General features: G+C 44.7%; 2 protein-coding genes across 4 annotated transcripts; one reads left to right on the forward strand and one right to left on the reverse strand.

Annotated features, from left to right (window-relative positions):
- Nucleotides 1-17,673: 17,673 nt before the first annotated feature.
- Nucleotides 17,674-21,766, reverse strand: LOC119393104 (leukocyte elastase inhibitor). Its single transcript, XM_037659927.1, has 4 exons — nt 21,572-21,766; nt 20,416-20,960; nt 19,321-19,444; nt 17,674-18,051 (listed from the first exon to the last, which is right to left on the reverse strand). The coding sequence occupies exons 1-4, from the start codon at nt 21,764-21,766 to the stop codon at nt 17,674-17,676; spliced, it is 1,242 nt and encodes a 413-aa protein (XP_037515855.1).
- A 4,747-nt stretch (nt 21,767-26,513) lies between these two features.
- LOC119393229 (peptidyl-prolyl cis-trans isomerase G) lies at nt 26,514-71,163 on the forward strand. 3 transcript variants are annotated; one of them, XM_037660135.2, is made up of 18 exons: nt 26,514-26,558; nt 28,151-28,224; nt 29,824-29,898; nt 30,301-30,408; nt 33,923-33,967; nt 35,162-35,249; nt 35,981-36,010; nt 43,169-43,314; nt 44,633-44,786; nt 45,886-46,011; nt 46,902-46,989; nt 51,090-51,235; nt 51,917-51,997; nt 52,445-52,865; nt 63,011-63,076; nt 63,668-64,000; nt 65,370-65,428; nt 67,243-71,163. In XM_037660135.2, exons 2-18 carry the CDS (start codon nt 28,158-28,160, stop codon nt 68,036-68,038), a joined length of 2,829 nt encoding a protein of 942 aa, XP_037516063.1. In that variant the 5' UTR covers nt 26,514-26,558; nt 28,151-28,157; the 3' UTR covers nt 68,039-71,163. The 3 variants fall into 3 exon arrangements, with proteins under 3 accessions (XP_037516063.1, XP_037516064.1, XP_037516065.1); XM_037660136.2 differs by having other exon boundaries at nt 26,524-26,558; nt 63,671-64,000; XM_037660137.2 differs by lacking the exon at nt 63,011-63,076 and having other exon boundaries at nt 26,524-26,558.
- The last annotated feature ends 39,296 nt before the right edge of the window (nt 71,164-110,459 follow it).

Here is a 110,459-nt window from a genome sequence, read left to right on the forward strand (position 1 = left end):
TCAAAAGCACCGCTCTTGAGGCCAGAAGACGCTTGGTAAGCGGGTAAACGCACCAAAAGAAAATACACGTAGCGATGTCAGCTTGGAGTTCTCGCACCAGACTACTTAATTGTTTACGAAGACTCGGGGGAGGGGAGTGATTTTTACACTGCCACATAATGTGGTTAAGGTCCGCTCGCCTGACAGAACAAAACTTGCAGTCCGAATTAGGGTACATTATGGGGTAAATTCTGTGGCGTAAGACAGGGAAGAGAAAAGTGCGGGTTTGTAATCTACGCCATAGAACCTTGCGCCTGCGTGAGTACCGACGTAGTAAAGGCGGGAGGGTTTGGCGACCTAGCCGGTAATGCCCGCAATTGTCGTGGTTTGTAACCAATCTGTCTTTAGAGGCAAATGCAGGAGGGAGATTATTGGTTTCTAAAGCGTCCCCTAGTCTAGCCTGCGCTCGGAAAATGAAAGCTCGAGCACATGCGTGGGCCGCTTCGTTACCAATTAGGCCTGCGTGAGCGCAACAAGTTGGGATGGCAGATTGCAAGAGAGAATGGCTAGGGCTGTTCTACAAACCCTACCAGCTCCGAAGTTGTATATGGCAGTTTTTGAAACACTTACAATGACAAACGAATTAGCAATTGTTGTGGCGAGTGCCACCGCGGCCTCCTCCGCCTCCTCCGAAGACGAGGCTCGAATGGATGCTGCCGTTGCAGCACTGCCAGTGGAGTTAACAACCGATAAGGCGAATTTCTGTCCACACGGATACTCTGCGGCATCGACATAGACCACATCTTTACAGTTAAAGAACTTTTTCTGAAGGGACTTAGCTCGTTGTTGCCTTCTATGCTCGTGATGAACAGGATGCAATTTTTAGGGAGAGGAGGGATATCAAAATTCTCATGAATCTGGTGGGGAATATTAAATTTCTCCTAGGTCATCGATGCTGGGGTAATATTTAGGGAGTTTAAAATACGCCTACCGGTGTGGGTGTTCGATAAGCGTTGGTACTGAGCTGTCAGGTGGGCTTCAGTTAAGTAGTCAGGAGCAGAACGGCTATTTGGGCTAGTTGGTTAATATGCATATTGAAAGGGTTTGCAGCGCAAGCACGGTAGTGCTGAAGGAAAGGTATAAAAGCAAGGAACGGAAAGCAAAGAGGACGACACGAGCGCTGACTACCAACTGGTTTTATTGCTCACGACACACACGTACATATATACCGTGCTTGCGCTGCAAACCCTTTCAATAGTCAGGAGCTGTGGGAGGCTGCCATGCGCAGCTACAACCCCACCCTTCAGGGGGTTATCCTGAGGTGGGCTGAGGTGGTAGAGGAGGCCTACCGCGAGTAGGATCCCTCGCCTTCATCTCGCAGCCCCTTTCCCTTAGGATGGGATAAATAAAGTTGTTTCTCTCTCTCTCCCGCAACAGCGAGCTGTTGCGGGAGAGAGAGAATAATAATAATAATAATAATAATAATAATAATAATAATAATAATAATAATAATAATAATAATAATAATAATAATCAATCATTTATTTAACGTGCCCAGGAACAACCGTAAGGTCTTTGTGCAGGCGCACGCAAAAAAACAATAAAAATAAACTATACAATACAGACAGTCTTCAGAAATAAAAAGAGCAAATACACGTAGACAAAGAGAAATGAACACAAAAGGGGAGGAGTAAAATAAGACAACACGAGAAATATTGAAGGGGAATGAAAAATTAGATTGCATATATACAACTATGCGGAAAGGCGGAGAAGGGAAGACTTTGTACATTGTGCCATACTATGTCAAAACAGTACAAAGCTCGGATAAAAACAATGATTGTGGACTATGAAAAATGTCAAGATCAAGAAAATTAACATTATAGAGACTTTGTATTCTGTGAACGGTAGAGTGTTGGAAGAAGCAGGCGGGTACATGAAACGGTCTGTTCTCTCTGGTTAACTTACGCGGAATTCGAAAATTTACACAATTGAGAAGTACAGGGCAGGATATGATACCGTGGACTAGCTTGTAAAGAAACAAGAGATCAGAACGATTTCGTCGGCAGTGAAGTGATGGCAATGATAATAATTCAGCAGTATTTGAACGAGATTTTTTAGCAAAGCGATGGTTATATATGCTAAGGAATTTTTTCTGGACTCGTTCAATGGTGTTACCGCTGGATTGAGCAATGCCATTCCATATCACGGACGCATACTCCAGTTGAGGAAGACATAGCGCGGTGTACAATTTTCGGAAGGGCATAGGAGAACGGAATTCTCTAGACAATCTGCAAACACAGCCTAGGGTGCGAAGACCCCGCAAAGCAACACGCTTAGCGTGAGCAGAAAAGTTTAACGTGCTATCAACAACAACACCAAGATCACTGATTTCATAAACCTTGCATAAGGACACAGAATTGACAGAGTATTGAAATGACACGCTAGATGTTTTGCGAGTGATAGACATGAATTTTGTCTTCGAGGCATTCAGAGAAAGGTTATTAGCGTTGCACCATTCGGAAAAAGAGCGCAAATCTGACTGCAGCAAGCGACAGTCGTTAACTGAATGAATTTCCTTAAAAATCTTGATGTCATCGGCATACAAGAGGAAAGAAGAATTACGAATGGCAAAAGAAACATCATTAACGTAAATTAAAAATAGGAGTGGGCCTAATACTGACCCTTGAGGGACCCCACTAGTCATTTTATACAAAGAAGACGTTTGGCCATTTACCGCTACATAACAATATCTATTGAGCAGATAGCTCTGCAGGAGATTCACAACCGACAAGTCAACATCAAATTGCGCAAGTTTAACCATAATCAGTGTGTGGCTGACTACGTCAAAAGCCTTGCTCAGGTCACAGTAGAGTACGTCAACCTGTCCTCTCTGAGAAATAGGTGTGGAGATCTGCGTCATGAAACTAGCAAGATTTGTGGTAGTTGAGCGGCCAGCGAGAAAACCATGTTGATTAGGAATCAATGAGCTTTTAACACTAAAAGACAATATTTTGTGAAGAGCCAGCTCGAAGATCTTTGATGTGGCACATAGTAGAGAAATCGGGCGATAATTAGAAACATCTGTTTTAGAGCCCGACTTAAATACTGGGAAAACACGAGCAGTTTTCCACATGCTAGGAAATGTGGAAGTGTCCAGGCAGTTATTAAATATCGTAGTCAGTACTGGGACAAATATACTACTATAAGCTTTTAGTATGGCGGAGGGGATGCCATCTGGGCCACATGATAAGGATGGTTTTAAGCACTTAATGCATTCGCAGATAAGATTTTCATCCAGCGACAAAGCACTGGGTGAGCGAACTGCCTTAGGCTGTCTGATATCAGTGCTAGAGTCTGAGGCCTTATAAACGGATGAGAAATGTGCGGCAAAACAGTCAGCGACGGCATGCACTTCTACCCCATTTGAGTCTAGTAGTCTGAAAGACTCTCCGCTTTTGCTGGACCGTTTACGTACATACTTCCAAAACTCAGCTGGCCTGTCAGAAGCGCTTTTTTCTAAGAATTCAATATACGAACTATGATCCCGTTTATATAGGCGTTTAGCGAGAGTTCGAAAAAAGCTGAACTCTTCCTTCCACTCGCTCGATGGAGAACATTTAGATTTCTTGTGTGCGCGATCTTTATGCTTCAGTGCACTGATAAGTTCAGATGAGAACCAGTGGGGATATTTACGTTGTTTATGTGTGTATTGGGGAATAAAATTACGCATGCTGCTCAGTACAAGCTCCGCAAACTGATCAACCTGGTCATCAACATTCGGTTTGTCAGTAACCTGTGACCAGTCAACGGTGGACAAGTGATGATAGAGGCCCGTGTAATCACCTCGCTTGAACGCAAATCTTGGAGATTTGTTTACGTAACTGCTGTAGCTCGTTGTTTCGGCTGATGCAGATAATCTTACGTTAAGTGGTGGGTGGAATAATAATAATAATAATAACATTGAACCCAAGGCAGCAAAATTAACGCCAATAAAGCTGTAAAAGAGAAATCTGTTAAAATTGATTCAATGTGCCACTTCAATCTTCAGTGCACTCGCGCCGCCTTACACTGAAGAGTCGATGGTAAGTGCTTCCATCGATGAGGTAGGGCTTGATCTCTGGACGCTCGATGACGTCGTGGATGCCGTTTATGCGGCCCGCCTGGTCCTTGACCATCATGCTTGCTTTCATGATACCCGTGAAACCCGTCATGACCACCATGACCACGATCCACCAGAATGAGGTGAGCCAACGCCGATACGAATCTTCCGGAGGCTCTGGCGTGGCTGCGGGGAAAGACGTCTTTTGCACGCTGCATCAGCTTTTTACGAAGAGTGCATAAAGTTTCAAGAACCGCATCACCTCTTCAGCTGCATATGACGCTGCATGCCGAGAGCCGTTACGTTTTTTTTTTTTTTTTTAAAGCTGCCCGACTTTCCCGACAAATCCCTGGAACTCCGCTCGTACTTGGCGGATTCGTTGACGCAATCGATTCGCGGGGCAATAAACACCGATTCATTGGATGATTACTAGGAGAAGGGCTGCAGGACCACTTTGAGGGGAAAGTCTTTGCGTCTTATGCGAACGTCACCTTGGACTAAAAGCCTGCGTAAGCGGCGTGAGCCAAATGTAGCAAAATATATCACCTGACCCCACGAGCTGTTCGTTCGCTTCGTCTTTGCGCCGTTCGCGTGATTAAAAAACAAAAAAGAAAGAAACGGCATTCCGCTCGAGCGTGGCTCGAGGCGCGAGCTGCGTGTTCACTTCATCCTTGCGGCGTTCGCGTGACTAAAAACGCCTTAAAAAGCGGAGTTTTGCGCCATATAAAGTGCATGTAAAATTTCTACACTGCATGGGCGGGGGGTGCAAAAGGGGCACATGTCCCCCACCCCCTTAAGCCACACCAGTGCTCTCCCTCCACCCCCCTTCCCCCTCCCGATACAAAATCCTGCCGACGCCCATGCATGCCACGCTGGTTTTCTTTCGCCATCGAGTCGTTTAAAGTGCCCCTCACCAGGCGACATAACGAATTTTAGTTAGACATTGGATGTTGTTGCGAGCCCAATGAAGAGCATTATGCCACAAGAATTTTTCTAATCGGTCCGTTAGAAGCTGAGAAAAACTAATCTGCAGCGCCGCAAAAGAGGGTAGCTTGAAACCCTTGCCTCTTGCCCCGTGTAGCCTTCTTTGCGCTTCATCTCTGCAAGTTATGCCGAATGCGCCCTCACCGATCACTTGGCTTTCAGCCTATTACTGAGCACGAAAGCTGCGATATTTGTACGGACGCGAGACTAGCGCTGTGCCGCATGAACATCTAGTTAGACGCGGGAGGATAAATGAGCCTAATGAGCGCTGGAACGCGGTAGAAAATTAGCTTCGTTGTAAAGGATGGCGTCTGCACGATATGCACGATGCGCAAAGCACGAGAACACGAACGCGTGCGAAACGGAGGTAGATTAGTCTTGAATCTGAATCTCACTGCGATTCGCAGTAAAAATTACAAAAGAAAATGCACACATTCCGTTTGTGTGTTTTATTATTGATCTCAAGTTTTATTCATCTATTCAAGCAACAAATTACACAAACTACACGTCGTGTCAAATAATTATCGCAGTGTCACGTGCTACTGTTGGCGACGTCAGAGCTAGTCAGAGCACAGTCGTCTTCGTCGAGGAGCGACGTCATAGCACTGCCATCTACGTAGGGCCATTCCACCGTGTACGTCATCCCCTCATTCTCTAGGCGCGTGGCCGCGAGAAGAAAGGCAAGCAGCGTTCAGCTTGAAATTTGACCCATTTCCGCGGCGCGTAGCGTTACAAATTTTGGCAGACGTAATCGTGAACGCCCAGTGCATGCATTGCGGTCGTCAGCTCAAAATTGTCAAACCTGGTGAGGGGCCTTTTATGGGGAATCCATAAGGGACCCTGTGAGTTCTTAAAAAAAAAAAAAAAAAACACTGAAACTGGAGACCCTGCTAGCATGTGCTTGGCTTTCTACGCCCCGATAAGCACACCGCATTGTATGTGGCTTACCTTCAAAGAACATGTTTCCAACCAGGTCCATGAGCTGGTCAGCGAACATGCTCATGCGGCTTCTGCCCCCTGCCGAAGGGACCGACATCAAGATGGCAAGAAGCAGCATGCTTGCGAGGAGGGTCGCCCAAACCTGTTTTCGTTCACAAACAGACGCCCGAGAATGACATGAGTGTTCCTCATTATGCTTGAACGGGCTGTCTATTACAGTGCACATCCATTGGGCGTTACAGAGGGTGCGATTACATTGTATACATACAAGGAAAATCTAGAAACAAAGGCACGCGTCGATATCTAAATTTTCCAGAGTAACGTTAAATACAGAAATGCACGTAAATATACATAAAAACCAAGAATACTGTCCGAGACAGATACGAACATCAAACAAAACACCCTTAAGATATAATTACGGAACATACGTCAATTATGCTGCGTGATGCAGAGAAAAATCAGTTGCTAAAAAACCCATTGACGGTTGTTTTGATGGTTGTTGTGTTTTCAGTACATGTAACGAAAAAGGGAACGTGGTTCCAGGGCGCTACAAGACTGAATATTTCGTCTGTACAAAACTACTTTTATATATAAGCTTGAGTACGCGTCATATGTATGGGATACTGGACAATATACGCTAGTCGACGGAATCGAATCAGTTCAAGACCAATCGGTTTGTTTCATCATTGGCAGTTATTCAAACACATATATTATTTCTTTAATACAGGCAAGCCTACTGCATGGTTTCGACCACTTACCGGTTATACGAAAAAATCTTTCGCCTCTGTTTATTTCACAGTTTTTTTTTCGCAATAAAACGTTAAAACTCGATTTTTAAGTGAATAACCCACATACACGTGTCACCCACGAGAAGATTCTTTCACGAGCCCTTCCAACTCGCGGAGCAAATAGATTCTGGCTATCGTCGCAAAGAGTGTAAAACGGAATCGAGGAAGGCACGTGCCTGCGTATCCAAAGCAGTGACGTAGCCGAACACGTCGGTCTTGAAGAGTCGTCTTGTTCCAGCGCACGTGGTCAGACGAATGAAGTAGTACTGGGGCAACGGCTGAGCAACCATGAAGCGGGTGATGGTGGGCAGGATGGGCCCGATCGCCAGGTCGGCCTCCTGTGCGGTGTTTTCACGAACTCGAATTGTACATGTTCCCGTAAGTCTTTTTCCCGCGTTTTTTTTTTCTTTTTCGTTTCGTAAACGTATGAACAAAGTTCTACTGCAGTACATCAGTAACGCCTCCTCAGGCACAGTGGAACACCAACTTGTTCGCGAGTACTACGCAAGTACACTGTAACGAAGGCAAGCATCCCCCACTTATATATATAAAAACAAAAAAGTGCTAACAAAGGACCCGGAAGTAAAAGTTGAAAAAAATCAAGCACGTAGGAAAAATTGTTCAGTAAAGGACTGACGTTTCGGCCGCGGGACCGGCCTTCGTCGGAGTATATATATATATATATATATATATATATATATATATATATATATATGTATATATATATATATATATATAATTCAAAAGAAAGTTCTGAAGGTCCGGTGCACATGTAATTGAAGAAATGAAGGAGCACACTTACGAAAATTGCGTATTTTTACTCATTTACGTTTCGGCCGTGGCACGAGGCCGTGCCACGGCCGAAACGTAAATGAGTAAAAATATGCAATTTTCGTAAGTGTGCTCCTTCATTTCTTCAACTATATATATATATATATATATATAATATATATATATATATATATATATATATATATATATAATATATATAGATATATATATATATATATATATATATATATATATATATATATATATATATATATATATATGCGGACAGAGAAAGATAGAACTTCTTCATTCGCACTCTGATGTGATTTTTTATATATTGCTGGCTATCTGTTTAATAACATTATTGGCCTCGAGGCCCAGCACTGGAAACGCCGGCGCCACCGTCGGCGTGACGTGCTTGGCAGGATCACGTGATCTCAGCGCCCGCGTCGGCTCCTTGTGGAGCACTGCCGCGTGCTTTGAAAACGAGTTTCAAGTCCCACATGCGCGGCGGTCTGTTCAAATTCGCAAGTTTTCTCTCACTTTCTACTCAATTGAAACCATTGTAATAGAATGGCTGCCTCCGAAGGCGACGAACATGGGGCTCTACCGCTCGGTGCCGCAGTGTCGCGCTTACGCAACGGAGCCCAGTGTCAGCCTGCACCGGTAACCGCGGGACAAGAAATTGCGTGAAGTATGGGTTGTAAAACTAAGAACAGGCAAGTTGCCATCGGCTACGAGTCTTGTGCGCAACACACTTCCGCGACGAAGACTTTCGTTACTGCGTCGGGCCCGCGATGTTCGGTGAGTAGCAGACAGCGCGCACTGAGACGATGGCTCACGCGCGCTTCCCGCCGGCAAATGATGCTTATCTGCCACAGGATTGAAAAGGCGCTACCTTTTACCACGTGCGATGCCATCTCAGAACCCTCCCGCGCGACCTCTTGATCGTCGGCCCCGTGCTCAGCGTCCACAAAATCGGCTGCAGATGCGCAAGTCATTGTTAGATACGTTGAATTAAAGAACACACAGGGTCCCTTATGCATTCGCTAAAGATTACTAGAAGGCGAAAGCCATCTTCTTCTTCTTGTCAGTAGTTATACTGATTCTCCCGCGCCACCCTCCAAAGCGTTTTGCACATAACGCGGTTTTGCACGGCCTCCGTGACCGATCACGGAGGCAATGGAAAGCGACCATGACGTGTGAATACGTCATCATGTGACGTCACGTTATGTGATGTCACAATGACGCTACATATTTTGGCGATCTGTGACTTCATGATGACATCATATGGTGACACCATCACATGACGATTATTTTTTGCATCACTCGTGTTGATGCCGCCGACGCGAGGCGCCGACGGGCAGTCTTCCTATTTGACGAGGCATATAGGGCTTTCGCCTTCATAAGTTACATAAGTTTTGCATTGCCTCTGTGATCGGCCCACCGATCACGGAGGCAATGCAAAGGGACCATGTCGTGTGAATACGTCGTCATGTGACATTACGTCATGTCACGTCGTGGTTATGTCATAATGAAGCTACAAATTTAAAGGATCTGTGACGTCATGATGACGTCATATGGTGACGTCATCACGTGACGATTATTTTTTACGTCACTCGTCTTGACGCCGCTGACGGTCAATCTTCCCGTTTGAAGGGGCATCTAAGGCTTTCGCCTTCATAAGCTACGCGACGTTTGCTGGTGGACTAGCGAGAGTCAAATGCTGCGGCTGTGTGCTGCATTTATGTTGGCAATAACACTCGAGCTTGCGTTCCCCTGACGCAAACACAATGTGCTAAAAAGCTCAAATTTATTTGTGCCACTCTCCAACTCACGTTGGGCCTCTCCAACCCCATGTATTTTCTTGGAGCCTCATTTATTTACGTGGGAAATATGTCAGCCTGTTGGCGTTAGACACGACACTGCTGCCAAAATTGCTGGGGTACTCGCCAAATAATTACTATCCTGCCTTGCGGCTGCTGGTTACTACAATAACTTCTATTTTATTCACCACTATTTCAAGTTCATGTGGGTCCTAGTTCACAGCTGACGTTTGCAGAACAAGTCCGGCAAACGTTACAGTATTTTCTTTCTTTTCTTTGGCGTTGCGTGCTACTACATGCTCGGTCTCGTAGACTGCTTCTCCTTCTACCAACAATCTCAAAGTGGTGAAGCTTTGGTCTATGAATTTGTTGATGACAGAGAGCGGCAAGTTCACTGGAATGCAAAGGGATCGATAATTAAGGAGCATTAAAAAAAGGCGTCGCATTTGCTCACGTTTTGTGTGAGCACCAAACGAAACGAATGCACTGAATAAAGAAACAGAAGCAGCGGCATTTGCCCGCTGAGAAGACCGATCAATACGCAGTGCGAGACAACTTGTCAAATGACATTGAAACGTACCCGAATTTAGACCGAAAAAGAAAAAAAAAAAACACTGAATCGTCGGGACGGCAGGTCACAAAGTTGCCATGCGCACCGAAGCCGCAGTTGTAACGAAATTGTTTTTGAACTGCTCTGATAGCGTCCGCGCAACATTAGTTGTTTGTGTACTCACAAATTCTCATATTTCGTGGCCTAAAGTTCACAGCGTGGTGCCAAAACGCGCTCGTAGCAAAAGCGAAACCATCAGTACGAACATACACGCAGACGCTATACATGCAGAGGCACCGTCAGTCGTCGCGAACCCGTGCGATCGCTGGCTTGAGGCTTCTTTCTGTTATGCTCCGTTTGGTTACACAGCCAGTCTACTCTAACGAGATATTTCACGTAGTTTGCACTCAGCCAGCGACTACCTTTTACGCAAGAAGCCGGTTCAGGAGTCTCCAACGCGGTGACCGCGTGAAGCGGGTGCTCGGTTTTCTGCAAAGAGACAGCGACTGTAGACTGTCTTGTACTTTCAGTTCATCGAAGATGATTATTTTGACAGGAAAGAACACAGTTCCTTTCGAAAGTACTTACAGAAATGTGCTGGAGGGCTTCCGCGAGGTGTTTTTGTAGAGCGCCGACAGCAAAACACATGGGGAGCTCGCCGGCGGTATTCTACATAGCACGCAATCGAGGCGCGTCCGATAGAGGGTGACTCCGTAACTCCTCGCGGCCAATAGAAGAAGTACAGCCAGTTTTACGTAGCGTACACTGGGACAAACATACATATGCTATGCGTGTTATGCGTGTAGCAGTATTTCAAGCAACGCTTTTTATACATTAACCACACAACTTTATGCAAGAATACAATTATGCAAGAATACAATTATACAATTATGGCGGCCTTCCAAGTATCAGATTTGTATCATTCAATGAATTGCGCTTATAATGTAGGTAGCAATGAGTGCACCTTTTCTTTTCATTATTTACTAGTGCACTTTCTTGCACATATTCAGGTTGGCGTATACGATATTTTGCCTTGTTTGCTCTTAGTCGAAATAGTGTTTCTAGTACGTTATTATTATTATTATTATTATTATTATTATTATTATTATTATTATTATTATTATTATTATTATTATTATTATTATTATTATTATTATTATTATTATTATTATTATTATTACCATTGTTGTTAACTCGTCAACCACAAGTTTTTCTTAAAATGTAAGAATTTGTGGTATTAGAGGCGCATTACATTCTTTATACTCAAAGTATTTGCATTTGCGACGTTGCTTGGAGGGCCTCCACATTTTTTCAAAGAAGATTCGCGGTTACACTGTTAGGATAGGCGCATTTACATAGAGGGGCCGGAAATGCGCCTATCCTAACAGTGTAACCGCGAATCTTCTTTGAAAAAATGTGGGTGATTATAACGTCAACCTACCCCGCATTGTTTCCTTCCGCATGGGTCGTTAGCTGTTTATGATTGATCGAAATTTTCTGGCTCATGCACACAACACCTACTCGTAACGCGATGCAACAAATGACGCTAAAATGGTCAGTCGCGTAGTGGTCACTTATCCACGACTGCGTAGAAAATAAGAAAGCACACTATACTCAACGCAGCATTTTTTTAGGGGCGAAGCTCCTTATAGCATCACCTGGTCGGTCGTCACTCCATCCGGCGTTCCCCCGCCGTCGCGTCTCCCGTATCATTCAATAGGTGGCGCTGTCGCATAGAGATGTGTGCAATATGTGTGCAAAAAAAAGAAAGAAAGAAAAAAGAAAGAGAAGAAAAAAAAGAAGAAAAGAGAAAAAAAGAAAAAAAACAGCGGCACCCTGCACGCTAGATGGCGTGCAGTAATCAAAGCGGCGTATCGCTTTGATTACTGCTGGGCGAAACCACTGAAAATTTCACGGTGTAAGCATGATTGCTTCAGGAGCTTCGCCCAAGCTCTTCATCATTCACCCGTGGATATGCTGTAATTTTTTTTTACCATTAGTTCTTTGCCATTCGTCGTAAATTTTTAATAATAATAATAATAATATCTGCGGTTTAACGTCCCAAAACCACGATATGATTATGAGAGACGCCGTAGTGGAGGGCTCCGGAAATTTCGACCACCTGGGGCTCTTTAACGTGCACCTAAATCTAAGTACATGGGCCTCAGACATTTTCGCCTCCGTCGAAAATGCAGCCGCTGCGGCCGGGATTCGATCCCGCGACCTTCGGGTCAGCAGTCGAGTGCCATAACCACTAGACCACCGTAGCGGGGCGAAAAATTTTTTTTCTGTCAGCCACAAATTTGCCGGCTTGTCACGGGACGCCACAAATCTGTGAAATCTCGCGGCGTTAAAATGGCGTGTGTACATTAAGCATCGCATTATTATGCTCAACTATAGCTAAACTTTTTCGGAATAGCCGAGAAGTGTCTCATTCTGAACGCAGTTCAGGAAGGCTGGCAGCGGCTACTTGTAGCAGCAGGCAAGATGAATTCATATGACTATAATAAATATTTTCCGTTGTAGTATAATGATGTTGAGCTGTTTCTGCGCGTATACAATTATGCGAGCGCAGCTTTGCCGAAGGAGGGGGAGAGAGAGAAATAGACAGCGCTGGTCGAGTGTGCTTCTTTACCATCCGAGTTGTATTTTGCGCTGCACAAGTCAATTCTAGATGAATCAAGATCAACTAGACCAGCTGTCAATTAACGCTCCAGAAAACCGTGGACCTTGACGATATTCCTGGTCCGGTAGAACAATTCGCGGGGCAAGCTTGAAAGCTGGGCTACCAATGTGCTGGAGTCCACTGCCTTATTCGTCGCATTTTCGCGAGCCGCCGCGATCGCTGAAAGCTTCCATATGAGCCAAAGCAGGCTGATCGGCGACTAAAGCGGAAATACTTTTTAGCTCTCCCAGTTCGACCTAAGTAAAACACTTTACACTTCTGCACTCTCGTTGACCCACAGCAGCTTGCATATAGAGCAGCGGTGATGCTGTTCTTTTCGATGAAAGAAAATTAATATCCTGAAACGGGAAGAGCGTTTCATCGGTCCATAAAGCGTTTACCGGTCCCCGCCCGTGTTTGTGTCAGCGACGATGTAAATTTCAGGCCACGCAAAGCAGGATGAAAGTATGACGGAGTGTTCTAACTTTATAGTGCCCCTGCTCAGCGGTAGCCTCCTTTAGGATGAGCGCAAGGCGCGAAAGCGTCGCATAGGCGGCCTGCACCGCAGAGAGCGTATACAGTGCGTGGTCGTTAGACGTGGAAGACAATTTTCGCAACAGAAGCCTAGGAAAAATTTCTTTATATAATTACATGTGACTGCTGTGTTGAAGGAGCACTTCGCCACAGTGGTCCGTTTCCCAGAGTGCAGGCGACAGTCACCACTGTAGACAGTTGGGGGGGGGAGGGCTCCACCCTTCTATCTTTTCTCAGTGGGGGGAAAGGGGGCTAGCGCCCCCTTGCCCTCCCAGTAGATACCGCCTATGCTCAGACATACCCTTGTCAAACAGCGCGGGCATAAACTCGACTCATGTTCGTCAGGAAATGGATCGCATTCCCACCCATACGAAACTTACGTTGCGGCTTATCATTCCAAGACAGCCCGCCCAGCTTCCGTTGGGGAATGTGCCCGCATAGACATGGTCTCTTGGGATCAGGACGACGTGCCTGCGACAAGCATCACCCAATATATTTTATTGAATGACATAAAATTTATTTTCCAATGTGAAGCATTTCTTCGCGAACCAATGGTACAGACGCATGCGTACAGACTCACTTGATCTTCAGGGAGTTCACAACCAAGTTGTAGACGTATCCGCCCAGCCCGGAGGCGACAACTGTTCCATCAGGATCGCGGCGGTATCCGATGAGCGGCTCCATCTGAGTCGAAGCGATAACACTCATTATAATACAGTTGCGGTTATGAGTAGTGGGTGGGGGTTCAGGGTTGCTCTCAACACGCTTTTTGCCGCTTACCTTATGAGTCCAGTTACCGGCAGCGTTTCATTCTAGACATGCATTACACTGCTGAAGTGAACATTGCGTACCTAACTTTTAACTTAAAAATTTATATCACAACAATGACGACAGATTCAAAGCGAATACCACCCTCAATTACGGCCATCCCCCCCCCCCCCGCCCCCCTTCTCCGGGACCATATGAAACCTACGCCTCTGCGCCTGGTTATCTTACGTAATGCTCTGCTCCACCTTTTAAGCCAGGTAATGTGGAAAGGTAAGGCAGAGACATCCTTATACGTTACAAATCAAAATGGCAGCGTGTGATAGTTCTTAAAAGACCTCAAGCTACATACACTGCTACTAAAAGAACCGCGAAGTTGTGATAGTAAATATCAACCGCCTACCTTTTTCTTGGGGGGGGGGGGGGGGAAACAACCACAGCGCACCCACAGCGCCGTTGTTGTCCTCTCCTCTTTCGTCCTGTTTTTCTGTGCGAGTGTAGGAACGGCCAGCCCAAATACGCACGCTTCTAACGTTTAATTTAGGTTAGCCTTTCCAGTACATCTTGTTTCAACAGATTAATATGCTGCTCCCTTCGTTTATGTATTACTATGTGAAGCACATGCACTTACCGGCGTTAAGCAGGCCCGCAGGACTCCAGTGAACGTCTCATTCATGGCTTAACTTTCCGTTGAACTGTCCGCTCTTGGCTGTCGTGTTGTTTCCAACGGTGCCACTGGTCCCTTTGATTTGGAGCATATCGTTCGTTCACTGTCCTAAAAGAAACACACACAACAACGGAGAAATGAAGGTGGTGCAGCCACAGCGTCATTCTGGGTGAAACCCTTCACGATGGTTATCGCGGTGATGAGTCAACTATACGGCCCTCCCATTGGTCCACGGGACCTTCATTCCCTCTCTGTGCGTAGTCTTCTAATCACAATGGTATCCAATATTCCATATTTTCTCCGTATATTGTAACAAGAAATCTCTCTGAACTGAAATTAAATGTAAATAACTCGGAGCCCGTGTACACATACTTTAATTCCTCTCGTATCCACCTTTTTCCACGCATGTAGTATACTTCTTTCGCCTTGACCTTGTTTACGTCGGCATGATTACTTAGCTATTCGCGAAGTATTCAGAAAACACAAAATATTTTAAGGAGGTATTCGCTAGCATTGTTTTCGTTCTGATGCTTAGATAACGCGGAAGAAAAAATAACTGCCCAGAAACTTTAGGCGAAACTTCACAAGAACTTCACTGCGAATTCATCTCTGCGAGCCTGTATAGCAAAACGCTTCGCACCTGAACATGCATGGTAGCGAAGGCTCAACGCAAAACATGTTTGTACTTGATGACGATCAATTTTCGCTTCCTTCACAGGCGTTATACGTGTTCGACACGTATGGTTTACGAGATTCTGCTGACCAGTGAAAAAGTGTACATCGGCCAAACTGGCCGATTTATCAGCACAACTATTATTTGAACACTTCTGGAGGAGCAAATTTGCCTCGCCATTGTCGGGAATGTGACTGCATACCATGTTTTGTCTTGTTTTTTTTTTACTGTTAAAATTCTTGGTAGACTCAAGGGCGATATGAGCGCGAAATTATCGAAGCCGTTCACATCAGCATGCAAAAGGACAATTACGTCAGCACAATATCTCACGAATAGGAAGTAAGCTTCCTGTCGTACTGGCGCTAGCCACATGATCCATTCCGCTACCAATGTTGTTTGGTGTGTGTTACACTCTCTTGAGCTGCGCATATCCGCCTGGTTTTCCTAGAATATGGTTCTTTTCAATAAAGCCCAGTCGCTGTGACCTTGTCGTTGTTGTAGACTAGTAAAACTGGCTCATATCCCACGAGGGGATTGGTCTCACTGGGAGTTTATAAATAAAACGTGTTAGCAAATAAATAAATTAAAACAATACTAAACACTACATAAGATAACAGAAGGATGATACTCGACGTAAATAAACACTATGTAGTATATTTTAATCCATTCAGAGACTAATAAAAGACTGGAAAAAATTCCTGTGGTTCGTCGCAGCGTTGTATGTACCATCGCGCTCCTCTGTGCTTCGTCTTCTGGCTGGTTCAAATCCTCAAGAATATATCTTAATTTAAAGTGAAATCTCCGAGTGTTTTGAAAAAAAAATTATCAGTTTTATACATTACTTCTTTTTATTGACTGTCAATAATAAAGCTTTACTGATTGAGTTATGATAGGGCGGTTAGACTAAATAATAATTCGCAAGGTCAAGTGGCGCTTTAATTTGGCCAGATTATTTCTGGCCATTAAAATATCATTCATACTACAGGTGACCAGACGGTACAACATACATAACGAATTCACCAGTGTTTTCCTATCATATTGGCAGGAGAACACAGTCAGTTACGTATAAAATACAGCGGCCACCCTACAGCATAGCGCCAAATGTTGACACAACGTTGCCGCCGCATTGATAAAGTTGCTTCAACGTCGTGGCGTGCTATACTAGGGCACCGTTAATGAACCAGAGTTATACCATTTTTTCTTCCTTTGAATCTGCGAATAACATCTAGATTGCAATGTTGATAATGTACTGCAAAGAAGTCTAATTTTGTACATTCCTCTTAATGCATTGTACGTGCATGCATTGAAACGTCCAAGTTGGCTCTATCGATCTGCTTCATTTCATTATGTCGGTCGCCCCGCTGTTTGCCCGATCCACGCAAACGCTGTGTAAGCAGTAAAAGCAATGTCATACAGCGGCTGAATATTGTTGTTGTTGTTTCTCAGACATTTGGCGCAACCCACTTCGGGGGATAGACCATGAATCGGACGGTGCGTTTCTTAAAGAATTAATTCACTTTCTGTAGGAAACGGTTTTAAAACTGAATAGTTTATGCGTTAGACATTAACAGTACAACTTCATAAAGCTTAAAGAGGAAAACAAAAACGAAAGAAAAACGGCCAAAAATACATGTATATACATCTGTGATTAAGGAAAGAAACGTTCGAAAAAGAAACTGAACTAAGTTACACTTAGCATTCTAATCTTTTAGTCTCTCGTAGGAAATTACGTACAGCGTCGAAAACACTCCTGTGGCTAAAACCAAGCACGGTAGCACCAAATGAAAGAACCACCGGCTGAATAGCTGGACACGCGGCAAGACACGCGGCAGCGGCTTTTCTTCGAATTACTCGAAGAGGACGCGTTTGCCCCACTGCCGCCGCCTCCTCAGACATCGTCGCGAGGCGAAGTGACTTTTGACCTTGTGCGTTTGTTAATATAGTAAACGTACCACTAGTTTACTTGCCGATAATGTAAATATAATATACGGGAGGGCACTGGAAAAACATGTACTGCGTGATCTCTGAGTAGCTAGAGTTTTAAAAAGCGCGCTGCGAGTTTACTTCTATATCAACAACACGGAAACATTTACGTCCTGTGTTCGAGTAGGAAATTGCGCATTTCGCGAGAATTATGTTATCTGCGCAATGGAAAACATTCAGCTTGAGGCTATAGAAAGCCATGACATGGGTGCAGAATTGTGAAGAAAAAAAAGAGGAGCAGTGTATCCACGTATACCGACATTTTAGCATCGCTTCCCGTTGCCTCCTGCGAATCTTGTCAAGGTTTTTGCTTGGGAAGTGAATCGACATAAATAATGATAAACTAAAGGAACTGCACAACAGCCAAGTATAAAAATTTTCGTGTGCACGGCACGTAGAGTCTGAAGAAGAGTGCGTGTTTTTCGCTAAGTCTAAACACTTGGTTCCACATCAGGCGTCGACGTCTTGCACGTGGCGCACATTCCCGACGAAAAGCACGACTGCTGCAGGCTTGTGGGTTCGCACTAGGAACATAAACGGGTGGTCGGCCGTGAACTCGACGGCGCGCAGGTCACGGCGGGTGACGAGCGAAGCCGAGCCGGCTGCGGCCTCGGTGCCTTCCTCGGTCACCTCGAGAGCAGTTCGGTGCAGAGCCACCGAGACACCGAGTGAGGAGCCGCCGCAGCCCGCGTTACTGCTGCCGTGGTTCACAGTGATGCCCGAGAGGTCGGCGCGCGAAGTGAACAAGTCGGTGACGCCCATCGCGGACAAGGGACGGCGCAGGTCAGAGGTCGTCGACAACTTGAAGCGGGGCAGCTTTAGACAGACCTGCGCGCGACATCACAATACAAAGGGGTTGCTGTGCTCCACTGCTGACCAGAAGGTCGCGAGATCGAATCCCAGCCGCGGCGGTCGCATTTTCGATGGAGGCGAAAGCGCAAAGATGAAAATCAAGCAGTGACGTGCTTCTTACGTGCACGCGTTGTGTTTGCCTGCTTCTTTTCGTTGTCGCGCGCGCTGTTTCTTCGCCCAAATCTTTAACTAGCGTGCGCAGACGGCAATTTTTTTTGTGTATCTTCGCCATACGGCTGATTTAAGTTACAAAAATGGTGAGGGCAAGTGCAAGTGCACGCCCACAAAGCACAGGTCCACAAAACAATTTTTGGAACTTAGTTCTATCCATAGGTGTGCGCATGGGGGGGGGGGGGGGGTAGGGCATGGCGGCCGCCCCCCCTAGTTGCCTACGCCTAAGAGGGGGGGGGCGCAGAGTTTGTTCTGTACATTCACTTAGTAAGGGGGCGGGGCGCTGCGATGAACCTTCGCCCCCCCCCCCCCCCTGATGGGGAATCCTGCGCACGCCTATGGTTCTATCCCATGGCGTTGACACGCCGAAAAGTCACGCCGCACAAGATCTGGGCGACTGTGCCAACTGGCCCGCCTGCAGTTGGTGTTGCAGTTAATTTCTCACCAAAGACTGGCATTGGTCTCAGGCTTTGCAAGTTAAAGGTGGCAAGTTAACACATAATTGAATGCAACATCAAGGGTCCTTGGTCGCCATTTTTGTCCAAAAAACATGCGTAGCGTAACACCGCGCAATAAAAAAATGACGTGAGAGGCAGTAGCGCAGCCAGAAATTTTTTTCGGGGGGCGGGGCTGTTCAGCCATAATTTATGTATGTCCGTGAATGCGTTTGTATGTATGCGTGTATATATCCACATGTAAAATAGAAAAATTTGGGGGAGGGGGGTTGAGCTCCCCCCCCCCCCAACCTTTACTCAGTCGTGCCGAGCTGCACAACGATGAATTGGGGGAGGAGGCCGCCCCCCCTGCCCCCCTCCCCAGTGCGCACGCCTCTAGACTTTCTATTTAGTAGCAGAAGTTGCGTCTTTTCCTTTCCTCAACCACTCCTCCTCCTCCTCTGTTTAGTAGGACTGACAATTGGGCTAATTGGTAAGGATTTCTGATCAGGTGTTCCTTCCAGAGGCGGTTCGAAACGGCCTCGTTGCATGTGTACCACTAAGAGAGGTTAGGTTTCGACTTTAGTTAAAGGTTAAATCATCAATTGTCAGGAGACATCTGCCGGCAGAGCCCGAATACCTTGGTGAAGCTGCTCATATTGTTGAGCATGGTGGACAGCTCAGAGGGCGTCACGAGCCGTTCGAAGTCGTCCAGCCCATCTACCTTGTCCGGCAGCAGCACAACCATCGAAACGTTCTGGTTTCTGCGAAAATTTTAATGGTTAGTGCAGCGCTGTAGTGGTATTGGAACGTCCCTATAATGTCAGAGCGCGCTTCCCGTCTGATGGTAATATAGCAAAGGACTAAAGTATATAGACGTCCAAATCCAGGAGATCATTTCTTTTCTTTCTTGCAGGATTTAAGTGGTATTTGAACACACATTCAACCATTTGAATGCGTGTTTTTTCTCGTAAGAGTGAGCATCTTTTCAGAGAAGGAGCGAAGTGGCGGACGTACCCCTCACACTCATTTGAAGTTATCGCTGCCGTCAGCAACTGGTTATGTAGATCGCCAAGTGCTGCCACCACCAACCTCAATCTTTTTTATCCAGATACCCTAAAGGCCCAGAAGGCATTACGTAGGGGTGGGGGGTGGGGGTACAGTAAATGTGGCAATAAATAAAATACATACTGAACAATGAAATAAGAATACATGAATAAACAAACATGGAATGGTGTAAAAATAGCTGCGTGTGACAGTATTATACTACGTCAAGAAACTAACTCAGGGTTAGTGAAACAATCATAAGGTAAAGTTCCATAACAATAAACATCATCAGTATCACATGAAACTAATAGAAAAAAAGCACATAAGAAAATCAGCACTAGTGATTCGAGGATAGAATTTTTCTATTGGCTGACTTTAGGCTTTAGACTAGTTACAAATAAGTCATGATTCACAATGCGTACAATGTCAGCAGGAAGAAGATTCCATTCACGAATGGCGAGAAGTGGAAAGTGAAACAGAAGATTAGTGCGGGCGAAAATAGCTTCAATTTTATGTCGGTGATCGAGTCGCGAAGATATATGACGAGCTCGCCTTATATTGAAGATATCGTGGGATGACTGATTGAAGTGAAGCTTATGAAAGAAAGACAATAGTGACAGCAACCTGCGATTTTCCAGAGAAGTCCATCAAGAGTGGCCGAGGAGCGTGACATTGAACTGCTTCTTACCTGTACGGAATCGTGACCAAGCTTACTCCAAGGCCCTCGTGGCGCCCGACGGCGAAGCGTCCCGTCCTGTACATCATCTTCACCTTGCGGCTACGCGTGGGCGTCTCATAAAAGGGCTCCTCCGCGGTGAGCTCGGGATCGAACAGCTCCGCCCAGCTGCCTCTGAAGTAGACGGCGTTCACAAGCGCAACGCACGTAGCAGAGTTCACCGAACCTGGCGGCAGCAACTCCGCAATCTTGGACGCCGTCTTTCGGAAGACCCAGTCATTGATGGCACGCCTCGTGGTTTCCGGGTCGGTGACGAAGTCCACGTTGGTTACCGACGCTCTGTACGACGCATTGACAAGCGCCGCGTACTCTGGGGCCAGCCGTACGTCGAGACCCGCGTACAGTCGGTTGGCGAAACGAAGACTCATTGCAGCAGTGGCCTCCGTTCTATCGCTGTCGTAGTTGAGACTCTCGAAAATTGAGGCGAACGCGTCGTGGATGGCGTTATCATCATCCAAGGCACCGGAATGTCCACTCGAGACGCCCCGGGATGATTTCTGTGAAATATATTAGGAACTTTCTGTTGCAAGCTGGCAGTTGCTGAAGTGTAAAGATCTCAGTGCGATGAGTGAACTTGTGCGTATATAGTTATAAAACGAACATTGGCGGAATAAAAGCGGATACAAGGGAGATATAGAATATAGGACGACTCTGTACTCAGAACATTGTTATTAGGAGAGCTGGGGCACGGAATGTGTTCTTGACATTCCAGGCCCACACAAGCATTCGTATTCAAATTTCAACCCGTTTAGACATCAAAATGAACATCCCTCATTCTGGTCAATTCCTCACAGCGATGTTGACCTTCGCATAGCGCTGCTGTCACCAGAAAGACATTATTATTGCAGATTCATCCACAGGTCATTAGTGCAGCAAAGACCAGGAAAAGGGACACCGAATGGAAACGTCTAAAACGTATGGTTCTGCAGGCGCTGAACTGCAGTCCGATTGTCCACCAAGACGGAATGTTCAACGGTGAATGTGTGTCTCTCCTTTACTTACATCGCACTTTATCGCGGCCGCCAAGAGGCGTGGCCGTTGCACAGCGCAGTACAAGTGCGCTTCACACGACGATTTTTATTCTAATTTAGTTGTTGTCGAAACGTACGCCTTGGACGAACAGAGCTCGGATCTGCTTGGCGGTGTCGTTACGGGCTCCGGCGAGCGTCATTCCGAGCGCAGCCGCGATGGTGAGCGGCGAACACAGCAGGTTGCTGGCGTTGGCCGCGCTGTCCGCACTCAGAAGCTGCTTGTAAAGGTTCACCGAGAAAGTGAACAGCAGCTGTCCGAACGCAGCTTCCATTGCAGCACTGCGACAAAACGCATACAGTGGCGCGCGTTATACCTTTCGCGATAGCAAGTCTGCAGTTTAAGAATACCCGAAGTCAGGTTGTTTTACCCGACCCGAAAGCAAGCTGTTTTATCCCGCAGAGTTCCCGCTGCGCGCTCTCCAGCTGTCCAAAGTGTATTTTATTCGCGATAATATTTTTGCCAACTCGTCCATATACACTCTTCTACGCTCATTTTACTTAATCGGTGATCCGACAGAGATGACAGGACGGGCGCTTCTTTGAAGGCTCGTGCTTTATGTAAGTGAACGTTGACGAACTCGCCCATTTCGTCATATTAATGAACTTGACCTGCTATAGTGTACTAAAAAAGTGAACACAACACACAAAAGCCAACACGGACGGAACGCAATACTATGTAGCATTTCCCGAGGACAATTAAAAAAAAACAACGACCACAAATGTACACATAAAAGCAATAAATATAATAATAATATATGATTATGAGAGACGCCGTAGTGGAGGGCTCCGGAAATTTCGACCACCTGGGGTTCTTTAACGTGCACCTAAATCTAAGTACAGGGGCCTCAAACATTTTCGCCTCCATCGAAAATGCAGCCGCCGCGTCCGGGATTCGATCCCGCGACCTTCGGGTCAGCAGTCGAGCGCCATAACCACTAGACCACCGTGGCGGGGCGACATAAAAGCAAGGCGTTTCGTTTTAGACGGGCTTCCACCCGATTCTCCACTTCACTATAGTATTGCGTTCCTTCCAGCGCGGCCGTGGTTCAACTCCATGGGCAGGCACATTCCCATTCAGAATGTATAGGCATGAATAGTGCTAATAAAATAAGGACCGCTTGTGCCTTGCTGAGTCTGTGCCTCACTTAAAACGTGCCTAAACGCCATTGCCTACATCTTGAAGAAAGTGTCGCGATGATCCTGGCCGTTTAAAGATACGCCCAGAGCACGCAAATGTTTGCAGTCTTTGGGAAATAAGATTTACCTCAGCTGTATCTTTCACGTTGAGGAGCAGGACTACGAGGAAGACTCGGGCGCGCAATCTTCTTCTGCTTCTGCAGCTGGTCGCAAGGGCAGCCTCGCTTGCTTTCTTGCTTGTTCTTGCTGTTCCGTGGAGCTTACCCACTACAGGCGATTAGTCGCAAAGAACAAGGCAAAAAGGAAGAGAAAGTATGGCTCAGCGGACCCCGTATCTCGGATCATTATTGCCGATTCGCGGAGTGCGTGCCAAAATCTTACTAAAGGTCGCATCACTATTCGCGCTGCTCGAATCCTCAAGCGCTGTGACTATCTTAACCGGCCCAAATACCCGTTTCGTCATCTGGACTCCAGCTTACGCAGGACTATATAGGTGGTAAGTTCCAGTGCTGGGCAGTATCGAAGATACATGTATCTTAGATACTATCTTAGATACTCTTTGGGTATCTTGTATCTGTATCGCGGTACGTCTCACAAGACGTGTGTCAGTATATGTATTTATGATACATTAAAGAATGTATCGTGTATCTTAAGATACAAGATACTGCGATCGCATCACCACCATGCGAAACAATAAGCGTTGGCTGAACGCCGCTTCTCAAGCCGATACTGCTGCCACTAAGTGACCAGGATAAAGCTGAAGGCCGTGACATTATTTTATCTTTCCACCAGAGTTTTTCGAGCGAGGATAGGCGATGAGCTGTGAGCGTGAGTCACGTGGTGGCGCTCGCGTCATCTCGATAGACAAGCGCGCGAACGTACGCCCCGCCGACCTTTCGTTTTATCGCTTTTTTCCTTTTAGTTGTGACAGTGCCGTGACACTTGGCAATTAGCAACTGTCCTGTGCCGCGTATACTCCAATGCGCGCGGCGTCTTTCGCACACATTCTGATGCCGCTATAGTGTCATTATCGAAGTTTTTCTTGCGTGGTGCTTCGTTACGAAGTCTGAAGAATGCGAGCATGGGGGATTGCTTTGCGTCTGATGGCTTTCACACATCGGCGATTTGAAGGATCTCGTATGTAAGTCTGACTTACATGCACTAAGATTAACTTATATGCAAATAATATTCCAACCGCTATAGAACCACCGGCACCGATGCTGGATCTAACAGAACAAGCATTCACATAACAACCGCAATCTTGGCGTATGTCTCTTTTTCTTTTATTCAAAGAGTTTTAAAAATCCTAATTTGATTGTTAGCACTAGTTCTTTCTTAGCTGTCCTTCTTTTCCATCCCATACATTACATATGATTCTATATAGTTTTTTTCTGGTCTATGCCTTTAAGGTACTGAGGTAAGCTCTCTGATTTATTCTTGCTTTTAGCGTCATTTCTGCTTTTGTTTGCATACTTATAGTCCACTTGAATTTACTTTTATGTAAAGGCGATGTTGAGAGCAAATATATAATAAACCGGGCGCGCCTGGCGTATACAGTAACAAAAATTCTGCTTACTACTAAGTAAAATCGCGAAATTGAGTTTCCATTGTAATAACACAAATTACCAAAGGTATTCAGGAAACATTAATGTTATACCAAATGCTCCGTTTTTCTCATTAGCGTCCCAGCGAGCCGTTTTACGCTATTTTCCATAGGCACTGAATTCAATTCTCATAGCTATTAGGGATTACCCGCTGCGGTGGTCTAGTGCAGGGGCGTAGCCAGGGGGGGGGGTTCAACCCCCCCCCCCCCGAAATTTTTCAGTTTTGCTTGCGTATATATACACGCACGAACACACATAAAGTATGATTGAACCCCCCGCATTCCGATGGAGGGAAAAATGCTAGAGTCCCGTGTGCTTATATTTATATTTTAGAACCCCAGGTGGTCAAAATTTTGGGACGTCAAAATTTTGTATACATATATAAATGTATAATCATATCGTGGTTTGGGACGTCAAACGCAACAATTATTATTAGCTCTTGGGAGTGCTGCCTGTATCGTGTTTCTATGCTTATTCGCTGTGCTTGATACGCAACCGCTTTCCTATTTTACTTAGATATATTTGTCTTCCTTGTTTAGGCTTCCCTAAATTATATTACTGTTACTAATCACCGGGAAATCGGAGCTATAAGTGGCATTAGTCTGAATAGCGGCGGTGTCCTGTGGCGCTTTGAGCCACTGTACAATACGTCTGAATCGTTTCTGGGCGGCACATGTTCTTGGTGACGTACACCTGTCCGGTGATTCGTTATTGCCAAAACAGTAATACGTTTACGGGAAAGGTGGAACTCCACAGTGGTATTTGCACCATCGTGCGGAGGCTTCTTATTGAATTTCTTAAAGGATTACATGGCAATTCGCTAGCTGATCGGCAAGCAGAGCAGCGACTCCCACCGATTGCCAAAGCGACAAGCAAGAACCTCTCTATTCGAAGAGTATAAAGTGCTGTCATGTTAAGCAGCTAAATCAACGCCAATTAATAAGTTGTTTCGGAATGAAACTAATATACATTGAGCAAGAAGTAGAAAACTTTTGAGATGCTAATACACATTCATTCATATAAAACAAAATTGGTCGCAGTTAATACATTTTCATTCAGAAGCCACGGAAGTGGCTATTTCGCGCAAAGAAAACACAAGGGGAGGGATAAGGGGAGCGCTCCCCTTATCCCTCCCCTTGTGTTTTCTTTGCGCGAAATAGCCACTTCCGTGGCTTCTGAAAGAACATGAACCGACTAGCCCAACAGCGTGTGCTTCTGTAATACATTTTCAAGCGAGCATTTTCGTGGCATTTAGTGCTATATTAAATAGATATATAATAACAAATTTGCGAATGTATCGAAGTATCTTAAGATACAATTGGAATGTATCGTATCGGATACAATCATTGTTGTAGTATCTTGTATCTGTATCTCAAATACTTCTAGCCCAGGGGCGTAGCCAAGGGGGGGGGGGGTTGGGGGTTCAAATCCCCCAAATTTTGTCAGTTTTGCTTGCGTATATAGGCACGCACACATACAAACGCACGCACGAACATACATACGTCCCCGGCGTAAGCGAAGGCCCGTCCCGTATAATTCGGCCGTCGTACGACATCGATGTCGCACGTGCCCCTATGCGCAAGCTCAGGCAATCTTTGGTCACGGTAAAAGATAAGCTCGCGAAAGACAAGTTTCCTGGTGTCGTATACAGAATACCTTGCGCTGATTGTGGACACGTGTATACATTGGTGAAACAGGTGATTTCGCAAAAAGATTAAAGCAGCACAAGAACGATGTCAATAAAAAGCACGTGGCAACAAACGCGTTGGCTGAACACGCAGTTTCCACGGGCCATGACGTCAACTGGGACAACACGAGCATAATTGGAAAAGAAAGAAACAAGACGGCGAGGCTTTAGCTCGAATCCGCGGCGCACGCGCTTAATCGCAACTCTGGCAATCTGCCCCCGATCTACACCCGTTGCTTGCGTCACAAAACTAATACTGTGTCCTCCTTTGTGAAATGTCTCATAATCGCATCGTTTTTCTGGCCCGTAAAACACTAACATTAAATTTGATTTCCCTTTTCTTTATGTTCGACAAATTTTCAGGTCTTGCCCAATGTTTGAAATCCGCGCCAAGCGGCGTATCGCAACTACCTAAAAACTGGTACGCTCTGCTAAGGCTAGACTACTCCTATATATAACAAGCTTAATTACGTTAAATTTTAAAGTCATTAGAAATGGAGACAGGCTACGCTAAACGAAGGAACTGGATAGCAGTGAACCTTACGTTGACGGCGAATTCTCGACATCGCTTTTGCCGTTGGCAACAAGGGACATTGTCGAGTTTTTTTCTTCGAGTTTACCGATGCCCGATGCTAGGTAAGGTTTCATCGCTATTTACAAGTTGTCTATTGCTGCAACTCTGCGGGAAAGAGTTGTTTCTCAGGGCCAAGAGTGTAGACGATCGTCTTATTAAGTAACGGCTACTACCGTAACCACTGAAAATACGCACTTGCAGTGTCGCGGCGGCGACAGCCGCAGTTTTTCCAACATGGCAGCGAACCATGCGCGAGCGCTCGGTATTCTTACTTTTGTATATAACAAGAAAAGTAGTGTGTACACTAACGCAAAATCTTGCGTACGGTTTCTAGAAGCGGAACACGTGCGATCGGTCCCCCATATTTGTTTACACCGACTGCAAACGATGCTCCTTAGCAGACTACAGCGTCTACTGACACCGGGTAGCGCCTCCGATCTGGTGATGAAAACTAACGCTTTCACTGTTATGCTCGCAGAGTTGCACTGGACTTTCTAAGGCTTTGTTCGGGTCTTGTCACCAGGCATTACCACCTTAGCGTTTCGCCTTGGTTTGGTTTTTGCTTGTTAACTCATGAAAGCTCTCCGCCCTCTGAGAACGCGCGCGATCGTTTCAAAGCGGACGACGTCACAGCTTGTTTGCGTATTGCTATTTCCAGCGCTGGGCACGAATTCGACAGCACTGTGCGACTGGCCCTGTCAAATGACTTGCCTCTTCAAGATATTGGAGCTAGTGACTTACAATACCGCTCGCCCGTTTCTCATTTTGATTACTGCGTCATGTGATCGCGTTGTTTGAGAGCTGGCGTCGTGCTGACTACCGAGCTGATCCCTGGTTTGAGCGCTATGTTACACACTTGAGAAAGGTAGTAACAACGCTAACAAACCCTTGCTACCATGAATTTCTTACAGAAACGGTGCTTTAAAGGAGCACCCACGGCGTTGCGTGTGCGACATTGAAGACATGTAGCTAGAACTAAGGCATCTGAAAATTTGAGACTTGAATTACAGTGATGCCATATAAAATTTAGAGCGCAAAGAGAAAGACGCAGGTCGAAGAAAGATGAACACACCACAAGCGCTCTTGTGTTGTGCCTTTAACTTTCTCCGTCCAACGTCTTTCTCTTTGCGCTCTAAGCTTTATACAAATATGCAATACCAACTAGCCCACCTAGCCATCTTGTAACGAAACCATTGTAGCGCAAGTGAAAGTAACATAAAAGTTTATGACTGACTACATCAATCGTTGCATGCACAGGTGTGTCGTTATAAGATTGTTGGAGAGAACAGCAGTGCTAACTCCATTGAATGTTCTACCTTATGCTTCACTCATTTTCATCCGTTATCACTGTGGTTGTATTTTACCTAAAGGCATTAATTTGCTTCTACATGACACAGTGAAAGTAGTACAGGTATGTGCATGGCAAAAAAGGAAAAAGAAGCTAAACTTCATCTTCTTACATGCCTTTCCAGAAACCTCATGTTATGCTAAATGTTTGCAACTTTTGTTTGCCTTGTGAAGACATCACTTTACCGAGGACTGGGACTGTTTGCAACACACTTTCATTATCTGCACTATCTCTGTCATAGAAGCAATTCTGAATGTCCAGCAACTTGGAGGTACTCGTCAAAACAAACATTGTTATTTCTTGCAGATGAAAGATGACCATAGAGAAAAAACGGTACAACCCTCGCTGCTTCTTTGATGTGCAGATAGGCGACGAACCTGGTAAGTATGGTTGACGACGATAATAATTTCTGCTGGGGTTTTACGTGCCAAAAGCACAACATGATTATGAGGTACGTCGTATTGGGAGGGCTCCGATTAATTTGTACCACCTGAGGTTCTGCAATATGCTCCTAAATCTAAGCACACGAGTGTTCTTTACATTTCGCCCTCATCGAAATGCGGTCGCCATTGCTGGGAATTGAACCCGCACCTTTGAGCTTAACAGTGTGACACCTTGCGTGCTAAGCTACTGCGGCGGGTCCGAGTGTGGTCTCAAATGCTCCAGGAGGTCGCTTCTTGTGCTTTTACAAAATGAGTCTATGTGAACAAGAGCAATAGATAAACGTATTCTAAATGAATAACCTGCCTCTAAAACAAGATATTGGTGGTCATGACAGAAATGTCAGTGCTCAGGTTCACTATTGATAGAAAGGGCGATATGTAATTAAAGGAGTGGTGACACAAAATTTGTGAACCCCTGTTTTTTTTGCTCTTGATCAATGGCCACTGACTTCTTAATAGCGGCAACGAAATTCATTTGCCCCGGCGCGAGACGAATGTTTAATTATATGCTCGTATGTTACGACCGGAGGCAGTTTCGATTTCGAAGAGCACTCGGTGGCCCCGTGACGTAGTCGGCCTACTCGTTAGCAAATACTATCGGGTGACCGCGAGAGCCACGGATGTCACTGGCCAGCCTCTGTAATGTTGTCAGCGCTGCTGTTTCGTTACTGTGTTGAGCATGGTGTTGAGTGTTTCGAGTGCTTATTTCCTCGATTGTCAAACTACGTTGCTCATCTAGTGCGACGATAGACGAAACAGCTGGGAGGAGTGTAAAAATCAGTCAGAAAAGCTCGATTCACTTTGCAAATCTCACCGGTAGCTGCGATTTTGTTCTTGAGGCAACGTTTTCCATGAGGCTTGGGGTAGCCGCAGCATTAGACGTGCTGAAACGTTTTCGCTCCGATCATTTGTAAAGTAGCAGGTTGAGAAGTGACGAAGGAAGCAGTGAAATCACAACATGGGCATTCTGTAACAGTGCTTATGCATAACATGCAAGTGACGTGATGTATGCTTTACTGACTCATATTTATGTAGAGCAACGCTGCATTCTCAATGCATACCAGTCCCACGTGTGGTATGCATTGTGTGGCGTATGCATTGTGTGGACATCGTGTGGCGTTTTGTCCAACTACAATAATTTTTTTCTGTTTTTTCTGTCGCGTTGCTGTTCTTGTTGAGAAAAAAAGCAATGAGAATCCTGTGAGTTGCTAATCATCTCACTGCTAATGCTTTACACAGTCAGTAAGCGGGTAAGTCGCTGCAATGTTATTTTGTAGGTCTCTGTTTAGGCTATGCATCATCAGGTGTCGCTACCAGTGTTGTCAGTCTCGTACACGCCTCTGGTAACCTGGCCAGAACTCGTCACATACGTTGTTTACAAAAAGGCCCCGCTCGATGACATCATAAAGGGAAAAAATGCTATTATGGCCCCTGGTGAAAGCACTTTGTACGCACTACATTAATTGTTTTGTATCTCATTACTAGTGGTTAGATTCATTCTTGTTTCTGTAATATTTTTCCCTTTCTCTATTGCAGCGGGGAGGATTGTTTTTGAACTGTTTGCAGACGTCTGTCCCATAACATGCGAGAACTTCCGGGCCCTATGCACAGGTTAGACACATTTACTATGCTAAGTTTTGTGTAGAGTTTATGGGGCTGTGTACAAAGGTTGAATAGTGTCTCTTTAGTGAATTCAGAGCAAAAGTAGATGTTTGTGGTGTAATTTCAAACCTTGAAGAAGAATTTGAAACAGACTGTGCTTAAAACACCATGAAATTAGATATTGTTTTCTTTTAAGAAATTGTGCTGGCCATTTTGCCTCCGAGGACACCATTTGGAAAGCTGGAGAGAGGCTTTGCAAGTATCTGAGGGTGCACACAGGCGTTAGTGTCACTCAATGAGGGGGTGTTTGACAGCATTGCCTACTCTGGTGGAATCACCTACAGATGTACAACTGTAGCTGGTTAATACCTAGTACAAACTCACTATCAATCTTCCACTTTCACTCTTCAGGAGAATGTGGCATAGGCAAGACAACGGGCAAGCCACTCCACTACAAAGGTGTAAAGTTTCATCGTGTCATTCGCAGCTTTATGATCCAGGGGGGAGACTTCTCTGTTGGTAAGCTGCACCATGTCTCTTCCTTGCCTCCTTTGTTTTGAATACACGAATTGACTTTCAATAGTTGTTGTAATTTATAGTGCAAGCAGTTATTCTATCTAGTTTCAATAGTGTGTTTATTCAAGATAGGTAATGAAGCCTTCTCGTTCCTGACTGCATGCACTTATTTGATAGAATAGGCCAGAGGTCTCAAACACACAGCCTGCGGGTGGCCCTTTCGCTACACGCTCGGCCCTTAAGGGGGGACACGGGTTGTGGAGACGAAAAAATCGCGAAAAAACTCGTTTTTTTTTTTTATTGCGTTTTTGAAATCTACAGCAACTAGTGCACTTGTTCTGTGAATTTCAAGCCGATAATATCGGTATTTTAGCCGCAAGAACCTTCTATAGAGCGCGTCGTTGTGGAGCTCGCCGCGCGTTTGCAGTGATGAACGCATGAAACCTTTCACTGTGAACGTTTTGGCCGCGCGTGCCATGCAGGCAACGGGGAACAGACAGACCGCGCTCAATGATGTGTTCTCGTTGATGGGCATCAGCCGTCGGGGTCTGCACACAAAAACGTGGCAGCACTACGTGAAGACGAAGTTGGCACCCGCGGCCGATTGCGCTGCACGTAATTTGACGAGCGACTGCGCGCGGTCGGTTCGCGAACTTTACGCCGAACTCAATATAGGCCACACCGGGAACATCGCGGTGTCATATGATGGGACATGGATGACCCGCGGTCATTCATCACATATCGGTGTCGGCACCGTAATAGAGTTGTTCAGCGGGCTGGTGCTTGACTTTGTTGTTTTGAGCAACTTTTGTGCTGGGTGCGAGTCGGGCCCAAAGGAAGGTGACCCTTCTTATGTAGCGTGGAAGAAAGATCACCAGTGCCAAAAAAACACTTAGAAGAAGGCTGGGGAAATGGAGGTTGAGGCCGCCCTCATCCTCTTCAGGAGGTCTCTTGAGCGGCACAACCTGTGCTACACCACGGTGCTTTGCGACGGGGACAGCCGCAGTTACCTTGCGCTATGTATGGGTATGGAAAAAGAGGACTGCGTTAATCATGTCCAGAAGCGCATGGGCACTGCTTTGCGCAACTTGATTGCCAAGCACAGAGGCCCTGGCCTTGACAGTCTTGGGGGAAAGGGCCGCTTGACAGGAGATCTGATCTCCAAGCTGAGCGATTATTATGGGTGGGCTCTCAAGACCCACAGTGGTGATGTTGATGCTATGCACACAGCAGTGATGGCCACCTATCATCACATCACGTCCAATGATGATGTGGCAAACCACACTCTTTGCCCAGCTGGCCCAAACTCCTGGTGCAAACAAAATGCAGCAAAGGCCAAGGGTGAGCCCATTCCCAGACATCGTCGAAAGCTGCCTCCGCATGTCTGCCAAGCCTTACTTCCCATTTATCAGCGCTTGTCAGACAAAAAGCTGTTGCAACGATGCCAGCGTGGGAAAACCCAAAACAACAATGAATGTCTGCATTCAATGATCTGGGCCCTGGTAGCAAAGGAGCGACATGCTTCCCTATTCACAGTGGAGGCAGCTGTGGCAGAAGCAGTGCTCAAGTTCAACGCAGGCAATGAAAAGGCATCAGAAGATATCAGGAAAGAGCTGAGCCTAAACGCCAGCTGGCAAAGCCGCAGCTGCATGGCTGAAAAAGATCGATGGCGCACGGCAGCATCAGCCAAGAAGGGAGAAACAACTGAAGACTTGCACCGGTTACTGAAAAAGCGCCACACAGGGGCTAATAATCAAAAGGACTATATGCCTGGTGCATACTGAGCTGTTTCAAGAGCAGTTATGTGAATATAACGAGTCTTTTTTGTTTTTCTCAGTTTTCTCAAAACATGTTTTTTGGTCACTTTACTAGTTTGTCGAGGTGATATCTCAAGATCTAGAACAGCTAGAGCAATAATTTTTTTTTAACATGAAGCCCAATCTGTGTACTACAAAGTGCTGAGAGCAGAATTTCCATTTCCTGCACTTATAAATTTAAAAGTTATTAAATTTATTTGTGTGTCATAGCCATGGCATAGACACTGAACTTTGATCATCTGCAGAATCGCTAATTGTGCTTTGATTTGAAATCTGCTTGCAGCGTTGCACTTATTGCTAATTGCACTATCTAGCTATGCAATAATAATCAGTTTTTGAGAAGCGCTTTCTTTCCTATTGTCTCCGAAAACAATAGAATGGCAGCTTCATGTATCTTCTGAATTAATTGACCTACAAGAAAACTTTTTGCATATTTGAAATCAGCAGGAAAAACTACATAAGCATGTATATTTTCATCAAGTTTCGTCAAAAGATGCAGAAAATATCTCCACACACCATGTCCCCCCTTAATGACTGTGTTCGTCCCATATGTTTTTTAAAATTTTCTTGATAAGTATGTTCATGAGCTACACCGATGTGACTTGTCTGAAGCATTTTTTTAATGACACACCCCGTGCGGTCACCACGAGCTGAAGCATAACCGGGGAACAATATCTGTATATTTCAGAATCGGTGTCTAGATTTTAGTCATTTTAGAGATCAGTATCGGTATGTTTCTCGAATCCTAATGTCAAATCCTCTTCAGAAATAAACCCATATGTGAAATATGGGAAAGGCCTTCTTTCAAATGGCAGTGTTAGCTGAGGTCTTCTTCAATCTCCCCCTCCTCCCCCGCTCTAATCTTCTTCACCGTCCTGGCCCTTGCGGGAGACTGAATGTCATGACTGCGCTCGCTAGCTGAGGTGATTTTGAGACCACTGGAATAGGCAGTTATAGCCTTTTATTTTCTCTGCCTTTTATTTTTCTTTGTCGGGTTATGCAAAGTGTGCTAACAGGTGTTAAGCTAGTGAAAAAATGCTAGAACTCGTGTATATGATGCTGTTCTTGAAGACATGCTTACTGAATGCCTTGCTGGTGACTGCCGAGAAAAAAGACATGCTGTTACTTATGGCGCAAACAGCTCACAGTTTTTCAATTCTCAATGTCATGCGTCACTGTCTGAACATAGAACTTGGTAAAAAAGTTTCGGTGATAAAGTTTGCGGGTCTTTCATGATGCATGAGTGTCTTAAGTGGGCTACAACAGCCCCATTTGTTGTTATAAGCAGTATCATGCCTTATGACTTTTCAGTGCATATGTCTTAAGGAACGCAAATGCAAATTGTTAAAAGTAGCTGTTGGCCAAGCCGTCTCTTTGTGCCAGAGAAAAAGATAAACCTTTCATTCATGCGTGTTGGCTGCTAAGCACATTCTAAGACAGACTTAGCACACAACCTATGGGCCTATTCCTGCACTGAGTTCTCGCTTCTGCAAGCCTTTTCTGGCACAAATACTACCTATGTGGATAGCTCAGGAAACATAGCATCAGGACAGTGGAGCTAAGAGTATGTGTCATGTTTATCACCAGACTCTACAGAGGCAGAGAAAGCCTGTGGTTCTTGCGCCTGTTGGAATGCGCAGTGTGTGTCCCCTTGTGCTGACTGATGATTTGCCTTTCATTCTCTTTATTGGTGTTGCCAGGTAATGGAAGCGGCGGGGAATCCATATACGGTGGGACCTTCAAAGGTGTGTTCCGTATTCTTCATCGATTCGGCACAACTGAATTTATACTGTTGGTGGTCTGCATGCAATGTGAAGGGAAAGCATGCTAACAGTACCTGCTATTGAATGCTGAATGGCGCCACTCTGATGCCCTGTTCACCATTCTCATTGCTTCTCTTTGAGCTAATTCAGTCACCCTCCCTGCTCCAGCAGATCTCTTTCTCACTCAGCAGATACAATAGACTCTCGTTAAGTGGAACCTGAAGGGGCTAGGAAAATATGTTCCATTTAACAGGAGTTCCATTTACTGAGAGATGAACAGGGGTGGAGAATTCATGTATGTAACCAATGATATTAGAGGCAGTTGTTCCATTTTAACAGTGATTCCGTTTCCGTTGACTGACAGTCTACTATACTTGCTCTCCTCTCTACAATGATGCGGTGGGAGTGCCTTTTGTGGCATACTTCAATTACTGAACACCTCTATCCCTCCTGTAAATGCTTCTGCAATTTAAAAAATGGCGCTGTTATCACTCAGCAGAAGTGACCAGGTATCTGCAATATTGACTAGCAGCGTGCCTTCTTGGCACGGTTTCAAAGATTGGCCAGCACCCACGGCCTCCTGAAAATATAGGATGGGATGGTCTGAGATTTACATCGCATACACTAACCACCATATATTTGGGGTGTCTGCTTAAAGGTAAAAAGAAAATTATATGCAGTTACCAGTTACCACACCTTCATGTATTGTACGCTTCAGAAATGTTGTTGGCCATTCTGCTGTCTCTGGTCAATTTGCATGAACGATGTGAATAGTGGTGAGCATTCTGTAATGAACACAAGCACCAGTGATAATACTGGAATGTATTATTGCACATGTGTACATGCTAAACCCATAGATCAAATTTTGATGACCGAAGGCATCGCTTGCTACTATTGTTGTGCTTTCTCTTGCTTGCCTTTGCGTGGCACAAGTCATCTAAATAGAAAGCTTTTACTGAAGTTTGGGTTGCTCTATTCTTGACCGTCACTAGAAGGTGGCTCTAGCAATATGCATTTTAACCAATGTAGCCCATGTAAAAACTTCATTGCTGTTAGCCTTAAGAGAATAAAGCGGTTTGAGTGTGAGCTGGATCAGGTGATGCTAACGAAGTTTGCAGTCTGTGACATTTAAATCCTGTCCCATTGACATGGCTTCTCTCACCCTTCTCAATGCAGATGAAGGCTTTGAGCTCAAGCATGATCAGCCATATCTGCTATCCATGGCCAACCGGGGCAAGGACACCAATGGGTCGCAGTTCTTCATGTGAGTTCAGCAACTGCCTTGTCATGTCTTGTTGTTATACAGTGAAGCATCTCTTGGAAGAACATCATTCACACAAATTCTAGTACTTGAGTAAATTTGTAGACCCTCACCGAAATTCCATTGTGCTTCAAATAGACTGTCGGAACCATTCATTCGGGATCTTCATTACCTTGTATTCACTCTGTATATCTTCTCACTAAGTAGTAGTACTCACTAAGTAGTAGTACGCAGTAACTGACACGTCGAGCACGAGACAGTTGCGCCTGGTCCTGCTCCCGTTTTAAGGAGCATTCCTTATTACTATTTTTGTCCAACTATTGATGTAGAAAATTTCAATGCATGTAGTAAAGTTCTCCTTTTCGATTGATTGAGTGCATAACTATCATCTGTGGACACCACGCACCGACGTCCATATGTTTCCATGGTCTCTATAGTTTTAAATGGGTGCATACGGATGAGGTTTTACTGTAGTTAATGTGCAGATTTCTCATACATTAGCTTGCCAGCTCTCTTTTACTTCATGAAATATGACTTTATGCTGTCAAATGAAAGTGCCCTGAAATGCAGGAGCTTTCAGATTTGCATTCTTATGTAGTGCTAAGAATTAGGTCCTTTCATCAGTCTTATATCGAAATTGGAGTCATGATTTTATTAACTATGAAGGTGGTATTTTATGCAAGTTATCAACACATTTTTTTCTCTGCTGACCATGCATTTTTGTTTATTTACAGAACAACACAGCCAACACCTCATCTTGATGGGTAAGCCTCACTTTCTATTTATACAGTTAAACCTGCCTATAACGAACCTCCATACAACTAATTCCTTGATATCACGAAGTTTTTTTATTCCCCGCCATTACTCCGTAGAAGCACATGTACAGTAAAACCTCGGTGATACGAATCTCGCGGGATCACCAAAAATATTCGCATCATCCGAAATTCGTATCACCAGAAAGTATCAAAAATTAGCATGCGACAAAAGAAAGCTGGCGTACGTTTTCATTTATTCATTTTGAGGGCCGCAGCAAAGACACGAACAGCTCTGAATGATTGCCAGTGAAGTTTTTAGACGTCAGCAATCATACCTGCACTCGTAAATATACGACCTGTGCGCGCATGCGTAATTATCGAACCAAGTTTTTTGAGACCAGTGACAGCTGGAGTACTGCGGCGAAAGTGACATAAGTAGCGCTTTGACTCCATAGAAGAAGGCCAGAAATTTTCACAACCGCAGTGCTACGTTATTATTTTCTTAACGCGATGGTGTTGGGGATGTTTTTCGAGAGATTTACGGCCGTGCCCGCACAAGTGCGTCCCCAACAGTCGTGCATGTTGACGTTGTGAGGCCTAGCTCCTTCGCCAAGACCGTCCTTGTCTTTCGGTCCTTGTCCACCTTTCATAGGGCGTCTGATTCAAGAGGACATCGCTTGCATGGAGGACATGGCTTGTAATCTAAACGCGAAGGCACACGGAGGGGCATTAAGGCCCCCAAGGTTCGCGCACACAATCTCGGAGGCTACGACGCGCCACAGAATGTTTATTCTGATCACTGTGTAGGATTAGTATTTTTATTACACCGTGATTCTGACCGATTGGCGGCGCGGCGCGTACACCCGCGCTTGCGTTTCTGCGCCTGCACGTGCTTGGCACGTCTTCCGCGACAGCACCTCTTCGTACCTTCGCGGTAGCGTACGTTCGTATCATACGTCGTGGGTGAAAATCTGTTCGAAACAACCGTACTCCATCACATTGCAGGCCAAGGGGCATTGGCCGGGACCAAAGAAAAATTCGTATCACCCCGAAATTCGCATGAGCCGTGATCGTATCACCGAGGTTTCACTGTATTTGTGACCTCTCAGTAACAACGTGGCAGCGGGAGACACCCTTGATATAACGAATTTTCGCCGCCGACAGCCTGGGGATTTTGCCCCGAATTTTGTCATTTTGGCACAAGCAGGAGCTGCACGCATCTTCTGCGGTTGCCCCGCCGACGAGAGCGCGAAGCGGCGGATGGCGTGCTTGAAGCCCCGCCGACTGCGAGGCAAGAGCGAGCGCTCGTTTGTGCATGAGGGTGTGCGCTCCTTGAGCCGGCTTTCTTGCTTCCGCGGGCATGTGCGCAGGTGTGCCCCCCCCCCCACACCCCCTCCCTCCCTTCAAACCGCACCCAGCCGCTTGTGGGTGCCACCACACTAACCGTGCCGGGTTTCTTAAAAAAAATAAACAAAAAAAACACCGAAAAGAATGAAAATTGGCTTTTGCGTTGGCAGCGCCACTTTTCGGTTGTTGCAGCAGTCTCTGAACTGCACTTCGCTAATGTGACACAAGGTGACGGCACTAAAAAAAATCCTTGCTTCGTGTTCGTTATGCTTCGAGTTCATGCCGCATATGAAGTTCGCTCTTTGTTTTCAACGCCGTGCGCGCATGCGTGGTTTCACTGTGTACACATGTAACAGTCCCTGACGACGTGCAGCTTTTGAGATTTTGTTTTTTTAATACCGACAACGGTGTCATCACTACGGAGGAGATGTCAGATTAGGTGCTGGTGGAAACTGTCCGCGACCACGGTGACAACAACAGATCTTCGGAGGTCGACTTGTCACTGTCGTCACGCGCTTTGCCGTCTTGCGCCGCGGGTTTGCGAGACCGTGCCTCTGAGATTGGCTCCGGCAACGCGACGGAGCCAGTCTTTGAGGCCACGGCTTTGTATTGATGTCCTATGAACGTTCAGTATTGTCATCCCTCACAAACAAGCAATAGAGCAAAATAACAGTTTTTTTGCTGCTAAATAAACTTTTTGGTGAGCTCTGCCTTCAATTACCCTTGTGTTTAATTTGTGCATTTCTTTTCCGAATTTTTGTGCTGAAACTGGATATAACGAAAACCTGCTTGTAATGATTTTTTTAGGGAATTGTCAATTTCGTTATATCCAGGTTCATCTGTATTACGAAAAAAATCATTCACTAAATGAAATTTGAGGATTATGATTATGCAGTAAATGACATTTGCAGTGATGTATTTATCTCTGGCTTTTTTTTTACGCGCAGTACCAGACAAATATGAGCGCAAGAGAAAGAACAAAACATTGTTGGGTCGAAACATACCGTAAAAACCCGCATATAGCTCGGACCCGCATATAGTCCGGGGTGTAATTCGGGGATAGCAAACGTGAGAAAAAAAGTTTTCACCCGAATATAGTCCGAGGAAAATGGAAAAAATGCATTTATTGACATTTCATTCATCGTCGTCGTCGGACGCACTCTCTTCCGAAGCTCCCTTGTCGGAAATGTTCTCCCACAGCACATCATCCTCAGTGCCATCAAGCGCGTTGGAGATGGAGCACTTTTTGAAGGCGCGGCAAACGAGCGCCTCTGGAATGCAGGCCCAAGCCTCGACTATCCACGAGCAGAGCATCGCTGGCGAGGCCCGTTTCAGCCGTCCGGCAGGGGTCACTTCTGGTTCTCCGGACCTCATCCACTCCACGTACAGGCGCTTGACATGGTCCTTAAATGGCTTATTAAGGCACACATCAAGCGGCTGCAGCTGTGATGTCATCCCTCCCGGGATGACGACGAGCTCGGTGCGGGAGTCGCGCAGCAGTCGCTTTACGGAGTCGGCCAGGTGACACCGAAACGCGTCGAGCACAAGCATCGAAGGGAGCCCCAGCAGTGCTCCGGGCCGTCGACACCACACGGACTTTATCCAGTCAAGGACTAACGATTCGTCCATCCACCCCTTGTCCTGGCAGCGGACGACGACATTTTTCGGGAACTTCTCCCCCTTCGGCAGCGTCTTTCGTTTGAACACCACGTAGGGTGGCAGCTTGCGACCGTCAGCCGTGCAGGATAACATTACAGTCACCCGCGTTTTTTCGTTTCCAGTCGACCGCACGATAACTTGCCTGGAGCCTTTTTGATGCACCGTCAGCGCCGAGGGCATATCCAGGTAGACCGGCGTCTGATCCGCGTTGCCGATCTGGCCCAGCTGAAAGGGGACTGCCTTTCGCAACGCAATTATGTACCTTTGAAAAGCCACGAGGTGCTCTTCGTAGCTCTCTGGTAGCTTCTGGGAGATCGACGTACGCCGACGTAGGGAGAACCCAGCGCGGCGCATGAAGCGAGACACCCAATGCTTGCTCGCTTTGAAATCCTCCGGCTGAATGCCTTTGTCTCGAGCGATCTCCCTTGCCTTCGCTTGTAGCAGCTCGATGTTGACAGCGAGATGTGCAGCTCGCTGCTCCCGCACAAAGTCTGTGAGTTCTCGTTCCACGTCAGGAAATGCTCCATTTTTTGGTCCGCGGAAACTTTTTCGCTGGCCGCTGCATGCAAAGAGGGCTTCCTTCTGCTTCCGCCAACCGCGAATGCTCCGCTCGTTGACTCCGAACTGCCACTCCGCGGCACAGTTGCCGATGGTTTCGGCAGCAGCGATAACTTTTCTTTTAAAAGCAGCAGAGTACTGCCTGCGCGGTCCTGACATGGCGTAAAATCACAGGAGCAAAATCGAGGCCGTCGTTATGGGTACCAAGTTGAAGCAAAGGCCACTGACCAACTGACCAGTTAAGACTAACGCCGCTAACACTACCTAGCGCAGAAGCGCGCAGACAGCTGATGATGATGATAGCACCGCGCTATGCCGAAACCGAAACTGAATTTGGGCCGAAAATTCTTGGGACCCGCATATAGTACGGGGCCGAAATTTCGCACCCTAAAATCTAGAAAAAAACCCCGGGCTATACGCGGGTTTTTACGGTACTCCCTTGTTTGTCCAAGGAATTTTGTAGGTCTTCTGGCTACTTGGAACAGGTTTCATGTTGACATAATTATAATATCATCGTGCCACTGTATTGGCAGCTACATTTGCTAGGTTCTGGTAGCGATGACTGACCATAATTCCACCCTTTACCAACACGTGCTACCTATTCGCGTCTCCTCGTGAACTGTAAGCCTTGTCATCTGAAGTACCTTCTTGCAGTGGAACCTCGATTATGCGTCCCCCGGTTTTGTGACGGACCGCATTTTACGATGAATCGGTTTTGTCCGAGCATAACCCCCATAGAAATATTATATTAAAAACCTCGATTAGATGTCAAAATTTTACGCTGACCCCGCATTGTACGACTCTGATACCGCCCGAGAAAAAAATCACCTTTTTTACTTGAATCTAACTCCCACCAAATATTCGCGGGTGTCAAAGAAAAACTTACGTGTCCCTAGGTTGACGATTAGAAAAACAAGAGAGAGTTAGACAGGTACATTAAGCCTTCTTAGAATGGAAAATTTATTCTCCTGGCAGTTCACTTTCTTCTTTGATCTAGTTTTCCTGGCTTTAAGATCACTTCCTTCTCGATCGCGGGTGTATCTCAGGGCCGTTACCTAGACAAGCTCGATCTGCACGGCGTAGCTTCAGCTAGTCAACAAGCTCATCTTTGAGATCCTGATATTTTCACGTTTTTGGCCTATGCAAATTTTTCCTCGTCGACATGCAACTGAAGAGCTCCCTTTGTTTGGGGGCACTTGCAAACACAGGCCTCGAGCACACAAAAGGACGCGATGCAGCTATCTTCAGCATGTAAGATAACTTTCACTTGACGTGAGTGTTCATAATAACAGCAACATATCACGAATTTCATTTCACAAGAGAACAAATACGACGCGCACAGCTTAGTCGCGAACGAAATCATCCTACAGTAGAACCCCGCTGTTACGTTCCTCACTGCTGCATTTTCCCAGCTGTTACGTCGTTTTCCGCCGGTCCCGGCATAGCTCCCATAGGATACAATGTATTGGGAACCCCGCTGTTACGTCGTAACTGACGGACCGTTCCCGTATGATACGTCGCGAAGTGCGCTCGGAGCCGACCGAGTGACTACCGAAGAGAGCGGGCATGGTGCATTTTCTCGCAATTTTTCCTGTTTTGACAGTAACATTAGCCGCATTTGAGGCGCAAGCAACAGGATCTTTCAATTGATGCAAACAAAAGCATCGCCTTCGAGATTCGTTCTGCACAGATGGCGTCTATGACGTAGTTGCTCGCAAAAGCAAGGCCTTCGAGATTGGCATTTACTAGTGACAAAAGCATAGCCTTTGAGATTTGTATTGCACAAACATGGTGTCTATGACGTAATTGCCCGCGAAAGCAAGGCCTTCGAGATTGGCATTCACTTCTGCCATCGCGTTGGCGTAGACTCATCATCATCATCGTTATTTGTCGGAGGATGGGAGGAGTTCAAGCTGGTTGGAGCTTGCATGGTCGTGCGCGCGGTCCGCGGTCGGACTCGCCGCGCTGGTCGTGATTGCGTGTGCTTAGTTCTTTCATGCCTACGGCTGTTGGTGTTAAAGAAATCACATACGTTGATTACATTTTTGTGGATGAGGCCGTCCCCAGCTCCGCGTTTCTATCCGTCGACTAGATCGCGCCTGAGCGCGCCAATTTTCGTGCTGCTCGTAAGCATTGAAATAAAATTCTGTACCACTAAATATTTTGTCGTTTTTCCTGTTTTTCGGCTCTTGCATTTCCCGTCTCTTACGTTTATTTCCTACGGTCCCTTCAAAAACGTATCAGCGGGGTTCTACTGTATTCGAACTTGCAACAAGATGTGCGCTGTTGCCATTAAGTGATGGTGATGACACTCTATCTGACTCTTCTGATGGGAAGCTCTTGTCAATGCGATTTTCGTTTCATTTTTACATGCAAGCGTGCAACAGACTCGATTTTTTTTTTTAGAAGTTGAGAAGAAAGATTAGCTTACACCTCCTCCAATTAAATGCCTTGCTCTCATTTTGAAAATTGTAATCTACCTTTCTTGGAGAAATGCAGGGTCATTCCGTGGGCTTATTCAGGCAGTTTGTGCCCTTTTTTGGGTAATACTGACCGTCACTGCCCATATTTATAGTTGTTTGATTATATGACGGTTTTGCTTGGTCCCCTCAAAGTCGAATAATCAGGGTTCCACTGTACAACTGTTTTAAATCCAAGTCAGTCATAGTTCTTACTAAATGCAGAAACTTAATTTTTGCCCAGGACTTCTCTTCAAAGCTCACTTGGCTGTTGTGAGACATTTGGCGCATCAAGTAATACCTGGAGATGTTGTAGCAGTAGTGCTTGCAGGAAATTATCATGAGCACGTGTACTCTTCAGTTATAAATTCCACATGTAAACGTCCTTCATTGAAGTGTAGTTTTATGACTTCGTGATGACCCTCTCCTGGGCTCAACACGCTAAAATAGGTCAGTGTATGGCCATGTTTGAAGTTAAGTTGTGTCATGTCTACTCATCATACGTGTTGCCATCGAAATGCTTCGTTTATCTAGCACCAAGCCTTGTAGTGCTACATTCGCCAGTGATGAATCTAAAGCCCTGAAAGTGACCAGTCCAAAAAATTGAATGTTGAAGGAGCACATTTTCATTGGCTCAGAGCTTTTCTAAGGTTGTGCTATAAAATTTTGACTTTAGTCAGTAATATTGTTGCATTCATTCCTTGATGTGTTCTCGCAACATTGAAGGTGTCAGTTGAAGGTGTCAGTTGCGGTATTCTAAAAGCCGTTGTATTTTTGTCCAGGTATAGGGGCCGACACTTGTTGGTGGGAGGAATAAATTATTTTTATAAGATAGGTGCTATTGTTTTTAGTGTTGTTTGTCTCCAAAGACTACATTCTGATGTGTTGACGTAATAGACTACTAACAAAACAACCTGCACCTTCCACTCGAGACCCTTTTAGATTTTGACATCTTCGTATGCAACTCTGTCAACTCGATGACTGGTCAGTGACCATTCCAAGCTGCCCTTGTTAGGAGTGTCTGCATCTCGTTGAGATGACAGGCTAGCGGTACAAAGACCTTGGAAATAGCCATCTGACAAGTGGTTTATCACTAATGCTGCTCTGATTGTACAGCTGTTGACGCGTGTCTTGTAATCTGCAGGGTGCACGTGGTGTTTGGTCACGTGATCAAGGGTGAGGATGTGGTGCAGGCCGTTGAGTCCCAGCCTGTCGACAACAACAGCTGCCCCGTGCAGCCGGTGATCATTGCCAACTGCGGCGAGCTTGTGCTAAAACGCAAGCGCAAGGGTGTGTTGCACTAAGTGCCATTGTATCATTGGCTGCTTGCTGTTGCTGTTGATGTTTATTAATGTGTTTAGTACACATCTGAATGTGGATACATTGGCTAGCTCAAATTTTATTACTGCACGAAACCTTCTGCTTCAAAGCTTTCCATGTGTTCTGTTTCTAAAAAATTCAATTATCTTTAGGGATGGGCAAATAGTGAATTTGAGTTTTGAAGCGAATCCGAAGCGAATAGTGATTTGGTCGAATAATTTCAAGTCAAATAGTTCGAATAGTATTTACCGCATATTATTAAGAAAAATGAGCATTTTTGTCATGACCCTTGCACAATATATTTTAGGATTGGAACTAGGTATGAGTGAATGCCACTTTTTTGGTTTGAAATGAAGTGAAAGCAGCCTTGAATAGTATCAAGATTTGAATAGCAGTGGGGTGCAAGTTATAAGTGGTGCAATACGTTACAATTAAAAAATTACTATACTTAGCGCATATAAGCCCATATAGCACGCTTTTAAACTTTAAAAAATATGTACATTTAACCTTGAAGTGTGGCTTCGTGGCAGTGCAGATTCCCCTGGATGGGTTGTTTCACGGCACAGCAAGTAGACGATGCAGTGAAACCATCTTTACAGGGGGTTATGTGTGGTCAAATGTATACATATAATCGTTCATTTCGAATAATCTAAATCCGTATAGAAGTGAATTCGAATACTGTAATATACGTTCGAATATTCAAAACGCCCGTATATTCGCCCATCCCTAATTATCTTATTGGGGAAATTGCAGTGCAGGTAGAAATAAATAGGAAGTGTTTTTTGTAAGAATACTTATTTCCTTGAGTATTTAAACACATACTGGCCAAAATTGTGCACTCTGTGCATTGTCATAACATTAAACAACATAACTCAGATAAATCTTACCTGCTTTTACAAGGACACTAAACAGAGGAATAAGTTGGGCTGTATTAATAACTTATGCTTCTACAGTACCAGAAAAATGCTACATGCATGTAAGGTAACATTTACTTTTTCTTTGAACGCAATTTTCAACTGACACGGAGTATGTCGCCATCTCTTGTTACGAGCTGTTTGTATAGCATTGCCTGTTGCCAATGGCATAGGTGCAGCTATGGTTTTGTGTCATAAATGTAACATACATAACTTTCAGACCCATGTTCGGCGTTAAGTAAATACAGTAGTGTAGTGACCTTGCAGGGTGTCAGGCGTAGTCTTCTGTTTCACAGTACCAAAGTGTTGGAGAGCAATGAGACGTCCTGAAGAGGCTCGAACACCATAGCCTCTTGCTGTTGTTGTTTCTGCAGACAAGAAACACAAGCGGTCGGCATCCAATGCACCCAGTACTGGAGCAGAGGAGGGCTCCTCGGGGGAGAAAGCCTCGGAACACAAACACCGCAAGCACCACAAGCACCACTCCAAAAAGTCACGCAAAGACAAGTCGCACAAGCGAGACGAAAGGTTAGTTATCATTGTTTTCATTTGTTCAATATGCTGTGTGGGTGAATTATCCTGTCTTTGTACCAGGCAGTTCGCGTCCTGTCTGCTCTATATCTTGCGATGCAAACCAGTCTGTTTGGTGTTTTAAGCAGTGTTTATGGGGGTTCTGTCACCTTTGTCATGCTAGTGAAAAGCAGTGCGGCAACGAGGAGTGAGCCACACATCCTGACTGATGTTGCAGGTTGCAGCAAAGCATTCACACTTTGTGTGATATAGTCAAATCCCGCTACAATGAAATTGACGGGACGCGCGAAAAATGTTTGTTGTCGCGGAATTTCGTTTCAGCGAAATTTCATCTATAGACCACAACAGTTTTTAAGATCTGATGATCATGAGTCGTCCTTTGGTCCCGGTAAGCGCATGCATTGTCCTTTGCATTTAACTCTCGCTAACTCGGACGTACTTGGCCGCACACCGAATGAATGTACTTTCTCGCTCGCGTATAACGCACAAAATATACAGAAAATTTAGCACTAAACGCAGGGTGCGGGTTATACGCGAATTCCGGTGCGCAAGTTGGCTTCACGGAAATGCAGGGAAGGCGGCTTTGCGTCAATACCCGAGTTATACACGTGGGTTATACACGAGCAAACATACTATATGCAAGCTACCCTTGAAGCGTGCCATGCGTGTAGCGCCGCGAAGGAGCGTGCCAAAGTTCGTGCGAGAGTACCAGAATCTTTTCTCCACTTTGGCAAAAAGAAAGAAAAGGCTTTGCAGTGGGTACTTTAGGCAACGTTTGCTGTGGCACTGTATTTATTTCTTTGCTGGTGGCGATGGCGTACGCGAGGAGATGCAAATTTTTATTTGGTGGTTAGTGCTTACTACTGTTTAGTGCGTAGTTATGCGGCGTTCCCGGCAGGTACTCATTAACGAGGTTCCACTGTAGGAGAATTACAAGGAACCAATAAACAGTAGCTTTATCATCTTCACTTTGGGAGAATGCTGCTGCCACAGCAAATGTGTTCAGAGGTGAAGGAATTGTTGAAGACTCCTGTATGTTTCCTTGTGCTGTTTCAATCTTTTATCTGCCCTACTGGATTCCCCCGTTTTTTGGCAGTGTGGAGAAGCGTGCAGACAAGGTGGACGACGATGCTGAGCAGTCCTTTGTGAAGCCTGAAGAAATACCTGAGGTGCCCGCAAACAACTTTTTGATGCGACGTGTGCCCGATGAGCCCAACTTTGTGTGAGTGCCATCATCCTCTGGTACTACAGAGACTCTTGCAGGCCATGTCTAATGACTCCCTGCAACAAATGTAGCCGACTGAGCAAGCCTAGCAGGCTAATGAGGTGCGATTGTTGATAAGAGCATAAATTTTGAGCTGTTTAGTTTATACAGTCGAACCCACTTATAACAACACTCAAGTCCCACAAAAATTTCGTTGTTATAACTGACAATTCCTGAAACGGGTTGCACGAAAAAAAGCAATGTAGGGGGACGGCAGGCTGCTGTGAGAAAACTATAATATCAGACAGGATATGCCAACAAACATCAGTGATAAGATGACAAAGCTGCCACAAGCCTCATAGAGCCAACGTATGTCAATGTCTGAAGTTTCGGATGCTGAAACTCTTCCAAGTCTCAACTGTTTACTCAAGTTGCATGTCCGAAAGTGCATTAACAAAAGCCACCGCCACTCCCGCACCGTAGCAGATTTCAGAAGTCAGCTTTGCCGCGATGCCACAACGCTATGCGGTGAAGCATACCGCGAATCCGAAGGGGCGCTGGGGGACGTTGGGGTTGTGGGTGATGGTTCAGCAGCTTGAATTTCTCTTTTTCTTCTTTCTCTTCAAGGATTTCGCATTCCATTACCTTTCAGCACAGACACCCAACAGATAGAATTCATGGTTATATCTGATAATGTGGCACGTGGGCATTGATGTAAGTGGGTTATTTCACCATAGAAAACATACGAAAGTTGACGGTGCAGCAGCTTCTCATTGTTATAACCGATATATTGTTAAAACCGGTATCGTTATAAGTGGGTTTGACTGTATCTTTTGCAAAGTAGAGTAGGGCAGCTCCTCCTTGATGGGTAACAGTGTTGCTGAGACAGTTTGTTTTTGACCCCACAGGCCACAAGGCAGGAGAATGGGAGGCTTCTACAGCCGTCGTCCTCAGATCTCTCGCTCAGGACGCAAGATCAAAGGTCGTGGCTTCATGGTAAGCTAGGCTGCGCTCCCTATGGAGTGATGCCTCTTTGTGTGCTTCTTGCTACTGCTATGCGACAGCACAAACGTGCACCAGCTAGCCAGCCAATTATTTCTGCCGTTGACAACATTACAACACAAATGCATAAGATTTTGATATGCAGCTGGTTTAGCCATGTTTCAATGGGAGTCAATGTCAATACCGTATTTACTCGCATAATGACCGCACTTTTTAAAAAAAAATTGACGCATATTTCGGGGTGCGATCATTACGCGGGGTAAATTTTCCGCGAAATATTTTGAGCACCGAAAACGTGAAAAAGTCGCGTATTGGAATTCTTACGATAGCTATCATGAACATAACCAAAAATAAAAGTAGAGTCTTTGTAATAAACGCACACATTACGCAGGAACTACATGCATTGCATATTGCCCTTTATTTTTTTCATTCACTGACCCCCTAACTTTCATTCAGAGTTTGAAGCGTCACTGGCGTCAGTGTCGTCACCGCTCGATTCCCTGTCGGAACCGGCAGTGTCATCGCAGTCTCACAGAAGGTTATCTTCCGTTCCGTCGAGCGCGTTAGATATGCCTCTTCTTGTAGCTGTTGGCGACAGTTTTGCTCTTGCCAGTTTTGGATTCGTGGAAAGCCCGGCGCGTGCTGTTGGTAGCCATGAGCTTCTCATGCTGATTTTTCCAATACCTAACTCTGATTTCGTCGACGCCGAAATGCCTGCCGGCAGCGCGGTTGCCGTGCTCGAGCGCGTAATCAACCGCCTTCAGCTTAAACGCGGCAGTGAAACTTGCGTATCGCCCCATCGTTAACCGGCACTCAAACAAGCCCACAAGGTGCATCTTGACAACGTTTCCTCTTGCTGTCATGAAACGTTTAAGAAAAGCCGCAGCGCCTCACATCGCTGCTTCGCAAGGAGAAGGGCTACCTCACACGACGACGATGTTGACATTGCAACAAGCTACCACCGAAACATCAAAACGAACCGTCGATCAAAATTAACGACAAAATACGGCCGCTGCCTCGCTCTCCAAGTGAGATGGAGCTGTAAAGAAGGTAGTCTATAACTTGCATTCCTTGAAGTACGCGCCGATTGGAAGCATCAAGAGCAAATTGCAACCGAACCGAGGATCAGGGATGCTGCCATGTTGCCGGAAATCGTCACACTCACTTCCGGGCGACAAGCAATTTTTTTTGGTTTCCCAAAAACCTGCGACGCGACAAGCGACGGCATGGATGGCCCTCCGCGACAGCAAATCCCTGTCGCTCGTCTCCGTCGCTCGAAAATCGCGTGCATGCGGTTGGGCCTTAACACTGCGGGATATCAAGACCACATGATCAAAACAAACATGGCGGCTCGCAGAGCTAAGCGAACGCGTTTTTTCTCGTAAGTCATGGAGGTCGTGAGTGCGTCATGCGCGTCAAAACAGTTTCTTCCGTCGAAATAATGAATTATTTCGTTTAAATCGGTAAATTTGCGGCAACAGCATAGCCATGTTTAAAGGGACACTAAAGGCAAATATTAAGTTGACGTTGATTGTTGAAATAGCGGTCTAGGAACCTCGTAGTGCTACTTTTATGCCAAGGAAGTGCTTATTTTGAAATAAAATCACGTTTTAGTGGTCCGCATCGCGTTAGCGCACTTCAAATCGCCCGCCTGAAATCCGACATTCATACGTCACTGCTGCCGTGCCCAACGTTGCCCGCCTTTACTGTGCGGCAGCGTGCACTGGCGGCGTGCACCATTTGGGCATCCGGCAACATCACATGCATGCGGCATTTTGTCGAACTTTCTGTCAGAGCGACTTTCACGAGCGCGCAAAACACACGCGGCAGTACGCGATACCGAAACTACCACTGAGACGCGACCGCGTGAGCGAAAACGGGCACCGGACGAAGCGCAGTTCGGAGAAAACGGAACCTTTGAACCATGTGCGCCGTTCCCCATGGCAACGCCAAAGAGGTTCTTTTTTCCATGAATCAAACAAAAACGAACAAACAGCATTTTATTACGTCTCTTGGCGCACGGGAGGTTCTTTTTTTAATTGCTGCTAGATTGATTACTAGTGATTAATTGTAGGCAGACTCTCATACGTCATCGGGATCATTTTGAAAATGTGCCGCTCGTGGCGCTCATTGTGTGATACATTTAGCTCAATTTCTCGGTAAGTAGGGCACTGCTGTTGATAATATTGCCGTTTTAGACGTTGTCATACATTGAGCTTTCACTCTGACATAAATTGTTATTTGCCTTTAGTGTCCCTTTAAAAGGACAGAAACAGAGATGGGCGCGTTCAGCTGCCACAGACGTAGAAACACATGGCGGGCATGTGGTGAAAACTACGGCATTTGTCTTTACTGCTATCCTAATACGGCACGCTTCCGCCAAGGGTGGGCAAAAATTGGGAATCTGTTTGGTGCGTGCAGTTCATTTGCTGAGTCTTGAAGAGTTATTTACGTAACGTTCGACAGATGGTAAACATGATGATCATCAGCTAGACTTGGCACACGACATATCGCTGCGGCAAGTTCGGGGTGCGATCATTACGCGGGGGGGGGGAAAATCGAATTTTGACGACAAAATTTAGGGGTGCGATCATTACGCGAGTGCGATCATTATGCGAGTAAATACGGTAGTAGAACCCCGCTGTTACGTTCCTCACTGCTGCGTTTTCCCGGCTGTTACGTCGTTTTCCACCGGTCCCGGCATAGCTCCCATAGGATACAATGTATTGGGAACCCCGCTGTCATGTCGTAACTGTCGGACCGTTCCAGTATGATACGTCGCGAAGTGCACTCGGAGCCGACCGAGTGACTACCGAAGAGAGCGGTCATTGGTGCATTTTCACGCAGCTTGGCCTGGTTTGACCGTAACACTAGCCGCATGAGAGGTGCAAGCAACAGGATCTTTCGATTGATGCAAACAAATGCATCGCCTTCGAGATTCGTACTGCAAAGATGGCGTCTATGACGTAATTGCTCGCGAAAGCAAGGCCTTCGAGATTGGCATTTACTAGTGACAAAAGCATAGCCTTTGAGATTTGTATTTCACAAATATGGCGTCTATGACGTAATTGCTTGCGAAAGCAAGGCCTTCGAGATTGGCATTCACTTCTGCCATCGCGTTGGCGTAGACTCATCATCATTGTTATTTGTCGGAGGACGGGAGGAGTTCGAGCTGGTTGGAGCTCGCATGGTCGTGCGCGCGGTTCGCGGTCGTTCTCGCTGCGCTGGTCGTGATTGCATGTGCTTAGTTCTTTCACGCCTACAGCTGTTGGTGTTAAAAAAATCACATACGTTGATTACATTTCTGTGGATGAGGCCGTCCCCAGATCCGCGTTTCTATCCGTCGACTAGATCGTGGGTGAGCGCGCCAATTTTCGTGCTGCTCGTAAGCATTGAAATAAAATTCTGTACCACTAAATATTTTGTCGTTTTTCCTTTTTTTTCGGCTCTTGCGTTTCCCGTCTCCTATGTTTATTTTCTACGGTCCCTTCAAAAATGTATCAGTGGGGTTCTACTGTATTGCTCGTGCACCAAGCTTTGGGTACACAGTAAAGGACCCATTATGGTCATAGTCAACTTGGAGTGTGTTGACACTATGCGTGGAAGTGAATCATTGGTTCCAGCCACTCACTTAAACTGTAATGCAACCCACAGTATTTTGTAGCCAAGGCAAGTAAGGCAAACATTCGAGATGTTAGTTAAATAACAAACATGTTTTCTTTCCCTTTGTTTTGTGTTGTTTCGAACTGCTGTTGGTCAAAATGCATTATCAACTCCCCCAGCAAACCACCCTTCTGAAGGTTGCGCCGTGTCTGTGCATCCTTTCTTTTCGCTTGTTTTGTTTCTTGCTGCCTTTGTCAAAATAAAAATATGTTGTGGTTCTGTTATGAAACCAAATCACGAGACTTCTGTTGAACGAATGCATGGCGGCAGCCGAAATTCACTACGCTATGCTTGATCTTGCTCAATTCTTTCGACATAATGCTTGCATGATGTCACAAAGCAGAGTACGTGGCCACCATGAACAAAGATGCAGGTTGGGCCTTGCTGTCATGTAATTTTGTCGTCTCTGTGTCATCTCTACTGGCATGTAGCGCTACCGGACACCATCACCTGAAGGCAGTCGATCTGGCAGTGAGACACCACCTCACTGGAGGCAGGCTCAAGCACGCATGCGGCCCCTCCGTGACTCCCTTGATCTCACTCAGGATGGCGAGGAAGAGGCCGGCCAAGAAGAACAGTGAGTGTGCTTGGTCTGTTGTACTCCCAGGCGTAGCTAACAGGCCCTCCATACGTGCATGCACCAGCTGCAATTTCAACTGCTTATTCGTTGACTGTAGCCTCAGAAACCATTTGGGCATCCTTTATGGAACAGCTGAAAAACTGTGGCATAGTGCTCATTATGCTGCAGCAGTACTTTTATTTCTTGTGGCGTTTTTTTTTTTGTGATGAATGCCACTGGAGCGGTAGTGGCTGGCTCTCAGATACTTAGCATTTGTGTCTGTGACTGCCAATTAAAGTAGGCCCCTGTTCTGCTACACTTCAGCTTGTCTCTGTGACTTGTATGCTGTAGTTGGCAAGCATGGGGTTGACTGTTTCCTGGAGTAGCTGCATTTTGATGAGGCCAGTTGTTTACTGGTAAGTTAAACTTGATAAGAACCAATGAAAATTGAATAACCTGGAGTTACAGTATATTGGAATTGCTCTCCACTCCAGTGAATCAGTAACACCATTGTTGCTTTGAGGCAGTGAGCTCCATGGATCGTTGTCATTAAGATTAAAGGATACAAGTAATGCTCAGTGGACCAGGCAAGTATTGTGTTGCGTTGCGCATATCTCCAGTTAAATTAGCCCAAACACAACATCCTGGTGTAGATTCATCAGATCTCGAGTTTTTTCCTTTATACATCTCTGCCTGCAGGTTACCTGAGGAGGGAGAGCTCGCCAACCATACAGAACAGGCTGCGAACGAGAAAGAAAAAGAAAACAGGTCACGACGTAGGTGAGATGCACACCAGACTTCTTTAAAATTTGCCGCTTATACCTTTTTATTTCGAATTGAGCAGCTGTCTTGCTGGCTAATTCATCAGCATTTCTATTGTGTGTCATGGGGAGGACAGCATTGTACAGGAGAGGAAAAGGAATGGAATTTCTTGGCTGTGAAATGATAGGTGTTGCGGTTTGTTCTGAGCATAACTTTAAAGTACGTGCTCTGTTCATTACATAATTTTGGTAACCATTCTAATCAGTTAATACTGCAAAAATTTACTGAACAACGAAACCATTAAGTTGTTTGGAACAGGGTGTTATGAAAAGGAACCAATTTGTTTGTGTTGTTCCTTGTGTGGTCGTTTAAACTAGTCTTAAAAGTGTAAGATTGTCAGAAGTGGGGTCATTTAGAAAGCCCAGCACAAGTGCTTTAAAAAAAAAAAATATTTTGTTCTTTCAGTCCGAGCCCCTTAGATAAGCGACGGGAGCGGCGTGATCGGAATGCTGACCGCAATCATGACAGAAACCAAGACAGAAATCGGGATCGCTTTAGAGACCGCCGAGAGTGGCGTGATCGGGAATCCAATCGGCGGTCACCACGCCGAAACACCCAGGACGAGAACCAGCCTCTGCCCGGTGAGGATGAGCAGCCACGGCACCGGCAGCGCAAGTTTGAGGAAGACCCGCGGTCCAAGAGGGCTTTAAGGGAGGAGCGGTCACCGAGAAGACGGTCGCGGTCACCAAGGGATCGGCAGTCACGGCAGCGGCCAGGTGAAGACAAGAATAGCGGAAGATCTTCGGGACCAAGGCAGCACGATGTCCTGACGACGTCCAACAAGGAGAGGAGCCGAGAAAACCGGGGCAGATCCCCTCAGAGCCGTGTAAGCATTGCTTTGCCTTCTTGCGTTTATTTTACTAAGGTGTACATTATGACTCTCTTGGGCCGCCATGGAAGTGATCACTGTGGCATTGCTCATGAATGTTCTGTCCAGCTGTTTCATTGTTATATTGAAGTTACCCATGCCGTATATATACTAGTACATCGCCAATAATGTCGACATTGCAAATATGTTCAGAGCTCAGATATGTTTATAGTAGCACAGATACCTGTGCCCTAATTCATGACCATGCATGCATGCAGTCATGCAGAATGTAATGAATGGAATAATGTGTCATCCACCCGAGGGCAACACAAAGCTATATAAGTGAATGCCACAGCTGTCTCTTCAAGCTTCGCAGTTGAACCTGGTCCAGGGATCCAACCTGTGAGTAGCGGCTTCCTTCTTTAGAGGAAACTTCTTCGGATCTCCTTTGGGGGTTCATGCTTCACTTGGGTTGTTGACAGATTTTTCTAACAGCAAAGCTGTTTAACTCGCCGTAATTTGTCTGTTGAAAGCAGAAATGATCATCATCATGAACTGGCACACGCTCTCTACACTCTCTTCTTCATCTTCACCCTCTACTGCTTCGCTCCCAGAACACGAGTGCTGATTTCTCCGGCGTGGCCTGTGATAACCCTGATGGGTGAGAGAACGAGTACAGAGAGAGAGAGAGAGAAAGAAAGAAACATAGAAAGTAGGAGAATGAGAGAAATTCTTGGCGAAAAAATTCTTCACGGGGCGGGTTTCGAACCCGTGTACGCTCGATCCGAAGGCAAGTGTCCTAACCACTCGAACCACTCGGCTATCGAGATGTGCTAGCAGAGCATAGCATAGCCTTGTATAGTATAGCGTAGCAAAGGGATGGGAAAGGGAAGTGATTGTGAGGAGGAGGGGAGAGAGTAAAGTGTAGCATAGAAAGAATGAGAAAGAGAGAAATAGAGAGAAAGAAATGCAGAAAGAGAAAGAAATAGAAAGACAGAGTGAGAGATAGAGAGAGAAAAGGATAGAAAAGAAGGAGGAAGCAAGAAATAGAGAGAGAGAAAGAGAAAGAGAAATAAATAAATAGAAATAAATAGAAAAAAAGACAAAGACAGAGAAAAAGAAAGCAATAGAGGAAGAAGGAAAGAAAATTTGCAAAACTTAGCAAAACAGCTAAAGCCAGGACTACGTAGGTGCCCATCAGCTCCGTTGTCTCTTTAGCATTTCGCCTCTAGTACGAACTAGGCTAATTTTTTTTCTTTAATGAACTTTTGTTCACGTGACTTGCAGTATTCCGCAGAACTTATACAGTAGTGTGCAGCGTTATCTGCACACTGCATGGCTAGCTGTGTCTGAGTAGCATGTGTTCTGCTGTTCTGTCTTTGCCCAGTCTTTGTGTCTTGTTATGTGGGATACCTCCTTTGTACGTTCATTGCCTAATCACCTTTTTATCAACAACACTATATTTATATGGCAAATTAACTTGTGCAATCATGAAGCAATTGTGTCAGAAATGTCTGGGCCAACATTAGGTAATCCTTTGGCTGCAGCTGAAAGCCCGTAATATTGCTCAAAAGGTTGGCAGCACTTTCATCGTTTTTTCAATACTTCTACCTTTTTGCGCTCAAGACTGCATAGAAGTGGATTCAAAGGCTACTGGATGGATCATTTATGCGGATGTCACCACTAAGGGTGCTTGCATAAGTGAAAGTGGAAAAGTTTCATGACTGATATAATAGTGGCACTTTCTTGTGGTGAACAATTGTAGAACTGAATTGATGTTGTGACCCTCAATATATCTTTCGTTAGTCGCCAGAACTCTCATGCAATTTTCAACCAATTTCTATCTTGCGCCCATAAAATCGCGGAGTATTTGATCCCTCCAGTTATACTGATCACTTAACTAGAGCGAAAAATGAACATCAGTGGTTACGTGCTTGCATTATGAGCGTAAATTCTCCTCCTTCGAAGCAGCAAAAATTACGTTAATGTCTGTTCCAAAAGACTGGAGATTTCAACCCGAGAACGAGAGCTGGCTCCTGGCTGTGGACAACATGTATTACAGTAGAACCCCGCTGTTACGTTCCTCACTGCTGCGTTTTCCCGGCTGTTACGTCGTTTTGCGCCGGTCCCGGCATAGCTCCCATAGGATACAATGTATTGGGAACCCCGCTGTTACGTCGTAACTGTCGGACCGTTCCCGTATGATACGTCGCGAAGTGCGCTCGGAGCCGACCGAGTGACTACCGAAGAGAGCGGCCATGGTGCATTTTCACGCAGCTTGGCCAGGTTTGACCGTAATATTAGCCGCATGAGAGGCGCAAGCAACAAGATCCTTCAATTGATGCACACAAAAGCGTGGCCTTCGAGATTCATATTGCAAAGATGGCGTCTATGACGTAGTTGCTCGCGAAAGCAAGGCCTTCGAGATTGGCATTTACTATTGACAAAAGCATAGCCTTTGAGATTTGTATTGCACAAACATGGCGTCTATGACGTAATTGCTTGCGAAAGCAAGGCCTTCGAGATTGGCATTCACGTCTGCCATCGCGTTGGCGTAGACTCATCATCATCGTTATTTGTCGGAGGACGGGAGGAGTTCGAGCTGGTTGGAGCTCGCATGGTCGTGCGCGCGGTTCGCGGTCGGACTCGCCGCGCTGGTCGCGATTGCGTGTGCTTAGTTCTTTCATGCCTACAGCTGCTGGTGTTAAAAAAATCACATACGTTGATTACATTTCTGTGGATGAGGCCGTCCCCAGCTCCGCGTTTCTATCCATCGACTAGATCGCGGCTGAGCGCGCCAATTTTCGTGCTGCTCGTAAGCACTGAAATAAAATTCTGTACCACTAAATATTTTGGCGTTTTTCCTGTTTTTCGGCTCTTACGTTTCCCGTCTCTTACGTTTATTTCCTACGGTCCCTTCAAAAACGTATCAGCGGGGTTCTACTGTAATAGTAATTGCGGGGGCTATTCGTCCCATATGGACGACGTATATGTACACGCCATTTATTTTTATGCCAACAGAATAGTTGGTTAGCTCTGTTTTTTTTTTTTTTGTACATGTACACTATATTGACTTCTCGCTAGGCAAACCATGTTACAATTCATGACAGTACGCGTCAAAGACTTTTCAGAGTAAAGTCAACCATCTGTACACTGTACGTGTACCCCCCCAAAGAGCCGGTTTTTTTTACTGGTTGGTGGCAACCCTAGTATTGTCAGGCATGCCCGCGCCCCTTCGGATTCACGGTATGCTTCACTGCATATCGTTATGGCATTGCGGCAAAACTGGCTTTTGAAATCCACTACGGAGCGGGAGCGGTGGTGGCTTCTGTTAATTTAGTTTAGGACATGCAATTTGAGTAAAAAGTTGAGGCTTCGAAGAGTTTCAGCGTCCGAAACTTCAGACCTTCTCAAATACTTTGGCCAGTGCTGGGCAGTATCGAAGATACATGTATCTTAGATACTACCTTAGATACTCTTTGGGTATCTTGTATCTGTATCGCGATACCTCTCGCAAAACGAGTATCTGTATCTGTATTTCCGATACATTCAGCAATGTATCGTGTATCTTAAGGGGGGAAGCGGGTCTTTGAGACCGAAAATCAGAAAAAAAATCGAATTTTTGAAAATGTTTTATTTGGATTCTGCCGCTACTGATGCATAACCTCGCCAAGTTTCATGCGTCTTAGATCAGTATTTTAGCCGTGACAGCATTTTATGTGCCGTCAGCGAGCTAAATTTTTAGCGATGAACGCGTAAAAAACGGGCTTATTCAGCGCCGCGCTGTTGCCGTTCTACGTTACCTACGGCAGCCATCTTGGTCGCATTCGAAAGAGCCGCGCTTTTTCTTGAATATCCCGCCGCCCTTGTTTCCGTCCACTCAGAATTCACGTAGAAAATCCGCGCCAAAAAAAGGTCCCTCCGCGTGAGCCTATTGGCACAGTGAGCCCACGTGACTAAATAACGCCTTCCGATTCGTCGGGCCTCCCGCGCTGTCTGCTACAGTGCACGTAAAGCGGCAAGTTGATGTCGCCGTAGTATAACTGTGTTGTTCTCGTCGATTTACGTCCGTAAAGTTCCAACCCGCGCAAGCTGGCAAGAAACTGGAGCAGGCGTTTTTATCATCCTCAACAAAGACTGCACGTTGCGGCGGCTTACTGGCACGGCGCCAAGTGAGCTAGACGAAGTGCGCCGCAGCCGCCGGGAGTGAATTAGGCCTACGCTCTCGGCCGCGTTTTGGAACTTTGATCGTGGCGAAGCCGTATCGAAAGTTGCGCAGCGCTCATAAATTCGAAAAAAAAAAAGAAGCGAGATCACGGCTCGGGTGCATCAGAAGCGCATCCAGCGGAGGACGGCGTGGTGGCGGAACGCGATTCATCGGTCGAAATGCCGACTTCACCTGTGTCGGCGGCCGCCTCGACGACGTCAGTGATAGGAAGCGTGGTAGAAGGATCGACACGACGTTCTTGACTAGCACCGATCGTGCGCAACAGCAGAAAAAGACTGAAGATAAGATCTCCGGCTTATCGGCAACTTCCGCTAGCGAGCGCAAGCTGCGCACGCTCGCTACAGCGTGCGAGGGCTCTGACCCGTCGGCGGCTAACTACGGCATCGTCGACTTCTCCGCAATCAACAAACTGCTTGAAATGACATGCACTGGGGCCGTTTCGATTGGAAAATGTGATAGGCTACTCTCCTGGTGTCTTCTAAGGCATTTATTTGCAAAGTAAAGCATTTTTACTTGTGTAGCGCTCCTTGAAGATACAGAGTTTTGTTTTTTGCTTTTTTCTCAGTTTCAATTTTTTGGCCACCTTTCATTCTTTTAGCGAGCGTTTCTCAGCTTTGGTACACTCGATTTTGATCATTTTTGTATTACTGAAAAGCTGGATGTTTAGTGAGTGCAACAAAGTGTCATATGTTACTATAGAAAAGCGTAAGTTTTTACAAGAGAGAAAATAACAAAAATACATTTTCTCGGTAATCGAATGGCGGATTTTGAAGCTTCATAACTTTTGTTGTAGGAAAGCTAGAACCATGAAATTTGCTTTTTGCACTCTTTGATAACTGTAGAATGCAATGACATTCAATTCAGCAGGATCCAAGTAGCCAATTTATTGAAAAAGTGATTAAACGAAATTTTAATGAATGATTAATTAAAAAAATTGTCGTAAGGGCTACATAAAAACCGAGTTCATATTTGATATTTACACATGTAAATACATGATCACCGAAGTTTTCATTATCCTAACTTAAATAAAAAGATGCTTCATGTCAAAGTGCCTCTTCCCCCCTTAAGATACAAGATACTGCCATAAAAGCACCATCGTGCGAAACAATAAACGTCGACCGGAATTCTAGTTCTCAAGCTGATATTGCTGCCACTAAGCCACCTGAATAAAAGTAACGATAGTGGCATTCTTGTATATTTCCGCCAGAGCGCTCCATTGAGCACAGGTGATGAGGTTTAGGCGTCCCTATTGGTGGAGCAGAGTCACATGATGGCGCTCGAGCTATCTAGACAAAAACAAGCGTACGAATGTCTACGTGCAGCCTACCTTTTTTTTCTAGATGTCTTTCTTTTTAGTTGTGTTGATATCATGACACTTGTTCATAGCCACTGCACTCTCCTGTGTACTCCTATGCGTGCGGCGTCTTTCGCACAAGTTCTGATGCCGTTTGTCTTGCGTGGTGCTTCGATACAAAGCCTCAAGAATGCAAGAATGGGGCTGCTTTGCGTCTCACGGTTTCCACACATCAGCGGTTTGAATGATCTCGTGGATGTAAGCTTGACTTACATAAGTACGATGAGATCGTCTTATATGCAAAGGAGATTCTAAATGCCGTCCCACTATCGGTGCCGACGTTAGATGCAATAGAGCAGGCATTTATGTAACAGGGAATATTCTGACGTACTGTGTCTTTGTTCTTCCTGCTATATTGTTAGAGAAGTTCTTTCAATGATAATTTGATTGTTAGCACAAGTGCTCTCATTGCTGTCCTCCGTTTGCATCCCGTACATTACCTAGTCCTCTGCATAGTTTTAACAGTGAAGGTGTTCTGCAAATCGTTCCTTGTCCGTCGAACCAAAAAACTATCATCACCATAAACGGGTACGTGCCACAAAGATGGGGTAAATTCCCCTACTTAACACTGGTCCACTAAAATGAAGAAGGCAACAGTTAGCCCCACAAATTGCTGCGAAGCGATGGCGGCGAGCCGAAGACCCTAAGTACGTACAACGAGAGAATACCAGGCAACGGGAAAGACAACAGCGGCTTCGAGAAGTCCCCGAAGCGATGGAAGGCGTACGCCAACGACAATGGAAGGCGCCTGATGCCTGTCCAGCTCTTCTACTCGAAAAACTAAGCCTGGTCCTAGCCATAAGCTGATCGGTCTCATGCGCCGTAACAGCGAAGTTCATCCCCGCCACAGCCAAGTTAAAGCGAAAGTTCAGTACCGTTACAGCCAAGTTCAAGCTAAGTTCAACCTCGCTACAGCCAAGTTCAAGTCAAGTTCAAGCATCGCTACAGCCAAGTTCAACCTCTCTACTTCCAAGTTCTGCCTAGACAAAGCAATAAATATGCATGAGACCGATCAGCTTCACTGTGTATCGAGCTTTGCGCGGCTTAGTGCAGGCTTTGAGCCATCTTGTTCGCCCGTCTGCTTATTGTAATATGTCTTTTGTAACCTGCTGCTAAAATACGTTCTCTACTTTATTCTTATTTTTTAACGGTCTGCGAACGTGGTTTTATTTCATATTTCGCGGGCTTTCTTTAAAAGCCCAAAAATACTGACCACGCAGCATGTACTACGCTGCGAAAAAAAAATGGATCGGTCGTTTTAAATGCGCTCTACGATGTGCCGAAGCGCAGTTGGCCCTAAAGTTCATATTAAAGATGTTGCAGTATTGACCTTATTTAATTAAGCTGTTAAGCTTAGAACAAAACATGCCATAACGAGCGCCACATGACGGTAAACCAAATACCTTTGGTTTCATTCAGCGGCAATTAACCATTTTTTTAATAGTTGGTTCTACTTACGTGAAACACTCTGTATACTTATTCACTTTGATTGTTTAGTACGGAACCACCTTGCTATTCGACTTACATATACTGGTTTTCCTTTGTCTAGGTCACCTTAAAGTATTCTTATTGTCACAAATCTGTAGGTAGCAGAGCCAGAAGTGGCAAGAGTGTGAATAGCAGTGACAACCTGAGGCGCTTTGTGCCTCTAGAACACGTCTGAGGCGTTTCCTGGCGGCTCAGGTTCTCTCGAAGAAGTGGTAAAAGAGTGCACGTTAGTGAATAGGCTCCCAGCGAACGCTTTACGCCAGCAGATAAGTAAAATATGAAAAATCACTGCAGTTTTCTGTCCTAAATTAATTATGAGCGCCGACTCTGTAGTTCATCGTCTTCACACGATGCCTGACAAACAATATCGCTACCAACGTTGTTGCTGCTCTACACCTGTCGGTGGATGCGGTATTACGAAAACAAAAATACGCTTGCGGACAAGGTAAGACTGCACAGCGGTATTTGCGTAATTGTGTGGAGGCTTCTTAATGACGTTCTTGCAAGTAGATGGCAACCTACTAGCTGGTCGCCAAGTAGAGCCGCGACACCCATAAATTACAGAAGTGTCACGCAAAAACCACTAACAGCGCAGCGGCTAAAGAGCTGTCATGTTAAGCAGCCAAACAAACCCCAATAGGTTGTTTAGGAATTAAAACTAATACACCTTGAGCAAGAAAGTTTGTATCTTGTGATACAAATAGGTATTTTGTTAAAATTAAACAAAGTCGGTCGCAGTTAAGGAATTTTCAAGTAAACACACTTCTACATAGGCCTTTGCTGCTTCATTATATAGGTCTATAATAAAAAATTTGCATATGTATCGAAGTATCTTAAGATACAATTGGGAAGTATCGTATCGGATACAATTATTACGGGTGTATCTTGTATCTGTATTTCAAATAATTCTTGCCCGAGTATCTTGTATCGTATCGCGATACAATTTCAATGTATCTTTGCCCAGCCCTGACTTTGGCTCTATGGGGCTTGTGGCGGTGCCGTGAAAGCGTCAGAGTTTCCAAGCATGTTCGAAAAATCGGCAGCTTTGTCATCCTTGTCACTGATGTCTCTGGCATATTCCACCCGATATTATAGTTTTCTCACAGCAGCCTCCCGTCCTCCTATTTTGCTTGTTTTTGTGCAACCCGTTGATAGCAATTATCGGTTATCACTAGGGCTTCGTGTTTTTGGAGTTTGTTTTTCTTAAAATTTGGTGGGTGTTTTTCGGAGTTTATTTTTTTGGCAGAAATTCGGCATTTTCTGGAGTTTATTTCTCGTAAATCCCCAATTCTCCAAAATTTGGAGTTGGGAAAATGGGAAAATTTCGGAAAAATTGGCATTTCTGATTATTCTCAGAGCCCAGATATCTTAGATGAAATGATATCGAACAAGAAAACATCACAGTGCACGAAGCGTGTTTTAGTTAATAATAATTGTTGGGGTTTTACATCTCGAAACCATGATATATCATTATGAGAGATGCTGTAGTGGAGGGCTTCGGAAATCTTCACCATCATGTGTTGTTTAATGTACACCTAAATCTAGGTACATGGGCCTTGAGCGTATTTCAATTGCCTGGAAGGTTTGAACGCAGAAACACATATTCACACAAGCACAAATACTTCAGTACAAAACACCCTACGTTCATGCGTATTACAACCTTAAAGGGGTCCTCCAACACTTTTTTTGAAGCGCCTACATTGGTGTCGACCGCATCAACGCGCAGTGGCGCTCGCCAGAGCTATTGCGAGCGGAAATGACGACACAGAGCGCTGGCCTGTGATTGGATAAATGTAACGTTAGAAGTGACCATGGCGTTGCATCAAAAAAGGGATAATTATTGGGTTCCGTTTTTCTTTAGCATGTTTTTCACTAAATGCCGAATAGACGGACGCTGAGATTTTTTTAGCTTTAAAACTGCAGTGCCGGGTAAAGAATGCGCCGAACATCATGGCAATGGAGGAAATGCACAGGGGACGCTCCAGGTGCCGTTATTTGAAGAAACTGAAGGGAAAAAAATGTGAGACTGTCGATGTAGACACCGTCGCAACAAGAAAAATTACTAAAACTACAAAACATGATAGAGGTGTTCGTGAGTTGCCTCGTTTCGCACGTGCAGTTCACTCTGCAAGCACCATATTGTTTGTTACTATCTCAACGGTGTCCTCAATATGTTGGAAATAATGGGCAACATGGTATGCTAGCTTCCCGTACGTAGGATCTTTCAGTGAATTTCATTGGGGCGCCATCAAACGTCCCAGGGCGAGTGAAACGGGGTCAGGGGACCCCGCGAAAATCAAGTTGAGGGTAGGCCTCCATTTTATTGTATTCTGAGTTTTCTAGGCTGGATAACTTCGGACTGCGCACCCCTATTGCTGCCATTCTTGCTGCACTAATCTCTTCAGCCTTCAGTCTACGCGACCCGCAAGTAAAAAATGTAAAACAGTGAGGTCTGGAAAAGTGTTGAGGGCCCCTTTAAAGCTTGTTGTAATGATGCAAGGATACTTTGCGAGGTCCATACATTCGATATCTTTTGGTGTGCCTCAGTGCCGCCAGGGGACCATATATCAATTGATGTCCTCTCACGCTTCCGGGGTCGCTCCGTGTGCGACAAGCCCTTTGTTAAGTGTGCGATATGTTTGGTCTACGAGATACTGTTGCCGTGAGGTAAAGTTGATATTGGCCAAACCGGCCGATGGATCATTGACCGTATAGAACATGCCCTTTAGATAAAGATCGGAACAGGGTCACATTGGCCATTAAAATCGGTGTTTATCGGATGAATTCGAATTGTCAAAAATTTTACCGGCGAGTGTTTATCGGATTTTCTTGGATTTATCCGAAAACACGGAGCCCTAGTTACAACAATGGGATTTTCGTGGCACTTGTGTATTGTATTTTCGGATACCTGAGTATTGTTGTAAGTGGGTTCGACTGTATACAAGGTTCATTTCAGTAGTATACATGTCTGGAACAAAATGCAGCCACTAATTAGGGCTACTAAAGTATGTGACATGGGGGTTTAGTGTGAATGGTTTTCACTGTTGTTTTGTTTTCGTTAGTGAGAGCCTTACTGTGAGCTTTTGTTTCCAGAAAGGCAAGCAACAAAGGTCGCACTTCTCACATTCCACACAGAGCTCTAGACCTACAAGACCTCACGTGAGACGCTTCTAAAGACTTTTATTTGTGTGTGCTGGGGTTCTGTTCATATGCTGCATGCATACTCCGAGATGCATAGAGTTTCCTAAAATTAACCAGAGGGGACTCTGGCGCTGCGATTGTTCAGCTACCATGGGAATGATGGGTAGTACACAAATTTGCCTAGTCTTTGTGCTTGCGGCTTCAAACGTACTTGTGGCTTTGTTTATTGCTGTGTTTTGGCGTTCGTTTCGGATAAAAGAATAGACCGTTGTGAACTTCGTGACCAGGTTTGATTTGGTTAGCCTAAAAAAGTTAAAGGTGGTGAAGTGGAACTGCTGACTTTTGCTCAATTTAGTTTTGCGACAAAGTGGATGCAGCCCACGCGGAGCCAAACGGAGCCGAAAGAACGAAGTTTAGACAAATTTGTGTACTACCCATCATACCAATGCTGGCTGAAGCGTCATGCGTTGCAGCTCCCGTAGACACTCGCGCCAGAGTTCCCTCTAGTAAGTATTGTAGGAAACTCTATGCTGAGATGTAATGTGAAGGTGAACAAGATAGGAGACGGTTATCGCAACTAAACCCGTGTCGCTTCTGCTCTTTGTTCAGAAGGTGTCATCTTCTGTGAAGCAAGCCTCAAAGGGATCATCAGAGGCAAACCACCATGCTGAGAAATCGAGTGGCAGTGCAGCTGCGACGGGCCGGCAGACGGCGCCTCGGTCAACTTCTGAAAAGGGAGCAGCTTCATCTTCTTCAACGCAGCAGGGGTCCACTACGATGTCACGCCCTTCACGCAAGTTTGAAGAGCACCCGCCATCGTCTCGGGGTTCCACAGAAGCTGCAGCTGAAGAGGTGGCCTCTGCAGTTCTTCGCTCCAGGCTTCCGCTGGCACAGCTGCTTGATCCAACAGAACCACTTCCACCAGGCGTAGAGCCAGATGAGGTGAGGCGCAATGTGAAAAAAAAAATATAAAGCAAGATAGAGCCAACGTTCATGTGGTTTGGAGTGTGTTGTAACCACTGCCAAGTGGCTACTTGACACAAGGCAGTGTAGGAATATTTGCATTACGAAACCTACATGTAAAAAAGAAAAATGTCGTGTGTGAGCAAAATTGTAAACAAAACTGATCACGTAGCGCAAAAATTTGACACTGGACAAGAGAGGGACGAAGACAAGCGCTTACTTCTGACAAGGTTTATTTTGAGGAGCATACACGTATATACTCTCAAAACGCGAAAAACAAACAAATCATTCAAGAAGCCCACAACTGCCATGCGCGCAAATCTTACATTCTCAGGAAAGACAATTCTTTTTGACAAAGCCCGAGAGAGGGAGTGCTGACACTGTTCAGCCCTAATGTACAAATCCTCTCTGTCTCGATAATTTCTCTTGTCGTTTTATTTCTGTTTTTTTCCACGATAACGATGTCATGAAAAAGTGGTTTGCAGCCACACGTGCTGCAGTGCAATGCCAAGAAACCATCGCGACCATTCTTGACATTACAAGCATGTTCCCAGAGGCGGTCATTAATACTGCGGCCAGTTGTACTTCTTGTACTTCATGCCGCATGTACATGTACTATGTACTTCTTGCCGTATGAAAGAGGTATCTGATAGCTTGCATTTGCTGTACACGTGACGAACGGGATTTTGTGCTCTTTTGAGCAACCTCGTTTTGCATTTGAAACATCCTTAGTGCACAAGTACGATAGCTTTTTCGGGGCAGAAAAAACCACCTTCACATTGGCTTCACATGCATTACCAACATGCCCGACTTCATACTCTTGTAAACAAAGTCACTTTATGTATACCTTTGTAAAGAAAAGAGGATGTGATACAAGGGGGGGGATCCTAACTGGCAGCTGTGAAAAATCGTAATGACTACAATGTTGATTTGAGGCCTTTCTTGGTAAATGAAGGGAACAGTGTCTAGAAAGAGAGATAAATAGATAGGTTTGGGTATAGCAACGGTTCAAGGGGATCAGAGTCTCTGAAGCCTGAAGCTTTTGCTTGTTTGCTTATTACATGTTCAGATTATCTTCATTTTATATAGAAAGGCTGTCTAAGTAATTCTATATAACTTATACATACATCAGTAATGTGAGCTTCTATGCTTGGTCTGCATTCTTGAAAATTGTAATCACTTGCCATGAGTTGAGTGAGTTATACTAACAGTATGTACTGAAAACAATATTTTTTCCATATCCAATGGTTTTGAGCCATATGGAATGATATTGAATAAAGTAATAAATGTAGATATTTTGTTTGTAATGGCAGTAGTAATGGTTTAAAATTGTTTTTTTTTTTTTCAGATATCATCTGGCCTGAACACTGCCAGTTCCTTGCCCCTGTCACAGGTGAAGTGGAGCAGGTGAGCGTGTGCTGCACTCTCTTGATTTCAGAGGGGACACAATAATGCTAGAAAATTTAGTTTCTAAGCTCTGGTGATTTGTGAATATATTTTTTCTGTTTAGCTATTGAAAATTTATAGTAAGTACTACAAGGCATTAGGGCACCTGTACATGCTTAGAAAAATTTATCTTCTAGAACTTAAAGAATGGCTTCCGATGATTAACTTGCCTATAAAGGGCACACCGTGTATGACTAGTTTTCCTTTACGTATTACAGTGGAACCTCGTTAATGCGTACCTGCCGGGAACGCCGCATAACTACGCACTAAACGGTAGTACGCATTAACCACCAAGTAAAAATTTGCATCTCCTCGCGTACGCCATCGCCGTTAGAAAAGAAATAAATACAGTGCCACAGCAAATATTGCCTAAAGTACCCACTGCAAAACCTTTTCTTTCTTTTTGCCAAACTGGAGAAAAGATTCTCGCACGACCGTCCGATAGTGCCGATAGCGCGCAGTGACAACGCCAAGGAGCATTTCGGAACCATTACAGGGCAGTGACCGATGTAGCGACAGAACGGACAGTATCGGCTTTCCGCGATATATGTGTGTGCATCTATACCGCGATCTGCTACTATAAATGAAAACTGACACTGTTCCAGTGAAACTCTGTACGGCTGCGTGGAGCCGATCGTCTCCTGGCTAGTTGCGTGCAACGTGTCGCCTTCTCGGCTCAAGCCGTCACTGCCGGGCCGCCGGGCCGCGCATGCCAGGCCGCTTGCTGTACCGCACGCGCGCATTTGTCGTGGGAGTGTTCTTCGTACCCACTTCGCTCCAGACCGTGCACAGATGCGGCGATGAGCACAGATGAGCTTGTTCGGTTAACGCAGCGATGGCTAACTTCCTGCAAGCGATGCGCACTCCACGACGCTCTAGCAGTCCTGGCAGCGGACGGAAGCGCGTTTGGGTGGTCGCCCAATAAAAGCGTGCAGTATGCTTACAACAGCCCTACGCTTGCCGAACCGTACGTGCGTTTTGCGTGATAGCGTCTATGCAAAGAGGTTTCTCGTTGCCCACGACTAGCAACGCTCAACTCCACAACAGCGAGCTGCTTTCGTTTCTACAAAGCGGCGCGCGCTTGAACACGGCCCCGCACAACGAGGCGGCAGAGATCGGCGGCCCAGCGTGTTCAGGTTGTCGCCTATTAAAAGCGTGCAGTAGGCTTAAAGCAGTTCTGCGCCGCACGCGTGCCCGAGCAGATATCTGGAAGATACTTATTGTGATAAGGTTGTTGGCGATAAGTCATGCTGGCGCATTCGTCGGTGGCCGCCGCCTCAGCTTCGTTCTTTCCCGATGCTTACCCGCAAAGGCGTCGCCGCAATCGCGCGGAAGTCAGAATCAGTGATCGACCGATCTACTCACTTCTCGAAAAGACGGAAAACCTTTAGCGGCACATTGTGGCATCGGGAAGTTCAGCGGCGCAATAAAATTTCATGGCACAAAACGTTATCGCGGTACGCAGGGTACGCACTAACCGGTAGGCATAGGGCGAAGCACTACTGCTTAAGCGGTCAGCGAATGCATTAGGCTCTATGAGACTCGGTCGGGGATTCGTCGCAACTACGTTTTAACCGTTAGTACGCTTAAAGCGGGCGCGTATTAACGAGGTTTGACTGTATTGTGCAAAAGTGCTCATGGTGACATAGTTAATAGTGATTTCCTTGTTGTTACTGCCAGAGCCTGTTCTTAGTGCAGGGTAGTAGCTAGCGGTTTATTTCGGTTCTTGCCTGAATTTTATTTCTGGTGTCAATGGTGGCTGTTTTTGCTTTCAGTGTGGGTTCTTCAAGCACATCTGGTGTGACGCCAGTGCCACCATCCACCAGCAGCCGATGGCAGAGTGCTCCCTCCACCTCAAAGTCCACCGAACCGAAGCAGTCAGACCGGTCATCACAATCTCAACAGTCATCGTCAGCTTCAAAACCATCTACATCCACTAAAGACCCAGAGAAAGCGGGACTCGCAGACAAGAGCCTACTGGTAGCCAAGTCCTCCTCAGCAACCACTAAGCCCGAACGCACAAGCCAGGCGAAAGAAGCCGCTAGTAAAGCCGAGCAACCATTGAACAAGCCAGCAGCCACAGCGACAAAGGCGGCAGTGGCATCAACGAGCAATTCCCGGTCTGCCACCAAGACAACACGAGAAGTATCGCGGCGAGGGAAAGACGAATCGCTATCGTCGCGTTCTCGATCGCGAAGCCGCAAGCGAGGTCGGAACAGATCGTCGTCACAGCGCCGACGCCGGCGGTCGTCATCTTCGTCGTCAACATCGTCTTCGTCATCTGACGACGGTGGCAGCAGTGGCAGACGGCGAACCAAGGGGGGCCGAAGTAGGCGGCGCAGCAAGAGTGCCTCGTCCTCGGACGGTTCACGTGGTGGGGGAAGTTCACGCAGAGGCCGGAGGCGCCGCAGGCGATCGTCCAGCTCCAGTTCGAGGTCGTCGAGCTCAAGTTCGAGCTCCAGCAGCGATGGCCGTGGCAGTAGCCGCAGAGGACACCGAAAGAGGTCACCGGGTCGTCGCAAGAGCAGGCGCCGTAGGTCAAGCTCTAGTGGGTCAAGCAGCAGTGACTAAAGCTGACATCACAGTCATTCAATGCCGTAGGGTGGGAAGTGAGAAAAATACGCTGTAAGAGACCTCTCCCAGATGCAACGAGCTGGCGTTTTTTTGGCCTGTCACCTTTCACTTGCTTTGCTTTACCACAATTCGTGCCCAAGGCAGCCACGTTCGATTGGTGGAAGGCAGCTCTACTTCTTACAAGTCCTGTGGAGCCCGAGTGAAGAGCAGGCATTATGCGGGGAAGGTTGGGTTTTAGTTCGTGTATTTCAAAAAGGAGTTACAGGCTGTCGGACAGTGCCACGACCCGAGAAGAGAACTTGGAAGAGGGCATAGAGCTTGTTCATCCACCTTGCCCTGGACTTTGTGATGTGACAGCCCGCAGTAAGGAAAACATTTGTTTTTCGGTTGCGCAAAATGACAGCTCTTTGCACTGTTCTGTTATGTTCAGACTTCATTTTGTATTGGTTTATTCTTTTTGTTGCACCATCAGTTTGCCCAAGCAAACTCTGTTGTGTCCTGCCACAACAGTAAACATAAGTGCATTGTCACTAGAGCAAGCAATGCAGTGTCTGTCAATATTTTGTTCCCTTAAGGAACTCCTTATTCACCATCTTAACAAACATCAGCTGGTATGTTAGTCCCTGTAATTAATTGCATTCACATTAGGGTAAACAATCTTAGCTCGTCCACATGCATAGCCATTTCTTGTTCATTCATTGGAGCGCACACTAGAAGCACTGCCTTAGTTGATCATTCCCCCCCCCCCCCCACCCATCCTGATGTGATGTCTAATTACTGGAACACAGGCCCCTGTGGTAATGGCCTGGCAGTTAGAACGAGGGCTTCATGTGGGTCTGAATGAACGCAAGTTCCCCACTAAAGATGTGCATTTAAGAAAAAATATGTTGAGTCTGCAAATGCGATGTTGTTCATGGTGCGCACAAAGGGTGATATGAAAACAAGTCTCCAAATTAAAGGTTATCAAATATTCTCATAAAAGTCCTGATATATGGGCTTTACAATACATGCACAAAAAAGCGTCGTTTAGTACATGAGAAATTTTGATCTTGTACAGCATAATAATGAGTTGTGGAAGTCTCTCATAGCCCCTACAAGCTACTTATAAACCATTGCGTACTGTTAAGGAAATCAGTAAGCAAGCACTCATAGAACTTTATAGAGACGAAATGGACAGTGAAAATATCATTGGCATGATCAGTAATAAAGTTCTGAGTTAGGAAAATACTTCATGGTCATGTAGACATTTCACGCATTGGCATAACATTCATGAAAACTTGTGTGCTCTGCGTGTGTCATGCTAGATTCTGTAGGCTTTGAGCAGAGCTACGGATGTCTTTGATTGCTTCCTTTACAGGTTCAATTGGTTTACCTCTGTTGTAGGCATTCGTTCATTGGTGCTGGAAACTCCTTATTTTAGTTATTTTGAGGACAAGAAGACAGACCCCTGTGTTCACATTGCTGTAACATCGCATGTAACATCCTTGTCCGAGCCTGCTGGCTAGAAGTAACACTGCTTGCGATAACAGATGTCATTAACAGTAGTCTCGCATGTCTGTCGCGTTCTTGCCCTTGCTTGCCTTTGTTCAATTTGTATTGCAGCTCTGAAACAGCAGTTTTATTAATATGGTGGAAAATATTGTTAGAGCAAAATCCCGTTCAAGTCTAATTATGACATCTTTGTAGTGTTGCAGGAAAGCTGTGCTTCATGAATGTGGACTTGAATGCGAGACCCTCCACTGGGCATTGTTTTTTACGAGGCTGTGTTGATGTGAGCACCGCTATAAGTGCTGCTATGTTGCTACAGCACATGTGTACTGTTTAGACCAAGCCGGCGTGGCGTGTGTATATATATACATATATATCTTATGTAAGAATGGGTATGTCCTTTTCAAGCATACATCTTGCAGATATGCTGTGAAGAGTGCTAACATAGGTTCAAAAACCTTCACTGAAATGTCTTGAAATTCTGAACAGTTAACTGTTGCCAACTTTTGGCCATTCTTTTGGGGAGCTGGTACATAAAAGGAATTATAACAGTCAATGTCATCAGCATTGGAGATGCAGTGTTTACCTGGTTTTACCTAGTGTGCTTAGTCTGGATAAAGGGGATACAGCGTACAAAAGAAGCCACAATATGCGATGAGAATTGTCTGCAAGATCTTGTAAATTCCTTGGCTAACCTGTAAGTATTTTTATGGGGGCAACATGCAAGTGGTGCTTACTCATGAATCGACAACATCCTGTGTTGGGTTTCATGGCAGCGAAGACATGATAATTGTTCGGAATTGAGCCGTCGGCTTTATAGCTGTCAAGCACTTGCTGTGTCTTGAAAAGACTGCTATTTGCAACACAATTCTTTGGTTGGATTGATTTTCAGCAAGGTTAAAAGTGTTTAGACAAGGCATCACAACATGTTGCTACTATTGTCTAGCAACCCAGTGTAACACAAACGCTACTGCGTATTCCAGAATACCACACGGGACTGTACCATGCAAGGCTCTAAGGTGTCGGCCATACATACTGTATGTTCTGCAGTGTTGGCACAATGATACTTGGCAGGTTTGTGGGTTTACTATTAACTACTGATGGCCATTATGACTTTTTGTTATTTTGGGCAGAAGTCTAATTTCTAGTTGGTTTTGCTTTTACAAAGTCATGCACTTGGAAGCAGTGGCAGATCTATAGCTGGGTGCACAGATAAAGCCAGTGAGGCGATAAACGCGCAGTTCATATTGCCAAATGTATGTCCACAGTGGCAGATTGTTCCTTGGTATCCTGCAGTGACAGTGCGCATTTGTGCACTTGCTTATTAATAAGACGTGCTTAGATTTTTTTTTTTTCGGTCGAGCGTATGTGGTATGCAAAGTGTGATCAACTTCAACATTGCTAGTTCTACGGCAGAGTCCTTGACACCGTGAAAACGGTTTGTGTTGACTTGTACAACTGCTTCCTTCCTCCATTTTACAGCCAGACCATGCACGCTTGTGGCACTCTGAATGTGTCTTCTGCTTGTCTACCTTTGTTGTGTGCTTTTGTCATACTTGCACACACTGTACAATATTGCATGACATTTGTTTCATGGAATTCACAGTGTCAATTAAAAGAGCTCACATTTTTCTCTTGCCCCTTTCCCCTTCTCTCAATCCAGAGGCATCGCCAGGTTTTTTTGTGTGTACGTGTAACTGGGAGGGGGGCCAAAGTGCATTGGTGGGCTAGTTGGTTTATCATGCTAAGTTTAAGTTTGAACAGCGCGACTGAACGTGGACAGATTAGAACGCGCACACACACACACAGCACTGACTTTCAACTGGAAATGTTTATTTTCATATGCACGTGACGCCTATATATATGTACGCAAGCAGGTGAAAACGAAACAAGACGCGGAACATGAACCCAAACGCACATGTTTTGCCACAATCACAACCTTTTGCAACCAAACTAGGGTGACGGATCGAGAAATGTCATTTCCTTGTCGAACAGTGACAAAGATGACATGCTGACACACATATGAAAATAAACATTTCCAGTTGAAAGTCAGCGCTGTGCGTGTGTGTGTGCGCGTGTTCTACTCTGTCCGCGTTCAGTCGCGCTGTTCAGACTTGGCAGGCGGAGGGTGGATACACACCTCCTTTCCGATCTACGCCATTGTCTTGATCCCAGTTCGGCTGGGAAAAAAAAAGAATCCGTATTACAGTAGCCTTCATAATCGATCAGCAAACTTTTTCCAAGTCTTCGTTCTGGTCGGCAGGCGGATGTTCGCTGTTGATACGATATGGCGGCGAAGCAAATTGCTCATGTTTGAGAGTTGCTCGACCCGTTTGTCTTTGAACGTCAGCTATAGTTATTTTAACACAGCCTAATGAACACAACAATAATTCTTGAGACGCGCATGCTGTTAGTCCAGTAAGTGTAGCCTTAATATTTTGTTCTGTGGTAGACCATGTGGCAAGGACAGCTGTCCCTTACCAATGTTTCCTCTGTGGCAACAGTGGTCGGATAGATGTGGCCGAAAAAAAAAATGCAAAAAAAAAGACCAAGGACGAAATGCACATGTTAGATTAATTCCTGAGTGCATAGAGGAAAAGGTACTTATAAAAAAATCAATATTTTTACACTCGGACCTCGATATAACGAACACGGTTATAACGAATTATCGGTTATAATGATGTAAATGAAGAATAGTCTTGTCATGGATACAGTGGTACAAATAAACGTTTATAACGAATTTTCGGATATAACGAAGTTTGAAACAGGAGAAAGTGCCTCAGAGAAGGCTGGCCGACGTTTCGATAGGTGGACCTATCTTTGTCAAAGGCGCCTTGTCATCCCTGGCGTGTTAGTTTTAAAGGGTTAGTGTTGACGTCATATCCAGCGCTGGCGCTGTTGGTAATTTCTGCCTGGAAAGAAAAAAAAACTCGGAAGCGGCAGAGTGTAGCTCTTGCCACATCATTTAAAAAATGTTTGCAACGGCGATCGGGGCTTTCATCTCAGAGGTAAGAGAAGCTGAAAAAAAAAGAAAAAAAAGGGGGGGATGAAAAGCGGGGTGGGGGGGGGTGGCGGTCTAACAAAGCTGGAGCCATCAACGGCAATACGAAGAAAAAATGGGGGAGCTTGTAGGAAACTGGAAGGGTGCAGCGGGAGCAGCGCGGCGAGTCTAGCCACCACAAAGGGCCGCAGATGATGGGGAGGACAACTACAGTCCGGGAAAGCGGGCAGCGTGCGTTTAAATGTCCACATGTCGACTTTAAGTGATATTGAGGGGGGTGTCCGAAAGGAATAGGTGAAGTCATTGGCAGACATATGCTCCACGTGTCATCGAAAGCCACAGAAGTTGGGCCGCCGTCCAGTATTAAAAAAAAAAAAAATGGAAAGGAAAAGAAGGGAGTTGGGGGGGGGGGGGGGGGAGGGCATCGGAATAGGGCGCGGAGAACCTGCTGGGTAGGCGAGCGCTGTGACATTGCGGGGCAGGGGCGGTCGTAGAAGGGCGGAAAGGGGAGATGAAACCGTGGTTATAGAACCTTTGAACCACGGTTTCATCTCCCCTTTCCGCCCTTCTACGACCACCCCTGCCCCGCAATGTCACAGCGCTCGCCTACCCAGCAGGTTCTCCGCGCCCTATTCCGATGCCCCTCCCCCCCCCCCCCCAACTCCCTTCTTTTCCTTTCCATTTTTTTTTTAATACTGGACGGCGGCCCAACTTCTGTGGCTTTCGACGACACGTGGTGCATATGTCTGCCAATGACTTCACCTATTCCTTTCGGACACCCCCCTCAATATCACTTAAAGTCGACATGTGGACATTTAAACGCACGCTGCCCGCTTTCCCGGACTGTAGTTGTCCTCCCCATCATCTGCGGCCCTTTGTGGTGGCTAGACTCGCCGCGCTGCTCCCGCTGCACCCTTCCAGTTTCCTACAAGCTCCCCCATTTTTTCTTCGTATTGCCGTTGATGGCTCCAGCTTTGTTAGACCGCCACCCCCCCCCCCCCCCACCCCGCTTTTCCTCCCCCTTTTTTTTCTTTTTTTTCTTTTTTTTCCCAGCTTCTCTTACTAGAGCACTGCGCGGGCTCGGGCCTACCCGAAAACCCGGGCCCGGCCCGGCCCGTGGGCCGGGCCGGGCCGGGTAAAGTAGTTTTCGCGGCGGGCCCGGGCCGGGCTCGGGTCTGAAGCTCCGGGCTGAGGGCCGGGCCCGGGTTTGAGGTGGCGGGCTCGTGTCGGGCCGGACTTGGACTTTGCTCAAAGGGACACTAAAGTGGTACAATAAATCGGTTAAGACTGATAAAGTGTACTCTGAGAACTCGAATGTAGTTAGTTTCACCATCATAAAGAGATAGTCAAGGGCAAAGTTCCATTTTTAAGTCTCGCGCCGAAATCTCCGCGCGTGACGTCACGGATTTCAAACCGTATTGGTCGTATTTTGGGGACATTGGTTCAACGAAACTTCTTGAAACTTGGTATGTTTAGTCTATGGCCCTCTCAGAGGTCAATGTTCTTAATTTTTACGGATTAGGACTCGTACGTAGATCCCAGTAGACGCCGTCAGAACCTATGACGTCACGGTGTCTGTTGCACGATTTTCAAGGTGGCGACGGCACCCGCATTTTTTTTTTTTGCGCGTTTTCTCGCTTACCAAGACTCTTGTCGCAGCGAGCGTGGTGATTATGGAATTTTAAGAGTAATTTAATGATAACAGAAGAATTGTTTTTTTTTCTTTAGTGTTTGTCCCTTCAAGTGTGTTCCTCATGCGTTGGGCGTAAAACGATTCTTTTTTATATGTGGGACGAGCTATTTTGAGAAGTTTTATGAGCGACAAGTACTGATCTTCTTTGGCTTCTTGCATACGGAGCTACTTGATTTGTCTGAAACGGGCGAGCTGAAAGTAAATATAGAGCTCGTGCTTATATAGCGAACATCTCGCTATTCCGTGCTTTATTTGCATTCGTTATTATTTTATATCCTGAATATTATTCTGTAATGGCAGTGATAAATGTAATATAATAAATTTATGGCTATAACTTATCATCGCAAGTGCGATCACGGAGTCCCAAGGCGGGGAAGCGTTCTTGCAAGTTCCAGCGCTCCACTAAACGAAAGACTGTGCGGAGTCTCGTTGCATAAAATTCCTATAAAGACATGCTTTTTCCGTGGCTGCATCTAGGCTCCCAGAGGTCATGCGACGCGAGATGGACATGCACAGCCTGCTTTGTGTGCCCACATTGTTAACATGTCAGCGTTCGTCTTGTGCCGCTATATCAGGGGCCTCAAACTCGCCTTAGCTAACGTACGGGCCGCATTCACGAAAATTTACTTCCGCAAGGGCCAGGACAGTGACGAAGGTAGGAGTAGAAGGGGGGGGGGATAGGTTGTACCAGATGTCAGCTAACGTTGCCATTTGAAAGGCTTATTTAAGATTTCATATATGGGTCCTTTCTGAAGGTCATTTGGCGACAAGTTTCCACCAGTATATCGATACCGATCTCTGCAATACAGAGTTTTGTTTCATGGTTATGTATCAACGCATGGTGGCTGCAGGTGGTGCCTCACGAAACAAATGCTTTAGAGCTGTCGTGCCTGTGTAGCTCAAGAACGTATTTATAAAGAAAAAAAATTAAAAAATTGGACGAAGACAGTCTGTGCGGGCCGCAGGCCGCTAGCGATAGGTTCGCGGGCTGCGTGTTTGAGAACCCTGCAACTACAGTGCGAAAGCTACATGATGCTTCCAGAACAGTGTTGGAATGTGCAGGAATAGCATAGGTCCAATAAACATATATATTCATGTGTAAAGGCAAAATATATTAGCTTGATGAAATATCTGGCTTGAAATAAGAATCACGAATTCGACGCCGGGGGATGTACCTGTCACTTGTCCCGTTAATCGGGCTGGCAATCGCCGGGCGGATTCTAAGGGCTGGCGTCACGGCCCTCCGAAAACGCACCACGAAAGCGCGGACAATTTAGAGTCGGTCCTTTGGTGCGCCAGCGAACGCCGGTTGTGGTCCAAAGACCGAGTCAGAGCCGAGAGTCGACAACACAAACGAAAACGAAACATATTCTCAGTTAAGGCAATGCAAATAATACAAACACATGCACACTCGGCTGGTACCAGTTACAACTTCACAATATAATTCAGATGGTGTTTACACAACGGGAGCTAAACAAACAGATCACACGCTACGAATGCAATCGCATGCATTACAACTATTCAACGACAGTTAAAGTCCTGAATAGATAATGACGTATCCAGTCCACAATACTTGGACGGTAATCGAATGCTTCTCTTCAAGGAAACACTCACGCCAGCTCCAGCGTTGATCGTCGTAGCTCAACCGTCGTCGTGACTTGTCACGGCTCACACGGTGTCGTCATCGGATTCTTCCAGATCGACAATCGACTGACCGCACACCATCATAAACACGTCTTCTTTGGCTACCGGAGCCACACTTAGCGTAACTTCACCATCACCGGGCTGACTGACTCGCTCACTCCTTCGCTGACTGTCTCGACTTTCACTTCTTCACTGACCCGACTTACTTCCTGGTCGTCGCCGCACGCTTTTATCCCTTCTCCCCCGGTTTCTAGAAGCGTCGGGAGGGTTCCTCGGCGTGCAGTACAGCTAAGGCTAGAGAAAGGGCCAGAGCTTTCTCGTAGGTTCGAATCGCGGCGGCACCGCTCGGGATGCGTCCCCCCTTCCTTCTAGAACCATCCAGGATTTGCCGGGCGTTTTGATCGCGTCGTCTGCGCCTGGCTCGATTGGGTGAGGAGGATGCGGCGCGCCGGCGTCTTTTGATGCTTGTTTTTTCGTCTTTGCGCTTCTGGGCGAGCGGTTCGCGCCGTTCTGTCTCGTAGCTGTTTGAAAGCGGCCCGCGCGCGCGCTTTATAACACGCTCGTTTGTGACAGTACCCTTACCTCGAATCATATGCATCCAATGAGTAAGCGTCGAGAACCTTATTCGCACCTTTATTACCAAACTGGAATGAACCCCGAAAATAGATGGCAACCACTCCGTCCACCTATTGCCAGTCCTAGTAGTGTAGTCTTACCAGCGTAGGCCACCTACCGGTGCAACATCGTTACGTCGCGGGATCGAATCCCCGGCCGCGGCGGCTGCATTTTCGATGGAGGCGCAAATGTTTGAGGCCCGTGTACTTAGATTTAGGTGCACGTTAAAGAACTCCAGGTGGTCGAAATTTCCGGAGCCCTCCACTACGGTGTCTCTCATAATCATATCGTGGTTTTGGGACGTTAAACCCCAGATATTATTATTATTAACATCGTTACGAATGCATACACCATTAAAATACGAAAAAAAAAAGAGCCCTGTGCAAGCCGTACATAACAAACACTGCTGAAAAGTGCAGGGAGAAGCCCTCAGAGGTATTTATAGATTATATTGAAAAGTGTCACAACGTTCGGGAACGAGATAAATGAAGGGATCAGCTGGACAGCTATTTTCATTCTGCAGAGGTCCAAAAAGACATCCCAAGTTTGCTCCAGTGGCGGAAGTTAAGAACTACTACTGCCGACGCCTTCAAATTTCTCAAGGCAGATGTGCGCCCCTGCGGCTAGCGCAAGCAGTGCAAGAAACTTTAGCGCGGTAGGACATGTGAAGCAACGGCGCATGGTGTGCTTATAGTGGAATCTCTTTAGAATTAGATTTTTTGTGCAATAACATGAGAACAAATAAACTACCAACTTTGCGACAAAAACTTATAGACTTAAATTAATACCAGTGGTTTGATATATGAAAAAAATGCTATGACAAATAGTTGCTTTTTTTCCATTCGGCTTCTTATAAATATTTCCAAAGTGCACGTGGTGCGCGCGGTTCGTTATCATTTTTATCTAGGTTAGTGTATCTATGACAAATGTAATCAATTCGTCTTTTTCCCTCTACTTCACCTGATGTGGCAAGGTGCTACTATGATGAAGATTATGTGCTACACATCCAGAAGGGTGCACTTTGTCGTTACTGCATGCTTTAGAAGGACACTAAAGGGAGAAACGATTTCTGGCATATTAGCAAATTACTCTTCAACAATTCGAAAATCACCACGCCTGCCGCGAGAAGACGCATGGGAATCGCGAAAACACGCAAAACGAAATTACGACTGGTGACGCCACCTTGAAATTCCCGCATCAAACGCGTCATAGATTTTGACGGCGTCTGCTGGATCCTGCGCAGTTACTAATCGGTAAAAATGAAGTGCATTGTCTTCCGATGGGGGCCATAGACTTAACATACGAAGCTTCAGGAAATTTCGATAAGCCAAAGTCGCCAAAATGCGAAAAATACGCTTTGAAATCTGTGTTGTCACGCGTGGAGATTTTGGCCCAAAATTTAAAAATGAAACATTGACCTTGATTTTCTCCTTTATTAATGAATCTCTGCTGGTGAAACAAACGACATTAGATTTTGAAGAGTACAATTTATCAATCTAAGGCGATTCGTTGTTTCACTTTCGTGACCATTTAAATTTCAATAGAGAGCGCAATAAAAACAAAGTGAAAAGAGCGTTCTGTTCTCTGTCCCCTCTGTTTTTATTGCGCTCCTTATCAAAACAAGACTCATGCTGCAAATCACTTTTCTTTCTACAATATCTGCTACAAAACGCTCTTGACGATCCCTATTGCGTTCCCAGAGAATTGGGTACAGTATACCACTGCCGAACAAACGTTCATCGTATCCAGTATGTCAGCTCAAATGTTTCTACGGTGAGCCAGCCCTTTTTTACAAGAAAGTACTGTACTTGCGAGCGAAGCATGCGCCAAGCATGCGTAGGTATTTGCTGCTCGAACGCCCTTGCGGTCGATTCTATCTTCGGGCAACACCACCTAGAATATTGGCTCGGGCCTGTTTCGGGCCCGATGTGGGGTGGGCCGGGCCGGGTATGCAAACTTTTTCTCAGGTTCGGGTCGGGCCCGGGTCTCTGTTTGAGTCGCCGGGCCGGGCCGGGGCGGGTAAACTTGAACGAGTCCCGGGCCCGGGCCGGGCCCGGGCCGAGAATTACGGCCCGTGCAGTGCTCTATCTCTTACCTCTGAGATGAAAGCCCCGATCGCCGTTGCAAACATTTTTGAAATGATGTGGCAAGAGCTACACTCTGCCGCTTCCGAGTTTTTCTTTTTTTCTTTCCAGGCAGAAATTACCAACAGCGCCAGCGCTGGATATGACGTCAACACTAACCCTTTAAAACTAACACGCCAGGGATGACAAGGCGCCTTTGACAAAGATAGGTCCACTTATCGAAACGTCGGCCAGCCTTCTCTGAGGCACTTTCTCCTGTTTCAAACCTATCCCGTATATCCATCTGTCGGCTCCCATTTTGATCTCGGATATAACGAAATTATTTTCGTGGCAGATGTGACTGTTATAATGAGGTTTGAGTGTATTGCAAACTAATTAGGTTCTGAGATCACGAGCTTTTACACTGAATGGCTCTGTCCAAATTGCCTTTCTGGAAATAAAAACGACAGATGCTTACTCAAGACAACTACGAAAACTTTTGACGAAGGAGAAAGCAGCAGCGACAGATGTTTGTAATTCTTTTTTTATCACCAACTTATGCATCGGAACGACAAGCGCAATCTCACTTTTTTCTTTTTAATGTACAAAATGTGCCTAAGGAGCTCCATTACTGGGTAATTCTATACTTAGCGTACGCTATCAGCCGGGAGTGCAGCGTAACCCAATTAGTATTATTATTTGATGGGCCGACGTAGACAAATATACAATGACGCAAAGGAAATGTGGAGGAAGCAATCTGACAACTGCCACCGAACGAGTAGAAACAACAACGCCTTAGGCCTACTCTTTCGGGGGGAAGATACGGAGAGATGAAATTAATACCGGATTACAGCGGAACGCTAGCCAGTTTTGGGGGTTAGCCTGCGCCAAGATTCCCCAAGTTACGCCAATACGCTGAATCTAAAATTCTCTAATGTGTTGGAGACGCACCGTCAACGTTACGCTCAATCGCCTTGATGTCGGGACAAGGGTGTTCTTCCGGGTCGTGTGCACACTATCGTGGCTACCGCACTGCTGGTGTGGGTACACCGCTGTGGGCGGTACGGATAGTAAACGCCAAGCAATGTTTCCTGATATTACAGGCGAAGCATTTCTTAGCGAACACAAGGCACTTTGAGCGTTTTTATCCAGGTATCTATCTAGCCGCCTACATCTGGGTGTTCTAGTGATCACCTCTAGTGATCACCTTGGTGTTGACCAAAATTGGTATGGTAGGGTAAGAGGGTTTGACGAATATGACTGTCTGGTCGTGACATGAATAACGTGAAAATCATGTCGCGCACATCGTCAATAGATACGACAGTTGCCACCGGAACGTTCGCTTCAATCCGGGTGACCTCGTTCTCCTGTGGTGTCCGTCTCGGCATGTTGGCCTGGCCGAAAAGCTTCTGCCCAAGTACTCCGGCCCCTACCGTGTGCTACGCCAGGTGACTGAGGTTCCCTCTACGTCTTCAAACGTCGTCCACGTCGCTCGCCTGAAGCCGTACCTTTCGCCCACCACCTGCTAACAAGCGCCGAGTCGGCGCTTTCGCCGCCGGAGGTCGATGTAGCGGGGTTGCAGCTATGACTATGGTGAGGTGTGCGAAGAAAAGGCAGACGACGTGTCGGTGTTCTGAAAGTAAGAAGACAAGAAGCTGAGGAAGGTTGTAGGTCCAGCGTGTCCAGGCTCGTTCTAACGTTGGTGAAGTCGCTTACGGGGGCTTTATAGGTTCTGTAACCGGCGGTTATTTTAATATTTCTTGGGTGGTTATTGCCTGCTTTGAGTTTTTCGCGCATTTCATTGTAGCTTCAGGTTTTTCTTGATGTCGGTCTCATCCCCAGGCCAGAGGGCTTCCCTCTGGTCTGCATCTATTCCCTCTCAGGATGTACCCTTGGAGCTCTTTCTGCGTAGCGGAATCAACAGCGTTCCCGTTGCTTTGGTGCCGACGAATGGTGGAGCTATTCGGATGAAGAACCCCAAGGCCATCCAGACCGAGCTTCGCACGGTGACCCCTCACTTTCTCCAGATTACTGAGGTCCGGCAGTTTGGTCGCGGCGGTATTCTTTGCTGCTCACCAGACCAGGCCTGTATCCAAGACCTTCTAAAGTGTACCTCTTTTGCCAATCATCCGGTGAGCTGCTTCATTCCTCCCCACCTTGCTTGTTGCAAAGGTCTAGTCCGTGGAGTTGATGCTAGTCTAACGCCGGCGGAAATCTTGGATATTTTTGCAGATGCAGGGGTAGTGTCAGTCTACCGCTGTAACAGGCAATCCAATAATGTGCGGATTCCCACCGAGACAGTTATCGCTACATTTGCAGGAACATCGCGTCCATCAGAGATAAAGGCATGGCCCCTAATCTACAGGGTTGAACCCCTTGCTCCACGACCTCTGCAATGTAGCAAATGCTGGCGATATGGTCACAGCTCTAACGGGTGTCGCTCTAATGTCAGATGCCGTATATGTGGGTCTGAACATAGTGTTGACGACTGCAAATCTGATATCCAGACATGCTGCCTGTGCCAAACTAATCGCCCGGCCGACCACCCCGATTGTCCTGCTAGGGCTAAAGAAATGCAGGTTCTCGAAGTCATTGATAGAAGGCGATGTTCGCGCAGAGAAGCTCTAGCTGAAGTTCAGAGCAGGACCCAAGGATATGCAGGAGTTACAGCCCGTCAGCCTCTTGCTATGGATGCATCAGTGGCACAGTCCATTACTTCAATCGTAGAAAAAGCAGTGGAAAAGTCCCTAGAAAAACTCCTATTGAATTTATCAGAAACTCTGGCACAAGTAATATCCATGCAGTTGAATGGGTTTTCGGAACAGTTAGCCAAAAGTATGCAGAATCCTTTCAGTGTAATTCATTCTTCCTCTGCGTTTCAATCAGATGCTGCCAGACATAAGGATAAACGACCTTCTAATACCCAAAGCACTGACCAAGAATGTCTGTCTGAGTCTAGCTCATAAGAGATTCAGGATATGGATATGGATGCTAGACTTCCTAAACGCAATAGGTCACCCTCAAACAAGAATCAGATTTCTAATTCTAAATCAAAAAAGTGTGTGAAGGAACCCTTGAACAAGAATGATTTTTTAAAAGATAGTATTTTGGATCAAGCAGTTTGCGGCTGCTTGCCTATCATCAAAATAGGTCTTCTTAAGGTTCTTCAGTGGAACTGCCGGTCTATACTGTCTGCTACCACAGATTTACTATACCTTATTTCCCAACAGTCCCCTCACGTAATTTTGTTACAAGAAACTTGGCTGTCATCGGATCATAATTTTCATTTACAGAATTATAAATGTTTTCGTTTGGACAGGAACTCTAGAGGTGGAGGATTAGCGTGTTTTATATTGGCAAAATTTTGTCATAAAGCGAAAGTTGCTTATCAGTCAATATCGGGCGAACACGAAGTTTTGGTATTGGAATTAGCTATACCAGGCTGTGCTCCACTTTCTATTGTTAACAGCTACTTTCCGATTGGCGTACAAGATGAAGGTATTCTTGACATCACTCAGAGCTTTTGTAGACCAAACACATTTTTTGCAGGAGACTTTAACTCGCATCACGTCTCTTGGGGTTACCGCACAGACTCTCCCGGTAAATTATTGTGGAATTGGATAAGTAAAAACAATTATACTTGTTTAAATTCTAAAGTAGCTACATTTATTCGATGTAATACGAGATCTGTTTTAGACTTATCATTCGCCAGCTCAAGCCTTTTTATCTCTTCTTGGGCTGTGGTTGATGCTGCAACAAACAGCGATCACCGTCCCGTAGTTATTGACATTAATATCCCCTTGGTCCCAACGGAATGTCAATCGCACACTTTTGTAAATTACTCACAATTTAAAAAAAGCTTACAGTCAACGCTATCCTCTCTGACTAACACTGAAAATGAAATTACAGCCATGAGTTTGTGTTCTGTTTTAAAAAGCACTATGAAAAAATCACAGTTTACGAAACCTTCCACAAATGGAAAGTCTGTAAGTGCATGGTGGAATTCTGATTGTGATCGAGAGTACAGGCGCAGAAAGGCTGCATGGAAAAAACTTTTAATTAACCAGAATCCTACTAATTGGAGTAATTATAAATATGCCAAAGCTAAATTTAAGAGAATTGTTTCCGAAGCTAAAGCTAAACATGACGAAAATCGTTATACTTTTCTATCTAAAAGCAAGAATAAACAAGCTCTTTTTAGATTTCTTAGATCTCGTAAGGCTATTCCTTCTCCTATTAACGTAGAATCAGTTGTTCCAACCCCAAAAGAATTGGCTGATTTATTAGATGATATTGCATTGGGACTAAAACAGCGATTTGCCTCTCAATTACAAACAAAATTCCAAAAACCTTTAGATGTGAATGATTTCATTGACGTAACCATAGAAGAACTGGCGCATGCTGTTCAGTTACTCCCGAATTCAACCCCCGGTCCTGACGGTATTACGTCAGGCATGTTAAAAATATTATTTGATGTGTCTCCTCAGAACCTTCTTAATCTTGTAAATCACTCACTTAGAAATGGTTGGATCCCTCCAGACTGGAGACTTGCAAAAATAATTCCCTTGCTTAAGAAACAAGGAGCAGGTATGCATATTGATAATATAAGACCTATAGCATTAACTTCGCATGTAATTAAATTAATTGAAAGAGTATTATACATCAGAATCATTAATTTATTGCAGATAACTCGTTATTGAGCCCATGTCAGATAGGATTTAGACCTGGATACTCCATATGGCATGCACATGTAGATTTAGAGGGACGTATTAAGCTTGCTCGCCACAAGCGGCAATTGGCAGCATTAGTCACTCTAGATTTGGCTAAGGCGTACGACAGTGTCGAACATGTCATCTTGCTCAATTCCTTAAAAAACTTGAATTTTCCGGGATATATTATCAATTGGTTGTATGAGTTCCTAAACGGTAGGAAATTTTATTGTTCCCAACGTGGCTTATCATCCTCAAAATATGATCAATCTAGAGGGGTCCCTCAAGGTTCAGTTCTTTCCCCTGTTTTATTCAATATTCTATTAAGCTCAATTCCTTTGAACAATAACGTTACAGTTTATGTATATGCAGACGACATTGCATTTTTTGCTTCGGCAGGTGATATTCATTCACTGTATGCAGTATTACAATCATACTTGGGAAGTTTAGAATTCTGGTTTGAACAAATTCGAATGACTCTAAACGTTAGCAAAAGTTCCTTGATTGTTTTTCCATTGAATGCTCCAGTTAGAATTTCCCTTCAGTATCGCCAAGAAGTAATTCCCCAAAATGACTGTGTCAAATATTTAGGAGTTTTTTATGATGAAAAACTCAGCTGGCGCAAACACATTGAGCACGTCAAATGTAAGGCAACACGCGCTGTTGGGATGTTACGTAAGCTTGGTCACCACCCTTCTGGGCTACGCAGAGACAAGCTACTTATGATTTATCGGATGTATGTTCGACCAATTTTAGAGTTTGGTTGCATACTATACTCAGGGGGGCCTGCATACAAGTTTCATCCCCTGGTTCTCATAGAGCGAGAGGCCCTTCGAAGTTGTCTAGGGGTACCAAAATTTACAGCAAACAGTATTCTATACCTAGAAGCCCGAATCCCCACTCTAGTTTGCAGATTCCGCATTCTCACCGTCAAAACATATTTAAAAATTTTTGCGTCCTCACAAAGTCGAGTACAGTTTATATTCGTAGCTGAATCGTCAACGTTTTTAATGAGCCTTGGTCTCGAATATATAAACCACAAGTTTTGTTCGTACAGGACCAACTAGAATCATTAAATGTTAACATACGGGACATCGTAGCAAACGATAAATCATCGACCATAGCAAAAATTGAATTTGATGATATCTTCCCATCTAATGCCAAACTTTTACCTTCAAGATATTAATAGGATTGTTAGAGGATCATTTACTTCGATTGGGCATAAATAACATAATTGCCACTGATGCATCCATGCGCGAAGAGAAAGCGGGAGTGGGCATATTTTCAGAGGCTTTATCATGGTCGTACTCCTTGCGCCTCCCAGATTATACTCCCATATTCGAAGCTGAGCTCCTCGCAATTATATTAGCCCTTCGAAAACTACCAGTGCATGAGTCATCAGTTGTTATAGTTACTGATTCGCTGACAGTATGTACATCTTTATCTTCTACTGCTTCTGAGTCTCCCGTTCTAAATGCATTCACTTCCTTAATCCCAAAAAAATTTGAATACCGTGCGATTGGTATGGGTCCCAGGTCATTGTGGCATACTAATAAACGAGATGGCAGACACTCTCGCGCGGTGGTCTCTGGGTGGTCCTATTTTGTCCATTGTACCTGATACAGCTTTTATTACTGATTCGAGATTTCGGAAGTATTCTCTAACTCAGATGTCAAAAGTATGAAATTACCAGTTCCCGAATATGGTCATCTTTCATTCGGCTGGAATAATAAATGGTGTCCCACTCGAAGACTGGAAGTGGCTATTACAAAATTGCGATGCCGGATACCCCCACTTAATTTTTATTTATACAGGTCTGGTCTGGTGCCATCTCCTATGTGCTATTTTGTCAGGAATCTGAAAACATTGATCATTTCTTGCTTACCTGCCGTCGATTCATTAGGCATAGAAAAAAGCATTTCGAAATTTTATTCAGAAACTTAAGAATTAATCTGAATTCTCAAAATATTCTTTCCCTTGGGGCGTCTTCTCTTGGCTTCAGCAACGGGAACGTCTGCTCAGCCCTATGCGAATTTCTCGGTGAGACACGAAGAATTCCCTGCTAACTTATTCCTTAACAAAATTTGATACTCCAGAATTCCTTTCATTCATTCGGTAATTGTTTCTCATATTGTGGTATTATTCTCCTCCTTATTCCATATCGACTAGTCATTCTTAAAATTTCGTTTATTCCTGCGGCAATTGATTTATTCCTCATTCTTTAAAAAATATTATTAAATTAACCGCCGGTTTCATGGCCGATCCCCCGTAGTGGGTAAGAGCCAACAAACGGGCACAAGCAAGCAAGCAAACAACCGCCATCTTGACTGCTGGACTATCCTACACTGTAAATAAGCTATAAATATATTCGCAACAATATATATATATATATATATATATATATATATATATATATATATATATATATATATATATATATATATATATATATATATATATATATATAAGTATGTTTATGAGTTACTCGGCCATGATTGGCCTCAAGTATTTTTTCTTGATGCTCCCCATGCGGTCACCATGTGTTAAAAAGAACATAACCGTGAGACAAGAACTGGCGTCCAGATTCTGTTAGTCCTGGAAAAATGTATCGATATTTGTTTCGAACCCTGAGGCCAAATCCCCTTCAGAAATGACCCATGTATGAGACATGGGCAAGGACGCCCTTCAAACGGCAACCTTGTGTACACGCTGACAAGCTGACATTGTGTACACCCCACCCCCCTTCCCCCTTAAAACAAATGTAAAAAGAGACTTTCTATGATGGCTTCGTTGAATTTCGTGATAGTGGAACAAAAGGGCTCTCTAGAACATGTTAAGCCCACGTGCATCATTCTACACATCAGCGAAATTTAGACTTAGCGAAAATATAATGCAAAACTCGCGTTTCGGAGGCCGCGGCGTGCGCTTTCCTTAGGACCGACGCTGACGAAGACGATAAAAGACGCCATGCCGTTGCGGCGTCAGCCTAGAAAGTAAAACTCTACGCTTACGCATCACTAAAGAAAACTCCCAGAGGAGGTGCGTGGATTTTTTCAGACGCTGGTGTGAGCACGTTCTATAGTTGCACGTGCCATAATAGAAAGTACGGCCGCTGATTCATCGCCGTAAAGCATCTTGGCAGATGCTGGTAAACGCCCATTAGCAGTTTGTTCTTCGACGTTAAGGGTTTCGCGATTGCTCAAATTCCTGTTATTGCGTATATTGCCTCCCTTTGCAGTTAGTGTGGGTGATGAGCGCAAGAACAAGCGAACTTCCTGGTCATGCGAACGGCCTTGGGTCACATGGTAAGGCAGCGCGAAGTGGTGTCCGGCTTTGTTTTGCCGACCCTTCGAAACATAGCAGCACGTGTGCGCTGAAGGAAAACCGCTTTCTGGCTACTTAGCTGATAGCTCTCGTTCGTAATGCACCCACTGTGTATCGTCCACCTGCACTCTGGCTATACGTAGGGTGTTTTCTTAGACAATACAGAATATTTAAAGATCGCCTTTGATAGCATAATTGTAGTCCTTGAGCTTGAATATACCACGCGGTGGACGTTACCTGCAAAAAAAAAAGTTACTGGTTAACAACTAGACTATGCTAATTAATCTTTCTAATGATTTCCTTTGTGATACGTATTGCCACTGACGGATTGTAGCCGCTAAGTTTGCAAGGCGCATCTACTTGGAATGAAATTTGATGGTGGCTCGGATCTTGCGATATGTGCTATGCGCCGTCACACTGGAGTTAAAAATGAACTGCTGTTTCAGTCACTGTTTCACTGAAACGCCGTTTTATGCACTGCAGCACGAAACTAACTATAACGCCCATGTTTCTTGCTTCACATTTTGGAAATTAATATCTCGAAACTTGTGTCACCCTGAGAAATCGTTCAAAGTGGATACGCCTTTCGAAACCATGGGCTACATTTCGTAAATTGGAGTATGTGCCCTAGAGCAATTAATTACACAGTTGATTAGTGGTTTCTCGCTAATTAACGAATTTGTGTATGGGTTTCTCGCGCAAGTGACATCAGCCGCTTTGAGTAGTCGACCTTAGCAGCTGCAGTTGTGCTCTCTGCCACATGCGACTTGTAAATATTCTGTATCGTCTGAAAAAAGTCGCTCGGTATATTGCAGTGTTAAATGGGCGAATTGGTGTGGATTCGTATTTATGAAACGGTGCCACGAATCGCGCCAAATCACGGAGGAACACACGAAATACATCTGCGCTTAAATACATCTGCGCTTGTGTTTCGTGTGTTCCTGTGTGATTATGTCGAACTTCGTGGCGTCGTTTCATAATTATGGATATATTCAAGCGTCCCTTATTTTTTTTAGCGGTGCAAATCTTACAGGGTTTGTAACATAGGCAGCGCTTAGCTGCAGTGTCAGTGTTTCTGATTATATGAGGGCGATTTTGCATGTATAATTACGCGACAATTAGACGCGGCTGAACTTAACTCGTTTGCGAGGTAGGAATCCTGTTTGCGCGTGTCGTCGCAGTTTTCTTAGCGATGGGAAAATTTCCATTTGTTCAAACATTCCCTGAACTTTTCATGAAAAGAGTGACCGCGATCGCGCTGCCGACGAAGTTGCAAGTTATAAACGAGGCAGTTATAGCTGTCACAGACCGAACGCGTAGAATTTTGCGCTGTTCGAAAAAAAAAAAAAAAGAAAATAAAGTAAGAGGCAGGAAAATGGGGTCATGGGCAGTAGTGCGCGTTTCAGTTGCTGTTCAAGGGCTATTAAAGGGCGTTGCAAAATGAACACACAGCCTGCTCGTCAGGGGAGGAAAGCTTCAACTACTGATCATTATCCTCTCCTATCCAACTATGTCGACGGTACATTATTCCCTCTTCGCATACACATGCATGTGCTGGCCATGATGTTATGATGGTCGCGGGCTGGTTTCAGGATGAGCTGGCCACTGTACAAGGAACACCCTTCCTTACAGAGAGAGAGAGAGAAATAGGAGAGGAAGGCAAGGAGGTTAACCCGACGATATTATCCGCTTAAAATGTACTGATGGGCTAGTTGGTGAGCCATGATTCTCGAATAGGCAGCGCACAAAAGGGCAACGAACACGAACACAAAAAGACGCAAACACAAGCTCTGTGTGTTTGCGTCTTTTTGTGTTCGTGTTCGTTGCCCTTTTGTGCGCTGCCTATTCGAGATATTATCCGGTATGCTAGCCTGCTCTGGGATGGGGAAATAAGGGATTGGAAAGGAAGTCGAGAGAGGTAAAAAGACAAAAACGCAATTTAAAATTTGGCTGATTGTCCTGTATTGTGTGCATACGAGTATGCATGCAGTGCTGACTAATTGCCACGTCTTCTCTTATAGGGAGCTTCCTGTGAAGAGAGGATATGGCGTGGCGTGTCTAATCCGCAAAGCCATGTAAGGGTGTAAAGCACTGAACAATCTGTGCGAGATTATAGAATGAAATAGAGAGAAAAGCAATGAAAAAAAAAAATGGAGGACGCCCGAGCTCCGCCTTCAAGAGTAGAAGGCGATAGCGCAATCGGGCGCCGTGCGTACCCCGTCTTCACTCGTGCCTCGAGGAAATGAACGTTTGCGCGCGTAACATCGGCCGTTTCAAACTATCCTAGAATGCCAAACTGACAAACTGATCATTAACGGCAGGGCTTTCAGGTGGGATGAAGAAAAAGATGATGTCGTCCCAGTACGCAGGCAATCACAAACTAGAAAAAAGGAGAAATACCGATGTCAAGAACTTGTTGCAGTCATCGTGAACTGCCGAAGCGTAGTTAATAAAGCTGCTGAGCTCTTGGGCTTAATTGAGAGTGTTAACGCTGACATAGCCTTGGAATAGAATCTTGGTTAAAGCCCTCGATTGCTGATACTGAGGTGTTTCCGCAAAATAACGTCGTCTATCGCAAAGATAGGCCCAGGTGGGGGCGTCTTTTTGCTTGTTCGCTCTGGAGTCTGTATGGTGCAAGATAATCCTGCCTGATAGCTTCGAGTTTTTGGTCGGAGTGGTTTATCGCTCGCCGAGCTCAGATATTAGCATAATGCACACATTATATGAAATCCTTTCCGAAGCGTCAGCTCAGACGATATTTCTCGTGGGTGATTTTAATCTGCCTGGCTTATCTTGGGGTAATGGTTCGTGTATAAGTTTAAGCGGGCGCATGAACCTTGCGATGAAAAATATTGTCGACACGTTTGGTTTGACGCAGTACGTTACTACCCCTACTCGCAATGACGCTGTGTTAGACTTGTTGTTTTGTAACTCGCCAAATTTCGTAACTTACGCCACTGTGATTCCAGGAATTAGTGATCATCTTGCTGTTGTTGCTCGTATCCGAAGGGAAAAAGTGTGTGCGAGGTTACCTACGAGTAGAAGGATCTACTTTTATGAGAAGGGTGCCTACGATGCAATTTCTAAAAAACTTCGTAATTCGTTCCCTGTTTTCGAGTGTCTTTTTGAGGAGGGCAATGTGCATGATATGTGGGACAAATTAAGAATATACTATCCGAATTAACAAATAAACATATCCCCAGTGGTTGATTCTTCACGGCTAAAAAAGCACAAGCAACCAGGGGTAACAACACACATATTAAAACTTATCAACAAAAGGAAGAGGGCATTTAGCGCATTAAAAAAAAAAAAAAGCAAATCAGTTGCTCACTTTGAAAAACTGAAGTCGATTACCAACGAATATAAACTAAAGATAGAAAAAGCTAAAGATGATTATTTCACTGAGCTGAGCAACAAAATGAAATCAAATCCTAAAATGTGTTGGAAGTACTTAAAACAGTGTGGCGCAGATTCCTTTAGAATACAGGAGTTAAATTATAATGGGAAAGCAATTACGGATGACGGAGATAAAGCTGCATGCCTAAACAACTTTTTCCACTCGGTATCTTACCTAAACACAGCTGTAATTATCATACAACTATTATGAACATTTCGCCTATGCTTCCTGTCGAGCTTAGTGTTAATGGAATTGAAAAACTATTGAAGGACGTTGATGAGAGTAAATCTAGTGGTCCAGATGGAATTTCTCCGCGTGTACTCAAGCGTTGCGCGGGGCCAATTTCTATGTACCTTTATGCAATTTTTGAAAGATCTTTAGCGACAGGTATCTTACCACATGACTGGAAAATTCCGCACGTGGTACCGATACATAAAGGTGGTTCCAAAAAAGACGCTGGTAACTATAGACCAATATCGCTTACGTCTATCCCGTGTAAAATACTTGAACATATTTTATATAAAGAAATAATAAATCATTTAAACAAGCATAAGGTACTAATCAACGAACAACATGGATTTCGCAGAGGGCTGTCTTGCACAACACAATTAGTAGAATTTTATCACGATGTAATATCGGGCGTTGATACTGTAGGACAGGTTGACGGTGTGTTCCTGGATTTTCGGAAAGCCTTTGACACGGTGTCACATTCACTCTTTCTGTTTAAACTTACCACCCTGAACATTGATAAGACTGTTTTTAAGTGGATTGAATGCTACCTTTCTCAAAGAAGACAAACCGTAGTACTGAATGGAAAATGCTCCGAATACGCAGATGTTACCTCAGGGGTACCACAGGGCTCCGTTCTGGGTACGCTATTGTTTTTAATTTATGTTAATGATATCTCTGCAGGAATTTCATCTTCTATACGGTCCTTTGCGGATGACTGTGTTGTGTGCAAAAAAAATTTCCGATCACAATGATGCATTAGAACTTCAGAAAGATTTATCACTCATTCATGGCTGGTGTACCAAATGGAAAATGAATTTGAACATAACAAAGTGTGTACATATTTCATTTACTAAAAGGATAAAACCATTTCAGTCACGGTACCACCTGAACAATGTACAGTTGAAACAAGATAGTACATATAAAGTACCTAGGTGTGCTACTATCATCTGAATGTTCATGGAGGCCGCAGGTGGACACTCTCATAGCCAAAGCTGGTAAGGCATTAAATTTCATTCAAAGAAACCTGCGATGTTCGCATGTGAATTTAAAACGTGTGGCGTACACTACTTATATCAGACCTATCTTAGAATACGGTTGTGTCGTGTGGGACCCCGCCGAGGTAACCTTCATTGCTGCTCTTGAGCAAATACAAAATCGTGCAGCCAGGTTCGTCTTGGGACGGTACGGAAGGAGGAGAGCTGCACTGCAATGAAGGCTGAGCTAGGATGGGAGTGTCTTTCTGACCACCGCCATAAACAGAGATTAAAATTTCTTTATATGATTTACTATAATAAAACTGGAATTAGCAGAGAAATTTACCTACACAATTTTCTTCGTTCAGCGAACTGGGAGCGCAGAAAAAGACACAAAGGACGAAGCGCTCCCAGTTCACTGAACGAAGAAAATGAATTACCAACTGGCCCACCTTTCGATCCTCCTGCAATGTTACCTACACAAACCTCATTACATTTCAAAACGTTTTGATCATAATTGTAAAATCCTGGAATACTCAGCTAAAACGAACATGTATGCCAATTCATTTTTTCCTACAACAATTAAACATTGGAATATGCTAACTGAAAAGCAAGTACATAGTGGGAATGAAGATGTATTTTATTCAATGCTGTAAACTCGTGCTGTAACCTGAACGATGATGTATTTATGTGGGAACAAATTTGTATTTTGTGTGAACGAAGACGTATTTCAGTTATTTATGTATGAACAAAGTTGTATTTGTGTGCGAACGAAAATGTGACTCATTTATTGATGTAACCCCCCTGCTATAACGCCTTCGGGCGCTGCGGGGTATCTCATGAATAAAGGAATAAAGGATGCCTACTGCAAGTACAGTCGCTAAGTGCCCATTATATACGCCATAATTCTTCCTTTTGCAAATTGGCGAAGTACCCGCTACCATAGGCGTGCGCAGGGTTCCCCTTCAGGGGGGCGAAGGTTCCTCGCAGCGCCCCCCTCCCAATTATGTCAATGTATGGCGCTGAGATTGCGCCCCCCTCCCCCGTGTTGCAGCCCCCCCCCCCCCCATTATGTAAATATGTGGGACTGACTTTCCGCACCCCATATATAGTGCTTTCTCTGTCCCGTTTATGCGTTGGTTTAGATAACTATGCCACTACTTCGACGTTCAAGTCGCTGCTCACATCGCTGTTCAAATCGCTGCAAAGGAAGAGGGAGACAGATACGCGAGGTCGTATACGGCCGGTACATCGGCGGGCTGACTACATCTATGTCACATAACAGTTCGGTGACTACGCATGCAGATTCCCACCGGTCAAATCGCCTTAAAGAGCACGTGCTCGCAAGACGCGTGTCCAAGGTCATGACGTCTTTCCTGTATGTCGTGGATCGTCGCGTGGGATTAATTGTAAATTTAGTTTGGCTTCGAGGCCGTACGTGGCGTGTTTCCTCTAACTACCTGTACATTAACTGATATGCTTGCGCGACTGCTGTGTTTAAGGCATTTTGGATGGCGTTGCATGCGTTAACTCTATCGATACAGATCCTACGCTTTGGTGTAATGGAATGAAATTCCAATTAAATATTCAGGAACCTTTTTGCGGACGAGTTGACAGTATCTATCTATCTATCTATCTATCTATCTATCTATCTATCTATCTATCTATCTATCTATCTATCTATCTATCTATCTATCTATCTATCTATCTATCTATCTATCTATCTATCTATCTATCTATCTATCTATCTATCTATCTATCTATCTATCTATCTATCTATCTATCTATCTATCTATCTATCTATCTATCTATCTATCTATCTATCTATCTATCTATCTATCTATCTATCTATCTATCTATCTATCTATCTATCTATCTATCTATCTATCTATCTATCTATCTATCTATCTATCTATCTATCTATCTATCTATCTATCTATCTATCTATCTATCTATCTATCTATCTATCTATCTATCTATCTATCTATCTATCTATCTATCTATCTATCTATCTATCTATCTATCTATCTATCTATCTAATTAATTTAGGGCACAGTCGTGAATGACACGTTAATGAATTTTCTGCTGCTTTTAAAGTTATTTTTGCACATCACCAAACTTATTTCGGCCTGTCTTGATGTGCACGCGCTACGACTATCCTCTGATGACCGAACCTGATTCAGCCATGTGCGTTCGTATAGAAAGAAAGCTTGAAACAAAATAACATTAACATGCTTGGAACTTCTTTTGTTTTCTCTCGTAATTAAAATTGTCATTTCTATCATGTTAGAAAGGCAACGAAATTAACGGTTGAACCTTAATGTCAACATGTGAGTAGTGTCACGATGAACTTATGCGTTACAGCGACATCTAAGCTCGACTAAATGTCTGCGCGTCTAAACCTGACGGCGAGCACGAATGGCCAAAGAGCAACCACTTCCAATAATTTTTGCACAGGAAAAAAGAAAGTTGAATGAGTCAGCCTTAGCAATGCGGAGTTAGAGTATATGTTGACTGTGGTGTTGAGTGTAATACAGTATTGGTGCGACGCTTGAAAGTGGAAGTTACTTGTCTCCGATGGCCCGTGCCTTCCGATTCGCATCTCCGTCGTCATAAAGAAAAATATGCACCTAGAACTATAAATCAGTATACCTGGATGCGTCTTCATAACATGGTATTTTTCCTTTGCGCAAATGTGAGAAACAAAATTTGCGGAATATTAAGCAGTACCTTACTTACTATAGATACGCGAAACTTCGGTAACGCTATACGCTTCAGAAACCAAGAAAGTTTTTCCACTTAACAACGCTAGTCTGGAGCACCAGGCGAAGTGATGGCGCAACTACACCGTGAAATGCTTGCTATGAAACTACGGTTGGTAGTTCAGTAGCACGTGTACTTTTTTTTTCGTTTTCTTTCACTTTGAGGAGTGCAATAGATGAAAGAAGGTACAGACACGATCGCTAACTCGTATATTTCGCTTGGATATGGCGATCAATGTAAACAACTCACGTAACGCGTAACGTGCCACATCGAATATGCAAACCACAGCGGTCTTGTACCTCGATAAACAGAATAATAACGCCGACAGCATACGACCTTGTGCCTGGCATGAGAAATAAGCAGCACGTCCAAATGTGTCTGAGGAAAGGAGTTACGACTAGTAAAGCAGAAAATTGTACTTAATTGGATAAACAGTCTCCTATGTGTCCATATGATTGCTTCATATGGTACTCATGCATAGGTTTGAAGCTTGCAAAACTGTAAGCGTATAATATACGCGTTTCATGTTTAGTGAAATGTCGATTCGACGTTGTACGTATAGAACATTCGTTCTGACGTCTTAAACGAATCCTCTTTATATTCTACAACAGTTTAGTGACCAGAAAAACAACTGAAAAGATTGATGTATTATTGCCAAATACCACATTTTTGTCACCTTTTTCATGACGTAGGCACTAGTGCCCATGGTGAAATTCTAATAGTGATCGGCACGCCTTCGGACCCGTCCTCGATTCCAAACGGGAAAGAGATTGCCATCGGCATTTTCCAACTCACTCACAACCTAAATTTCAAACTTCCGCCACGCCAGCCGTCGCTTAAGCAGCCTGTGCTGCTCTATAAATTTATCTGTGTTCACTGGTTATTGTCTGTTCTTTTCGTGTTACTTCCAACTCGGGCAAATGCAAAGCACTCTTCTTTCTTATCCTCATAGTGCTGCTACTAAAACAAGACGCGCCATTTTTCTTGAGATTGATTTTGTGGTTTCCTGGAGTGGTTTTAGTTAAAGCAGAGACACCACGACATTTACTGGCGGGTGCCTCATTCTTTATGATGCTGAGGCGGAAACAGCGCAGAAACGGGACGAAGTATGACTACACAACACCGTTTTTGCCACACATTGCCGTTTTTGCGATGTTTCCCCCCTCAATATCATGTACAATCTGGCCCTTCAAATACCCTTCTGCACTTTATGACGCTCTTTATTCGTCTGAATATGTCGCACAAGGTATATTTGCGGCGTATGTGTGCTCCATGTATGACATCCTGCCGCGTGTGCCATTGCGCCAAGGCTAATCATTGCGCGCGTATTGCAGAAAAGCATTGACTATAAATGTTCTTGAATCTTCAAAGCACTTGTAAAAGGATGTCGAGGTACACCGACATAATTCTGCGCGAACTACAGACAACTCAATGCGCTGAAGTCAATATCATGTGACTCATATTGTGTGTTGAACGGGAAGAACCGATCGAGGTGCCCGATTTTTTTTTAAGGAAGATAAGCCTTGCATGATACGAATCACTTATGAGAGAGTCTTTTCTAAAAATAATATATGCACAATAAGCGTCGTTGATTACGAAAGACGAGCTTGTGGAAATGCCTAAGCAGCACCCCAGACAAGGAAGTATTACGCCATTGGCACCGTGCCTAGAGACACGATCATTGCCTATCGTAGTGAATACATTAGACTGTCTGTTTTGGTGAGCATACAGCTTACGCAAATGCCAATCGGAACTAGGAGCTCTGCACGGGCTGTGATTTAAAAAAAAAGCTTTCATGCTTTTACCTGCACGTCATTCAATGGTTGTGCCATCGCAACTGAGATCGAATGAGAAAACGCTAAGGTATGCTTTCGCTTAGTCTCTCTCTCTCTCTCTCTCACACACACACACACACACACACACACACACACACACACACACACACACACACACACACACACACACACACACACACACACACACACACACACACACACACACGCACACACACACACACCTTTCCCTGGATACCTCTCTAACGAATGCTTACGCGTAAAAACAGCAAAAAGAAACAGTCTTAGCAGAAATAAAGTTGTTTAGAAGAACTATACCATCCTACTGTGACTAGGTATTATAACACACTAACAGTGCTCATCTTTTATTGAAGAAGGAAAATCGAAATGCAGGATGAGAAAATATATTTAAAATGACTTTAGAACACTACTGTTTTCGATTTAAAGACTGACAGAATTTATTTAACTCTCGCACGCTCGTGCTCATAAATCGCTATTGTTTTTCAAGTGATGAAAAATCCCCGTACATGGAATGTCGATGGAGCCAACATTCCGACAAGAGGGCTTCTCTTCGTCAGGGTAGCGACTGCCTGCCTTAGCAGCATTTTCGTGTGTACACATAGACCACTGCAGTTTTTTTATAGACAACTGCAGTGCACCACCGCAGCGGTCTATCAGGCACCGCTAACTTGCGGAAAAACCTATATCGGGCAGACCTGGCGGTGTGTAAATGACAGTATATGAGGGAACATATAAACAATTTAAAAAAAGATATCTAGCGGCCGTGGCACGTCTTTCTGCGCATTGCAGATCGTGCTACTGTGAACCACGTTTTCCTGAGGTGAAAATCTTGGGCAACAGCAGAGAGAAGATTGCGCGGGAACTTCTAGAGGCGTATCAGTGGTACAAACTGCGTTTGTCAAACACGCTGTATGACTAAGTTCATTATATGACACTGAAATAAGATTGCTAAGCTTATATCGTGAAATAAATGACCTGTAATTTGCTCTGCGCTGTCCCCTGGTGTCGAGAGCATGTGCGTGACAATAGGGGACATGTAATAAGCTACATGTCGAATAAAACAGTCTAGCGCCGTTTCTGTCTTTCTACTCCTGCTGCCTCGTAGTCTTTCTCTTCACGCTTTGCGCCACGAATCATGTCATTACGCAGCTTGCTTTTGAACCAGATGAGCAAGTTTGTTTGCTTTTTTAATTCTTTTCCAGTGCCTTGCATAAATGATAGTTATACATGCCTTATATCCGTAACAATGCTAATTTGTTTATTAACCGCTGTTTATGAACGCGAAATATCAGCTGTCAGTTATAATTCTCATATCTTTTCTTCGTAGTTTACTTTTGAATATTACCTAGTCAGTGTACATTAATATAATATACAATACTTTGTTTGGTAGAAAGCGACACGTTATAAAGAAAGCATATTAAAAAAAAACGATTATATTTCTGTTAGAAGTTATACCTATTTGCACCACATGTCTGTGTAGTCGAATGCTGTAAACGCAATTAACAAAAACGCATGGTCATCAACCTATTGGATTTCACTTTTGTCGTGACAGACGACCAGCTTATACTTCAAAAGTGTAATTTAGAAGATGCTTCTGACAGCTTTAGGGGGTTTTACTGCGCAGTGCACTCATCCTAATTGATGCAGAATTGCAGCAATTGTGAGACCGTGATAGTGCTATTGCGATAAATATACTGCACAATCTCCGCTAGATGAGCAAAAATTTTAGAGCCGGGCAGCGAGAGCACGTGTCAGTGGCACTAAACTGACAGTGGCACTGACACTAAAAAAAAAAAAAAAAAAGAGGGTGACCTTATGTTTAGGTCTGGCGGTCCCATGCCGCCAATTTCCCACAGGGTGGGTGCCCTCCCGAGCGACCTTGTACTTCGTTCTGCCGAGCAGAAGGCCGGAAGTGCGCTTGTCCCTATTTTACCGGTAGGTACCCGGTGGCAGCAATTCTCTGCCTCCCACAGCAGAGGCGGATGCTCAACTATTTCACCAAGGCTGTGGTGGTTTAAGGTGCGCCCAGGGGTCTTTGCAGAACCTTATGGGGCCACCTTTCGAGGTGAGTACCCATTAACAACCGAGCGCCAGGTAGGTGTACTCCTCTATTGGATTGGAAAAACTTTATTTACGTCCTGCAGAACGCGCTCAGCGCGTAGCGGGCGTCTCCCACGTAGGGACCGACAGAGAATACCTGGCGGCCGCCTCGTGGGCCTGCTGGACAGCCCATTGCTGGTCGGCGAGAAGCGAGCTTCTGAGGGACGTCTCCCACTTGTGTGAGGTAGAGCCGGGATGAGCGTTTCTACACTCCCAGAGCATGTGTGTGAGTGTCGCCGTGTGTCCGCACGAGGGGCACGTGTCGCTGGGGTACGCGTCGGGATAGAAAACATGAAGCTTGGCGAGGTTTGGATATGTGTGCGTTTGCAGTAAGCGTAGGTTTCGCCTCCTCTACCCCTTTAGAAAAACCGGTGGGTTCCCGGTCGGCACTGGGAATTGAACCCGGTACCTCCCGCCTTGGAAGCGAACGCTTTTTTAGTGTCAGTGGCAACGTCGTGGAGCTGAAGAAGCTAAATGTGAAGTTTTTTTGTTGTTGCCCCAAAAAGCCTAGTGCAGGAGTAGAGAGAACGTCCTATGATGAAACGTAAAAAAAAAAAGATAACCAAAAATATCGGTGGTGGACGTCGCGTCGTTGTGTCAACAATTTCCCATCTGTTGATCGACGAGTTAATTGAATCATATCACATTGCAAGCTTTGATAGCCTCAACATGGGACTCCCCTGTCTACCTTAACCATGCTTTAACGCGTCTTGGCTAGTCATATGAATGAATGAATGAATGAATGAATGAATGAATGAATTTGCCTTACTTGCCAAGGTTAGCGTCACTGTTGAAAATTAAAACTAGCAACATGAAAAATGCCGATAAACAAATAATACTTGCATCGTAACGATTTCACCTTAAGAGGAAATATTCTTTTTGAGATGAGTAAACATGCAGCCCTTTTTCTTTTAGTTAGTCGCTGAAAAGTATAATGACTTGTTATTACATAACTGATTTATCAATTCCCGCTTCGGAATCAAATGTAGAAGCAATTAATTCTCACATTTTCATAGCCCCGGAAGCGGCTTGCGTTAAATGTCGATGTATGATATTTGCTACGCATTATAATTATGACATACAGTTATACCTCAAAATTATTCTAGGCGCTTTTGTTATAGTTCTCTAGTTTTAATCTAGTTGTTAATTACGATTGTCGCAATATTGTAATAATTCTACTAATTTAGTTTATGGTATACTTTTATCGTAATTATTTCATTCCAATTTTTGATACAACATGTGCAGGAAGTAACTGCAAAATTTCTTTTTTTTTTTTCAAAGTTATTGACGCTTGTGCGTCGCCTCAAGAGCGCGATAGCGCAGTGGCGCACCAATTCGTTCGCGAGTGGGGGGGGGGGGGGGGGGGGCTGGCGTCGCGCACTCTGTCCGCCACATATATATATATATATATATATATATATATATATATATATATATATATATATATATATATATATATATATATATATATATATATATATTTGATTTGCGGTGATTTTTTATATTCATAGCTGGTCAGATGACTTGCCTTTAAAAACTTTGTTTTAAATCAAGGAAGAATCTGCACACAGCAGTGTTTAATAACATTTTGGAAATATTACCGTGAAGTTTAAAAAGTACCCCCGAATTTAACCTCATCATCTGAGCATTGCATCAGCAAACTTCCCACTATTAGTTTGGCGTTGTAGATAGGATGAGTATGAAGAACCTGCTATGACTCCAATACCTTAAATTCTCACTTATCAAACAAAACATGTGGCTGACAAAGCAAGGCACTTCGCAGAAGTCTCCAGGATAAGCCGAGTACCAATTTCTTTACTGTTAGAGCCCTCTAACATAAAGTCTTTCTTAAGAAGAGACCAAGTTCAGTCGATTAATAGTTAAAGGGACTGTTTACCGCTTGAAACTTTATTCATTTCAACATTCCATCATATGGGATGCTGAGGGCCGGGGTCAAAAAGTCTCTTCACGGGCTTGACTAGGACCATGACCCCGTACAAAATGACAGGGATAGGCACGCGTACAGGGCAATAAAACAACAAAACAACGTACAGAGTGAAAAACAACAATCGAGTTCAAATTTCATCGAACATAAACACAAATATCTCAATGAATTTTTTTTAAAGAGAAAATAGAATTTGCCAAAACGTGAGTGACATCGTTAGTAATCATATAAATGAACTCAGACAACACAATTACGCTAAAATACAATTCTAACCAGACGTCATGCTCGGAAATTTTTTTTTCTGAGTGTGGTAAAAATGAGAAGATCGTTCGTCACATCGGCGGCAACGAGCATGCTTTTGCCCCATAAAAAAGGAATTATATTTTTAATTTGATGTTGAAAATCGCCAAAGAATGACAGCTAGCGTCACCCAACAGCGATGTGGCCAATCGCTGCAGAGAGTAGACAGTCCGTTTAAGCAAGCCACATTGAGCTGGTTGTGTATAGGTATAAGATTATAAATGACTACGAATTTATATACTAGGTGTCGTTCCTTGCCCTCCTACTTTTCCCAGTTGGGGTGGGGGGTGGACGGGAAAGCGGTGAAGTGGCACTTTACTCCTCCCCTCCGGTTCCTCCAAGTAAATAGCCTACGTAAACTGTGTAAGCTCAAATTTTCTTTGAAAAGATGTGGGCAATTATGACGTTAAACTACCCTGCATTGTTACCTTCCGTATGGGTCGTTAGCTGTTAATGAATGGTCGAAATTTTCTGGGTCATGCTCACAGCAGCTGCTCGTAAAACGACGCAATAAATGACGCGTAAGTGATCCACCTCTTAATTACCATGTATGCATGACTGCGTAAAAAATAAATAATAATAAACTATTTTAAATACGGCGTGTTGTTTGTCATTGGCTGTTCGCTATTCGTCAAAAATTTTCAATGTGCCATAAAATCGCCTCCTTGTTGCGCGACGTCACAAGTCTGCGAAATCTCGCGGCGTTAAAATGAAGTGTGCACAATAAGTAGCACATTACTATGCTGAACAATAACTCATTTTCTTCGGAATAGCCAGACAGCGTTTCTTTCTGAACGTAATTTAAGAAGGCTGCCCGCCAATTGGCAGCGGCTGCTTATAGCAGCGGGCGAGATGGATTCATACAGATACTTTCAGTTGTAGTATGACGATGTTGAGCTGTTTTTGCGCGTGTACAACTCTCTGTGAACTCATCGTTGCTGACAAAGAGGTAGAGGGAGAAATAAACATTATTAGGAACAGACACAATCCTTTGCAGGTAGGCAGCCTTCTTAGCCCAGAAAACCGTGGACGCTGATCGTCTTCCTGGCAAGGTAGATCAAGTAACGCACCAAATTTGAAAGCTGGGCTTTGCATTGTGCTCGAGTCCACTGCCTTGTTACAAGCCGCCACGATCGCTGCAGGCTACCATATGATAAGCCAAGTGAAGCAAGCTAATCGGAGACTAAAGTGGGAGTCTATTTGAGCTGCCCTGGCTAGACACAACTAAAATACTGGACACTTCTCCACACTCATCAACTCATAGCAGCTTGTTTATGGAGCAGTGGCGATGCTATTCGTTTTCAAAGAAACTGAATTTACTGAAAAAGGAGAGTGTTTGATTGGGCTTTAAAACGTTTACTAATTCCCGCGCATATTTGCATCGCGGATTACTTAAAATATCAGGCCAGGCAGAACAAAAGAAAATCATTACAGATTGCTGTAATGTTATAGAACCCCTGCTGAGCGATAACCTCCTCTGCAATGCTCGAGCACAAGGCGTGCAAGCGTGGAATAGGCAGTACCCCAGGTAGCCTACACTGCGTGGTCACGACACACGGAGGACAGTCGTCAAAGCAGAATCGTAGGACAAATTTTATTACAATATTACGTTATTGCTGCGTTCAAGTAAAATTTTGCCCGACTTGTTAGTTTCCCAGACTGCAGCCGACAATAACCACTGCCGAAAGCGGGGGGGCTCCGCCCCCCCAACATTTCTCAGTGGGGGGGGGGGGGGAAGGCGCTAGCCCCCCCCCCCCCCCCCCCGGTAGATACCCCTATGCGATAGCGTAATCGGGCACCGTTCGCATCGCCTTCTCAATCGGTATATCCTCGCTTCGCTTCTCGGTGGACACCTCAACCGTGCCGCAAAAAGAGAAACGTCTGAACGCGTAACATTACCCATTTCAAACCGTCCTAGAATGCCTACTGCAACTGCAGTCGCGAAGTGCCCACTACGACATAATTCTTCTTTTTGCGAATCAGCGAAGTACCCACTACGTGTCCGTAAGGCAACGCGCGAACCTACGCAGCTGCTCACTTTGTTAATGCTTTTGCTGATGATGGTGATCAAATGCGTCTGAGCGATTCTAATGGGTGCTCAATTCACGTGTCTTGACGCCTGGCGCGATTCTACGCTTTTGTCGCGCAACATTACACACGTTTAGGAGACTCCTCCAATTACATGACATTCTTATAGCGTTTGTTTACGAAGCATTTCCAAGCAATGGCGTGGCTCTGTGGTAGAACACCTTTTTGCCCCGCGGAAGGCCTGGATTCGATTCCAATTCGAACCGAAGTTTTTTATTATTTTTATTTCCATCTATCTCGAATTTACGCTCACGGGAAACGCTAATTTTTCGCTCACAACCAACGACGCTTACGCCAACGTCGGAATTTCTGCGAAACGAGCTCTTTAACGCTATCGCGTCAAAATAACCAAAACGAAACTGGCGAACACGGTTGCAAACATATATGTTTTTTTGACCGAGGAAAAAAGCAAGATAGTCTCGTAATAAACTTAATGATGGAAAAAAGTTCTTAAATGTTGAATTCAACGGTCGCTCATGGCTTCACCTAAACACAACGAACGTAATTTTCTCGGCGTCCTTGAGTTACGGGACAAGACAAGGCTCTATAGTATTCAGAAGAGATTTACGCCTACAGTTTTTCAATAGCGCTCTGTTGGAAGTCGCTGCAGCAGTGGACGAATACGTTGTGAAAGAGCCCGAATGTCTGCCGATGACGCCTGGAATCCGGCCTGGTGACATTGAACTAAATAGATAAGGTATACGGCCCCGCGAACAGTAACAGCAGGAATCCTACTTTGTACGCCTTGAGCGCATCACTCCGTTGTCATACGTCAGTCACTCGCTCGTAAGTGCTCTGTTTCTAATTTTCTATTTTTCGGCAGTAGGTCACTGTGAACATGACGTACTCTGGGAATAATAGAGAAACCGATCTAGCAACATGACGTGCATATTACGGCTCAATTCTAGATGCTGGACGCGCTACACAGCGTTTCGAAAATGCATGCGGCATCTATGGGGCGTTCGTTGGCTCCATGTGGTCAGTATTGACATGAAGTCTACCACTGCACCGCGCCCCATAACCATATCGTGATTTTGGCAAGTAAAAACACCGATATACAATTCAATTTGAAGAAGCTCATGTGGTCAGAGTGATTCCAACGTTCGCCATTGAAGTTATCTTTGTGTGTACGTTCATTTTTGGAGCATTAAGCCACCAAACACATCAAAGCGTCCACGAAACGATATAACAATACATATTGCCTCGAACCGACCATCATTATGAGGCTGATCTCGAAACTTGTCACAACAAAACTTTCCTTCAATAATGTATTCTTCACTCATCCACATGGACATATCGCCTTCGCCAAATGCCTGCAACGCCGGTCAAGAAAACGAAGACCTTCTCGAAACGTGGGAGGCCAAGGTCGCCTCAGAGGACCTGGACCAACAACGACGTCTCGTCGCCAGGGCCAAGGAGGCAGCGAAGACCAGAGGGTTCCTGGAATGAGGAGACCTCCCACCGAGGGTATACAGAAGCGGGAGCGCGATACCCGCTTCGTGCAATAAACGTTTATTCCTCCTCCTCATCCACGGAATGTAACCATCGTCTTGCAGATAGCGTATCAATCACGACAGGCCCGTCGACAAGGGGGGCTAGAGGAGGCTAGAGCCCCCCCCCCCCCCCCCCCCCCCCGAAAAAAATTCCTGGCTACGGGCCTGATTCACGATAACCATTTATTTCGAGTAGCTTTAGCTAACATTGTATAGTCGAAGCCTTCTGTTCTTTTTATGTACCTTGTATTTGTAACATGAGTGCATTCTGCTATCCAAGCCTTGTTTTCTTAATGCGTGCAGGTTTGTAACCTTAGTGCGTTTTTTACCACTTTTCTGGGATCACGTTATATGCCTTTGTTAACTCCAGCTAAATCTGCACAATCAGAAGCTTCTGTACTGAAGCGTTCTATCTACCTTTATATTTTTCTTCGTTTGCTGTAACCACTCCTCTCTCTAATGTCCTTTAGCCCTGATAATTTTAATAAATAAATAAATAAACAAATAAATAAATAAATAAATAAATAAATAAATAAATAAATAAATAAATAAATAAATAAATAAATAAATAAATAAATAAATAAATAAAGAACTGTGTGCAGTGATAATGGAAAGGCATGTCTGTTGCGACGAGCGAATCTTTTGCTTATGGTTCGAGAAGCTGGCAAGAAATTAAACAACGACGTCAACGGACGATGCTGCAGCAAATAATTTTCAAAACGTTTTATACATAGAACATCTTCACTGGAAAGCTATGCTTGTGTAGTTCATGCCTGTGTGGAGGCAACCGCCGCGTTTCCCATCACTCTAAATCTTATTCCCGTCTCTTGTGGCATTTCACAGTGAAACAGTATTCTGCGTGTCAGTTAGCGAAACGTTCGGCATTGCTGACTCGCAGATCAGTTTCGCCGACCGACGTGTCGATATTTTCCTTACTTGGGCCCGCCTGCATTTAATTTGGCATTTGTATCTCACAGGCTACGGATGTTAAATATATATAGTAAAACATAAGGACCTTATTAGTGGGTTTTTGCTAATTAGTTAATTATGCACTTCGGTTTCTTGTGAAAGTGACGTCCAAACTCTTCAATCATTGGAGCATAAAACTGGAATTGTGCTATCTGTCATAAGCACTAATAATAATAATAATAATAATAATAATAATAATAATAATAATAATAATAATAATAATAATAATAATAATAATAATAATAATAATAATAAATTCGGCAGGTACCACGCCTTGTGGGAATAGGTTTCATGCGAAGCAGTTGGCGAGTAATTGTCTATGCTGCATTTTTGGGCGTTAAGCCAAGCGTGACGAGATGGATGAACGTGTTTTGTAAGTAGCTGTGTGCACATCTTGGGCTTATCAGGAACGTCGACTACACTGGCGCTTAAAGGGTAACTTATGGCCTGACATAACGTCAGTACTCACATTAAAGCACAGACGTCAGTATTATAAAAACGATGTGCATTTTACGGTGCGATGATGAGAATATCATACGTAACTTTCGTTAGCGTATTCCTCCGGGTTCGAGCAACGCTTGAATATAGCTTGCTGAATCATAAAAATACAAATGCAATGTTATTGCACTGCTGTAAAAGCGGAGCCAACACTGGAGCCACGATTGACGTTAACCCTACATGACGACTGTATCATAGGAGTACATATGTAATGTTTATTGACTGTTATAAAATTAGATAGCCAGCACTGCAACCGCAACTGACGTTGCACCGACGTTATGCCTGCATAGGCTCTTCTTCCGTAGCGGTTTGAAAACCTGATGTGGCTCGGTGGTAGAATGCCTGACTGCCACACGGAATGCTTGGGTTCGATTCCTGCTGGGATCCTGATTTTAATTGTTTGCATTCGTATGGTCAACGCTGCCCATATGCTTTTTTTTTTAGCGCTCTCGCATTTAAAATACCAATGTCTGTTCTTGCCGTACCTGGGTAGATATAAACTGTCAATCACCTGTGGCGCATACCCGCATACCGCGGCCCAGGGCATCCGGGTATACACCACACGTGTTTGTAGGAAATGGTATGACGAGGTACGCGACAGGATTTTCACGTTATTCATGTCATGAGCAGATAGTATGTTCTTCAAGCCCTCTTACTCTCCCATGCCAATTTTGGTCTGCACCAAGTTACGTAAAAAATCACAAGAGCACCCGGACGTAGATAGATAGATAGATAGATAGATAGATAGATAGATAGATAGATAGATAGATAGATAGATAGATAGATAGATAGATAGATAGATAGATAGATAGATAGATAGATAGATAGATAGATAGATAGATAGATAGAAACGCTGAAAGTGCGTTAGGTTCGCTAAGAAATGCTTCGCATTTAATAATAATAATAATAATAATAATAATAATAATAATAATAATAATAATAATAATAATAATAATAATAATAATAATAATAATAATAATAATAATAATAATAATAATAATAATAATAATAAAAATAATAATCAATCATTTATTTAACGTGCCCAGGAACAACCGTAAGGTCTTTGTGCTGGCGCACGCAAAAAAAAAACAGTAAAAATAAACAATACAATACAGACAGTTTTCAGAAATAAAAAGAGCAAAAACACGGAGACAAAGAGAAATGAACACAAAAGGGGAGGAGTAAAATAAGACAATATGAGAAATATTGAAGGGGAATAAAAAATTAGATTTCATATATACAACTATGTGGAAAGACTGAGAAGGGAAGACTTTGTACATTGTGCTACACTATGTCAAAACAGTGCAAAGCTCGGATAAAAACAATGATTGTGGGCTATGAAAAACGTCAAGATCAAGAAAATTAACATTATGGAGACTTTTATTCTCTGAACGGTACAGTGTGGGAAGAAGCAGGCGGGTACATTAAACGGTCTGTTCTCTCTGGTTAACTTACGCGGAATTCGAAAATTTACACAATTGAGAAGTACAGGGCAGGATATGACACCGTGGACTAGCTTGTAAAGAAATAAGAGATCAGAGCGATTTCGACGGCAGTGAAGTGATGGCAGTGATAATCCAGCAGTATTTGAACGAGATCCAGAGTCCTTTTTAGCAAAGCGATGGTTATATATGCTGAGGAATTTTTTCTGGACTCGTTCAATGGTGTAACCGCTGGATTGAGCAATGCCATTCCATATCACGGACGCATACTCAAGTTGTGGAAGACATATTGCCGTGTACAATTTGTGTAGGGCCATGGGAGACCTGAATTCTCGAGATATTCTACAAACACATCCGAGAGAACGAAGGCCCCGCATAGCAGCACGCTTAACGTGAGAAGAAAAGTTTAACGCGCTGTCAACAACACCAAGATCACTGATTTCATAAACCCTGCATGCATAACGACACAGAATTGACAGAGTATAGTAATAATAATCAATCAATCAATCAATCAATCAATCAATCAATCAATCAATCAATCAATCAATCAATCAATCAATCAATCAATCAATCAATCAATCAATCAATCAATCAATCAATCAATCAATCAATCAATCAATCAATCAATCAATCATTTAACGTGCCCAGGAACAACCGTGAGGTCTTTGTGCAGGCGCACGCAAAAAAAAACAATAATAATAATAATAATAATAATAATAATAATAATAATAATAATAATAATAATAATAATAATAATAATAATAATAATAATAATAATAATAATAATTGTTATTATTAATATTAAGATTTGCGGCAAGTTTTTTTACGGAATAGAAAGAAAGGGCACCGAATATACGCCGTAGGATCATGCGCTCTGACCGAGAGGGACACGTTGGCCAGAAAATCTTTCCACTGCAGCGTTCACCGGCATCGCCCTTCTGATTTCGCGTCGCTCTTTTTTTTCTTTTCTTTTTTTTTGCTAGTGCAGACCGGCCTGAATGCATTCATTGCACTCAGCAGGTCAAGTTCGTTATCACACGAATTAGAGGTCAGAAAGTCCTCAAAATTAAAGGTCGCTCCTGTGCGAAAGCTGGATTGTTTTTCAAGAGGTTATTTTTTTTTCCTTCGGGACCGTACATATGTGTATCTTACAAAAATATTTTAAGCCTTGTGTGACAGCTAGCGCGCCGCGAATCGTTTCGCGAGAGGGAGCAGGGCGAATCCAATTTGTTCACTGTCATTGCCCACCTCGGCGTTCGTGCAGATGTCAGCTGGCAGGAAAACAACGGAACAAGCAAACGAGTACTGCGTTTGACCCTGCGATGAACGTGTATAGGTCGTACGCCGAACGTAGTGCATGAGAGTATGTCACATTCGTGCAGCGCAATTCTTCGCTGCTTTCGACCATTGCCAGTAAATATTGCCGACGATGCATTGGCGGAGATCAGCTGTCGATGTGACCAAGGAAAAAACAAAAGCATTCTTTGCCTATCTCTCGCATTGTTGGCTTGATGCCGGCTGCACTATACACTCTAAGCCAAAAGAGACTAACGAGGGTATAGGTATTGCTCATTTTAAAGAGTAACTGCGATGTCAAACCATTGCTCCTTTTGAGGGAGCAACTGCAAGGGGACGAACTGTTAGCCTTCTAGCAGTTATTCTCTTGGAGGATGAAATGCTGTGCCCCCCCCCCCCTCCCTGGTGCTTCCCGAGGATGAATTGTTACTCCCACAAGTTGCTCCTGAAAGACTAACGGTTAAGTCTTTGCAGCTACTTTCTGAGAAGCAACTGCCTATGCTTCCAGTTACTCGGCAACTGCAGAACTATAGTTCTACAGTTACCGAGTCGAAGTGAGTGATCTTTGAGGCGCTGCCCGCGACAGTAACTCCGTGATTATGGCGTTGCGTTGCTGAGTACGGGGTGGCCTGTGAGTTTTCGGACAGCGACAACCGCAAAAGAAAAAAAAAAGAGAGAAGAAAGCTTGTGTTCTTAGATTCAGCTCTAAGTTAAAAAACCCGAGGTTGCCAAAACGAATCTCGGGCCTTCCACTATGGCATCTATCAAAGCGCTACTACAATGTATTGCTTTGGAAAGTTAAACAAGATAAATTATACAATGCACATGTGAGCAATACAGATCACGAGGAGTGAGAGAAAAAGCTGCTTTTAGGCAGCTTGACCATAGGCCGTCACCCCCTGTATCTTGGACTTGTGTCAGCATTTGGCCACACAACTATTATCAATATAATACATCAATACAATAAATACAAATCATATATACAAAATGATTGAAACAACAAATGTGCATGCTATGATCACCCTGAAAAGTAGTGTAACAAATAAAAGAAAAACGATGCAATAAATATGTGGTACATGGGTGGATCTTTGGCCTTGTTGGTGCGACATATGTATAACGTTAAGCGCAGTACTGAATTGACGAGGACGGGACAGGGAGTGACACACACACACACAAGCGCTTGTGTGTGTGTGTCACTCCCTGTCCCGTCCTCGTCAATTCAGTACTGCGCTTAACGTTATACATGTGGTACATAATCTTCCATGAATCCTGACGTGGTAAACAAATAAGGAAACTTTGCCGTTTAGTAAAAACAAAAGGTCTCAGAAAGAGGATGAAAAAATGGAGTACAGTATAGAATCGACGCTATATATAATGCTTCGTACAGCGTCGTAAACTCTCCCGTTGTTTGTTGAGGTTGTCGATGCGTATCGTGATGGCGTCGCGGTGAACTCTTCTTCATTAGGCCGGATGCAATTTGAGGAAACTCTATCAAGGTCTCGATCTACCGCTGGTGTCGTGCCGAAGCGTCCGTCCGTGATAGCTAAGTGCATGCTCGGCGATCTGAACCGTGCATTTCCTGGTCGGTCAATTTCAGTCGTCGCGCTAGTGCCTTCGTAAAATGGTACGCGCACAGAAAACGGGAAGCCTATCGAGGCACGCCGCTAAAGAAAAAAAAATGCACTGGTCAAAAGAGAGATTGCTTCCTTGATCACGTGAGTGAATGCTGTAATTCGACGTGACACATAGCAGCTTACTTGGTGAGCATGGCAAAGTGCAATATAGCTTGAATTCATTTCGGTAGCGCAAAAAAATAGAGACACAGACACAAGAGAGGACACGTAGACAGGACGTGTCCTTGTGTGTGTGCCTTCATTTTCTAGCGAAATGAATGCCAGTTATCACAACCAACTAACCCGCACTACCACCTTGACTGCAATACAGAATCAACATCAAAGGGGCTCCGTGACATCTCTTTTTCATCCGTGGAATCGTTGAGTCGGTGCCTAACCTCACTTTCACCGGGCTTTATTAGCCACATTGATCTTCACTGGGTGACACCGGATGCTTTATCGCGACATGTCATTAATTAGAAGATAAAAAAAAAAACTGCGCTACCACGAGAAAAAAGAAAGACTGAACGTCCATATATATAGTCCTCTGTCGAGTACCCACGCTCATTATTCACACTAAAGTACGCATTTCATTTAAGCTTACGTTTTGTAAAATTAAATTACAAGCAATAACATCTTTGTTTTACTGCCCCCCCCCCCCCCCCCCCACTTCTTTTTTTCCTTTTGGAAGACCTTATCGAATTGTGATCGTATGCACGCTGTGTACTTCCTGTACCCTACTGCTATGTTTTTTCGGTATATGCAAGAATCGTAGTTCGTACTTCATATCGTTGTGTTCTTTCTCAATTTTGTGTGGCATTTGCATTGTTCTAAAAGGGGTATTCATGCGGCATTTCTTTGTTTCATAATTTCATTATGTACGCCACCCAGGTTTTTTTTATTAGATAGTGTTCAGGAGATTTTGGTACTTTTGTCTAGCGCCGGCTACTCCTGTTCA

This window comes from Rhipicephalus sanguineus, chromosome 5 (assembly GCF_013339695.2).
Source record: "Rhipicephalus sanguineus isolate Rsan-2018 chromosome 5, BIME_Rsan_1.4, whole genome shotgun sequence".
NCBI lineage: Eukaryota > Metazoa > Arthropoda > Arachnida > Ixodida > Ixodidae > Rhipicephalus > Rhipicephalus sanguineus.

What these genes read in the sequence shown, in the direction of transcription:
- LOC119393104 (XM_037659927.1), bottom strand. Translation starts at nt 21,766, where the DNA reads ATGGAAGCTGCGTTCGGACAGCTGCTGTTCACTTTCTCGGTGAACCTT. An exon ending in GAGCTCTGTTCGTCCAAGGC is followed by an intron (nt 20,961 to 21,571) that starts GTACGTTTCGAC and finishes TATATTTCACAG; the next exon opens with AAATCATCCCGGGGCGTCTC. An exon ending in ATATGAGCAGCTTCACCAAG is followed by an intron (nt 18,052 to 19,320) that starts GTATTCGGGCTC and finishes TGTCGCGCGCAG; the next exon opens with GTCTGTCTAAAGCTGCCCCG.
- LOC119393229 (XM_037660135.2), top strand. Translation starts at nt 28,158, where the DNA reads ATGACCATAGAGAAAAAACGGTACAACCCTCGCTGCTTCTTTGATGTG. An exon ending in GGGGGGAGACTTCTCTGTTG is followed by an intron (nt 30,409 to 33,922) that starts GTAAGCTGCACC and finishes TGGTGTTGCCAG; the next exon opens with GTAATGGAAGCGGCGGGGAA. An exon ending in TCAAAGGTCGTGGCTTCATG is followed by an intron (nt 46,990 to 51,089) that starts GTAAGCTAGGCT and finishes ACTGGCATGTAG; the next exon opens with CGCTACCGGACACCATCACC.